The sequence below is a fragment of the Lichenostomus cassidix genome, chromosome 11, assembly GCF_008360975.1.
Source record: "Lichenostomus cassidix isolate B80296 chromosome 11, HeHo_3.0, whole genome shotgun sequence".
Taxonomy (NCBI): Eukaryota; Metazoa; Chordata; class Aves; order Passeriformes; family Meliphagidae; genus Lichenostomus; species Lichenostomus cassidix.
Window position 1 is genome coordinate 6,074,138 of NC_139492.1, and position 113,001 is coordinate 6,187,138.

General features: G+C 51.8%; 6 protein-coding genes across 9 annotated transcripts; 4 read left to right on the top strand and 2 right to left on the bottom strand.

Annotated features, from left to right (window-relative positions):
• The first annotated feature begins 14,803 nt into the window (after window positions 1-14,803).
• On the top strand, window positions 14,804-42,112 carry CSNK2A2 (casein kinase 2 alpha 2). Its single transcript, XM_085071496.1, has 12 exons — window positions 14,804-15,004; window positions 15,212-15,323; window positions 26,190-26,291; window positions 27,028-27,078; window positions 33,229-33,288; window positions 35,312-35,395; window positions 36,259-36,369; window positions 36,580-36,681; window positions 36,997-37,097; window positions 37,780-37,928; window positions 38,123-38,216; window positions 41,669-42,112. The coding sequence occupies exons 1-11, from the start codon at window positions 14,901-14,903 to the stop codon at window positions 38,197-38,199; spliced, it is 1,053 nt and encodes a 350-aa protein (XP_084927622.1). The 5' UTR covers window positions 14,804-14,900; the 3' UTR covers window positions 38,200-38,216; window positions 41,669-42,112.
• A 3,625-nt stretch (window positions 42,113-45,737) lies between these two features.
• On the top strand, window positions 45,738-52,406 carry CFAP20 (cilia and flagella associated protein 20). Of its 2 annotated transcripts, XM_085071499.1 has the most exons (6): window positions 45,744-45,945; window positions 48,195-48,274; window positions 49,349-49,460; window positions 49,797-49,985; window positions 51,097-51,207; window positions 52,104-52,406. In XM_085071499.1, the coding sequence occupies exons 1-6, from the start codon at window positions 45,862-45,864 to the stop codon at window positions 52,107-52,109; spliced, it is 582 nt and encodes a 193-aa protein (XP_084927625.1). In that variant the 5' UTR covers window positions 45,744-45,861; the 3' UTR covers window positions 52,110-52,406. The 2 variants fall into 2 exon arrangements, with proteins under 2 accessions (XP_084927624.1, XP_084927625.1); XM_085071498.1 differs by lacking the exon at window positions 52,104-52,406 and having other exon boundaries at window positions 45,738-45,945; window positions 51,097-51,216.
• Window positions 52,407-58,797: 6,391 nt separating this feature from the next.
• On the bottom strand, window positions 58,798-64,144 carry MMP15 (matrix metallopeptidase 15). Its single transcript, XM_085071500.1, has 10 exons — window positions 63,698-64,144; window positions 62,510-62,658; window positions 62,134-62,256; window positions 61,717-62,024; window positions 61,330-61,491; window positions 60,981-61,204; window positions 60,759-60,897; window positions 60,366-60,516; window positions 60,152-60,267; window positions 58,798-59,898 (listed from the first exon to the last, which is right to left on the bottom strand). The coding sequence occupies exons 1-10, from the start codon at window positions 63,803-63,805 to the stop codon at window positions 59,462-59,464; spliced, it is 1,917 nt and encodes a 638-aa protein (XP_084927626.1). The 5' UTR covers window positions 63,806-64,144; the 3' UTR covers window positions 58,798-59,461.
• A 778-nt stretch (window positions 64,145-64,922) lies between these two features.
• On the bottom strand, window positions 64,923-69,393 carry USB1 (U6 snRNA biogenesis phosphodiesterase 1). Its single transcript, XM_085071505.1, has 7 exons — window positions 69,211-69,393; window positions 68,940-69,091; window positions 68,598-68,781; window positions 68,061-68,114; window positions 66,934-67,039; window positions 66,258-66,341; window positions 64,923-65,964 (listed from the first exon to the last, which is right to left on the bottom strand). Exons 1-7 carry the CDS (start codon window positions 69,312-69,314, stop codon window positions 65,860-65,862), a joined length of 789 nt encoding a protein of 262 aa, XP_084927631.1. The 5' UTR covers window positions 69,315-69,393; the 3' UTR covers window positions 64,923-65,859.
• A 73-nt stretch (window positions 69,394-69,466) lies between these two features.
• Window positions 69,467-82,363, top strand: ZNF319 (zinc finger protein 319). 3 transcript variants are annotated; one of them, XM_085071504.1, is made up of 4 exons: window positions 69,467-70,068; window positions 71,515-71,556; window positions 71,887-73,528; window positions 82,307-82,363. In XM_085071504.1, exons 1-4 carry the CDS (start codon window positions 69,977-69,979, stop codon window positions 82,361-82,363), a joined length of 1,833 nt encoding a protein of 610 aa, XP_084927630.1. In that variant the 5' UTR covers window positions 69,467-69,976. The 3 variants fall into 3 exon arrangements, with proteins under 3 accessions (XP_084927630.1, XP_084927628.1, XP_084927629.1); XM_085071502.1 differs by lacking the exon at window positions 82,307-82,363 and having other exon boundaries at window positions 69,467-70,058; window positions 71,515-71,659; window positions 71,887-79,098; XM_085071503.1 differs by lacking the exon at window positions 82,307-82,363 and having other exon boundaries at window positions 71,515-79,098.
• Window positions 82,364-82,415: 52 nt separating this feature from the next.
• On the top strand, window positions 82,416-109,215 carry CNGB1 (cyclic nucleotide gated channel subunit beta 1). Its single transcript, XM_085071501.1, has 32 exons — window positions 82,416-82,543; window positions 82,804-82,861; window positions 82,991-83,048; window positions 83,164-83,290; window positions 83,531-83,573; window positions 83,740-83,806; window positions 83,889-83,970; window positions 84,345-84,384; window positions 84,723-84,858; window positions 84,964-85,039; window positions 85,591-85,627; window positions 89,017-89,191; window positions 90,286-91,152; window positions 92,581-92,710; window positions 93,051-93,093; window positions 95,665-95,797; window positions 98,349-98,444; window positions 98,832-98,989; window positions 99,147-99,326; window positions 100,003-100,211; window positions 101,028-101,078; window positions 101,191-101,277; window positions 101,632-101,696; window positions 102,020-102,142; window positions 102,540-102,681; window positions 102,909-103,068; window positions 103,615-103,712; window positions 103,801-103,884; window positions 104,182-104,300; window positions 104,900-105,046; window positions 105,508-105,703; window positions 106,970-109,215. The coding sequence occupies exons 1-32, from the start codon at window positions 82,460-82,462 to the stop codon at window positions 107,180-107,182; spliced, it is 4,284 nt and encodes a 1,427-aa protein (XP_084927627.1). The 5' UTR covers window positions 82,416-82,459; the 3' UTR covers window positions 107,183-109,215.
• Window positions 109,216-113,001: the final 3,786 nt, after the last annotated feature.

A 113,001-nucleotide genomic window follows, 5' to 3' on the forward strand; every position in this document is an offset into this window, starting at 1 on the left:
CTTGACCTATCAGCCTTACAATGAGGGTATGGTGGATATTTTCTATCTGTAATTTTTTTTCCTTAGCTGTAGCTAAGTGTCTTCCTTTACTCTGCAGGAGACATGCAGCAGAGGACCCTGCCCAGCCCCACAAAGGGCAACACCCTTCTAAGGGTTGCAGTCTGATTTCAGTGTCATTTTCCCCTTCTCTGAAAGTTTTCCTTTGCCCATGTTTCTGCTGGAAAAAGTAGCTGGTGTTTATCACTCTTCTAATCACGGCAAGTTTTCAGCATCTATCCTTGTTTGCTTCCTTGCAGTTCCTTGGTGTTCAACCTTTTAATTGCATCTTTTACTTTGTTAGTTTGTTCCAGGATCAATGGCTGCTAAAGTCATTTGCCACATTAGTAGTTTATCATGGCATTCATGGCATTAGACTCATGCACCTTAGAACAGGCACCTTGTATTAGAAGTGTTGTCTCCCAGAACTTTTTTTCGTGCCAAAGCCCAGATCTTTTCCTGTTTAGCCCGGGAGCAGAAAATTGCAAAACCTTTCAGTGAGAACCCGTAGGAGATAACAGGGATATAAACACAGTGAGGTGCAGACAATGCCACGCCTGCCCCAGCTGTGCCCGAGGCCTTCAGACACTCACCAGTTCTAGCTAATCCTGCATCACACAGAGCTGAGCTCAGGCTAAAGTCACCTCTTGGCTCATACTGGCACCACCTTCAAAGTTGGCCCTGCTTTGGGTAGGACACACAGCCCAGTGACCTCCAGATTATTCCATGATTCATTGCCACTCTCTCCTGGCTCCATGACTCCCAGGCAGAAGGTGGCCTGTGTACATGCTCAGGTCACTATCTGAGCATGGGCAGGCTCTCAGAAGAAGATTCCAAAAATCGCTCAGGCAATTCCTGTCCAATCCAGAATGTGTCAGGGGAACGACTGTGAATTCCTTGAAAGCCTGTGTTGAAAACCTAAAGGCCCAACATCTCCATTGACTGTTTTTGCGAAACCATTTATAAAATGGGGTTTGTACTATTTCTTGTATTCCCCTGCTTGTATCACAATCCTGAGCTAGAAGTAGTATCTTTAGTCTTGTGTAAGAGCCCTCACGCTTGGAGAGTAAGCTTGGTGTAGTTCATGCTAATTAACAGGTCACAGCTGCCATGTGCAGGCAAGGTTAAGGTTGGTAACACTCCTGGAAGGTAACACTGTGTTTAATACACTAGCATTTATGAGCTAAAGGTCTTGAGTAGATGGGTTTGCTCTAACCCTGGTCACTTACTGAAGGCTTCTTAAAATAACAAATTGCACACGTTTGCCATCACCACAGGGCATCCCTTTCATCCATGCCCAGAGAAAGGGGCTGAGGAACACGAGCAGACACCAAAGCTGTCTCAGCCTTGTTTCCTTAAGGGCTTTTTCTCATGCTCTCTATTCCAAAATTATCTCATTACACAGCATAGACCCAAATAGCTTTGCAATATACTCTTAGTACCTTGCCCTCTCGTGGTCTGTGAACTTATTTATATCTGAAACATTTTTATTTGTTTTCTTTTTGATGCCATATTTTAAAGCTTCTCATGGTGCTTGGCCTGCAAATGGATACTTGAAATCAAGATGAGGTAAATCTCTCTATAAGAACAAATGCTCTGGAAAGGGCACATTTATATTAGATTATATTCAAACTGTGCTGAAGGAATGGAATTGAACCAAGAGGGAAATATGATTTTTATTGCCTGCTTCTCCTGTAAACGACAGATCATTTCATCTGGCTCATTTTTTTATTGGCATTTTCCCTCCTGCCTCAATTTCAGAATTACTGTGATTTTGAGACTGGCAATTTTAGTGAGACCAGTGTCTTTCAAGTAAGGTGTCTTTCACCTCTCACAAAAAGTGTGTTGCTGCTTCCTTTCAAATCAGACTTTCAGACAACACAATTTGGGTTTGGTAAGAACTGTAAATCAGTTTTCAAACTAGAACACTGGCACAGGTCTAATTTGACAGATCTCTGTCATGACCGAATTTAACAGTTTGGGTTCAGTGCATAATACATGTTTGACAAAAGCAAGATAAGACTGACCAAAAAAAGAAGTCAAAGGCCTGGTGTATCTCACATTAAGGATTGTCATTGATGTTGTGGAGGACATCTTGATATCTGTAACAGATGAAAAGGAGTCCGCCTGAAAGGTATAAGGAAGTGTCTTAACAAAAAAATGGCTGGTAAGGTAAAGCCTGAATTTGCTGGTAAGATAAGGCCAATACGGGGAAATAGAAGAAACAATGGGAAGGGTTTCCATTAGAACTCAACTAATTGACTTAACCAAGGCTGTGTAAATAAACTACAAGAACAGAAACATATGAAAAAGGAGAAAAGGAGAATGTGTTTTAAGGGAGTCTGCACTAGGGGGGATGTATATACATGCAGTCTGAATTAGGTATTCTGGGAAGCCTGTACCTCTCGAGTACCTCAGCCACCGGGGAAAGAGAGAACCTGCAGCCAGGAAAGTCAGATAAAAGAGGCTGCGTCCTCTATCAATCTGAGAGATCCATGGGAAATACCCAAGACCTTTCACTTTATTCATGAATAAAGTGACAGGACCCCTCTGTCTCCTTTTAGGACAAAAACCGCCAGGGTTTATGCATTAATTTTCCTTTAAAAATGGGACTTCAGCCAGGAACAAACCACTGTCTTGGAATGGCAGCAAGCAGCAACCGGAGGTAAAGATATGCCTCACCAAGATTCGGTGATTGGCCAGTACCAGCACCACTGTGCCTGGAGCTCAAGGCCATTTAGATCTCCTAAGCCTACGCATAAGCCAAACCCTACCCCTAGTTATTACCTGAACAAAGTACCAGGGCTTTCCCCATCACAGGAGCAGCAATGTTAGAACCTCACTGCCATGGCCTCGGCAGGCTCTATCCAGCCCCACTGTGCCTGGAGCTTCAGGCTCTTTAGATCTCCTAACCCTAACCCTAGGCGTAACCCTAACCCTACCCCTAGTTAATTACCCAAACCATATACCTGGGTTTCCTCTATAACAAAGATGTAGAAAGAGCAATGTTAGGGCCTTGCTGCGATGGTCTTCGCAAGCTGTATCCAGCCCCACTGTGCTTGGAGCTTGAGGCCTTTTAGATCTCCTAACCCTAACCCTAGGTGTAACCCTAAGCCTAATTACCCAAACCATATACCTGGATTTTCACTATCATAAAAGTGTAGAAGCAGCAATGTTAGGGCCCTTCTGCAATGGCCTTGGTAGGCTCTGTTCAGCCCCACTGTGCCTGGAGCTTGAGGCTCTTTAGATCTCCTAACCCTCACCGTAACCGTAGGCGTAACCCTAACCCTACCCTTAGTTAATTACCCGAACAGATTACCTAGGTTTTCCATATCGAAAAGATGTAGGAGCAGCAAGGTTAGGGCCCTGCCGCAATGGCCTCGGCAGGCTCTATCCAGCCCCGCTGTGCCTTGGTGGTTGCTGGCACTTGGCGATTGACTGAATATATAAATGGTGGCTCTGCAGGAGCGGACCAGAGCAGTAGCCAGCATGTCGACATCGGGGGAAGCCCGTTGTGCCTTCCACAGATGGTCTGCTAAAATAGTCTGTGTGGGCATCCCTCGTTTCGGATCTCCAGTCACTCTGCTGGTGGTTAATACTTTCTGTCTTTGTTTTATGTTAAAGTAATTCTGTACCTTCTCTCGCCACGAGTGGGGCAGAAAATAATGTGAAGATTAGTTTAGGTGGCTAGGTTACTGTGTTAGAAAGTTTTTCCTAAAAATCTTACCTTTATATTGTCACTTAGGTTTGGGCCAGAAAAGTGGGAGAATAATTTTTTAACCCTAGGAGAAGGATCAGCATAAACTTTAACCTCAGTAATTGCTGGGTCTGCAGAGGGCCAGGAGGATCTGAAGACGAACCATGGGTGGCCAGCCCAGGTGAACCTAAGTGGTGGGTGAGTAACCTGAGTGAGGTACATAATGGAATGGAATTTTGGGACGAGGAAGAAAGTCCATGGTGACTTCATTGTTCTGAAAAAGGCATTTATTGTCTAAACAGAAGAGGGGGTGTATACACAGGAAAAAGTGTTTGTGATTGGACTTTATCTTTGGGTTTAGATTGTTGGGCCCTCAACTGCCCTTCTTACGATTGCTCCAAGTATCAAGGCAGATAGAACCAAAGCTCACTAATGGTAGCTGGGTAAGGTGATCCTACCATAATGACCAAAGAGATTTTGAAGACTGCAAAGCAGTGGGGAGGGACAGGTTTCTTGACCATTTATTTTAACCTGCCCCCGAGATAATTCTACAAGTAGGATGCATGTTGTCCGTGACTATCACTGGAAGTGGCAACACTGGAACGGAACCCTTTTTAGTAGGTTCTGGTCCAGATCTAACAAAACAGATCTGGGATGTGAGATAAAAGAGGCTGCGTCCTCTATCAGTTTGAGAGACCACATGGGAAATGCCCATGACCTCTCCATTTATTCATTAATAAAGTGACAGGACTCCTCTGTCTCCTTTTTGGACATAAATCTCTAGTGTTTGTGGATTAATTTTCCTTACAAGCAGCTAGACAAAAATGAGTGTATGTCCAACTACAGATTCCTTGGCTAGAGCTGAAGTCATTCAGAAGCTGCTGTATTTCCCACTGAGACAGAACACTTCTGATTGATAGAAAATTTTTTTAAAATGTGAGAAAACACTTTCTGAGAAATCAATTTTGCTTACCCTTTTTGTCTGATTGATTTTGAAATAGCTCATTTTCAAAGTAACAGTTTTTTTCTTCTTTAGGAGTAGATGAATTCATTATACTTATACACTTTAGCCAGTAAAACCCCCTTAATACATATATATGTGTAGACATGTATTATGTACTTATAGGTTCACTAAATTTCTATGTACCACATATATCACTAATTATTCTCTTGAAAAAAATTAAAAAGTTAAATGTTGAATGCATAGAAATTCTAATGTGAGTTTCCAAAGAGAACAGGGATTTGTATTGACTGAGAAGGGAAACAGGAAATGCAATTCCTTGAAGGCATGGTGTTTGATCTGAGACATATAGATATATATATATATGTGTATATATATATTTATAGATATATATCTACATATATCTATATGGAGAGAGAGAGAGAGATATTTATATAAGACCTGATGTTAATAAAGTTGATTTTGATCTTTCTAGTGTCATATTTGTCAAGAGTATAGCCCTTTGTTTTCAAACGGCATTAGACTTTTTTAAATTTGTAAAATTCATTCAAACTTGTTAATGCTTATTGTAGATGTTGTAGTATTTTTTATATGAAAAATAAAAATCATTTACACTTGCAGCAGGTGCTACATCAGGGCAGGTCAGACTTACCCTGCTGCCCAGTTATGGTGCCAGTGGGACAGGGGAAATCCTGTGCCAAGGCAGCCCTAATCAGTGGGATGCACAGCACGTTTTAGGCTGTGTCATTGCTGTTCTCTCATTTTCCAAGGTGCTGTGAGGAGCTTTGTGTCCTTGCCATATCCTCTAAGCCAAAAAGATATCAAGTGTCGTAGTGTCTGCTCTCAGGGGATGCTGGCTAATAAAGTGCTCTCCAGTTGGCTGCCAGTGCCTGCCTCTTAAAAATAACTGAAACACAGGTTACAGAATCCATTAACCTCAGGCTGTGTTATTATCCCTAAGCAACAAAGATTTTTATGAGCTAAATCATAGCTTTGACAACAATATATTTTAGGAAATAATGTCATGGTCTCTAAAAGTCATGAAACTGTCTTAGAAGTCATAGGTTTGGGGTTTTTTTCAGCAGGTCTGAGATTTATTTATTAACATTATCATTATTATTATGATTAATTCTTAACAATCTTTAAGTTTTCAAAAAGTATGAAATTTTTTTCCTCCTGATGAAAGGTGGCTCTGAGGAAATCAGTAAGTATTGCAATACGAAAACATTCCACTGTCTTTAAATCCTGACTGTTAATTTTTAAGACAGTATAAACTAATTGTAAGTTTCTGACACAGACACAGCATCTAAGAGAACTGCAAGGTTACAGTCCCCAGAATATAATCAGAAGATGCTTTCTTTGGATACTTCATCTTCTTTCACTGCTGAAAGCATTGTCAGGAAGGTGAAACTTAACTTTTCTGGCAGAGTCAGAGACAAGGCAGTGAGTGCTGGTATGTCTCCTCTAGCAGATGTTTGTCACACTGACCAACCATTCTGGTTCTCCCTGACTGCCACAGCTTTAAAAGGGAAGCTGGCACTGGTGCTGTTTGAATTACAGGCTCAGACACCTTCAGCTCCACGGCAGCAGCACTGGGTATGTGTCACAGCTCAGGTGTGCATCACCCACATGTGGAGCCTGCGGAGAGGTGTTTCCTTTTCTCCTCCTGGGAAATACCTACAGCTGACAGATAATTTCCAGAATATTTTCCAGCATCTGATTTTGCCAAAATTTAAAGCTGACGTTTTTAGAGGCTTTCTCTCGGTGCCCAGGACTTCAGACATGCTTTTGGAACTAAGTCTGATTCACCTTCTTGACTGTCAAGGGCCAAAAATGTGTTTATCATTCTTAAATTAGTTGACTTACCACACCAACTCTGCAGCTGTTACCTTGTGTTCAAGGTCATGGTCTCTAAACTCTAAATCTGGAAAATAAAATGGGATACTGCTGTAGAAACATAGCATGGCTCACAGCAAACAAATATTGCCTGCATTTCTGGATTCAAGGGTGGCCAGGAATCCAGCTGTTCACAGGAAGGTTTTAGCTGTGCTGTGATAACCAGCCCACATGCAATTTGTTTCTTAATGCACCTTTACCTCACCCATGGGGAAGGATGCCCATCCAGTAGGATAGTTGTATGTTTTCTCTTTAGCTGTGTAATGAAGCCTGGTTTAACCCTTCCTCTTGCAGGAATGCAAACTCACAGCTGTAGTCCACATGGAATGCCCCAGACCAGAGATTGTTAGACAGGAACTGAATGCTCCAGTTAACATGTTCTGTGTTTGAAAAAGGAAATACTGGTGCTGGGAAATCAGTAACATTAACCATGTTCATCTTTTTTGAAGGATGAATTTGCTGTGGGTATGTCTGTTTGTCTCCTGCATGGCTCTGAAAGTTTGGCTGGCTTGAAATTTAACTCAGAGGCATTGTAATTAAACCTTGGCATTTGAAGTAATTAACAAGCAGTCTACATCTTAGCATAATCTCAAAGGAACAGCAGGGTTCTGACAGAAATTAAATATGTTAATTCAAAAGTGTCAAAGTTCTTGTAAGCACGTGGTTCATACTGTTGGCAACAAGCTCTTCAGAAATAGCACTGAAGCCCCTGTAATCTAAAACACAGCTCTTCTCTAAGGAAGGATCAAAGGCGGCAATGCAACTGCTGGAAACTGAGGGCCAAAGTTAACACTGCCCATCAGGGAATACATCTTACATCACCGTTCTCTGCTCCTTCACCTCAAAATCTTGGGAAGGTCCAGGAAGCCCAGATTGTGAGCATCTCCAGAACTGTCTAGGAAGGAAGGAGATTCCAAACCACTGCTTAGTACTTCATCTGGAAACTGGATCTTTTTTACATCTACAAGTTGCCAGAATATGTTTCTTTTCATCAGTGCCTCCGGGAGGCTGCTCATTGCCGCATGCAGATTCAGAAAAGTAAAAAATGATGATGTGTTTTAGCCCAAAAGCCTTCAGGACTCTCAGTCACCTGTCACCCAGTGCCAGCCAGGGAGTGGGTACACAAGTCCGGATTGCTGCCGTGTCACTGCTTGAGGAGTGCTGAAAAGGCAGCCGTGTAAATACCGAGCATTTTCAGTGAAGAGTTCACGACTGGCAGCATCTGTGACGATGACTCACCCCCTAGAAAGTCACAAACCTTTTGTGGAGCACCCTTGTGTCAATCTCTTGGAGATAAGAGCTTTTGCCGAGTTTAAAAAAGTAGTTCATAAAGTCAAGCTCCTGAGACCAATAAATCAGAAGCCAAATTAAAGTCCTCAGATACGTTCATGGCATCCAATAAGTACCGAACACTCACAGAAAGCAGACGCAAATTGCGTGTTTTCAGTGCCCTCAGTGTCAAGGAAACTTCCCAGTCCGACCATTCACGAGACTCTGGAAGTCACGCTCCCAGCGGCAGACTTTCACTGCTGGGACAGGAGCCCCTTCACAGCCGGCGGTTCCAGTGAGCTGAAGGGTGCCCCGCTGGACTCCCTGCACACGCAGCCAGACTAGGTTCCTTCCCAGTTTAACCCTAGGTTTCCCATCGAAGAGCCTCATATGTCTAGTTCCATAAAGCCATTTATTCCTCCAAGGAGGACCGGCAACAAATGAACCCCTGAGCTTTTGTAACCTCCCGACACCCAAGTCTCACTCCTCCTCCTGAGTCCCCCTCTCTGAGTGCATCCACCTCTCTGGCGTCATCCCTTTTCATCTCCAAAAGCTTGGCAATTCCCGGGTCCTGCTGCGTCCCTCAAGGTCCATTTGCCTGGCTGGCGTCACCTGTCTTCACGCCCTTTGTTATCCGAAAGGATGGCAATTCACAGCCTCTCGTCTCGGCCTCCCACCCAGAGCTCAATCTGCATCTCAAGCTGCAGTTTGCATGCCGATCTACCTGGACCAGTTGTATTTCTCAGCTCTCAGTATGGGCAGAGATCCTAACTTGAGAAGTTAATTTTTTAAGCTCTCCAGCTCCTACATCACTAGATTTGTGATGTATGCACAGTAAAAGATGCAAAGGAGGGGTTAAAACAGATCCTGTTTCTGAGTGCAAAACCTGTGGCCACCTGTAATCCTTCCCATCTAGCCTCTTCCAGACTTTAAAAATAATTCCATATTCTTTCAATTCCCACAAAACCTGTAAGTCCGGCAGCTCTTTGCTCTGTGGGAAGGGAAAGACCCTTTCTGTGCTAGCCTGGTAAGATTTTAGCGTTAATGGGGTTTTTAATTGTTTTATTATGAAGTACACAGACACAGAGCCCTTTGGCAAGGGCACCCTGTAGAAATAAATTGAGTCATCGTCCTTATAATAGAAAAGCTAATTCAGTATGGATCTGTCCTCCCGTTAAGGGCATGCACATCCCTTAGAGAATGGTTTTACCAACTGACCAGACTTCTGCTGATAATTGCTGTTTGCTTTTCCTAACAGATCCTACTGTCCTGCCTATGGAAATGGCTTATTGATGGCAGATACAGTAATGTGTGGGATCAGCCTGGTCCTGGTCGCCTCTCTAACTGTGCTGCTCTACTTCCAGGACTACTGCATCATCCACTGCTAGAAGGACTCAGGTTGGAGACTGTTTGTCCTGCCCAGAACCTAACTGCCCTCTACTTTCTGCCTTCTTTTCTACACAAAATGTAGCAATACAACCCCAGGTTTGAAATACTCTTCTCCTTAATATGGGAGGGTCTACAGAGGCTGTAAAACTTCCATCTGGGTAAAGAGAGAAAAATTAAGAATTTCAGCTTGTCCATAGTGAAGATGTGTTTGTCCTGGATCAGCTCTTTGTACCATTGGTATGACACTGGACAAAGGCCTCCTCAGGCACTTCCTCTTCTGCCTTGGCTTTCTTAATACCTTCTCTCTTCTGATTTGATGTCCTCTTCTCATTTGGAAGGAGGGATTTCACGTGGGACTGGACTAAAAGGAATTTTAAGGGAGCACTGATTCCAGTATCCTGCCAAAGGTTTTGTGCCACTTCACAAAATGTCTCTTGGTGACCTGTCCATCACCAGGCTGCTCCATGCAAGCTCCAGGCAAATGACTGCACTGAGCTGCCACGGGCCATGCATGAGAGCACTATGGGTCACACATGGAACAGTGCTTTGCCATGGCTGCTCCAGGCAGCACCTTCGAGACCCTCCATATGTGCTTTGATAAAAAGCAAGGTTCCCATCCAGACGTGTATTCCAGGAGCTGGCGAAGTAAGCTGTACAGCAGATCGCCTGTGCAATAGCTCTGCCTGCCTGGAGTCATTCCCTGCTGGCCACACAGTCCCAGGCCACCTTCCCTGAGGAGGGCAAACACCAATGCCTCTGGGTGTTAGATGGGTTGGCCCGTGTGCTCAACATCTGCTGAAAGGAACTCAACCAAGACAAACACGCTGGTGGCTTCGTTCTGCTGGTATCTGACCCATGCAGGCCGTGCATGCCTTTGCCATGGGAGCCTCTGTTCCAGCTGCTGCCTCCAGCACAGAACCAACACCATCCATCACAGCACTGGAAGTCTTCCAGGATTACTCACAGGTGGTTCAAATTTTATCTTGGAGTCAAAACTTGCCTTGAGATTTGTCTCCAAGGCAATATTTGAACCATCTGTGAGTAATACTGTGAGACTTGAAGGCACCAGTGGCCAAAAGTTGTTTTCTTGCAGAGTTCCTCAGCAAATACAAGGTGCATCATGCCTGCCAGGCACCTGGCCAGGAGGGCTGTCACCAGGAGTCAGGACCTCAGTGCTAAGGCCAGCAGCAAGGGGAGCAGCGTGGTCCACTTCCCAAGAGGAGAAGCACAAAATGCCAGGGAAATGACATAAGAACTTATCTTTGCCCAACAGGGAACCAGGCTTGGGGAAGGAAGCAGCCCTCAAACATCTCCCTGCGCTTTGGTAACACAAGCTTTACTCAAAGCCTCCACACTAGTGACGTTGCAAGTACCACACAGCATTTGTTTTTCTCGGTGGTAAATTGAATGGATGTGTCCTGAAGGCTGTGAGGGTTGTGCTGTACAGACTGGTTTGGCTGGGTTGGTGCTTTACTGTGGTTGATAGATTTTTATCAGATGCTTTTACTTGTTAAATTTTCCTTGGTTGTGGGAACAATCCAGTAAATAGTAAAAATGATGGAGCACCAGGAGACATGCAGCCAAGGAGATCATTTGTTTGGCTAGATCCCTTCCTGCACAAGGGAGGCTTTGTGTGAGCTCACAGAAGCGCCGTGTTCATCTTGCTGTGGGCAGAGCTGGCAGCAGGCTTCAGGCTTTGTCTCCATGCAGAGTCAGGCCAGCTTCGTTCTCTACGGAGCTGAAAACTCATTATTTCCGAGGTTACGGCCAGGCTGCTGGGAGGCTACAGCTCCTTGTGAGGAGTGTCTGTCTCCCAGCAGCATTGGCAGGGAGGCAGCCAGGCCTTTGGATAAAGGAAGAGGTTTGTGCTGGTCTCAGAAAGGAATCCCATGCTGCCTGTGAGAGCTGCCATGGGTGTCATGCTTCTTTGGCAGTGCTGACCTCCTCTGAGACCTGCAAAGCTGAGAAGAACCCGTGGCCCATGGGTCAAGGACATGGGCTGGTCATGGTTCCACCAGCACCCGGTCTTCAGGGTAAACTGCTCTGGTAGAGGTATATCTGCAGAACTGGGAACTGATCAGACTGCAGTAACAATGCATCTGTGGCGGACTGGCTGCAGTGACAGGGGGCTGTGATGGTGAATGGCAGCCATCCCGGGGGTCTCCTGGGGTGCATGTCACTCCTGCCCCGTGGTGCCAGCTCCCAGAAGCTCCTGGTCAGGTGCTGCCTCTGGGCTCCTCCTTACCAGCTGTGTCAAGACAGGATCCAGTCCAACAGCTGGGTGGCAAAGCCTCCAGAGAGGTGCAGGCTAACACTGGCCCCCTGATCACATCTGCACCATGGCGGGACTTTCTCTGCCTGTGACACAGCAGAGCTGCTCTTACAGACTCTGCTTGGTCACAATCTGGCTGTAAAACTGGGGGAACAGAAGCACCCAGCTGTCCCCACAGGCATGCCTAGTTTTAGGAGCTTTGTGATGATGTGGAGAATTATTTGTAAGTATCCCTGTTGTTGGATCCAGACCATGGCACAGCGATGTGCTCTGACTTCTCCGTGCTGGATGCTTAGGATCAATGGCAGTGGGTGGCAGGTCTATTTAAATGTGCATGTCTCTCCCAAAGCTGATGATGTGACCACAGCTTTTTTGGGATGAGGGATACAAGTCAATCTAATTATATAAACAGGAGGAAAATCAATGCCCTGGCAAAGCTGGTCCTATTTCTGGCTAGAACATGTCAAAACTCATCTTCAAAATGCATCTTGAGTCATAAGCACATCTATTCCATGGGAGGAACCACCCTTCCTGGCCTTGTTGGGTGCAGGGATGAACATCCCTCATTGGGGGATCCTCATCATGTACAGAACCCGATACCACAAATTGAATATTTTGGGATAAAGAGGTGGGAAGAGCATGTATGTGGCATAGCCTGGAGATCCTCTTTGCATGCAAGGTGGGATGGGGTTCCCTTGAAAAAGCTCGACATGTGGACATGAACTACAAGCTATCTTCAAAGCAGTGCTTGTGTGTGTTGCCTGACTAAGATAATTACAACACCAGGTCTCTGCAGCAGCCCATGGCTGTGACGCTTCAAACTGAGACAAGCAGTGTTTCAGTAGGATGGGGAGAGGCAGCTGAGGGACTCAGTGGAGTCATAATGGGATGGTGAGCAAGGATGGCATCAATGGAGAACCAAGAGGTTTTGCAGATGCAGGAATGTGGAGCGCAGATTTTTAAAAGCTTCATAGCTCTGTCCAGCCACACAAAGCTTTTCAAAGGTCAGCAGGAGACCCAGCACTTCTGCCAGATTTGTCCCTTGCTAAACACCAGACTCCCAGAGATCTTGTCTTCAAACAAGGTGATGCTTTAATGGCTGAAAAAATATTTTCCCTGACTTTGCTCTGGGAAATAGCTGGGCTTTTATGGCCAGATTTGAAAATTGTAATAGTAGTAATAGCAATAGTAATAATAATAATTACAACAACAATAATAACAATAGTAAAAACAGCTCTCTAGCATTTCACTGAAAGTAGGTAAAGCTTGGCAAACTTCCCTGTAACTGCAAACAGGGCTTTTTGCTGTGGGAGGTGCTGGGCAGCACTAGAAGGCAGCAGGCAGCCGTGGTGCCCAGAGCCGGGCAGCCCAGGCGCCAGCTGGAGGAGCTGGCAGCACACCGGCCAGCTTTCCTGCCAGGAATCAGCCTGGCAAGCCAGTTCAATAGCCTGTGTCCCACTGGAAAGCATCAAGGAAGATGTCACCAGTGACGAAACTGACAACCCAATGTACTCCACCGGGAAAATTATCTATCAGAAAAAAAATTTGCCAACTCTATGCATGAGCATCTCTGCCCAAATAGTAGCACCATGTGGAAGGCAAATTCCCTTTTAACACAGAATTTTGCTGTGCTACCATGCAGAACTTACTGGGAGTGATGAACATCTCGGCTGTGTGGCAGGGCAGCTCCAGCTGTCTCACTCTGTGAAACAGCCACCTGCACATCCCGGCATCGCGGCGCCACTTTAACCAGTGACTCAGGCATCGACCTTTGCATATCTGCCATGAACTCCAGTTTATGCAGGGCCAGACTGTTTTGCTTATGCATTTCCACGTCTCCTCCGGGTCCTAGGAGATGATGTTCATCTTCACTCTGCAGTCCTGGTAGGAAGGGCAGTAAGTTGGACTCCAGACAGGGCAGCCTTCCTGAAGGAGAGCTGATTTTCCTCTTGCTTTGTTAAGACAGGTTTAGCAGGAGTGGGTGTCACATCTGCCTTTCCTCTCCAGGGCTGAGTGTCATGGAAGAGCAAACACCATGAACACATCCTCCTTGTTTTCCAAAGATCCTGTGGAAGACTTGCCAGGACTGCATTCAGTCAAGGTCTCAAAGTATGAAGTAATAGTCTTCTTGTCTTTTCTCATCATTCAGTCCCAGGCACATGGAAAGTTCACTGGGTTTTGCAGCATCTGGCTGAATCCACATGCTTATCTTTCCAGGGATACTTTGGAGTCAAGGCTGATTTCCACCTGAGCCTATGTTGATGTTTTGAGGCCAGCCATGAGCAGCCCCAGAGTACAACTAAGCAACCCACGTCCTGAGCAATGCTCTGTCACCGCATGGGCTGGTGCTGAGGTCTGGCTGCACCCAGCCCACAGAGGCTTGAAGAGGAGCTGGGGTTGGCAGCTCCCCTGGGACTCGGGAAGGTGCAAAGGAGGGCCCCTCTGAACTTGAGGAAATATTTTTCCACTGTGAGTATGACTGAGCACTGGCACAGCTGTCCAGGGAGGTTGTGGAGGCTCCATCCTCAGAGGTGTCCAGCACGCAGTCTGCCTGGGCGCAGTCCTGGACAGCTGGCCCTGGGCAATGCTGCTTGAGCAGGCCTTGGACCTCCGGAGGTGCCTCACCTCAGTCAGCCGTGATTCTGTGAGTCCCTGCAGACGAACATGGAGCCTTTTTTTTTGCGCCAGGTCCCTCCTTGGGGCTGGCAAGAGGTGATGGGGTGACAGGAATAACGAGGGAGTGTGACTGGAGGTGACAATGGGGTGCGAGTGTAACAGGGGCCTGACCAGGCTGAGGCGGGACCGTGAGGGCGGCAGAGGTGGCAACGTCTGCAGCGGCGTGAGATGTGGTGAGGGTGTCAGGGTGTGGCGGGAGTGTGACAGGCTGCCGGGGTGCGGGCAGGAGGAGGCTGGGAGCCTGACACGGCGGAGAAAGGGTGCCAGGGTGTGGCGGGGCGGTGACACGGGCCAGGTGACACGGGCCAGGTGACACGGGCCGGGGAGGTTGCCGCGGCGGGCCCCGGCGCCCGAGGGGAGGGCGCGACGGCGGGAGCAGGCGAGGGGCCGGACCTCCGCGCCGCCGGGGGGCGCTGCGCGGCGCTGGGCGGGCGCTGCGGCGGCGGCGCCGTTTCCGGGTTGGCTGCGCGGCGCTCGGGGCGGCCCCGCCTGCAGCCGCCGGCACCGGGCCCGGGCCTCGGCAGCTCCGCGGGCCCCGCGCCCGCCGCCCCCGGGCCGGCCCCGCCCCGCCCCGGCCCCGCTCCGGCCTGGCCCTGCCGCCCGCCGCCGCCGCCCTCCTGCGCGCCGCGCCCCGCCTCGCCGGCCTCCCGCGCCGGCCCCGCGCCCTCCTCCTCCTCCTCCTGCAGCCGCCGCCCGGCGCCGCCATGCCCGGCCCGGCCGCCGGCAGCCGGGCGCGGGTGTACGCGGAGGTGAACAGCCTGAGGAGCCGCGAGTACTGGGACTACGAGTCGCACGTCCCGAGCTGGGGGTAAAGCGCCGTGCGGGGACCCGCCCTCTCTCCCGCGGGAGGGCCTCAGCCCGTGGGGAGGGTTTCCTGGTCCCCGCTCCCGTGTGGGGTGTCCCCGGGGGCTGCGGAGGGGGAGAGGCTGGGAGAGGATCCCCCCTCCCCGGCCTGCTGCCCTGTTAGTTATCCACTCTTCCCCCACCACCGCCTCTCTCCTCTTGGTGCCCGCAGCAATCAGGACGACTACCAGCTGGTTCGAAAGCTCGGCCGAGGGAAGTACAGCGAGGTCTTTGAGGCCATCAACATCACCAACAACGAGAGGGTCGTCGTGAAGATCCTCAAGGTGAGTGTCCCGTTGATGATGTAGAGGCTTGTGGTGGCTGGGAGTGAGAGGGAGAGGAGCTCGGTTGGCGGGGCCAAAGAACTATTGGATCTCCTTTTTCACCCCAAAACTCCTGTTTTATCGTTAAGGACATTGGGATAGTGTATTTGGAAATTGATTTGGTATCTTGCGAGCTGTAGCGATGTTTTGATGTCTCCACCCCTCCTTGTCCAGCAGAGCTCAGGGCTGAGAGTTCCTCTGGAGGGGAAGATCTGTGAGTCCTGACATTTGAACAGCGTTGCGTGTGCTGCCTGCATTTGGCAAATTGTATCTGGCAATGCCTGTCTGAAACAGCCCAGGGACTTCCATGTCAACAGGAATGCAAAGCCTGGAGGGGGAAATCCTTCTGTTAACCTCTAGACAGCCGGCATGTGGCCTTTTCAGAGCCAGGCTGTGGGATGCTCAGCAGTCAAAAAAGCACATTTTATATTCAGTCCTTTAGAGGATGTGATGTAGAAAAGACCTTCATCACAGTCAGACTATAAACACTATGGAAACTTGAGGGGACTCAAGGAAGCCTTCTGGAGTTCAGCAGTGTTGGTGACCAGTATGCTGGGGTGTTTACCCTGGTGGGGTCGGGCTGTGGAGACCTTCATGCAGCAGTGGGAGGTTGTAGTTTGGGATGGCTGTGCCTGGGTCAGTCACTGCAGGGCATGTCTTACCATGTTTGACCGTGAAGCAACAGCTCACAGAGAGCTGTGGTAACTGTTCTAGCAGCATTCTGTGTTGTTGATCTGAGGGTAGGCAGGGGAGTTAAGACAGAAATGAAAGGTTAGATTTGCAGTATGTTTGGTTCTGGCTTGGCTGACACTTGTGGCTGTCACTTGTTGGACCAGCAACACTTGTCACTTGTTCTCCAAGAGCACGTGGGAGCCAGTGTCTGACCATGGGTGTCCTAAGAATTTGGGCACACATTCATCTGCAGTGTGCAGGGGGGTCTGAGCTTAACGTGCCCTTGCAGCCACTAAGAAGAGCAGCTTTCCAGGACAAGCATCTCTGCAGGGCTGTAGCCTTAAGGCATTCATTAGATCCACTCGGATAGTGTGTCTGGCTGTCTCTGCTGTCATCCCCACTCACTCACTGTGCCTGCTGCCTTGGGATCTGCCTTAGCTTCCCAGAGAACTTGTCATGGTTTGTCCAGCCAGCGCTCCTGGGAAAGGTATGATTTTCTATCTGCCTCTGGGAGGAGGCACACAAACCCCAGCTTTGGCTGTGGGCAAGGAGGTGGCCAGGTGAGCTGTTTGGGAGAGCCTCTGTGGCTGAGCCTGACATCAGAGCAGAGTGGTGAGGCTCACATGTCCTTGCCAAGCCAGGTTCCTCTGGCATGCTGTTTGGACCTCCCCCTCCTTTGGATGCTTTTTGTGGTTTAAGGTTTTGTCTTCTTTAAAGCAGAGGCAGGCAGAAGTTTTTGCTGTGTGACAGTAGTCACAAGCGGCTAGTGCAGAGCTGGATTTTACGGCAAGATGCCTTGTGGCTGGCCTGGGAAAACTGCACTTGTGCATGCTGCTTTGGAGCCCTTGATGATCTCTTTAGGAGTGCTGTGGTTTATTGAGATCCTAGGTCTTGTCCCACATAGAAAGGCACCACGAGGCTGAGAGGAGACTGCAGGGAAAATCATCAGAAATCTTGCTCCTTGCCTCTTCTCAGCCCAAAGAGCCTCCCCTGGAGCAATGCTCCTCTGCCTGTGGGAGATGAACTCTGTCATGTCTAGGGAGCCTGTCAGCAATGGACGGTGAGTCAGCTGGCAAGAGTCATCTGAGGGCAGCTGGGTGCTCCTTCTCCTTGGGGCCTGAATGTGTAGCCTTAATGCCCTGCAAGCAGGAGACTGGATTGTCCCAGATTTGAAGCGGATGGTGTTGCCACTGGTTCCCCTGGCTCTCCCCACTTGCATTAACATGCAGACAGCATTCCTGTGAGTGAGCAAGGAAAAGCAGAAGGTCCAGATAAATAAAGATGAACTTTCTCCTCAGTGGAAAGTGGGTCAGTGAAAAAGGAGTTTCAGAGCACCACGTTGTGTACATTATGAAAACCTGTGAAGTGTGGCAATAAGATCACTCTGATCTGTGGAAAGTGCCTCTGGTTTCCTGTAACTAGACTCAAAACTTAATTGCAAATGTAATTGGATGTATCTACAGTGGAGCCTTAGCAAAGGGGCTGGGTGTCTCTGTTCCCCCTAACTGGGGAGGAATTCGGATCCTGTGAGGTGGGAAATGGAACCAAAAGTCTTGAGGTTTTTGTGTGGTGCAGGGATGGGACAAAGGGAAATACTGGGTGATGGATGCAGCTGTTTAGCACAGTTGCTCCTTTCTCTTTAACGTTTTCTGAGAGTACAATTTATGTTAGGTGTTTGAATGAGTTTTAGCAAGTCACTGTTTTAATATCTTAGTTTCATGGGAAGTCACTGGTGCCTCTTCCTAGTCATTGCTCTTTGAAGCAGCTTGTCCTTACTGAGTTCAAGCTAGCATATAGCAAGTACTTCCCCTGCTTTGGTGTTGTGCTACCTGAACATCTTGTACCCTCCTCCACAGAGGTCAGGAAATTTTATCACCCTGTGTTTGATGCAGAACTGAGCCACAGAGATTTCCTGTGTGACTTTGGGCAAGTCCCTTAGCCTCAACAAAGCTGAGACTGGAGCACAGGTTCTGGTTTAGTGCTGCATGACAGTGATAACTGCTCTTCCTCTTTGGGCAGCCACTTGCCTGGTTTGTTTGTAAGTGTCCCATGAAGACTTTAGCACTGGACAAGACCAGGGAGCTGATGACTCTGGTTGGTACTGCAGTGCCCCAGGACTTTTGGGCTTGCATAAAGCAAGGTGTGCCATTTCCCTGGCCAGCACCCAGCATTTCCTCTCAGTTCTGCTACTCCAAGTGCAGAACCAAGCATAACACTTCAGGACAATTGGATGTTGCTAGTTGTGGTCATAACATTTGTCAGCAAAGGAAGAGAATTAAGATCATGCAAATGACTATGACATTACCATTTCCTAACTCAAGTGCCTTACTAGAATGATGCTCTTAATGTCACTTTTCCTGGGAAAATTCCGCAACTTTTTATAAAAAAGGCAAATGAAGCAAGCAGATTGCTTCTCACTCTACTGCAGCAGGACATCAGGATGCACTGTGTAGGATGGTGTGTGCAAAGCAGTGGGGTAGGAGCCTGGTTTGCCACACAGACACCCCCTGCCAAACATCCTCCAGAAGCTTTTATTGTTAGCAGCGAGGCAGAGGGTGACTTCTCACCTTTTCAATCTATTCGGGGAGCAGAGTGAGAAGGGTCTGAAGTGTGGGGACTCTGTGCTGTATTGGCCTTCCTACCCCTTAGGTTAGTAGGGCATAGAGTTAGCCAGCAGCTGTGCTCTTGCAGTCCCTCACTGGTGTTGGAGGTTCTTATGGGCTTTTTGATCTGGCTGGCCTGTGGACAGCTGTGGCCCTACTTCCTGCCTGCCTCTGGGCAGCCCATGCCAGGAAGGGAGAGTGTGAGAACACATTCTGTACATGCTTTTGTGTCTTGCTTATATTTGATGCTAAGCTTTGACTCCCAGGATGAGGTCTGACATTCCTCAGCATGTACAAAGGAAGCTTAAGACATCCTGTTCTCCAGTGAGTCGTGTGTTGTCTACATTCAATGCAGGTATCTAAAACACAGCTCTGCTCTTCCGTATCTTACCACAAAGAGGTTTTTGGTGGACCCGCTGAGGTCAGCCTGTGCTATGTCTTTGATGAGCTTCTCATTTTGTGTTTCTGCTAATGCAGCTCCAAAATGTCTCCCAGCATACCTTTAAAATTAATCCTCTGTTCTGGGTAACAGTGTTCCTGGAGGATGTGAACAGTGTTGCAAGTTGGCACTCTAAAAGCCCAAGGCTAACTTTCCACATTGCTTGTAACTGCTACAGGTGATACTTTTTAGTGAGAACAGTGCTGGTAGAGTTACCTGCAGTTAGTGCTGTTGCTGAGTGTTGGATTTACCACTGTGTCCTTCACTCCCAGTCTCCTGTACTGCCTCCATCCGAGTGTCCACTCAGGGTAGAGATTACAGCATCCATGTTGGCAGGTCTGTACAGGAATCAGGAGTCCTCCTGCTTTCCTGATGCACCTGTGTGTCCATGTATGCTCTCCTTGCCTGCAAAGCATTAAACCCATCAAAAGGAGGCTGTTTTGTCTCCTTGTGTGGTTACTCTGCCTAGGCACAATGTGAGTGGAGGTAGGGGATACAAGGAAAGGGACTAGTGAAATGGAGATCCTGCAGCAGTGATGAAATGGCCCTTTTCTCCTTTGGTGGCTTTTGTCCCTCTCTGCTGAGTCCATGCACTGGAAATTTCAACCATGTACATGGTTTCACAAGTGCATTCTTGTTTGTTTGGCTTTGTTTTTCCCCTGTTCCCCCATTTGGGCTGTGTGAACCCTCCAGAGCTGCTGCTCATACCAGGCACTGCTGGAAGGTCCTTCCAGTGTTGAACTCAAATTATCACTCTCGTAACTAGAGAACCAAGTTGGAGTGGTGGCTCTGGTAAGTTTTCTTCTGTCTCTAAAAGCTTAGAGCCCACATACATTATCAGGTTCTAGATGGGGGCTGAAATGACTCCCATGCTGGTGTGCAGAAGGGAAATAGGATTGGATGATGTTGGTCCCTCAGGCTGGAGCTTTTGACTGCATCAGTGACCTTCCACCAAAGCCGTTCAATGCCTGCTCCTGGTAGCTCTCTGTGTCTCTTGCTCCTCCTGCGTTTGCATGCAGTGAATCAGCTCCCCCTGGCCCACTTCCTCCTCTGGCAGTCTTGAAATGAGCCCTTTTGCAAGAGAGACGGGTACACAGCTCTTCTCTGTTAAACACCAGTTGCCCACAATAAGCTTGGCAGAGTTGGCTGCTGGAGTCCGGCCTTGTGTGAGCTGAGACCAGCTGGGACAGTGCTGGGTGTCTCACAGAGGCCTGGAGATGCAGCTGGTGACTCTCAAGGTGGTGGTGGTGTCACACCAAGGAACTGATGAGCTGCAAAGCTGCAGCTCCTTCTTGGGGAAGGGTGAGATACAGCATTGTCTGTTCACAGGGGCCTGAAGGAATAATTCCCATTCCATAGAATGGTGGTGGTGGGGACCAGGGCTTGATCCTCATGCATCTCCCTTTTAGTTGACTGCAGAATTCTTGATGTATCATGGGCAGTCCTGAAGCCACAGGAGGGCTTTTGGGGTGTGCCATGTTGGAAGGAAAAGGATTCTGAAGGAAAGAATGAAACTACCTTCAGAACACATGCTGGGATATTCTACTAAACTTAAGTATACCTTATTTAATTAAAAAAGCAATAGTACTTCAGTAGTTTCAAGGTATGTTTTTCCCCCCTCTTTTCTAAAATTCAAGAGCAGCTCACAAAAGTTTGAATTCCCACAATGGAAGTGGTAAAATGCAAACAACCAACAGAATGTTAACACAAGTGAGCTCCTTGATTTTGTAGCTCTTTGGAATACGATTATTTGGTTTCCCAGCTAATGTCTAGCAAAATAAGCAGAGCTGCTCTGAAGCCAATTTTCCTATTGAGCAATTGGCGTCGGGCTTTATAGGCCGATTATTGTGATCCTTTTGATAATACTTGCTAGAGACAAATGAGCTTCTAGTGCCAGCTTTTAAATGTTTAAAGCCTGTGATAGGGATGCTTCTCGAGCCTTTCGCTGGTCCTGGTTGTGTGTTCAGATCTCAGTGCTTGTTCAGTGGAAGCATCATGGTATTTCCAGGCTATTCAGGCTTGATGAGCAAAGAATTGATTTTTTTTTTTTTTTTTTTTTTTTAATGGGGTTGTGGAATACATTGCTTTAGTTTCTCATGGATTCGTATCTTTTGACTGCTAAACCTTCTTCCCTGCTGTGCTAACCCCAGTTTTGTTTCAGAGCACCTGCTGGGCAAACCCAGCACCTTCTGGGATTCCTTCAGAGCAGCACGTGTGCTCCTCAGCTGGCAGTGTGTGTGCACTGCCGGGCTGCCTGCTCTGGGCTAATGCAAAATGATTTTTATGCTTTGGACTTAACTCGTATTTCACATGCCTTCCTGGTCACTGCTTTTCTTTCTCAGTGTGAAAATGCACAGAGAACTTTGGATAACAAATCTAATTTCTCTCTTTGCTTGGATTCAAGCAATGGGCCCCCAGGTTGTTGGGGAAGGCTGGAACTGGAGCATCTGACAAAAGAGTGTACTTCCTTTGCTTTAGAAACCAAGCAAAAAAGATGCTTAACCAGGCAGCCATTTATTCGTTCTAGACAGGAAGTGATGGTTGCAGTCTTTTATTTAAAGGTTTATTTTAGCAAACAATGTTAATTCTCCCAGCTGGTGTTTGCTGCAGCTGGACTCCTTCCCTGCTTACAAGTTTACATGATCTTGTGGAAAATGACCCAGGATCTGTTCTCTTGGTCACCAAGAGGTGTTTTCTTCTGGATCTACCTGACTGCAAAGCTTATCCTGTGGCATTTTTCACCTCTGCAGAGGGATAGCATTGCACGATGCTCCCCAGTCTTCAGGAAAAGAGAGCTAGGATAGCTGTGGCCACTATCACTACCTCTTCTGACTGACTTTCAAGTGGATTGAAGCACCCTTATCCATTTGGCTGGTAGGGTGGGAAACCTGCAGCAAAGGGTAGGTGGCTGGGGACAGTCAAGCAAGAGCTGCTGGGTCCATCAGAGACCATCCTTCTGTGGCTGGAGGTCATCTTGTCCCTCTGCTCTGGGCACTCAGCATAGTGGACAGCTGTAAGATGCATGTTTTGTCTCCACAATCTACAGCCACCTCACTTCCAGTTTGCCTGAGGAAGGAAGCAATTTTCTGGGAAACTGGAAAACTGGCTTGTGCTATACAGTAATGTTGTTCTAAGGGTACTGCTGCAGTTGAAGTAATTAAACCCCTCCCAGTGTAGACACGGTTAAACTGAGACATGTCTTTTAGCCTGGTTTCCTATGGAAACGAGTCTTATGCAATCCTGCTGTCTGTCAGCCTTTCTCCCCCTCCTCCCCCCAGTAGTTTTTGCACTGGTTGGCCAATTTCAACCAAATGCGACAGAAGTCTCCAAGCTGTCAAGTTTGTACAGATTTCATGGAAGTAGGTGTTTGCACAGAGCAGAGGGACTGTGTTGGAGCCCGTGTCAGAGGGAAAGGCTTTGACCCATACTGGTCACTGAAGAACCCCAACATGGAGGAAAGCTTTGAAATGCCTCTAGTGTGGGAACAGATGGAGTTGGGGGCTGCACCTTTATAAAACATGGCCTTACAAACACAGGCAGAGCAAACTCAAGAGCAGTTAATTTTGTCGAGGTGCCTGCTCCTTTCCTCTGCTGGAAATCTCCCTCCCAGGGCAGGAGGACTGGCCTGTGTAAGAAGCACAACCTGAAAAGCTGCTGTTCATAGCCTGGTTTAATAAAATAGCCTAAAATGAGTATTGTTAAAAATACTCTGGCTGCAAGGGCTAGTGTTTTAGAAGCTATCCCTGCTGGGAGAGGCAGATGGTTGGAGGCCATAATAGCTTGGGTTCACATTTAATCCATGTGTGTTTGGAGTCAACATCCTTGGAGAGACAGATCGGGTGACTCTGAGAGACAGTTGTAGCAACCCAGACTTAATCCTGGTGTGTGGCTGATATGCTGCTGCTGGCCTGTGGTTTCAGCAGTACTGGGCTCTGGGACATGAGGTAAGTCAGCAGAGTTTCTCTGGTTTGAGTAGTTACCCCCAGTGCAGTGCTGGCCATGTGCTGGAGTGCTTTGCACCAAGGTGTTTGACTTGCCAGATGCAAGAGCTTGGGCTTGGATTCGGTTCCTGGGCAAAATCTGAGCCCCGGTGATGTGCTCTTGGCCAGCACACGGTGTTTGTGGCTGGAGCAGTGATGTGGGACCTGTGGGTAGGAGGTGGTATGAGACTGGGTAGGTGAAAGCTGTGCAGGATGGGGTGCAGACCAGCAGTCACCACTGTTTTCTCCTACCAGTCTGAAATGGGGAAACTGTTCCCCTGCATTGCTCTCTCTGAGGACACTCCTAGGCAATAGCTTTTCCTCTGAAATTACTTCGGCCTGTGGCATTTCTTCTTGCCTCATCCTTGTTTACCTAGTGGTGGAAAACCCCACTCCGAGTGCTGGCTGCATACCGGGAGAGCGGCTGAGGATGCGCTGCTTACAGCCCTGCACTGAGCAGGGTTTCCCATCCCCAGCCCTGCCTGGAGGCTTGTGGGGCCCACATCCCAGCTCACAGCTGATGTGAGATGGTGTGGACAGCCTGGCCAGAGCTCTGCAGTCCTGCAGCTTAGCAGGAAAAAGTGCAAACAGCAAGCGGCTTTTAAGTTTCCCTCTTGCTGAGACATCAGAGTGTCTTCCGTTGGGGATGTCAGAGATGCTGCTGGTGGTGACTATCTGCAGGCATTTCATTAAAAAAAAGACCAAGATTCTTCTCTCCTTTTTTCCAAAAGTCACTGATTTCGTCTGCTCTGTGTTTTAGAAAGTGTTTGGTGGGTTAGGATAGATTTCTATGGGGATGACATAGAGCATCATTTTCCCATCCTAAAAAATGTTAAAGAAACGTGTGGAAGTGACTGGAAGGCAACAACTTCTGTTCCAGTGGGAGCAGTGGTTGCTATGAAAGGAGAAAAGGAAATCTCAGAGGGATATCTTCCTCTACCCAGCTGATGCAAAAGGCCCTTGAAATAACTACAGTACAAAGGCAAAGGTGTTTCAAAGTGGGCTTTGGGTCCTCTTGGCTGTGTTCAGACACTGTTTCAGCTCCCAGTCAGGTGTAAGTGTTGCAGCAGAGAGGCTGTAATGCATGTCTGTCCTAGCCAGGCCATTCAGGGAGCACCTTCAGGATGTCAGTACCTCAATTCGTCTTTGAAGTTCCTTGGAAAACAGCTTGTGTGTGCATCTGCCTCACTGGACAAGCAGAGTAACCAAATTACATTCTCTAATTCCATCTTGGCCTTCTGGTAAGATCTGTGCATGTGGGTGACTCAAGGGCGGTGTCTGTCTCCATGCTGACATAAATTAAATTAGTCCATAATAAAGCATCCTCCTCTCAGGTTCAAAAACGTAGCCCTCACTTCTGCTGGTTTACATGCCCCTGCTCTGGCTGATTCTCCCTTTCTGTCCAAGCTTCCAGGAGCTCCAGCATTGTCTGGGTACTGCCCTGGGGCTGTTGGTCACCCACTCCCCAGCAAGCCCTACCCCACATCCCTCCAGCTCTGACAGCTGCCGTGGCCTTGCTGCCATTTTCCACAGTGGCTTTATGAGGTGCTGACGCTCCCTGTGCTGGCATTGGTGTTATTTTTGGCACTTTGCTTCAGGCTGAGATTCTCATCTTTTGGCTTTAAAGTCTAGCTCATGCCTTTTAACTTGCAAGAGGAGAAGAGCAGGATTCGAATCTGAAGGTTTCAGCCACCTGAAGAGCCCTGAAAGACAGCATATTTTATCACTTACATAAACACCATATTTTCCCACTATATAAAATCTTCTGTTCAGTCTCCTGTCTGCTCATACATTTCTGCCAGGGGTCTGAAAACAGGGATTGCCTCGGATTTGCCTGTAAGGGGAGTATGAGTTGTCCCATCGGCACTCTGTGGCCATCATAGAAGTGGGAGGCTGTGGCAGAGGGGAGGTGGTGAGCATGAGCTGTTGAGCTCCTGTGGCTCCTTGTCCTTCATGCAGACATCTGCTCATGTGTATTACTTTGGGAAGGTGCCTCATACCTTTGCCACTCCTCATCACACCCCTCCACACACACCAGACTCAGTGCCAGATGATGAATGTTTTAGAGAGCTAAAAGTCTAGAGAGGAGTGTTTTCATCAGCAGCCTCAGAGATGGGGCAAGAGCTTTACCAGTCCCTGCAAGATGTCTCTACATCTACAGCTCTTTTCAGTGGTACTGGTGGGGCAGGAGGGGATGTTCCAGCTATGAAAGGAAGGACTGCTACACTTGGTGACTTGCAGCTGGTGCTGTTCACACTGGTCACTAGCCAAGGCTCATTAAGAAAGTCTCACCTCTTATCTGGTCTAAACTGCCTTTCTTTTCCAGCAGGGACAGAGCTAGGGCTGTCCTGGGAGTCGATGAGTTACAGAAACGATCATTTGCATTGAAATGAACCACTGGATCAGCAGAGTGTAAAAGGCAACCCAAGCTCTGAGCCACTGCCTTGGGAGCAGCTGTTCTTTGTCACTCTCCGCAGGGTGATGTCCAGAGAAAAGCTTACTTTGCAAAGAGGGCTCCTGAGACTGAGCAGATCAGAGGAGGAGTCAGAACTGTTTAAATTGTCTGTAGGCTTTAAAAATAATCATGGTTATGGATGCAGTGACATGCAATGCAGTTGGCTCTGTGCACTTGGGGTGGTTGTGAACCAGGAACAGCAGTGTCTGAACTTAAAAGAAATCTTGGTGTTGGGGATTCTCAGGTTATCATTTCATGGGATTAAAGTATTTATTGGGAAACAGGTTGGGATTAAGGAGTGAAAAACTGGTTAGTGCTGGTAAACAAAAGCAGAGATAGTCCACCATGCTTGTCCTGTGGCTCTGACTGCACAACATGAATCAGTGTGCTGAGGTTACCACATAGCAGTCCAAGGCACTTTTAACCATAGTTACTGGAGTCACAGTTATGTTTGTCTATAGTGGTTTGATTTTTCCTCTGATGAATGGAAAGGTTTCATGGATGAGAGGGAAATCCTACGGAAAGATGTCTGTCTCCTCTTTGGTGCTGAAAATGTTCCCACGTGAGGGTGGGAGTGAGAGAGGAGGGGAGGTGATGTGTTCCAGTCAAAATCAGTGGCAGAAATCAGTGTTAATTCCTGAAAGGACTCTCACTTCTAATTTCTTTTGTCTATTTAAGCCAGTGAAGAAAAAGAAGATAAAACGCGAGGTTAAGATTCTGGAGAATCTACGTGGTGGCACCAACATCATTAATCTGATTGACACTGTCAAGGATCCAGTGGTAAGTTCCTGTGCTGGGGGTGTGTGCTGGGATTGCCTTCCTGCCAGCTGCAGGCACAGGCTGGTCGGTTTGGATGGGCTCCTCTTCCTTTCCATGTTCCCCAGACTCTTTAGCACCCCTTCTGTGTCTTCCATGAGTTGCCACAGCTGATGGGGAAAAAGCTTTGAAGTCCTACAAATTCTTTATGAGAAGGTACAGCCTGTAGCCTTCTAGTTTCTGTCTGGCATCTGGAATATAAGTACCAGCCAGGACAACTGGATATTAAGCACTTTAATCCTTCTGGTTGCTGTCCTACCCAGTGAGCAGCAGTCATGTTATTGGTCTGCATTGCCACGATTACCCCATTCCTGGGAAGTTTCTCTGACTAGCAGCTGGCTGAGGGCTGTGACTCCCAGCCTGCTGGCAGCCATGGAGAGGAAATGCTGCTGCAATGTTGGCAGTCCTGGCTGACCTTCCTCCTGTGAGGAAGGCTGGGAGGCCTTAGCTCCTGGTGACACTTTTTGCCTCGCCCAGTGCTCTCTCTGTTCAATGGCATTGGGGGGGGGAGCAATGCTGGCCCAAATGCTGAGTTGGTGCTGAGTGCATGGGGTATAAATAGGGCTGCACCTTCCATGTCCTGCTCCCACCTTGCTCTCCCTAGTGAGGGCTGGGCAGGAAACAAAGGTTTTCTTAGGTCTCTTGTAGCCAAAGAAAGGTCAAATGGGTGTTTTAAACCATGACTTTCTCTCTCTTGCAGTCAAAGACCCCTGCTCTGGTATTTGAGTACATCAATAACACAGATTTTAAGGTGAGTTTGCCTGAGTGTGAAAGAGGGAGGCTTCCCATTTCTGTAAAATGCTGTGATTGTCAGATAATCCTCAAGAGCTGTGGGGGGAGTTTAGAGTTTTCACGATTGTCAGCTTCATTTTTCTTTCTCCGTGTAAATCAGAAACCTGTTAATGGGCTCTAGATGAAAAGGAATAAAAGGTTTGTGTGCTGAATGTCCCAACTCTGAGGAGTAAGTTCAACAGGTTAGATATTGTTACTCCCCTCTCAATTTAGTAATCACTGCTGTGCTATATATTCAGCCCAAGTTAATCCCTGTGCTGTAGTGCTCTGTTTACAGCAGTGCAGTTGATGGATGTTGTGTCAACAGTTTGTTCTGGAATCCTTCAGACCTGGGGACTGAAGGGGTGGCTGAGGCTGGAGAGCTCATCTCCCCCTGCCAGTGGGCCTGGTAGTGGGGGATCAAACATTCTTTAGTACATCTTAAGAACTCTTTTTTTCTTGTCTGAGGCTGCAGCATATGCCCTGGTTCTGATTTCTGGGGAGCTCCAAGGGCTACTTCTGTCTGAGTGCAGCTACAACTGCCTTTGCTGCCAAAATGCTTCTAGACAAAAGGGATCTATAATCAGCAGCCACACCTATTTTAATGGTATCTTTGCTTCCCCATGTGAGTCTTTACCCTAAGTAGAGAATTAATTGAGCAGTTGGCATTGGAAAGCCAGTAGTCATCCCTCCTGCACTGCTCAGGGATCTCTTTCGTTCCCTGTTATGGGGTGGGTTTTTTTCTTCCTCTCTGTACTGGATCATTATGTAGATATAGGTTTTGTAGGAAGGAGATGCACCAAACATCCAGAGAAGAATCCTGGGGTGGTGCTGGTGGAAAAGAGGCAGCTGGCTCACAGACCAGTTCCAGCAGCCCTGCATGCTGAGGGGCAGCATACGAAGCTTCTGTCCCTCTGGGGTAGGCCTGCTGAGCTGGATGCTGCTGAATGGGATGTGTGGTTGTACCTAGAGCTACAGCCATGCTGCAGTGGAGCTCTGAATGCTGTTTAATCTCATGTAGAGTTACACTGCAGGAGCCACAATAACAGCAACTTGCAGCAGCGTCTGCCCTGACAGCTCGGGGCAGGGAGATGAGTGTTGCCTCCATCAAGTAAACAGCCATGAGAGGAGTGCTCTGTGGTGACCTTTCAGGGCTAATTAAAGCAGGTTTGGTTTGCCTGAGCTTTGTTGACATCAGCTGGACTGTTCCAGTGCCTCGTGTGTTGGGAATGTGCCCCTGTGCCTCTCCTGGTGACCCACAGCCTCCTTATAACTCCTTAAAAACTTCTGGTCCTAGAAGTTTTTAACTTTCTGTTTAGAGACATTTTAATTATTGAATTAATTTTTATTTTTAATACATGTCTTGAGATAAGCTACGTTGCTCAGGCGGTGGTGCACCTTGCTGAGGATTGCTTCGTGTGTCTCCAAGTCAAAAAGTGATTACACTGCTCTGTCATGTCCTTAGAGGAAAATATTATCATCAAGGATATCCCCCAGAAACTGAAATGTGTCCATGAAGTGGAGTCTTCAGCAGCACCTTGAGGCTGGTGGCCAGAAGGGACTCTTAACTGAAAAATGCTGGGCTTGGAGTCCATGGTCCATTGGCCATCCTGGTTACATGGAGAGCCAGGGCAGGCACTGCTGCAGCCAGTGAGGAGCCTTGGACTGGCCACTGCACAAGTGACAGTGCTCAGCTCTGGCTTTTGCATTTGAAACAACTACATGAGCTTGCAGCAGACTTTTCTAGGCTCCTGGGAGAGAGCCTGGCTCCTCGGGGAAGTCCAAATTCACAGCTGTACAAGTCCAAGACAGAAAGTATTGATGCTTTTGATGCTGATTGGTACAAGGCAGGAATAACTTGTCTTGGGAATGCAAGTGTGTCCCCAGGGCATGCAGTGTGGCTTCTTGTGTTCAGAGCTTATTTGTAACCTGAATTTCCCTAGCTGTGTATGGGGTGTGTGGGTTGTTTGATGCTCCACTCCCATGAGCTGTCTGCCTGTTTGAGTAGGTTCTTGGGGCTGCAACTAATTGCAGATTAGAGAGCTGCTTCTACTGAGGGTGCCTGTGGGTGTCTTCTTCTATACAGAAACTCCCAAGATGTCTCTTCCCTTGCTCTGAAGTGCCAAGCAAAGAGTACAGAGTATGTGAGACCACTTGTGTTGGAGACCTCAGCTTGCTCTGTACCTCTACACATGAAGCAGCTGGAGAGCACCCAGTCATTGTCCCCTCTGCTCCACAGTCCTGAGCTCCCTGGGCAGCCAGGTTCTACTGGAGTTAAGTGCCACATGAGCTACTCCAGGTGACAGGGACCTCTTCTCTTTGAATATGGCTGGTGCTGATCTGCCAGTGTCTGTGTTGATATCTGGATTCAGCAGTACTGATGAGAACCAGCATCTCTCTGGCAAATCACCTTCAGGGTGTGTGAGGGATTCCCAGGGCAGCTGGTGGGGCCGAGGGCTGTGACTCCCAGCCTGCTGGCAGCCATGGAGAAGAAATGCTGCTGCGGTGTTGGCAGTCCTGGCTGACCTTCCTCCTGTGAGGAAGGCTGGGAGGGCTTAGCTCTTGGTGACATGTTTTGCAGGCAGCAGGTGGTTGCTGACCACAGGATTTCATTTTTCTCTGTCCTGTTGGCAGTAGTTGCTCACAAGCTTGGATGTCTGCTCAGTTACCTCCTTTCTGGAAGTTCCTTTCCTTCAACATCATTACTTTTTGCTTGATGTTAATATTTTGACCATGCAAGTGGCACCCATGCAAGTGGCTGCTGGGTTTCCTCAGCTCTGTGTGTCTGGGCAGAAGCTTCAGTTCTGTGGGGGTCTAAGCCTTAGCTGTGAATGATCCCAGATCAGAAGCACAAGCTTTTATTTCACTATTTTTAAATGATGGTATAAACAGGAGACTTAGGTGATACCTCCCCACAGCTGATTACATTTTCTTAAATTACCTGTCTGGGTCCCTTCTGTAAGTGACAGCGCTGTACTTGCCGGGAGGATGAGCGGGAGCCATACTAGATGTGTATTCTGCTGTGTGAGGACAGCAGCTTGTGTACAGGGTTAGTGTTTCTCTTCAGACCTGCTGCATTACTTGTCATCTGAGAGCATTCAAGCTCCCCACAGTAATTTGCCTTAAATGAAAGCTGCACTGCAGAGCCACATGCAATTGAGGAACCATCAGCGAAATTAAATGTCTTTTGCTAATTGGTTTCAAACTAGCAATGAGACGCCTGTACTTCAGCCACTGTCAGCTGTCACGTATTTTGTAAGTGTACCTGCTACTGTGCCTTTCATTGCCCCAAAGAGACAAATCCCTTAGGAAAGAAAAGGGCAGAGACAGGTCTCGAGCAGTTCTGGGTTGGGTTTGCTATTTCATTCTTAAAACACATTAGCAGGTTTGGAACCGAAGATGAGATGGGCAAGAAAGGTGAGCAATGGAAGGTTGCTTCAGGATGTTCAGCCTGCTGGAGTTGTGGGCTTTTGAGTCAAGTCTTTCACTTCACCTGCACTTCAGTGCATTTTCAGGCCAAATTGCTGTGAGGGAAATGTGTGCATGGGTTTTATCCTTGTACATCCAAGGTTTGTTTAAAAAATGGTTGTTGCTCTGCATAAGCAATGCAGAGATATAAAAGACTCCCCTCCCTTGTGTGGCTGCCAAGGCTGGGATGCTTTGGGAACTGTTTTCCTTTTCTTCTGCTGCTGCTGCCCTGCACCCCAAAGCAGTATCTTCCTCGCAGCCACCCTGTTGCTCTGCAGATGCTGCTTCCTGCACGTAGCCAGCTGTGTTGCTCACTCAGGGGAGAGGAATAAGCATTTAACTCCTGTCAGCCTCGTGGTGAGGGCAGCATGTTTCTGCCTCCTCAGGCACTGACAGGATTCGTTTATGATTGGTTATATGATGTGTGCCAAATATCACCGAAAGCTGGAGAAGGGGTAGTGGCTGCCTGTGGGTGGGTTTGGCCTTTCCTAGTGCTCTGTATGGAGAAAGGAGACCAGCCCAGGTCTTTGAGGCCTCATGGGATCCTCAGTGCTGAGCAGATGTTTGAGCTGGGTCTGAGTGATCCCCACAGTGATGTTTCTGATAATCCTACTCCACAGAGACAGATGTAAGAGCAGAGCATGGGGCACGTCTGCAAAGGAGGTGTCTGCCCTGCCCTGCTAGGCTGGGCAAAGGGGATTTGGAGGCCACTGTCAAAGCCTGCTTGAGGCAGCTGCTGTGCAGGAGGACCCACTTGCAGTGGAAACCTCGGCTCTGTCCTTCAAAGCTGTCTGTGTTCACCAGCTACCTGCAGGGCTGAGCAGGCTCCTGCAGGGACTGTTCCCTGTGGTGAACAGAGCTGGGCACTGCTGGCCTTGGCACTGATAGAGGTCAGAGGGGCTGTGTTTCACAGGCAGCCCTTCTGGGGAAATGTGTTAAATGCTGTTTGCCCAACAGTGTTTGGGCATATCATGGCCCAGTGCTAAAGGCTGTGAGTCAGAGAAGCAGCAGCATTGCAGGTCTGAGAGAAAGATTGGTGACCTCTCTTCCATCCCCTTCCCACTTACAGGCAGCAAGAGGCAGAGAGCCAGGGAATAGGGAAAATGAGGTCTAGCCTTGTTCTGCCACTGTCTTTCCTGCTCTCCTCCTTCCCCAGGTGTATTGATGTTGCCAGGTGAAGTTGAACAGAGCAGTGAATGCCAGAAAGACATTTTACACATTTCATAGAGTGTTGGTTACCTAGCAAGCCATTTAAACACACTTCTGGAAGGACTCAGCTGTCCTCTGCTGGCCCTGCATCCTGCATCAGTTGTGCACAAGTCAGGAAATCCATCCCTGCTATGGCTCTGTAGCTTGTGGCTATGTCTTTTTTGCTCCCTGCTCACTTGTCTGCTTCAGTGGGTTGCTCCAAAGCGTTAGGATCATCCCAGCTCACGAGAATACAATGCAGTTGTGTCCTGGAGGCTATTAAAGCTCTGTGTATGTAAGTGACACTTGTATGTTGTCAAATGATTTCTGAGAGCAGTATTGGGGCTGGGGGGGCAGGCTGTTTGGAGATGGCCCTAAGTAAGGCAGGAACCTGAGGATCTCAGCAAGGGCCTGGAGGGGATCCAGGGCCAGAGCTGCTTTTTTGGAATGTGAATTTCAATCCCTTGCTCTGGGATTTTTCGTGAAGCTGCCAAGTGGTGCCTGTGATGGACAGCAGGCTCCAGTGCTGATGCAATTGGTGATTTGTCTGAGCTATGAGATGATCCATGTTTGTAAGAAAGGCCAGAAAGGTCTGGTCGCACTGCTGCCCTGGAAATGTCCTTCCTTGCACTGCCCTGGCATCTTGCCTTGCTTTCCCTGAAAGAGAGAGCTGCTCAACAAGGTTGGGCTGACACCACTGCTAGTGCCAGATACTGAGCAGAAGGCAAGTGCCCTGGTGTGGGAGTAGCAGGATGATGAGTTCTCCAGTGATGGTGCTGGTGGCACAGGGCAGGTTAAAGTACCCCCTGGAGCTCTGTCACTTCCACATGAGCAACTGCAGAAGGACACAGGAGAGGAGAGTGGTGAACATGTGCTGGCAATGAGCACTTACTTCTCCACAACTCTGAGCTTGGCCCCACAAGCATTTCTGTGCCCTTGAGTTGCATTAGCCTTTATCCTGGGATAGAGAGCAGCTTCTGTGGCTCTAAGGCTGGCTCTCCTCTTTGTGCTTCCCAACCCCATGCTCCTTTAGATTGATGTTTTCCTCTCCCTGTCACACTCTGAATACCCGGACACCTTTCCACATGTTCCCAGCCTGCCTACTCTGAATGCTGTTGTCAGTGCTGACATGCAAAGTCATCACAGTGGCTTGACAACATAAAGAAAGTCACAATTGTCTGTGCCTACTCCAGAGCTTTTGCTTTGTCCTCCTTGGACAGACAGCCTGCCCATCTCCTGCTGGAAAGTTGTGACAAGACTGAAGTAGCATTTCACAGGAGCTCTTGCATCCTTTCTAGATTTCCTGGCAGGTCTGAGACCAGGAGAGCCCTTGGGAATGGTAGGATTTGTAGGGAAACTGGAATGGGGTCAATGATTAGATGCAGGTGGGGTGCAGGAAATGAAACTAATCCAAATCTGGAGTATTTATTTTTTCTCTCCTTTTTTTTTTCCTCCCTTCCCAAATCTGTTTCAGCAACTGTACCAGATCCTGACAGACTTTGATATTCGGTTTTATATGTATGAGCTGCTTAAGGTGAGTGGCATTGCACATGATAGTCTGGATGGGGAGACCAGGAATGAGAGTGGCAGTGGGGCTCATGGGGCAGTGCTGCTAAGAGGTTACTTCTCTTGTGTTCAGTGCAAAATCCAAGTCGCATAACCTGGGAAGGTTTGGGAAGAGATCAGGTTACCTGGCTTGTTGCTGTGAGGTACTGCAACCAAACTGGAGGCCTTTGGTCACCTCCAAAGAGTCTGTGATTCTCTGGGGTCTGAAATATTGGTGATTCTTAGTCACCAGGTAGAGCTGTGCTTGCACCATTGGGCTGCTGTGAGGAAAATCAGAAAAACAGCCAGGACAAGTCCCTTGAGGCAGGGCTGGGGAGCTGTGATGCTAGGGAGAGTGGAAAAGAGGAATTGCCAGCTCCAGGCTTTCCTCTGCTGCAGTATTCAAATGCAGCCCCAGAAGGTGAATTCTGGCCACTAGTTATGCCAGCTGTTACATGTAACATTAGTATTTTCCTTTGACACATCCCAGTCAAAGCTTTCCTTGCCTCTCTGATGAAAGGTGAGGAGTGCCCTAAATACCTCATCTTAACTTGCCTAGCTTGCACTTCCCCATGGAAATTCCCTCAAGGAGCCATGGCAGGTCTCTGGGATGTGCTGCACTGGCTCCTGGGGGTCTCCAGCTGCAGGACACAGGAGGCAGCAGGGCACAAGGGAGAGCTGACAGGTTCAGTCAATCCGAGGGCTGTTCTATGCTAACCTGCTGGAGCAGCAGCTTGGCTGTGTCAGGTCCTAGCAGGGCCTTGGCACTTCTGGGCTGGCACTTGGCAGTTCCCATGCTTCTGGAAATGAGTGGGACAGGCTAGGAAAGCCCTTTGTGCTCCAGGACATGATGACTGCAGGAGACTTCCTGAAACAGATCTAGTGGGCTCAAGGGAAGCTATCTTCTCTGCACCCACAAGCTTGCCCACCTGTCTGCAAGGGAAGGACCATCCTACTGGATGTTGGAGTGAGCCTGGGGCAGCCTGGGATTAAGATGGGAGGGCTGATGAAGTTTAGATGATCCTTGAGCCTTGGCAACTCTAGACTCATGGCCTTCTAAGTCTTGGCAAGACACTAGAAGAGTTTCATCCCTGGAAGCAGTTTGTGTAACCTGTTACAGGTCTCCCATACTGGAGATCTAGGACCACCATTTGCTGCAAGTGCTGTGGGCTGTGAGGCCATGTGTCACTGCAGGGGTGTTCTCTGAGGCCTCACTGTGATGGAAGCTGTTGCCTCCTTGCTTCCCTGTGTGGCACAGGCCCAAGGACAACGTTGCTTCCCTGGCACTGGTGTCTTGGATATTGAATGACCGCAGGCTGTACCCTCTTTCCATGCTGCTGGAGATCTCATAGCATCTGATAGATGTTGATGGATGGATCTCCCTCCCCTTGGAGATGAGAAAACAACATTCTCACTCCCTTGCTTAAGGGAACAGCTGCACTGGGGGGGCAAGTGGTGCAAGGTCATGGAGCTGGGGAGCTTATGTTTGCTCCTGCCTACAAGCTTGAAGCAGCTTCGCTCTCCCTCGTGTGCTATCACTTGCCTTTTTAAAGTGCAATTTGGCTTAAATCAGCAGGGTAGAGGTGACTTTGTAGCCTGAGTGTGTTTTGGGACACAAGTAGAAAGCTGCACTGGAAGGCCATAAAACTGCATGCAGGGAGGAATCATTCCCTTTCTAGGGAAGAGAGCGTGACCTAGGAAGCACAGGGCTACCCAGGTTGGAGCACTGGGCTTGTCACCAGCTGGGACATCTCTCTGCATTATGTTCTTCAACAACTGTGCAGGGAACACAGTTCCAGGACCTGTGAGTGCAGTAGAGCACAAGGTCCATGCAGTCTTGTTGCCAGCTTGTCACTTCATCATGTGCAGCATAAGAGCTGAAACTGCCAGTTTCGTGTGCCAGGGTTATGGCACTTTTGTGAACTCTTGCTTCTGGCTGAGAACTGTCTGTTATATTGGTAATGCTGTGCCTGTGGTTACAGCCATGTCTAACATGTGTGTGTGTCTGCCAGGCCCTGGATTACTGTCACAGCATGGGAATCATGCACAGGGATGTCAAACCCCACAACGTCATGATAGACCACCAACAGAAAAAGGTACTGTGACACCAGGGCTTACAAGCAGGGTTTTTCCAGGGAAATTTGAAATTCTGCTGCCTCTATACCCGTAGCCTTGGCAGGTGTACATACCCCTCTAACCTTCCTTTACTGTCTCCCCATCACCTGTGCCAGCACCCAGAGATGGTCAAAGTCCCACAAGAGAGCACCACAGGGGGAGTTCATGGCTTCCTCACTGCTGGGGTGTGCTGATCAGACCATAGCAAATGGGCAGCACAGGGACCTTCTCCACCCCGCTGTGGTACTTGTGTCCCATCAGGTGCTGCGTGTACCTGCCCCAGGGACCTGGAATCCATATCAAGGAACTAGATGCTGGTCCACAGGTCCCTCTCTGTCAGTCAGCAGTGGCTGTACAGGCAAGGCTTTATAAGGAAGGGAATTTCTCACTGGACCCACTGTCCTTCAGTAAGCAGGTTGTCCATCCTTTCAGCTGTGGAGATGGTCTGCCTTGCAGGATGTGCTGAGCCTCTCCTACCCCATTTTCTGCTCCCAGTCCCCAGCCCTTCTGAACTGCCTTCAGCCCAGCCCTTCTGAACAGTGGGATAAGACTTTTGCCTGTTCCCTGGTACTCAAGGATCTGGTGGTGCTGGTAAGGAGCCAGCTGCCCAGCAGTAACTGTGCTTGGACTCAGAAGGCAGAGGAGCTCTCTAAGCTGGGCTTTGCCCCACCAGCTGGTGTTAGGGGAAAGGGAAGAACCTGATCAGAGAACTGCTGAGAGCATGTCCTGTCCACAGAGGGCCTCTCTCCACCCTGAACTCCACACTTATTTCAAGGGATTGAGGTTTGGCCAACATGGCTTCACCTACCTGGCTGATGACTCTGTGTCTCTATTGCTTGTTCAGCTGCGGCTCATAGACTGGGGTCTGGCCGAATTCTACCATCCAGCTCAGGAATACAATGTCCGTGTGGCCTCTAGGTACTTCAAAGGACCAGAGCTCCTTGTGGACTACCAAGTAAGAGTCTGTCTACTCCTTGCTTTCCAGTGATAACACTTGTGGCTGCACTTTAGCCACCTTTGGGTTGTCTGGTTTTGCCTGTCAGGGCATTGCCTGGGTTGGAGAGAGGCTGGCTGTGAAGTGCAAAGGCTGAGGCTGCCTGTGCTGGTGGGGAACCAGGCTGTGGTGAGTGTACCTTTTCTGACAGCTTCTCCTTTTCTCCCTCAGATGTATGACTACAGCTTAGACATGTGGAGTTTAGGCTGTATGCTGGCAAGCATGATCTTCCGAAAGGAGCCCTTCTTCCACGGCCAGGACAATTATGACCAAGTAAAGACATTGCTACCTGGCTTATTTTGTGAAAGTTTGTCCCCAGTTCATCTCTGTGTGTATAGTGGGGAAGCTCTGGGGATGGGACTGCCAGGCTGGGAGGATGCTGCTACATGCTTGGTTAAGCCATCTGTGATTTTGCTGCCTTGTGTAGGAAACTTGTTTTCTGCAGATGTTGCAAAAGCAAGTTTCAAGGGAGATACTCCTTCTGTCTGGGATGTTTCCAAAAGGAGGGCTTTTAGATTTGGGCAGCTCTGCCTCTGCAAAAGAGTGGTGGGCTGCCCTTCTGCTCTCTGAACATGCCTTTTGTTCCAGCTGGTTCGCATCGCAAAGGTCCTGGGCACAGATGAGCTGTATGGGTATCTCAAGAAGTACCACATAGAACTGGACCCACACTTCAACGACATCCTGGGCCAGTAAGTGGAGAAGTGAAATGCTGTCTTTTTTGCCTTGTAAGCACAGAAAGGGAGTTAAACTGATGTCTACACTCTTGAGGCACTCTCAGCAAAAGGCTGCTCGATGTTCTGGATAACAGTGCTGCTTGCAGGCCTCACATCTAGCTGCTCATGTTATCTCAGGAGGTCACTGAAATGTAGGCTCTTTCCTTTTGTCCCTCCCATGATCCATGAGCCATCCCGTTTCTTCTCTGTCCTGCTTGTTCACATCCTTAAAGTGGAGGTGTAGACACTGCAGTTAAATGTGGGCTGAGTGGCTCAGAGCCTTCCAGCTGAGATTCCTGAAAAGGACAAGAGGAATGGATGGAATAGTGAGGACAGCTTCTGTGAGGCTGGCTGGCAACCCAGAGCTGTTCTGGTCCCAGGGGTGTCACCCTGCCTGCTACATGCTGTTTTCTAGTCCCCGTAGACAGAAGGGAATGTGCAATATTGTGCCTTTCCTGGCACAGGAGATCCATACAATTGTGCACATAAAGAAGAGGATTTTCCACCTTTGGCAGGTGTTTGCTGGGCAGTAGCTTGTGCAAGGAAGAGCTGTGGGCAGTGTTCATCACAGCCACCTATGCTCAGAAGTGGCTGGTGGCAAGTGATTCCCATGGGACATCAGGGTACTGCTGTGCAGTGACAGCTGGTCCCTTTGCAGGCATTCCCGGAAGCGCTGGGAGAACTTCATCCACAGTGAGAACAGACACCTGGTCAGTCCTGAAGTCCTTGACCTCCTGGACAAGCTGCTGCGATATGACCATCAACAGAGGCTGACTGCCAAGGAGGCAATGGATCACCCCTATTTCTGTGAGTCAGTGGAGAAGCTGGGGCCAGCAGGGATGGAGTTGTGGGTTGTGGGGGCAAATTTTGGCTCCCCATTCAGCAAAAGCCTTAGCAGCTCTATGAATCTTGAGGGCAGTTTCTCTGGAAGGATTTGTCTGGGTGGAGCTTCCGCTTTATTAAATACTGTTTCCTCTTCCTGCCTGGTCTGTCTCCTGCAGATCCAGTGGTGAAGGAACAGTCCCAGCCCAGCTCAGAAAACGCTGTGCTCTCCAGTGGCATGACAACAGCACGATGAGGACTGGAAAACGACGGGTAATTCAAGATGTTTACAAATAAAAGCAAAACCTTCGGTCACACAGTGAAGGGAAAAGAACCAAGGACCCCCCCCTCCTTCCCCTCCCCTTTATACTCGGCAGAAATCTAACCTTGGGGGGGGTCTTAAACCTCAGTTCCTCTCTGGTGGTTGTGGTTAATGTAACTCTAACCCTGTGGTACCAAAGCCCTGGGCAAATGGTCTTGCAAGAGCTAAATATGTAGTGATATCCCCAGGGCTCCACACAACTGATTCTGGTTCACATCTCTATGGATCCTTCTCTTCCTTCTCAGTCCAGCCTTCCCCACCACGCTGGTGGGGACAAATTGGTCGTTCCACCATCAGCCCTTAGCATGCCTCTTTCTAAACTTGCCTTTCTGACTTGTAGACTCTGAATGAACCAAATTCAGGCTGGGGGTCAGCAGGTGCAACTCTGTTTTGAGGTTCAAGTCTTTACTGCTCACTCTGGGCTTGAATTTGGCCCTTGAATTCCAGTTTCAATTGTGAATGCCAGGGTGGTTGGGGGGGAGGGAGGGGGAGTTCGACAAAAAACAACCCACAAACCCAGCAGCATCTCGGGATTGGTTTGGAGCATTAAAACGAAGGCACTGATCCGAGTTGCTGGGGAGAGGAGATCCCCCCCTCCAGTGTGTTTGACAAAGGCTCGCTCTGAGAAGAAACTCAATAGACCTGCTTTGGAAACTTGTGAATGTGAGGGCTACTCTTGTGACAGGAGAGGGGAGGGACTATCCAGACTTTCCCACCGAGCTCAGGAAAGTCAGTGTTGCAAGATTTCTTGTGATAGGTGTGCAACCACGTACCTCATGACGTGGCTCCCATGAGAATTCGTGCCAGACGCAGACTTATGCCAGAGCACAGCTCTGGAGCGGTTCAATCCAGCACCGCAGGATGGAGGAGCAGAGAGGAGGCCAGGGAGGAGAGCACAGGGAGGGGGGAGGATCAACAAACAGCGGCCTCGGAGCAGGGGCTGTGCAGCTACTGATCCAGGCCTTGGGATCCCACGCAGTGTTTTAACAAAGTCAGCCATTTGTTGAATTCTGGGGTGCCGATCCTGTTGGGGGGTGGGGGGTTCGTCTTATGGGTTCTTTCATCAGATCCCTCGATGGCTTTATAGCCCCACAATTCACAGTTGCCTCCTCTACTTGTTCTGTGTGTAACTTCATCAAGTGGTTCTGGTGACACTCAAACCTAGACGCTGGAGATAGTGTTTTCCCACCAGCACCTAAACACAGAATTTCCTTCTGCGGCATTGTTGAAATAGTTAATTTTTTATAAGGTTGCAATGTTTCTATTTGAAACATCTGTTTACATTCCATATTCCAATAAAGTTCTATTGGCATCGACAGCAGGTCAATCCATTTGTATAATTCACTGAAACCAATAAATATCTATACGTCTGAATGTCTGCCGTCTCAAATCTATGGGATAGCCAGAAGGCCTGAGAACTGGAGGCCTTGTCTCCTCCAGGAGGGCAAGTTGGCTCTTCCAACCCCTCTTGTCTGTATTTTTTTGGGATCTCTCACTCAGGCTTTGGTTGCAGTTGTTCCTGCTGTCAGCCCCGAGAGTTTCACTGTGGCAGATCATCTCCACTGCCATGGGGCTGCAGAGGAGGTGTGAGGGTTTGGGCACAGTGTGGGAGTCATCTCTTGTGGTCCATTGGCCCCAAACAGGCGCTGCCTGAGGGACAGACCTCTCTCTGCTGTAACCTGGTGGGTCAGACCACGTCACCAATGCATGGCTGGAAATCAGGATTCTCCACATGTGTACCCCCATGCTCGTCTGCTCTCAGCCCTGGTGGATGGATTTGTCTAAAGATGTGCTGAGCAAGGTGTGGCTCTTTCCTCCCACACAGGGACATGGGGATAGTTCTGGGTGTCGGGGCTGAGGAGCAGCCTGTGATTGCTGCCATCCTGCAGGGTCTCACTAACTTTTGCTCCCCTGGAGAGGCTGCTGAAGGCATTGGCGAGTGTTCCCAGCCCTCTCTTCTCCCATCTGCCCACTCTCCTGGCTGCCTGGCCTGAGGGGCAGGGGAGTCTCTTGTGCTCTTATGCTGTGCCAATACCAGCAGGGTTGGTTTGGGGTTTTAGTATCGAGTTGTGAACTGATTTTGAGTATCTATTGAATTGCTTCATTGAGAAGTGGATGTTTATCAGGGCCTGTCCAAGTTGCTATGGGAGAAGCTTGTCTGTTTTCCAGCTCTTGTGTGTTGGTATTCCCAGCTTCTGGAGGGGCAGGGCAGAAGAGGTGGGGAGAAGAAAAATGGGTTGAATGGGGGAACTTTGATAGGTGAACACTGTTGATCACTGTACATGAGTGTGCTGCATATGAGTGTTTGGCAGTGTCCAAACCTGCTGGTGGAGTTTCAAGGTGGTGCTTAGGGAAGTATCAGTTCTGTAAACCTGAGTCAGGAATTCTTTCCTGGTACCCTCAAGCAGAGGAAGAGAGTTGCTCTTCCAGCGACTGAAATGGCTTTCCCTGGTTGCTGTAAGCAGAGAGGCTGGAACAACCTGCCCCTTATCTCTCCACATCCCTGTGCCAGCTCTAGGGTATGATGAGCAGTGGCAGATTCATCCTGGAGGGAAACAGCAACTGAGCAAGAGTAGTCTGGGAGCGAGGAGGGTGTGGAGTCTCCTGATCCCAGGGCAGTGGGGATGTTTGCAGCTTGTGCCAGTTTATCTCTGCAGTCAGTGGCTCTTCCACCACTCAGAGCAGGAAACCCTTCTCTCCTCTGGACCTTAGCAAAGTGTTCTCCTGCCTGTAGGGACAGCCAGGAGCTGGGGAAGAGTGTTTTGTCTCTCGGAAATTAAGAGGACTGGGGAACATGCATTACCATCTGCTTTTTCCTGAAGAAAGTTAGGAGAGTCCCAGTGCATGTTCCTGGCCTTTCAGCTGGCCTGGCTCCAGCTGTCTAGCAGAGGTAGAGCATGGGTTTGGCTGAATGCCTTGTAAGAGGAAAGGCTCAAAACTGAGCCCCAGCAGCCAGTGAGGGATGCAGTAGGAAATGGATGCAGTAAGCAGCTTTGCCAGCTTGTCCGTGCCTCTTGCAAATGTGCTGGGCATGATGGGAGCTTTCAGTGGAATTATGGGAGATGGTTTTGGTAGTGGAGGGAAATTCAAAACAGTAGGCCATGGGAAAAAAGTCCAAACTTGTGTCTGGCTGTCTGTGAAAGTTCCGCTTTGCTGGCCTGCGTCTCTCCCTTGCCTTGCTCAGCCCTGCCTTCCTTTCTTGTCCCTTCCAAAGCAGGCTGAGATTACCCTGCCATCTCCACATCCAGAGGACCATGGAGGGTGTGCCTGGGCCTGGCTGGGGGTGGGGTGGCAGATATGGGGCAGCATGCCCAGCCATCTCCTCATCACGGCGCTGGAGGAGCTCTATGTTGAGCTGGCAGTGCCCCGCGACGCTCACTTCCCTCCTCCCGTCTCTCCTCAGGTCCGATGCTGTTGCTCCCAATTTTCCATAAGCAGAATGAGAACCAAATCAAACGTCCTATCGGCGCGGTAGAGTGACGGCGGGCGGACTGCGCGGCGCGGGCAGGGCTCAGAGCGGGGCACACGCCTGGCTGGACAGCACTCGCCTCGCTATGATGACAGCCCTTCCCTCCGAGTGTTAAAGGTTCTTCTGCCTCTGTTTCTTTGTTGAGCTCTTCCTGACCCAGAAAGCGTGGAAATGTGAAGGGTGTGCAAAGCAGTTGTTGGTTAGTCGTTCCTCCCTCTGTTCTGGCTGTTCTCCCCCAACCTCTGATGGACCATGGTTAGTCGGCTTGTGCCTGTCTCTTCCAGGACATGGGGGTCACAGGGGATGTAGTATCATGATGGACAGTTCTATACTATAATTAAAAGAATTCTATATTGTTGAATAAAAGTTTTAAAAGAAGCGTTCAAGGAGGACTCTTCAGTGGGGAGGGAAGCTGAAGAGTGCTGGCAGAGTGAGCTGTTCCCTGTGCCCTGCTAGGACAGGCTGGGTGGGGAGAGCAGGAGGAAATTGTACAAAGTCACTGTGGGCAGAGGCAAAGGAGCCACTTGCCACCTTTGGGGGTGTTTCTCCTTTGGTGGTGTCCCTCCTTAGGCCCCCACACTCTTCTGAAAGTGCCTGCCTGGGTGGTGGCCTGAGTGCTAATGCTGGTACCTGTTTTTCCCAGCTGGGGGGGGCTTGGGCATGGCTCTGTCTCTGTACCACTGGAGCTCCCATCTCTTCCTCTTTCTCAGGTTCAGGCTCTCCTCCTCCTCCCCAGCACCATCACTGCAAAGCCCTGAGCTTGGAGCTGCTGCTTTGCAAGAGATCCTCAGACATGGTGCTTCACTGGCAGTGCTCAGGAGAGTCTGGCTGCAATGATGGTTGCTGGCTAAGCTGGGCTCTGGTCTTAGGTGTTAATGAACCACTTGAAATTCTGTCTAAAAGCCTCCACCTGGACTCTATATGACTGTACAGGGTCATTTCTCTTGTGTTGTCCCTTTCCTTCATTGCCCATTAAGTTTTCCCCTATACTGAAACTGCCCAGGGGAAAGAGTACCTCTGACACAAGGCTCTTGCCTGGAAAATAGAGACGTGTTGCTATTTCCCAGGGAGGGGAGCTCAGCCATGGGCTCCTGCAAGCACAGAACCACTCAGTGCTGCTCTCACCCAGCCCTGGGCACTGGCCAAAACAGAATTCCAGGACTGAGTCTTTGCACAAAGCCTGTAATGGGTACAGGTGGAAGCCAACATTGTCGTGGTTTGTCACACATGGAGATTTGCTGATGTGAGGCCAGATGTGTACGTGGGCATCAGGTAAGTTTAACCTACTGGTGCTGTAAAGCAGGGCTAGGTCCATTGCCAAGGAACAGTTTAATGACACTTTAGCTCTGTTGTATCCAGGACTGTGCTGATCTCTGGCATCTAAATTCATCAAGACTTTTTTTGGCGGGTGCAGCTCTGGCCAGCGGTGAGAGCAGGGAATAGCCCATGGCAGAGCCCACCTGAGGCCCACGCTGGGCAGAAGCAGCACTGTGAGCACATGCTGAGCTGAGGTTCCTGCAGCACAGTGGCATATCCGAGCACTGTTGCTGCCTGGATCTATCCATCTCCTGATGCTGTTGGATCGTATTCCCCATTGCCACCTGCTGCCTGCTGCAGCCCATGTCCTCCCCAAGTCAACAGCTTGTTTCCAGAGAATGCTCTCAGTGACTCTTTTAACTGTTGTTTGTCAGAAATAAACTCTTCTTTGCCTAGCCTTTTTTGTCTCCAGTCTGTCTGGAGTCAAAAAGGTTTTGCTCATCCTGGCCCCTTTCTCCATCGCATTGCACAGCTGTCCCACCAAGGCAGTGTGTCCTCCTTCCTTGATTTTCCCAGCCCACTTGCTCCAGTACATGCTGGCAATGCCTCCTTCTGCACCCACTGATGTTTACACCCTGTTCTCTTCTGATCTCTTGCTCAGCAGGAGCCCAGCTTCCTCCCTTCTGCACTGCTCGGAGTTCAGCCAGCATGCAGTCCAAAGCCTTTGGGCTGCTCCAGCACCCAAAGCCACTTTTGGGCCTTGCCTCTCCTTGCATGTGGTGGTTATGGATGTCCTGCCCAATTTTCTTTTTGGTTTTCCCATTACAGCTGCCCTTCATCCAGTGCTGCTCCTGGCAGGAAAATCCAGGCTGGAGTCATCTGGAAAAATCCCAGAATCTCACACTCCTTGCAGGAGTCATTACTTTGTTCTTGATTTTGCCATGTCGTGAAGGCTTTTGGCTCAAAAAGGAACTGACTGAAAGTAGTGCTGATTTTATTGGTCCAAGCGCTGTCCTTGGAGCTGGCCCAGCCCCAGGCATCTGCTCTCCAGCCTCAGCCAAGAGGGCAATGGCCTGGGTTAGGATTTCCCAGGCCATGAACCTGGACCATGTGCTCCAAGGCAAGCACAGACTTGGTGACACTGGAGAGACCTGCTACATTTTGGTCTCCTAACTGCACCCAGCAATGTGACACTTCAGAGGAGCAACATTTCAGAAGCTTCCTGAAAATCTCATTCCTCTGAAGGCATCGGATTGCTGAGAACTCTGAAGGAAGGAAATGCTTTAGTGGGCAGTTATTTCTGGAGCAGGCAACCTCTGCTCACTTCTTGGACCAGATTATTCTCTTAAGATAGGCCTTTTCCTCCACCTGCTCCCCCAAATCCAATTCCTGTACACCCTGGGAACTAGAAGCAGGGGTGAGGTAACATGCCAACATCTTCCTAGCAATCTTCAAGGTGGATAACATCAGGGTGTGAGTCTGGGAAATACATCTCTCAGAGCCCTCTTCCCAAATGCCAGCCTTGATTATTAATATGAGTTAATGATTTACAGGGTTCTCTGTCTCTGCCCTCTCCTCTAGCCCACATATGCCTGGGGAAGGAGGAGGGGCAACGGGTACTACATTTTGTTAAAATTAATTGAGAAATAGGGACAATTTGAAACCACAACCTATTTCTGTGTGCAGCAAAACATGACATTAAAGTGGTAAGTGGAGAGAGTGTGAATTAGCCGGCTGTTCAGGAATGGCAGCTGGATATTTGTCCCAGTTGTCTCCTACCATCTGATTAAGGGAACAAGTTATTTCATCGTGCCATATAAAGTGTACTCTAACCCTCTGACTAAATATAGCTGATAATTTCTAACTAATGCCTTGCTTTTTGTGTGCTCCACTTGGTTGTGCGACAAATTGTGAAGGAAGGAAAGAGAAAGTACTGCTAACCAGGTTGCTGCAAGTGACTGTGCGCTTGGGACAGTCAGAACATTTGTAGCCCATGGCACAACTAAAAGCCAAAGCACAACTAGCAGACAACATTGTTGGGATTTGGATGGGGCATGAGTGGGCAACAGAGGCCTGGAGTTAACATAAAGCTTGTGCAGAATGGTGATTTTTATGCTGTTTAGTGTCTGTACATTGAAAATCGATAATGTAAACAGGTGTTATTGCAGCCGGAAGAAATGTAATATATGTCAGTTTAGAAATGTAATTTCTGGCCCAAGCTGCTCCTGTTAAGCCCCTTCAGCTGTGCCAAGGCCTTGTCTGTACTAAAGCCATTTTCACACCCATAAAGCTGTACATCAACCCCCCCAAATTGCCAGGGCTCTGTTTCTTATCCCTGCCTGGCTTAGAGCAGCAAGAAGACACAGGAGGTTGCTAGGGCACCCAGGAGAGAGTGGGGCTAAAGGAAGCAACGAAGTAGAGCAAACACCATTGGAACGCTCCAGCCTTGTAAAACCAGCACAGGGAGCCCCTAGGAGGAAAAAAAAGGAGAGAAACACTCATGGGCAAAAAGAATCCTTGGGAAAAGCAAACGACCTTTTTGGACTGAGGTTCGTGAATTGCAGGGGGAGAACTGAGATGCTCCAGAGGCGTCCCTACCTAGAGCCCAGGCGTTCAGGGAATGTGATCCCAAGCGCAGCGGGCCGGGCACGGTTCGGGGCGGGCTCGGCTCCTGCCACTCCTCCGAGCAAGCGGGGCAGAGGCCGAGCGGGCGGCGCGGTTACCACGGCAGCGCTCCACACCGCCGTCACCCGGGAAGTGGATCCGGGGCCGCCCCAAGTAGTTCCTCGGTGACGGCGGCGGCGCGGCGCGGAGGGATCCGCCGCGTCCTGGCAGAGCGGCGGCCGCGGCCCGGCCCGCCCGGCCCCGGCATGTTCAAGAACACCTTCCAGAGCGGCTTCCTCTCCGTGCTCTACAGCATCGGCAGCAAACCGCTCCAGATCTGGGACAAGAAGGTGAGGCGGCCCGCCCGGGCAGCGGCGCGGCCCGGGGAGCGGCGCGGCCGCTCGGTTCAGCCTGCCGGGGCAGGCCCGGGGCGGCCGGGAGTCCCCCGAGCACAGCGGACACCTGTGGGGCTGCTCTCGGCCGGGAGCTGCAGCGGGCGGGTTACAGGGGCCCCGGGAGCCCCCCGAGCACCGCGGACACCTGTGGGGCTGCTCTCGGCCGGCATCCCTCGGGAACTGGTTACCGGGACCCCCCGCGGGGTGTTTCTGAGGGGAATGTGTTATTATAGGAGTCTTTTCTGCCTCTGATGGGCAGAAGCTGCAGCTTCTGTGGGAGTCTGATGTGGGAAGCTGCCCAATGTCCAGCACTGGCCGTAGGCAGCGGGATGCCCAAGGCCGGTGCCCGAGGCCCCTTGGCCGCTGGTGGGGCTGAGGTGAGGGTCTCCTCTGCTCCGTGAGCCACCTTTCCAACAGGTTTGCCAGAGGCACGCAGAGCTGGGCTCTGTGGCGGCTTGTAGGCTGTAGGAGAAGTCGTGAATGTCTCATGGCTTTGTTTCTCCCTCCTGTCAGTTTTTAGAGAGGTTCTGAAGGCCCCGTGCCTTCCGCCGGGTATTTTGCATCAAGGAGCCCTCCTCAGGATGTTCGGAGATGTTGAGCTGTGCTGCTTCCCCCTTTCGAGAGCCACCCGTGGTTTAGTGATTCTGCAAAATGCTTGTTACATCCTCTGAGACCAAGGCTACAACTTGTATTTGGTTATTTGTGCTTGAGCCGTAGGTTGAATTTCCTGTGGTTTCAGCAAGAACAAAAGTCTCCAAGGCAGTTCAGACAACAGTGGTGTTTGAGTGCACTCGTGTGAGCATTTACAAGTTGTGAGATGGGGGACAGGAGGCACGGACCCATCCTGTTTCCCATCGGTGGGGTACCCATGTAGTTTTTGAAGAACTGGGATGCCTCACACTGCCTGTGTGTGTGTGTCTGTGTTTTGCACAAATATTCGTGACTTTAAAAAGGGATCAACAGCTTACTTGGATGTTGCAAGGACGGGACACATTAAAGACTCTTAGACAAAGGGATGTAGTGTGCTGCCAGACTGGATAAGCCATGAGCAGGCTGGGCTGACCCTGCTTGGAGGTGGAGGTTGGACTGGAGACCTCTTGAGGCACCTTCCCACGTGAATTGTCCTGTGCAGGGTGATACTGTTATGATTGTGTGGCCTGTGAGTGGCGAGCAGGAGCTCTGCTTTCAGTGTGGATGTCAGCAGTGGTCCTTTCAGCTGCAATAGTCTCTCTTCCTGTCCTGGAGAAGCATGGCCAGCCTGGCTGTGCTTGTTGTGAGGATTGCCCTGCTCTCTTCAGCAGTGCATGAAATGCCTCTGTCGTTTTAGTGAGAACTAGAAACAGTATTTGACGTTCTCCTGGTATCCTAGGTGCTTGCCCTAGATTACTGGTTTCACAGCTGTCCTAATGTAGACTATCATATCTTTGCAAAAAAACCCAGCAGGCCATGATTTCTACTTTTTTTAGATCTTTAGGGAATCATTATTATTATTATTATTATTATTATTATTATTATTATTATTATTATTATTCTTTAGGGAATATCTCAAGCTTTTGTGATGTGGGGAAAACCATTTATTTTTCAGCCTTAGTAGGGTGTGCACTACTTGTGCTGTGTGTAAGAGTGTGTGTGAGTGAGCGTGTATCAGAGTGTGTGAGAGTGTGTGTGTTTGAGTGTGCCAGTGTGTGTGAGTGAGTGTGTGTGAGAGTGCAAGAGTGTGTATGATTGTGCAAGAGTGTGTGTGTGTGTGAGTTTCCAGCCCTTCCCTGGGGGCAGTCAGCTGTGCCCAGCAGTACAAACTTAGTCCCCTTGGTAACCAGTGGCTGGCTGGTGGCTCCCCTGTATTGCTTGTCCTTGTTTTTACCCCTTATTCCTCTCAAGTTTGATTCTTGCTCTTTTTTGTTTGTTTATTTGGGCCTCTAACATGAGGCTCGAGTCCCCTGTGTTCGCAGTAGCATATTTTGATAGATGGAAGTCTTGCACTCGGTGTATGTGCAGCATGCTGGGCCATAAACCATTGCTTAGAGTCCTGGCACTCTGGGGCAGTGATCAAAGCCTTGGAAACTGCGAGGTCCAGGAGAGTAGGAGCTAAGTGAATGTAGATGGGTCCTCCTGGGGTCTTTTTCCTTCTCTTAATGGAGCTGTGTTTGCCTCCTTTTTCCTTCTCAAGTAAAGTCTGTGCATCTGCCCTGCTTTTGTTCCAGGTGCGCAATGGCCACATCAAGCGAATCACGGACAATGACATTCAGTCACTGGTGCTGGAGATTGAAGGAACAAATGTCAGGTAGGAGAAGGCCTCTTCTGCTGTTCTGGGGGGACACACTCTGCCCTGGAGCAGAGTGAAAGATGTCAGTGCCCAGCAGACATCATCTTCAAACTCTACTGCAATGTGATAGTAATGTTTTTGTCAATAAATTGAAGAATCTGGGGTCAGATCACTGATACTCCTCTGTGGCACTGTACTGTGCCTTTCCCTGGACATACTTGTAGAGCTCTCTCTCTCATCCTCACTGGGGCTAAGGGATAAAAAATAAAATCCCATTATTTTTCCATCGCTTGAATAGAAAAAAACTACGATATTTAATACCCAGCCCCAGTTAGCGCCGCCAGTTACTGAAAAAGCAGCACTGTCGGCTGCATCTTCTATTGTCTTGGGCCTGTTCTCCTCACGTGATGGCTGCTCTCCCTACAGCAGGAAGATCAAAGGGATATTTATGAGGGGAGTTGCTTATGGAGCTTCTCTTAGCAACCTTGTCTCCATCGCCCCAGGAGACAGACGCCAGCTCTGTGAGCGGGCTCAGAGTCTCCAAGGCTTCTCCAGGGCTGATTCAGAGCAGGGCACTCCTTATAAGGGCAGTGGACTCCTCTCCTGCAGACGGACTGAGCCAACGCTTTTCTTCCTCCAAGAAGTGTTGATACAGAACTTGCCAGGCGTGACGTGTACTTCTAGGGCTCGTGACCTCTGTTTTCTCAGCCATGTAGAGCACACGGGGCCTCTGCTGTGCTCTGGAGGGCTCTGCCTGTTCATTCAAGGGTAGGAGGAGGTTGTGTTAAGAAACAGCACTGACATGGCCTTGAAACTGGGGAGGTGAAGCTGTCCAGGAAGGTGTTTCATGCCCTGGGTGAGAAAAGTGGCCTTTGAATGCATTCTTTGTGCCTTTTATCTTTTTTTGCCAACTCTGAAACTCTCCCTCCTGTTACAGGAAGCCCTGTTTTGTTGCTGAGATCTTACGATCACAGTTACCCATGTCTGCCTGTCCTCCAAGGCTTCATTGGGCCAAGGGAGAGACTTGGGCTGTCTCGAGCTGTGCACTTTGTGCCGTGTGAGATTCTGAAGTGTTTTTCTCTCACCTCCCAGTACCACGTACATCACGTGCCCTGCTGACCCAAAGAAGACCCTGGGCATCAAACTACCTTTCCTAGTGATGATCATCAAGAACCTGAAAAAATACTTCACTTTTGAAGTGCAGGTGAGGAGTGTGCAGTGGGGAGGCCCCTCCAGGGACCACTGACGAAGGCGCCAGAGAGCCTGCAGTCTTGTGTTGGAACTTGTCCCAGGCAGTGAGTGATCCCCAAAACAGTTTTGCTTTCTTGGCCATGTGGTGTGTCAGGTCTTCTGGTATGGGGGCATCAGTCAGCTCACAAATACATCATTGCTATTCCTGAAAATGGGTCTGTTTCCTGGGTTAAAATTACTTCTGCTGTGGAATGGAGGGGTGGGAGTAGAGAGCCCTCTTGGAGACGGGTAGTGCTGTCCTGGGGAGTCGGGGCCCTGGCCTGGGTGAGCAGCCTGCCTTCCTGCCCAGGTGCTGGACGATAAGAACGTCCGTCGGCGTTTCCGGGCGAGCAACTACCAGAGCACGACTCGGGTGAAGCCCTTCATCTGCACCATGCCCATGCGGCTGGACGACGGCTGGAACCAGATCCAGTTCAACCTGTCTGACTTCACGCGCCGCGCCTACGGCACCAACTACATCGAGACCCTGAGAGTGCAGGTGAGGAGCAGGCACCACCTGCCCTGGGAAACCAACGGCTGGTGATGTTCTGCTGCCTGGGACAGCAGGATGGGAATCCAGGCTTAGCCCTTCATGGTTCCTTTGCCAGCCCTGCTCTTTGTAGAGCACTGTGGAAGGGGAGCAAAGGCCCGACTGAGGCCTCACTTTACTTGACTAGACTAGACTGGGATGAAGGAGCCTGTTTCCGTCTTGTTTCTCTGTTTGGTTGTTAGGGTGAGAGTTGCAGTTCCCTTTGGCATGCCATGAAGGTGGAGGTCTGCTGGGAATTAGCTGTGTGCTGCCTTGCTGTCCAGCTAGGCCAGACAGTGACTGGCTGAACTGGAAAGACCCATGCTGTACAGACCATTCATATCCCTGGTGAAGCTGGTTTCCTAGTGGTAGTGGAGTGACCCTGCCTTCGCTGAGTCCCTTGTAACAGAGCTGATGCAGTGTTTGTTCCTGCTGAGGACATGGAACTTGTTCCATATGCTAGGGAGTCATGTTCACAGTGTCCAGTGGTGTGTGTTATTTTGAGGAATGTCTGTGTGTGGAGCGTGCCTGTTCCTTAGTATCAGGGGAGTGCTGCAGTTCCTTGCAGGGCTGCGCTGAGGTGCAGGCAGTCAGCTGGGAGTTGTCTGCCTTCTCACATACTCACAGCGGGGACCAGGGCAACTCCTTTGCTGTCAGCTGATAGTGGAGGCAGAACAGACTGGACAGGCTCATTCCTGACCTCAGGGAGGCCCTGAAGTGGGTGTGTTAAAAATGCAGCAGGCTGAGGCTGTGGGTGTTCTTGCAAATGCTGATACCAGCAAAGCAGAGGTGAGTTCACAACAGAGAATCCCCTTAGCAGCTAAGGCAGATCTCAGTTGGTAGAGATGCCAGAGCTTGGCCAAATCTTTTGATTGAGTGTTCATCACTGGAGAGAGAGAGCATCTAATGCAAAGCAGAGAGCACAGGCCAACTTTTCTCTGATGCCCTGTCAGATTCAAAGCAAGGCAGTGAGGTAGATCTCCAGCTGCTGAGCCAAAGAATCCGTGTTGCTGCACGACACCAAAGCTGGATGTGGAAAGAGCATATGGAAAGTGGGCTGACTCTTTGTTTTGACTCTCAGATCCACGCCAACTGTCGCATCCGCCGGGTGTATTTCTCTGACCGGCTGTACTCAGAGGATGAGCTCCCAGCTGAGTTCAAGCTGTATCTGCCTGTCCAGAGCAAGACCAAGGTGAGCTAGATGTGGGAAGGAGGGTGGGAGAACCGTGAGCCAGACTAGCATTCCTCTTCCTCCTGCTGCCTTCGCAACCCGGAGTTTCTTGTGGCAGCAGAGCTCTTGCCAGCTTTGGCCGCCAGCCAGGGAGCACTCTCTCTGTTGCCAGGGTGAGCAGTCTGTCTGGGGTGCCTTGCTTGGGTAGCTTTCCTTCCAAAACACATGGAAATTGTCATTCCCATCTAGGAGCAGGGTGAGCCGTTCAGCTGCTCCCCATGTCCCCCTGTTTGTGTTGAAGGACTCTGGGCAGTTGCAGCCTCCCGGCATCTCTCCAGAGCTTTCATCCATGACTCAGCTCAGCAACTTTGCTCTTCAGAGCAGCTGCAGCTCCGCATTTGTCTTCCAGGAGAGATGCTGTTTGTGTCCCTGTAGCCCAAAATGAGTTTCCTCTGATCTTTTCCCTGCCTAGTGCAGATGGTGGTGCCATGGTGGGGGGAGGAGATACCATGGCTGCCCCGCAGGAGGAGATGCCAAGCTCTGCTCCCACCGTGATGGTAGAGGAGTGAACATGCTGGCATATTGAGAAATCTTGAGCAACATGCAGCAGTTTTGAGGCTTGTGAGGAAGCACCTTCTTTGCCAGGGCCAGCCAGTCCCAATGCAGGCACTTCTTTTAGCAGAGAAGATTCCTGGGCAAAATTTCAAGCTGCTGAGGGAGGATGTTGGGGGGTGATTGTAGTGGGAGGTAGAAGGCAGTGTTAACTGTGGGTAATGCCTCTGGGGAATCTGTTACTGCCTTCTGGGCCATAGCAGCCTCACAGAGGTGTCTGGGGAGTGCTTGGAGTCCTCCCAGTACTGTTGTCTTGTGCTGCCAAGTCTTGTAAGTGTCTCCTTTCTTCTCCCTGCTCTGTCCAGCAATAACACCACATTGGGAAGAGATGTTGCTGGCGTGCGAATTGTACAGAGTCAGAGTTTTCCTGGCTATTCCTAAAGTGCTGAGCCTAAACACTGCAGGTGGCCTGGTACCCAGTCTTGTCTTGCTCAAAGTGGCCACTGTGCCTCCAAAGAAGGGATTCAGCAGGAGTTGTGGAGTTAAGTGTATCCTCTTGAAGCTAGCAATTTTATTTTTTATTTTCTTGTTTTCCATCTCTTATATATGCTCTAAATATGGATGTAATACTTGTTCTTGAAAAGTTATTAAACATTTGGCTCTGTAAATCTGCTTCTGTCTTCTTCCTCCTTTGGTGGATCCTTAACTTGCCCATTTTAGTGCTTCAGAAAGTGCAAAAGAATTCCTTTGAGAGCCCAGATGTTAGAATTTGCCTCTGAACTTGACTGATCGTCACCCTCACTGTTTAAGGGATAGCAGAGACATTAACAGCAGCAATCTGGTGAGAGGAAAATTAGTGAGATTTCCACAGAGAAGACAGAATCTGTCTCCAATCCATGAAGTTTGTGGTACTATGACAAAAACTCATGTTGTTCATGGAAATGGGTTTTTCATTCCCTTTTTCCTTGAAGCCATTTTCCCCAGCAGTGACAGATTAGGTTTACCTGCCTGTTAGGGCACAGTTTTGTTGGCTGTGTAGTTACCAACTCAGTCCAGCTCTCAGCCAAGCCTTTAGCAGCTGCTTACAGTATGAGGTACACAATAGTCTTCCAGCTGCCAAATTGTCCCTTTCCCCAGGGATCAAAGGGGAGGTTTAGCAAAGCAGCATAACAGGAGCGGAAGTCTTTTCCTGTGCTGAAGCTGCCCTTCCCTGCCTCAAACCAATCTGCCTTTGTTGTAGAAAGGTTTGTGAGGGGGAGGCCAGAGACTCCGTCAGTAATGGGGTGAGTTTGGGAGTAGCTGATGCCTTTCCTTCCTGCAGCCAAGCCCCCCACAGATACTCTGGAGGTCAGGTACCAAAGGCTGTGACTGATCCTTCCCTGTGCTGTGCAGTGAATGGGGAAGACTTCACTTACATTACTGCTCTCTAGAGCAAAGCCGGTCCCTGCCAGGAGGAGGAGAGCCTGCTGGGGGGCGTCTGCCTTATTCTGGGTTTAATCCTGACCACTGAGTCTCCACCACATTTAAAGGTTTGGCATGCCTGTGCATCCTCTTTCTGCACCTCTGTGGCAAAGCTCTCAGGACACCTGTAATGGAGCTGCCTCACCTGCACCTTTAGAGCTGCTGGGTTTTGAACTGGAGGTGCTGCCTCATGCTGCACCTGCAGAAAACTTTCTGGAGAAGACCTTTGCAGTTCTTGTAGCAGCTGAACAGCTTGGTAGCTCCAAGGAGCCCAGCCAAGGAAGCCCACATGAGAAAGCAGCATCCATTTTGCATTGAATGTCAAGGCTTGGCTGGACTTGATTTGTTAAGTGGAATCGCACTGGATCATGTGCCAAGGGTTGGCCTTAATGGAAGTCCACGGTGAGGCTTTCTCCACGTTTGCAAAGCTTACCAGAACTGCAGGAGCTGCTGAGTGGAACCATCAGACCCCAGCGGGGTAAAATGTGCATCCTTTCCCGCAAGCCCTTGCTCAATACCATGTGTTTTTAGCAGTCTTTGGCAGCTGAACAGTCAGCAGGAGCTGCTGCTGCCTTTCCCTGCCCTGCTGGAGCCTGTGCTGGAGTTGCCCCTTGTCGTTGAGGAGTTGAGCTCACCCTGAGTGACCAGCATTAATGCATTAGGATGGGCTGGGCTCCCCTGGGCCCCGAGCTGGCTGCCTCTGCAGAGATCAGATGGGCCCTGCTGCCAACTCCTGCATGACCTCTAGGAGCTGTGCCAGCGGATTTGCTGGAATAAACTCCCAGCCACAAACCCTTACATCCATATGGACCTTCTGTGTATTTTTAATACAAAACAAAATACTGAATCTTCCTGTTTACTTACTGCACAAAGTGGAGCATCATCGGATACCGGCTCTTTCCTTTAGGGCCAGATGCTTGGTGATTTACACAGTGTTCTTCCAAAATCTTCCTCTTCTAATCCCCCTCTCCCATCAAAACTAGCCATCTTGCTGAAGGTGGGTGAAGTTGGATGCTATCCCTGTGGGAGAAGAGGATGCTGCTAGCAGATAGGCCAGAATGTCAAAGGCATCCTGTCAGCAGACATTCTTAAATGAGCAAAACTCCTGTGGTGGAGCGCCCAGCTTCTTATTGCTTTGGTTATGGCTCGACCTGGCTGGGATGCAACATCCTCCTACATGGAAAGAGTGGAGGAATGCAGGATGGAGGTGGGTGCAGATACGGGATTCGTTGATGGCTACTGCCTGCCTACTTCCAGGGCAGCCCCAGCTGGGTATGAGGGGTGGGCAGAGGGGACTCCTGGTTCAGTGCAGGCAGCCTGTGGAGAAAAGGTCTTAAATATCTCCTCATTCACCTTTCTGTGGGTGGCCTGCTCCTTACTTCCTGCCTAAATCCTTGCTGCCATCCATGTCTAGTGGGAGAGAAAGGAATCTTTCTTTGCAGGGGGCCCTGGTGTCAACCTGGGGCAGAGCAGGGCCCACCCAAAGACGAGTTTTCCTTCCCTGCACCAGCTTTTTGCCTTTGTCTTCCATTGGCTGGGGCAAGGTCCTGCACTTGGGCACTTTGATCAGGACCTCAGTGCTGGGAGCTGCTTTCTACATCAAAGGCAAAGCTTCCCTTTGAAAGCTTGGGTGCTGAAATACGGTGAGTGCATAGGCTGCAGCTCCTGGGAGCCAGAGACCCTCCCTGGGCTGGGCCAGGCAGCAGCAGGCTCAGGCTGGAGCAGCTGGCAGTCGCTGTGTGGTGCAAGCCAAGGCTGGGCCAGGTGGCTCTGCCTGGGCAGGTGGCAGCCGCTGGCAGGGCAAGCAGGCAGTGGGGTTTTCCTGGAAGGTTTTCTCCATTTGCTCTGCTGCTGGGGCAGAAGAACCCTGGGTATCTGGCCCAGCAGAGTTGCAGGACATGGGTACAGGATTCTGTCTATGCCTGTGCTTGTTCCCATGCACTTTGTCACCTTCCTACTAAGTGAGTCCTGGCACAGAAGCACAGAGCTGTGATCAAGGAGGTGATAAGCAGGAATCAAAAAAATCTGGGACAAACTCTTTTCCTTGTCCATTCTGCATCTCCCTAGATGTCTTGGGCCAAATGTTGTCATCTTTATAGAGGGATTACACCTCCAGGGCGACGTTAATCCTCTGCAGCTGTTGTCTAATGTGGGGCAGGCAGTGCTGGAAGCAAGGGAAATATTTATTTTGAGTTTTACCACTGGCCACCGCCCAGGAAAACTGAGTGACGGTACTGGGGACTTTGGCCACTTTGCATGCAGAGAGAGCTGATCTGCCCTGCTGGCGCCTGCAGGAGAGGGGTGAGAACTTCCCCTGGCAGGCTGCAAAAATGGGACCACCCAAGCATGATTTTATTTGGATGAGGGAGCAGTTGTGCACCGTGAGAGCTACCCTGGGATGCACAGGGGAAAGCTTCAGAGCCGCTAGAGGTGAGAAGATGATGGATGCCAAGTTGTGCTGAAGCAGACCTGCAGCCCATCTGCTTCACCATCATTTCATGTGTCGCAGCTGCAGAAATGACTTTCTGTGAGATGAGGGGTCTCAACACCCGAGGAGCAGGCTGGGGGCTGCTCAGTGGATTAGAGGGAAGGAGAGGGGCATGAGCCCCACATGCACGTGCCGAGTTCAGTGTGGCTGCATCCCACCCGCAGCAGGGCCGTTCTGGCTCTGACCCCTCCCCGAGAGAACCCGGAGCCTCCTCCCTGCCTGCAGCGTGCACAGCCAGCAGGTTCAACCCCTCCCAGGGCCCCGTGGCCCTTCCCTCCATCCCCAGCATTGTTTCCTCCGACCTTGAGCTGGCCGGTCCCTGCTTGCTGTATCCCAGCCCCAGCTCTTCCTCTGCACAGAGCTTGGCTTCCTCTGTGTTTTCCGGGTCCTTTCCTCAGCGCTGCACAGGGGATCGTGCCCTGGCTTGCAGAGGAAGAGGAGGATTCTCCTGAGATAGTGCCAATCAGGCAGACAGAGCCCCTGCCAGCCCTGGTCACCCCCTCACCCACACTCCAGCGGCCACCCCAGCACAGCAGGGCCTGGAGGACACTGAGCTCCCAGTGTCTTTTCCAGGTCAGCCTTCTCCAACCTATTTTTGGGAAGCAGGGAGCTGCCTGGTGGGAGTGGATCCTGGCAGGGCAGTCCAGTGCCTGCCAGGGCCAGGCTCAGCCAGACTCACACTCCCCCTTGCTTCCCACAGCCCTGTCCCTTATAACAGGTGCCTGCCTCCCCTCCTGAGGTCTCACACCTGTGAGTGTCCAGAGGTGAGCTGACCCCACTGTGGGCGTATAGGGCAGCGCAGGATCCTCCAGCAGAGCCTGAGCGCTGCTGAAATGCTGGGCTTTGTCTCCAGCAGGGTCCCTTTCTGCTGTCCATGAGCGTTTCCAGATGGCCCTGGACTCCTGGCACCGGCCCTGCTGCAGCATCCGGGGAAAAGCGGGAGGGGGGTGGGAAGTGATGTCCCAGCTCACCAAGTGTGGAAGCCTGGGCCTCTGCTCCCAGCATCCCTAATTCCCCCTGGGGAATTGCTCCCAGCCCCTGTTCCATCCTGAATCAGCAAGGATGGCCCTCCCCTGCCATGGTGGGGATACCATGAGCATCTGGCCCTGGAAATCCTTCTCCAGCCCTGGCTTTCCCTGCGAGCCAGGCGTCTCTCCAGGTAGCAGGCTTTGGGGTCTCAGCCCTGCACCCCATCGAGCCTTCTGTATCCCCAGGAGAGAAGGGAAACACTACTGCCGTGGGAAATACATCTGTTGTCGGAAATGCATCTGCCCCGGGAAGTGCATCCAGTGTGGGAAATGCATCTGCCGTGGGAAATGCATCTGCGCTGGCCTCTGGAGCAGGCTCTGTGGGGGTGGGGAGAGTTAATCCCGGCCATGCTTTCCTCCTGCCTCGCCTTTTGGCCAGGTTCATGGCTTTTGGCAGCTCCTGGTGCCAGTCTGGCCCCGATTCAGGGCAGGCTGGAGTGTTGGGCTGCCCCGTGGCAGGGCTCCCAACCCAGCAGAGCCATGGGTCCTCCCTCACCTCTGGGGAAGACCCACACAAGCACAAATCGGGGCAAAATGGTCAAAAGCAAGCTAAGAAAAGTTAAAAGCCAAGGAATGTGACCCAGTACAGCCTGGCTGATGGAATACAACAGCCCTGAGCCATTTGGAGACCTTTTTCCACCCACCCCCCCAATTCCTCAGGGTTTTTCTGTTCCTGATTTTGACTTCTCGCTTGGCTGCAGCGATGTGCTGAGTCTGAGCCAAGCATGTTTTCCAGGGAATCGGCGCATGGCTGGAAATCACTGCCCAGTGTAGGCAGGGATGGAAGCTGGGGCAGGGGACGGGTGACTCAGGCCACAGGGTTCCCCCCCAGCACCAGGAAAGCAGGGCGAGAGCCAGCATCAGTCCTTCCCTTTTACAGTAATTAGTGGCTGACGAGTGGCTGGGCAGCTCGGGGTAATTCAGTGCTGGGAAGTGGTTGTAGCAGTCGGGAATTGAGCCAACAGCTCTGGGCCCTGGGGAGGGGGAAGGATGGGGGAAGCACAAAGGCTTCATATCCTCATCCATTAAATGGGGGAACCCTTCCACCAGGGCTGGTGGGAGGGGATGAGAGCAGAGGGGGCAGCTGGAGCACCAGGGCAAGGGGAGCAGGTCAGGGGTGTATCAAGACAGAGGTGCCCAGGAGGAAGAGGCAGGGTACAGGTGTTGGCACAGTGCTGGCCCTGGTCCTGCTGCAGGGGAGGCTGGAGTCAATTCCCATCAACTCCCACATGGGGGATGCTCCGCAGTTCCACAGGGTCATCCCCACAGGGATGGGTCAGGCTCACACAACCCCCTCACTCAGCACAGCACAACCAGCCTCCCCACCAGTGCAGCAACTGTGCCAGGCCTCTGCTGCCCACCCCAGGGCTGCACCTGCAGCTCCAGAGCAGACCTGGCTCTGGCTACCACCGTGATCATCACATCACCAGCAGAGGCAGGGACACTGCTACCTCCATCACCGCCTCTGTGGTTTGGTTTTTCTTCCCATTAATGGCTGAGCAACATTTTTCCCCAGAAAAAGCCAGTTTCCTACCCCTGACGCCTAATCTTTCCCACTCCCATGATAATTTCCCTGATCTCTGCAGCAGTCGTGACTCCTCTTGCCTTCCTCTGCCGCGACAGCAGTGGTGAGACAGGATATGGCCACCCCTTCCCCCCAGGCAACTCGCCAGGGCCGCGTGGGGACAGGGAGCTGAAGCACCCTGTGCAGTGACTCCAGGAGGGTCCCCCAGCTGCTGCCAGCCCCTGCCCAGGGAAGGGAGGCGGCTGCCCGGGGCTGAAGTGCAGTGCTGGCTGTGGGAGAACAAGGCACCCTGTGTTCCCAGCAAGGCCCTTGTCACTGCCATGGGAGCTGCTGAAAGGCCGCTCTGTCCACTGGTGGGGGTGGTGGGGGCTGCTTTAGCTGGCCCCCCCAAATTGGCAGCTCCAGGGCAGGGACATCACTGACCATGCTGGCCCCTTCCCTACATCCCCCAGCATGGCACCCTGTGGGGGTAGCCCCCAGACAAGCCCCATTATCACAAAATCTGCCCCAAACTCTCCCAGGATACCCCCGCAGCAGGAAGGACGACGGCACCACAGTTCTCCACACACCCGACCCGTTTAATGGACATACAAGGTGGCTGTGCCCACTGCCCTGCCCACAGGGCCATGTGCCCCAGGGCTTTGTCCCACGGTGGCAGCAGCAGGGCCCAGGCCGAGCTGAGCCCCAGCAGGGTTGTGAAGGTGGCATCTCTCAACTCACACTGTATTTAGGCACCACATCCCTGTATCCCCGTGGCTCAACAGGAAACACAGCCATGAGCTCAGCTCACTCCTCCCCACCACTGCAGGTGCCAGAGGCTGAGACCTGCCAGCCCGCAGCACTTGTGAGCAGCCCCCAGCCCGCTCACCACTCCAGCTGCAGCAGGCTCACACAGGAGGAAGGGACTCTGCAGGGACCCCATGGCAGAGGCAGGCACATGATGGGTGGCAGCCTGAGGGTCACGGCTGGGGGGATGCACAGGCACTGGGGAGCAGGTAGGGCCTGGATGCCCTCCAGCCCCCCCATGATCATCCCCGGTCCCAGCCCGGCTGCTCTGGGGGGGCTGGGGGGGTTGGGCATCCCCCCTTTTCTGAGGCTGGATGGAGCCATCAAGCAACAATGGGGTAGAGGGGCCGAGGCCGTGGTGAGGGACAAGGGGAGGGAGATGTCAGGTCCATCTTAGCACCATGGTGGTGGGGCAGTTGGGGGAGGGAGCCAGGGTCAGACCCACTCCTGCAAGGAGCGCTTGCAGTACAAGAGCATTCGAGGTGTGCCCTTCCTCTGCATCTGGACGATGACATAGATGAGGCCCAGGATGCAGAGCAGCAGCACCAGCAGCACCAGCACCATGACCACGCTCATGGTGCGCGTGTACTCGTCGATCTGCACCACCACGTCCACATCCCTGCCCGGCTGGCCATCTCCATCATTGTAATCCTCATCTTCCTCTTCCTCCTCCTCGCCTTCAGTCCCCCCATCCCCATCAGGGTTGAAGGGTGGTCGGTCCACATCGGGCCAGCGGGGGTTGGGGTCTGGGACCAGCTCCGTGTGACAGCCCATGAAGTCCCGTAGGATGGATTTGGGATAACCTGGCTCTGTCTTGAGACGCTCATTGTCGAATTTCCAGTACTTTGTGCCTCTGTAGAAGTAGGTGGAGGCTGGTGGAGAGAAGATGGAGACACAGAGTAATTAATTAGGTGGGCACAGGACACTGCAGAACCTGGGCACCCCTGCAAATGCCCAAGACAACAGGTTTTGCTCCAGGACTAGTGAAACCGTTCAGAAAGGGATTCACTGCTGACTCCTAGACACTCCCCAAGTCCATCCCATGTGGATAGGCCAGCAGAGGGGTAATGCCATCCCTGAGACCCAACCCCTCACCACCACCCACCCCTCTCCTCCTCTACTTACAAGCATCTGGGCTGAGGAAGGCTCCCTTGGGTGAGGGAGGGATGCCCACCCAGACAGAGATGGGCTTCGGGTACCCGGGGTCCACCGAGCGTGTGTCCTCGTTAAAGCGCCAGTATCTGGGGAGGGAGGTGAGAAGTAGGTGAGGAGCACAGGGGTCCCCACTGCCCAACATTCTCCCCCTGACAGGGGCCAGGAGGCACCCACAGACACTCACCTGTCCCCACGGAAGAAGAAGGTGTGTCCCGTGGGTTCCCACCAGACAGCCGTGTCAATGCTGTCATAGGGGATGCCCTGCCCATAAGTGACCAGGGGCTGTGGGTACCCAGGCTCCAGGTTGGCTTCTCGGAAGACCCAGTACCTGTCACCTAGAGGGGAAAGAGGTAGAGAAGGGGGATGAGAAGGTACTGCTCAGCTGCTGTGGCAGGTGCACACATGGATAGGGATGGTGGTAGATGCCTGTGGCCACCCTGACCCCTTGGGATCAGGCAGCAGCTCTGGCTGGGGAGGTGGATCAGGATGGGATGAAGCCAGTCAGCTCTCAGCAGCTTTGTGGGGGCACTGGCGTCTCGCTTCCACCTCAGCCCTCCCATCCAGCTTCCCTGCTCACCTTTAAAGAAGACAAACTTCCCATCATGCCTCTCGTAGGCAGCATCGATGTCCCCAGGGAGGCCCCGCCAGAAGTGTCCAATGGGCATGGGGTAGTTGTCCAGCACCCGGTTGTGCCGGACCCTCCAGAACCACCGGCCCTGGGGAGAAACGGGGTGTGGGCAGAGGATGGGGAGGACACAAGGACCTCGCAGAAGGGGCAGGATGGGGTCCTGGCAGGTACCTTGAACACAAACATCTCCCCACGCAGCACTGCCACCGTGTCGAAGTCCCCATCACAGATGTCAGGGCCATACTGGTCAGGTCGGTCTGGGCTGCCAGGTTTGGGTGGTCGCTCTGGTTTTCCCGGAGAGGGAGGCTTAGGGGGTCTCTGGTCTGGCCTGCCAGGTCTCCGGGGTGTCACGGTGGGCAAAGGCCTGGTGGGCTGAGGGTGCCCATCTGGGGTACCTGGATCAAGCAGGTGAGAGAAGAGATGTGGTGATGCAGACCAGCAGCACCTGCACCTCAGTTTCTCCACACACACACAGGCACAGAATCCCACCTCTGGCCTGATCCCCCAACCACCTCCTCACCGTAGAGCTGCTGGATGCCCTTGAGGTCATCCTCGGGTAGCTGGAAGTTCTCTGTGTCCATCCACTGGTAGAAGGGGGCCATGATAGCGCTGGGGTTGCTGGAGTGCTCCAAGCCCAGCGAGTGCCCCAGCTCATGCACAGCCACCAGGAAAAGGTTGTTCCCTGCATGGAGAGGCTCCATCAGCAAGAGAGGGTGGAGGACACAACACGTAAGGTAGATCCAGCACCTTGCAACAGGGGTGCTCCAGTGGGATCTGCCTGTACCACCCAAGGTGGACCTGCTTCTCCCTGCCACTCCTGCCCACACCAGCACAGCCTCCCCCTTCAGCCCAGATAGCCACCAGATTGCTCTGGTCACCTTTACCACCTCCCTGGCCCTCAACTCACCAGACACATCTGCATTCTCCAGCGTCCAGGGCTCATCCAAGTCAAAATGAGTGTCCCCCCCCATGCCAGGGCCAGGAAAGTAGGCATGAGCCAAAAATCCCCCGAGCCCATCGAAAGGAGAGCTGTCTCCATGGAATCCAGAGGCAAAGAGCACCATGATGTCAGCCTCCTTCTTCCGCTTCTGCTGGATGTCCTCGTAGGCCACCTCCCGGAAAGCCAGCGGCGTGGCTTGCTCCCACACCCGGAACGCTCGTCGGACAGCCTCGTACGAGTGGTACCGACCCAGCTTCTCCGTGTAGTTTTGGATGCTGGGGAGACAGAACTCACTAGGGAAGGCCTGGAGCAGCACTCACTCCTTGAGGAGATCAATGGCTCTCCAAGGGCTGGGGGCAGGGAATCCCTGGCAGTGCTGGGTACCTGAAGGTGAGGTGGCTCTGGCTCCAGCGCCGCCCTGTCAGCGCGTACCGCTTCCGACGCATGTTGGACTTCATCCGTGCCCCAAACTGGTCTGGCACCCCACAGCGGGGACGTTTCATCCACCTGCCAGGAGGACACCGAGCCAGGGCTCAGCCCACCACAGCCAAGGTCCCTGAGGGGTTACAGCTCCCACAGGCAGCAGGGATGGTGTCCTGGCTACAGGGGTGCAAGCCCCAAAAGGGGAGATGGAGCTCCCAAGGGGGACAGCACCCACTTTTCCAGGTGCCAGCAGAGCCCTGGGGCTGTCAGAGAAAACCACAGAGCCCAGGAGTGGAGCTGCGACCTGCTCGAGCAAGGGGACAATGGAGAAACTCACGCCTTGGTCTCCTCGTCCAGGACGCCGGTGACGGTGATGCCATAAAACTTCTGCATCTCGGCAAGCGCCGCGGAGAAGGTCTGAGCCGAGCGCATGGTGGACATCCGGCGGCTGGGCTGCGGCAGGTACCCATAGAGCCGCAGCCATGCCTGCGCCGGGAGAGCCCAGCGTCAGCCCCGGCAGGGAACAGCTCCCCAGCCTGGAGCTCCTTCCCCCTGCCTGGCTGTACCCCAGCCCGGTGTCCCTTCGCAGGGGTCAGTGCCAGCTGCCAGCGGCAAACGCAATCCCCGGGCAGGAGCGGTGCGGCAGCAGGGCACAGAGTCCCTGCCCTGCCCTGAAAGCTGGGGAATCCGGTGATCTCGGGGTCTGCTGCCGGATGCCCTGACTCCAGGGACAAGGCAGCTGGCAGGGGGCCAGGCTGCCTGCAGGCTGCCCATCCCCGTCCTCCTCTCCGGAGGCGTCCCGTGGGAGCTGCAGACGGATGTGAGGCCCGGGACCCCCACCCCGGCCCGCACCCACAAAGGGGCTTCTGTCCTGCGGGGCTGCAGCCCCCGGGCGGGGGGCAGGAGCACGCTGGGGCTCTTCCTTCCTGCCCCAGCCTCCGCCTCCTCTTGTCTGCTGTAATTGCATTTTATTTTTATCTTTATTATTATTCTTTTGTAACTTTCTTTTTTCCTTTTATTCTTTATTTTCGTATTCTAAATTAGGGGGGTTTTCCTTTTAATCTTCACAACTTTTTTCTAAATGCCTTCCAATTCTTTTTCCAAGTCTTACTCCTCTTCCAAGTCTTTTTCCTTTTCCAAATCTCATTCCTCTTCCAAGTCTTGTTCTCCAGGTTCTCCAGTCCTTTTCCTATCCCAATTATTTTCCTATCCTTTTTTTTTTTCCTCAAAAACGGTTTAACATTTTAATTTCTAAAAACATTAAATCTGTTAATTTCTTTTACCCCCTTCCCCCGGCAGGGTGGTGGAGCAGAGTCTTTATCAAAAAGCCCTTTCACCCCCTACTCCGCCGGGCACAAAGCGCTTCCTCCCCCCGCCCCGCGACCGCTGCCCGCCGTCCCCGGCGGCGACACGGTCCCCCCCCGTTCCCCGCCCCGCCTGCACCTGCGACGGCCGGCGGCGCGCCGTGCCCGCAGGTGCGGGCGGTGCGCTCGGGGTGTCCGAGCCCCCCGGGCCCCTCGCTCACCTCGGCGTTGATCTCCTCGCCCGCCGCCCCCGCCAGCAGCACCAGCAGCACCACGAGCGGCGGGAGGCGCCCGCCCGCCCGCCAGGGGGCGCCGCCCCCTCCTGCCATTCCGCCGCCGGGTCGCGGCTGCCCCCGGCCGCGCCGGGCCGGGCCGGGCCGAGCGCGGCGGTGGCGGAGCTACGCCGCCCTCATGGCCCGGGGCCGAGCCGCCGCGGGGGGCTGCGCACGGTGCATGGGCGGCGCTGCCAGGCGCGGCCCGTCGCGTCCCGGCCCGCCTTTTGTGCGTGAGGTCAGGACGGCGGCGCGCGGCACATGGGCGGCCGGCGCGGCGCGGCGGGGCCCGGCTCCGCTCGGCTGCCCTACCGCGCTCTGCCCGCCGCCGGGAGCACCGGAGCGGGTGGCGGAACGCGGGCGCGGCGGTGGCTGCGGGCGGCGGGGAGCGGTGGGAGCGGGCAGGGCGGGGACGCGCCAGGGGCGGGGCCGCGGTGGGGGCGGGGCGAGGCAGAGGGGCGGGGCTGCCCCCCCGCACGTGTGTGCGCGGTGGAGCCGCGGGCAGGGCAGAGCGGAGCGGAGCGGAGCAGGGCAGGGCAGAGCGGAGCGGGGCAGGGGCAGAGCGGACAGAACCCCCCGGCCCCACCGCCGCTCCCAGCGTGTGCGCCACCCCCGCGGGCACCCGCACCCGGCCCTGCCGCCATCCCCGCCCTGTCGGGCCTCGCCAGCAGCCGCCACATTTCCCAACTTTGCCCCCACAGCCCCTGTCCCGAGGGTCTCTGACACCCGATGTTACACAACTGGGTGCTGTGCCAGGCCCGGCTGGGGCTGGTGGTTGAGCACTAACCCGGGAGAAACCGGTTTCGCTGAAGTCCCCGGGGGCTAAATATATCTCTACCTTTGTTTGTTTTTCCTTCCCCTGAGAGAAACTTATTTTGCAGATCCCCATCCCGGAAACTAACTGGCTACAAACTTAACAGTCTTTTGTCGAGGACTTTGAAAGGCTGCTGGCAGCAACAACTGGCTGTGATGCTCCCACGGACACAGATCCCTGCTGTGGGGAGATGTTCCCACAGACAAAAACTGTGACGGTGAGGAGATGCTCCCACTGACAAAGCCACTCTCGTGTGCTAGGACAGGCAGCACAGAGCTCCCAGGAACACTTGCAGACGTGGCCTCATGTGAAGCTTGTGCATGTCTGAAAGGAAGCGGCTGAAGTACACCACGGACACAATTTTATGACACAAGGAGACAGATTTTTACTGTTCAGAAGTCCCATACAGATATGGAATAAAAGATTCAGGGCACCACATCAGCATTCTGCTCCAAATACCTGAGAGGCTGCAGCTGACCAACGCGCAGGAACAAAAGGATTAAAAAGGAGCTTCTCCCAAGGGACAACGTCCAGCCTGCAATTCCCTGGGTCATCATGGCATTTGGGGTGCTGATCACACAGGGAAAAAGTATGGAGCCTAGGCAAGAGCCCCCATCCCTTGACTCACCTGTGAGCACTGCCCTACCAGCTCAGGCAAACACTGACACTGTCCATTCCAGGCCTCACCCACACCTGGAAGCAAGCTCTTGTTTGGCAAAAGGATCAGACACTGAAATGTTTCTGCAGAGGCGGCAGCAGCGTGAGAGGGACACAACATGACTCAGGAGCTTGTCCGAGCTGGCTGACAGTAGGAAAACACTCTGGCAAGACGATCCAGCTCCACATCCTTGCCTCTTGTTACTCAAAACATGCCCAGAGCCTCCTGATGATCTGGCAGTGCTACTTCCCACTGCGTGAGACACTCACCCTTTAGTAGCAGCTTCCCACGCTACCTTCTTCCTCCTTCCCATAAGGCATCTATGGCTTTTGTAGATTTTTTTTCTTTTTTTAAAAAAAGCAGCAGAATTAGTGACCGTGGGATGTCTGGAACCACCAGTGCTGACTGCAGCACATCCAGCAGCGAGGATGAAATTTGCTACAAACACGCTTTTCTTCAGCCAGCAGCTCAAACTGGAAGTGGCCTGACTTGAGACCACAAACACCACCGAGACGCTGAGCAGGCAAGAAGAGTGTGGAGGTGCATGACAGCCCACGGCACCCAGAGCTGCGCTGGACAACAGTCCTTGGTCCAGCATCAGGCTCTTTGAGGCTCCAAAATGCACAGCTCCACCAGCCCCTACCTCAAGGGGAAGGAGAAGTACTTGTTCCCTGATTTGCAGCGGATTTGCTCCCATTGGATACGCAGCAAGAACACTGAATCCTCAAAGCCATCCACAATGTCCTGGAAAACAGAGGCAGGAGTCAGTACCAGGAGGGTGGATCTGGCAGAGGATGGAGTCAGTAGCTCCCTCTCTGAAGCATGTCACAGATGAGGCCATTTGCAGCTGGAAGCCTCTGACTTTCCTCAGGAGGGTGATTTAACCCACACTCCCCCCAAAAGCTTCTCATCTTTCAACCCAGTGAAGTTTGTCCTGCTCGGTGAATAGAGTTTTGCACTCTCCACCCTTGGCTGGGAGATGTGGTTGGACTCCAGCTCTGCCCTCCCTGTGCTCTCCACACCACGTAGGGACACACCTGGAGCTCCCGCAGACACTGCCCTTCCAGCCTGCCAGACAGGTCCCCAACGCACCAGGCCAAGCTGATGTGGAACGATGGGTTCTGAACACAAAACAGGGATCAGAATGTAAGGGTTAAAAGAGGCTTTGCTCGATGCACAGAGCCACAGTGGGAGATCTGGTATGATCCTGCCCTGTCTGGGATCACAAAGGCTGGAGGATCCTGAAGCTGGGAGTCACCTCTGCCAACTCAACAGTGCTGGAGGCAGGAGGAGTCCTGGGCTCCCCACCCCACAGCCTTTCTGGACACCAGAGGGCAAGGCTGCCTGGTTCCCAGCCTCCCTGTGCTCAACTCTGCAGCTGTGGGAGAACCTCTCAGAGCTGGTCCTGAAGCAGGTACATGGGTCACTCCTGAATAACCCACATGAGCTCCCTGCTCTAGAGACAGACAAATTGGGATCTGGCCCTTCAAATTCCCAAACCTGTTCCCAAAGCTAGTACTAAGCAAGAAGGCTGGACTAATGCCCAAGGCAAATACAAGGATTTTACAGTGCCCACTCCATTCTAGGACAACCCTGCTTCCATGCACAGTGGGGCAGTGACTGCAACTGGCTCCTGTTTATCTGAGTGAACATCTCACAGGGAACCAGCCAGCATGTCCAGACTGGCAGGGGAGTAAGCAGGAAACGCCTCACCTTGTAGAATGTGGGAAGGTCAAATTCCTCTAGAACTCCATCCACCTCCGAGACCAGCTCCAGCAGCTGGAAATGCCCAGCAGAGACCTCCAAGCCAATAAATGTCCTAAAGAAAGACAAGGAGAGACAGCAACCACCCTTTCATGCTGCAGAAAGCACAGCCGTAAGAATACTTAGCCCTGCATTCCGACTGGGCAAGCTCCCTACTCTCTAACAAAAGAAAATCTGAGGAATGTCAGGTTTAAGAATCCAGGGATGCTGATTGTATTCTGAAGAAAAACAGAAGTAAAAATGTGGTAGCAGGGAGAAGCAGGACTGGATGATAAACCATGCAGATTTACTAGGTTAACCCAGTACCTTCTGAGACATGAAAATTAATTTTCCAGGCAAAGGATGCGCTGAATGGGAATTTCAGCAGAGTGCCGTGCAGGAGCTGCATTAAAAAAGTGGAAGTTGCTGGAGTGGTTTTACAGTGGGAGGGGAAGCAGGGAATGGGAAGTACCAAGCTGGAGAGATGTGACAAAGCGGTCAGCACCTCCTCAAGAACTGTCTGGATGACACTTTCTAGAGTCCTTTAGAGTCATCATTTCCTCCCCTTCAGGAGGGAAGTGGAAGATTCAAGTGTCACCCAGGTTCCATATCCACTTTTTCCTACCCATGACTATCTTAGGCTGCCTTTCCCGCCAGATTCAGCGACATTTTGCAATTTTAATCACCTTTACTTTGACATTCAAAAAACTTAATTGCATTCCGTTGGAATCAGGCTTCTGAGCTGACGCCCAGGAGAATTAGCACCATCTCAGCTATTTCTCTGCAGCTCTTGGAAGACCTGCACTACAATTTCACGACTGGCACTGCTGCCAAAAGAGGTGGTCCCACTCTGCTCGCCCCAGGCTGTGCACGCCGGCTAATGAGACCAAAGGCTTGCAGAGGATCAGCGCCAAAGCTAAAAATTTGTACAGATGGCTGGGGAAAGGTGTGAAATGCCTGGAGATGATACGGAAGTGATCACATACTGTGCTGTCACACGGCCCAACCGTGGGACAGGCAGGGTGACACCGCCCATCAACCCAGCACGTTGTTCAGTGCTCTCCTGGGGCAGGCAGGCTGCTCCACTGTGCACTCACCTAGTTTTGTTCTGGTTGGTGTAAACCTTCACTTGGTCAGCCACACAGAAGAACCTGAAATAAGAAAGATCCTATTTCAGCTGCAGGCGGGGGGGAGGGGTAAAAGAAAAAGAAGAAAAGGAGAGGATGAGGAGGTGCCAGGATTGCTACCAAGCCATGGAAAGATACAGGCAAATGCATGCTGCAATTGGACCAAACTGGTGCAACCAGAACGTTTCTGGGTTCAAATTAATTAATTCCCCTCCCAGTTCCAGCCCTCTGAAGCCTGGACAGTGACAGAAGCCCTGAAGCAGGTGATGCTCAGCAGGTGCCTGAGCCATCCATGGTTTAGGGGATGGCACAGCTCTAGCCTGATCCTGGAAAGCCAAAACCTGACGTGCCAGATCCTGAGGCAGTGAGGAAAAATCCCCAGGGCTTTAATGCTCTGCCAGCACCAGCTGCCAGGAACACCTTAGGGCGTGGATGCTGGCAAACCACGGATGCCGAGGGCAGAGGAGGGGCGTGAGGAGCGCTCCCCCGGGGCTCTGCCAAACCCACCTGTGGAAGGCGGCCAGGCGCTCCCGGAGGCAGCGGACGAAGGGCTCTATCCAGTGGTAGCGCAGCACCACGCACTGCGAGAGGCTCAGGTGGAACTCCTCCATGGCAGCCAACGACGGGACGTAGGTGCGAGCGCGGGACACCATCAGCTCCAGCAGCTCCAGGAACTCCTCCTGGGCAATGTCTGCGGAGCGGCGCCGTCAGGGCCTCCAGAGGAGCGCTGGCCGCGGATCCCCGCCGGGACCGGGCGAGGCTCCGGGGCGCAGCGGCTGAGCCCCGTCCCGTTATCCCCCCGGTCCCGTCCCGGTCCCGATAGCATCCCGTCCCGGTCCCGGTACCTACAGGGCAGGTAGACGTGCGTGGCCCAGTTGCCCCGCTCGTGGGGGAAGCCGCGCACGCGGCCGCCGTGCCGGGAGCTGTCATCGCTCACGGCCTCCTCCGGGTCCGGGTCTCCCGGCAGGCCCGCGGGGGCAGGCAGGCGGGGGCGGCCGGCGCTGGGGGAGCGGAGCGGGGTGAGAACGAGGAAGCGGAGGAGGAGGAGGAGGAGGAAGGCCGCGCGCTCCCTCCGCCTCCCGCGCGCTCCTGCCACCACCACCCCCCCCACCGCACCCACCTGGCCCCGGGGGGCCCCTGCGCGCCGCCGCCCCGGCTCCCCCCTTCCTCGTCCTCCTCCTGCTCCTCCTCGGAGCTGCTGTACCCCACCAGCGCGGCGCTCATGGCCGCGGCACCCGCCGGGACCCCCCGCTCCCCGGTGGCGGCGCAGTTGCCGGCGCGGCCCGGCAGGGGGCAGCACCCGCCGCGCCCGCCCCGCCTCCTCCGCCGCCGCCGCGGCCGCCCCGGCCCGGCCCGCTCCGCTCCCTCCGCTCCGCTCCCGCCCGCCGCTCCCTTCCCTCCCGCCCTTCCTCCCTCCCGGCTCCCGCCTCCACGCCAGCGCGGGGCTCGGGCGCAGCGCGCAGGCCGCGGCCCTGCCGCCGGCGAGGCCTCCTCCCGCCGCAGGTGAGCGGCCGGCTCGGCCGCCGCCGCCGCCGCCGCCCTTTGTGTGCGCCTCGCCTCGCCGGGGCGGGGGCGGCCCCGGGCGGGCAGCGACCCCCCTTCAGCCGACCCCACCGCGGGGCCTCCCGGCGCGGCGGCGGCGAAGGCCTCGGGGCGCCGTCCCCGCGCTGCCAGCGGGGCCGCCCGATGGGGAGCGGCGAGCGGCGGGCCGGGCCTGGCCGCGGGCTGCGGCGGCGGCGGCTGCTGGTGGCCTGCGAGCTCCCCGGCCGCCCCCGCGCCCCGCGGCCCTGAGGCGGCCCGGGCCCGGCGGGAGCGGGCTGGGCCATGCCGAGCAGGCCGCCTCGCCAGTTTGAAAGTACCTCTGCGCTCCCGACCGCGCTCCCTAAATGGTTGTCGCTTCCCACCTCCCACGGAGGGATGAGTTAGGCTGGAGCTGGCGCCGACGTGGGTCCCCGCGCAGAGCCCTCGGTAAGCCAAGGTTGGTATCGCTCTTCCCTGCGGGGGCACAATCTTCCCTCCCCGTTAGGCCGGGATGCGTCGCCGGTGGGTTCATCCTGCCGCGGTTCGCGGTGTGCGCAGGGGAAGGTAGCTCCTGGGCTGGGCTGAAGTTTGGTGTCCCGCCGAGCTCGGGCGCAGGTACCGTCACTGTGAGCCCTCGCTTCGTCAAGGTGAGCTCTGTAGAAGGAGGGCATCCTGCGGACTGGCAGGGCTGCAGTGGCGTCTTTGGGGCTTTACTGCCCGAAACTGTGCTGGAGCACAAAATAATACACGTAGGCAGAGGTGGGTCCAGCACTGCCTGAGCTGTGGAGCACAATCCAGTCTCAGCTGAGTGCCCGCGGAGGTGGGGATGCTGGGAAGTGGGATTCCCTGGTGCTCTTTATTGCCTAGTTTTAGACTTAACAAACATTTTCCTGGAAGAACAAGGATTTCCTTACCCTGAGGGCAGGTGGTTTGACACAGACACGGGAGTGCTTTTGTGGGGCTGGGGACTCAAGGCCCAGGAGTGTTGGTGGCTGCTGCTCACCACAGCTTGCACCTTTCTTTTGAGGTGCTGCTGTGTGCTGCTTACTGGTGGGTTTTATTCTTCTCTAAGTTGATGCCAGGTTTTACTGGACCTCTCTAGAAAGGCTGGAACTTTTCAATGAGCATGGTCCTTGTGATGCTTTGTAGAAAGGCCAGGCAGCAGCTCTGGCATAGGTTGTTTGGCTTCGGTGTACTTTTATTCCATGGTTTGGTAGGAGGTACAGCTGAGCCACTGCTTTAATGCTTATCTTCACAGAGTGATCTCTGTGGGTTCTGTGTTCTGTTTGAGGATAGGATAACATTGAGGGCAAATATTCTGAGTCCTCTGGCTCTTCCAGTGTACAAGCGTTGCCCAGAACGGGGAAATGTTTTGCATATCCATATCCATGGATAATGGACTTGATATCCAGGCTGCAGAAGGAGCAGAACTGCTTCACAGAGCTGTTTCAGCTGGGGTGGGATCATGTTAGGATCTGCATTGACATCTGTAAAATCTAACCCAGTAGCTTCTTGATTGCACAGTGTTTGGTGCATAGCCTGTGCAGAGAGACTGATGTTCTCAGACAGTGCCCCAGCAGTGCTGGAGATCCAGTGACCTGCTCAAGGCTGAGCTGAGCGGGCCCTGGGAAGTTGTTCTGCCTCTTGTGAGAGCACAGCTCCCAAGTATGTGCCTGGCTGTGTCTGGTCAAAGCCCAGCCCTTTCCACGCTGAGAACTCCTTGTCCCAGGCCATTTGCACAGCAGCAGGTGGGGCTCCTGTTCTGGTTAGCTCCCCCACACTGGCTTCCTGGTAGATTTGCAGGGATGCAGGAGAGTTTTCAAAGAGAGCAGTGGGAGGAGGTTGATAGAGAATTGCCCATGTTTCTTCTAATACCTCACATGAGCTGTTTTCTTTCTTGCAGAGAGAACTGCTCCCTGGGCTGCTTCCTGTGCCCTTCCCAAGAGTGAGCACATAGCAGCCAGCAAGGAGAAGGACCTCCTCTTGTCTTCAAGGCACTTGCCTCTGCCTCCTGTTCTTTTGTCCAAAGGAAGGAAAAGCCAGACCAAGTCAGTCCATAAAGAACTTGTGCTGATCTAAGGAGGAGACTCTGGAGTCTCGATCACCTCTTTACTTCCCAAGATCCTGGCTGTGGGCTGGATTTTCTGTCCTTAACTTCAGGGGATCAGTTTCGGTGAATCAGGATTTCAGAATCTTTTGGTTTTGCTTTTACTTGAACCCTTTCAACTGGGAAGCTGAAGCTATCACTGCTAAAATCCCATTTTTTTTTCCCAAGCATGTCAGAAAGCTGGCAGCAGCAACAGCAGCAACCACAGCAGCCGCCGCCACCGCAGCAGCACCACGCTGGGGCAGCCGCCCTCCCAGAGCACTCCATCCCTCCCAGCACTGCTGACAACCCCTTGGGCTGTGCTGTCTACGGCATCCTGCTCCAGCCAGACCCTGGACTGCAGCACCACCAGCACGCCCCCATCCAGGCTGGAGAGCCATCCCACAAATGCGGTGTGTGTGGCCATGACCTTACTCACCTCTCCAATCCCCACGAGCACCAGTGCTTGCCAGGCCATGACCGCTCTTTCCAGTGTACCCAGTGCCTGAAGATCTTCCACCAGGCCACCGACCTCCTCGAACATCAGTGTATCCAGGTGGAGCAGAAGCCCTTTGTGTGCGGGGTTTGCAAGATGGGTTTCTCCCTTCTGACCTCGCTGGCACAGCACCACAATGTCCACAACGGCAACGCCATGAAGTGCTCTATCTGTGAGAAGACCTACAAGCCTCCCGAGGTAGAGCATTCACAGCCTCTCGACCCCTCGGAGAAGCCCTACAGCTGCTCCATCTGTCAGAAAACCTTCAAGCACCTCTCGGAGCTGTCTCGGCACGAGCGCATCCACACGGGCGAGAAGCCGTACAAGTGCACACTGTGCGACAAGAGCTTCAGCCAGTCCTCCCACCTGGTGCACCACAAACGGACGCACAGCTCGGAGCGGCCCTACAAATGCACGGTGTGCGAGAAGACCTTCAAGCACCGCTCACACCTAGTGCGCCACATGTACGCGCACTCGGGGGAGCACCTCTTCAAGTGCAACGTCTGCGAGCTGCACTTCAAGGAGTCCTCGGAGCTGCTGCAGCATCCCTGCACGCCCAGCGGGGAGCGGCCCTTCCGCTGCGGGGAGTGCCAGAAGGCCTTCAAGCGCCCCTCAGACCTGCGGCAGCACGAGCGCACGCACAGCGAAGAGCGGCCCTTCAAGTGCGACCTCTGCCAGATGAGCTTCAAGCAGCAGTACGCGCTCATGCGCCACCGCCGCACGCACAAGGCCGAGGAGCGCTTCAAGTGCAACCTGTGCGAGAAGGGCTTCGTGCAGCCCTCCCATTTGGTGTACCACCAGCACGTGCATGGCATAGAGAACCTCTTCAAGTGCAACGTGTGCCAGAAAGGCTTCAACCAGTCCTCAGAACTGCTGCGGCACAAGTGCGTGCAGAACGCGGAGCGGCCCTTCAAGTGCACGGTGTGCAACAAGTCCTACAAGCGGGCCTCGGCTCTGCAGAAGCACCAGCTGGCCCACTGCGCCGAGAAGCCGCTCAAGTGCACGCTCTGCGAGAGACGTTTCTTCTCCTCCTCGGAGTTCGTGCAGCACCGCTGTGACCCAGCCCGCGAGAAGCCCCTCAAGTGCCCCGACTGTGAGAAGCGGTTCAAGTACGCCTCGGACCTGCAGCGCCACCGGCGCGTTCACACGGGTGAGAAGCCCTACAAGTGCTCCTCCTGCGAGAAGGCCTTCAAGCAGCGCGAGCACCTCAACAAGCACCACAGCGTGCATGCCCGGGAGCAGCAGTATAAGTGCATGTGGTGTGGGGAGCGGTTCCTGGACTTGGGCCTGCTGCAGGAGCACAGCGTCCAGCACACGGCCGAGGGTGCCTACCAGGTGGCTGCCTGCTTGCCATGAGCCTCCCGCCCCGTGGTGGCTTTCAGCTTGCATGGGACACTCCCAAGCCTCAGCCTCCCCTTCCCTCTCCTCGGTTGTTGGCAACCTCCAGGGAGTGTGGGGGAAAGGGGAGGTACGGTGTGTGGGCAGGTAAACTTTCCTCTGGCCTCAGTGGTTGATATGCCACCTGTATCGAAATAGCAACAGACAACATCTCAAAGGGGTGGAAAGGAAGGAGGTGGAGAGAGGAAGCTATACCTGTAGGTGCCTGGTGTTCGTGCTGTACCTGGACTGTAGTTCATGCTGTACCTGCAGTTCCAGTCCTGGGAGCTCAGCTGCCAGTTGCAGGCACCAGCTCTTTGCTTGCAGCCTTTTTCTCCTGCCCTGCCTGGCAGGGTTGGTGGGGAGGTTTGGGTGACACTCATCCTGGAGAGAGCTTAGCAGCAAGGCAGAGCCAGACCTCCCTTCTCCCAGGGTGTGCTGCTCGGCATGGACGTAGCAGGTTTCTGCTGCTGGGGTCTCCCATCTTGGTCCAAGCTCAGTTGAGGGCATCATTTCTGATCGTTAGTGTTGATGGACTGCCCCAGCCTCCCCTGCTCTCCCTCCTTCTAGAGTGTTGAAAGGGAAAAGCCATGGGGCTGCACAGCTCCAAAAAGCACTTTGGCATTGCTGCTTTTGCAGTTGCTGGCTGTCACACTCTGCAAGGGTTCTCAGCCTGCCTGCCCCCTGTCTCTGCCAGCTGCACAGGGAACTGTAGGAAGCACAGTGCTGCAACCAGAAAGCATGGCAAGGAGCACTGGGACAGTGCCCAGGAGGGGGTCATGGATTCTCCTCTCTGCAGACATTCAAAACCCACCTGGACCTGTTTCTGTGTAACCTGCTTTAGGTGCCCCTAACTTAGCAGGGGGGTTGGACTAGATGATCTCCAAAGGTCCTTCCAACCCCAACAATTCCATAATTCTGTGACAGCATTCATACCCTGCTCCCAGCCAAGAGCCTGGCATTTAAGAGCTGCTTTCCAAGGGACCCAGCCCTCTGGTCCCAGCCCCTTGAGCATCCCTTGGGCTGTTAGTGGTACCTTCAGCAGGGTCAGGCAAACGGCTGTCAGCTCCAACACTAATGGGTGAGATGAACACTACAGTATCCTATAATTACAGAGGTGTTGCCATGGCCAGCAGTAACCCACAGCATGTTCCAGGGGCTTGGTGTCTCATTTGCTGGAGGAACCAGAGCAAGCCAGGAGAATCCTTTCTGGACTGCAGGCTCAGCTCCATGGGGAGGGCAAGGTTAGCAGTGGGTAAGGGCGAAGTCTATTCTTCCCCTCTTGTGGGAGTCCTGTTTTACCCCTTTGCCCTTTCTTTACCTCGTCTGTATTTTTCAGGTTTTGCACACTTCTTGTAAACATCACTTAAAAATAAATCTCCCCTAGCAAGGTTGATGTAGCCTCAGGTGTTTTCCTCTGCAGGAATTTGCTGGCTTCTCATGTCCAAGAGATCCTTTACATGTCAGTTAGATGCCTTGAAGGTTGAAGATGTGCTTACTAGGTTGCCCCCCAGCCTTCCCCTCTTCCATCTTTGGAGATACTAAATATTCATCTGTGGACATGTTCAGTCCCTGACTGGATGTGGTCCTGGACAACCTGCTGTAGCTGACCCTGTGCAAGCAAGGAGTTGGACCTGATAATCTTCAGAGGTCCCTTCAGAGGTCTCAGCTCTTCTGTGGTGTTGGCTGATGCTCTTGTGAAGTTGTAGTGGACAGCAGCCAGTTAGTTGACCATGTGCTGCACAAATGATTAGGACAAGGTTATCAACTCTTGTCCATGGCAAGTGTTGACAGATTAACCTTGCAGAGGGTTAGACTGGGCCTGCATTTCTGGTGGGAGACACTTGTCTGAAAGGTGGAGAAAGGCTTTAGTTTTCCATTTCCAGTACAGTGAGGGGAAACTGCATTTTCTGGGGCTGGGACAGTGCAGTGAGAGGTTAGACCCTGGGGCTGAATCTTCTTCATGTGCAACTTTAAGGAGATGAAAACAGACTGTGCTTTCTGCTGCCCAAGAAAGAGGGACCCATGATGGTTATCTTACTTTGTGCTGCCTCAAAGATGTAGAACTTCCTACCAAGTTTTCCATCTGTGTTTCTTTTTCCTCTTTTTTGTTTTACTTTTTTTTAAAGCAGTTTGTTAAAATTCATTAAAAATACTGTATAGTTTAACTTGATGTCATACTGGATCTTAAAAAAAAAAAAAAAAGAGATGTGGTAACTTGGATTTTTAAAGAGCTCTTTAGTTCTAGGTAGCTGGTTATTTGCTGTTTAATATGTAGTAAGTTCAGTGTATGCTTTGCTGTAGGAGTAAAAGAGAGTCCAAACCAAGGAAGGCTAATCCGGTCTTCACAGAAGGGCTTGGTGGTGATGGAGGCTGTGAGTGTGGGACCAGATGAGGACTGTGGCACCCACCTGAACCTTCACTCTGTTCCTGCCTTGGACCATGGTTCACCCTGCTCTTGCCCAGCACAGCTGCCAGGGGTTCAGTGGTCACCTTGAGCACCTGAGCACAGCACTGGCAGCCAGGATCAGTGCCCAGGGCTTGGAGCTTGCAGAGAGGCTCATCTTTGGTAGGAGGAGGGTGTGACATGGAACGGTTTGTGGCTCTGCTCTTTCTTTCTGGGGCAGCTGCTGGCTAGAGGAGGTTTGGAGAAATCATTAACTGTCTGCCCTGCTCTCTTCCCTCCCCAGGAGCCCTGCAGGGCTGACTGGCTGGCACTTGGGGCAGAAGGGGATGGTGGTGAGTCCCAGACACAGCTCCACAGTATGCAGGGGCCATGGAGCTGCCCTGTTCTGTCCCCTTGCTATAGCTGGACATAGGGGACTGTTAGGGGGTGTTTCTCTTGTGCTGAGCAGCTGGGAAAGCCCTGGATGTCCCAATGAGGAGCTGTGGCCCTGCTTAGGATGTGGCAAAACCAACCAGTGCCCTGGGCAGAGAGACTCCTCAGGGCTGTGTGCATGGGACCCCATGCCAGGGAGACAGGGGATGCTGTGGGGAGCTTGGCACAGATGAGCCCAGGTCCAGATCATCAGCTGGTGCCTGTGAATGGGTGCCTCCAGGTTCAAAAACATCTTGGTGCAGGATTAGAACATCATCATTAGGAGTGGCCATGAGTCCATGGTGACTCAGTCTCTTGTTTTGTTTGCTGCCCTGCAACAGCCCAAATCCAGTAGAAGCCCATGGAGAACATGCAGCTTGAGCTTGCAGGTGGAGGACTTGTGCGGGGTGGGCAGCTGAGTGGCCACTGAGAGCTTTCTATAGGAGCATTTTCTAGTTGGAAGCAGCAGTGTTGCTGCTTCCAGCAACACTCCAGTGGGAGAGTAGGGGAAGCTGGTCCATCTCCTTTGCTGTGCCTTTAGGTCATGTTTTGTCCAGTGAGATGGTGGAAGTAGGAGGAGGCACAGGAGTGTCAGGAGCACGGTGCTGCATGGGGAGGCAGGGGCTGGTCTGGGAGCTGATGTCCCTGGGGCATCACACTGCAGGGCTCTCTGCTGACTGCTGGTGTTTCCTTTTCAAGCCAAAGAGCAGTTGGGGCCAAAGCCCTTTGGGGAGTAAACCATGTTTCTACTCTGTACCTGTTGCACTTCACTTCTGGTGTTTATTTCAAGCGACTTTCAGGCTCCTGCATCTGCTTGGCCTCTCGCATCCCTCACTGCCCTGCAGCACCAAAGAGAGTTGCTGTGCTGGAGCTAGTGTTCCATCAGTCCCATGGCAAGTGCTCGTGCCAGTTCAAGACCTGGTTGCCAGACCACCTGAGGATGCTGTGTAGGGCTGGGTAGCTGGTGGTCCCTCCCTCCCAAAGGGTGGTTCTCTTTGGCTAGCAGTCTGAGCACAGGGTGCTGCTGGGGAGGCAGCAGGGACGGTTAGGTTGGGCAGTGGTTGTGTGGATGTTGTCCAGGACAGAAGTCCTGCTCTCTAGGGCTGCTGTTCCTCTGGCTTCCTGGGTCTAGCAAAAGGTAGTCTGTGACCTGGCATTTTTACTGATCTTCACTTCCCTTACCCTACGTACAGGATGCCTTTAGCTTTCTCAGCCCCTTCCCTTCCACAGCCTATACTTTTAAAAGATGTTCTCAGCTTCTTTTCTCTCTGTTCAGTTTATTTGTAAGCAATGGTTTGTTTTTCATCCCTTTTTCCATACTGTTTGTGAAGTCTCTTCCTTCGTTCCTACCCCCTCCAGCCCTCTCCCAGCCCCAAATGCCTTTCCCAGAATAAGGCTGGATCCAGGTGATACCAAACCATTGATGGTGAGATCAGGAATTTAGGATCTGAATCTTGCTGGAATCCAGTGGGTGCTTCTGGTCCTTCCCCATGAGGCCATCCCACCTTTCTGGGCGTGGGCAATGCCTGTGACGTGGCAGCTTGGCTTGGCTGGATGCTGCCCATGCTCTGGTAAGGAAGTCCAAGCCAGGACCAAGAGCCAGAACAGAGCTGTAGGTTATGGGGACTGGGGTGGGAACAGCCATTTCTATGGTGGATTCCTTTGTCACCTCTCCAAGGCTGGGGATTAAGTCAATGAAGGACTGTCAGACATTCCTGGGGCGATGTCATGGCACTGAGGTAGGCTTGGACTGCACAGTTAGTTCCCCTGGGAGTGCCTGTGGAGCAGCTGTGTGCACCAGCAGGCAGCTGAGCTGAGTTAGCTGTGGCATGGACACCCCTGGGACCATGGGTATGCCCAGGTGGCCCTGCCAGCTCTCCAGTGAGCAGATGCCATCCCTGCTTTCTGGGTGAGAAGATGTGCATACTGTGGTCTTTTGGGGCCCATGTGCTGGAGTGGGGCACAAGGGGTAAAGCATCTTTATGACAGTTTTGGGACCAGCTCTGGGCACTCAAGCCTGGCCTTGCAGGGAGGAGAAGAGAGAGAACATCTGTACTTCCCTTGAGTATTTGCCATCAAGTCCAGGCTGCAGCTGAAGTCTGGCCATTAAAAATAAACAAAACCCTCTTGTTATACTTCAGAGTTTGACTCTTTCTCCATTGGGTGGTGAATTCACCTGTGGGAAGGTTCCTGTGCATGCAGGTGAAATGCTGAGATTCAATAAGGGCAGGCCAGTGAGGTTTGGGGCTGGCAGCTCCACCCAGGCTCGGTGAGCACCTGGTTTCTCCCCAGCTTCTTCTGCAGCATCTCCTGGCAGCTGCCTCTGACACTTTCTGGATGTGAAGATGCTGTTCTCACAGCATGCCTGGGATGCTCAGTGGGGTGAGCAGGACCACAGGTGGGAGCTGGACTGTGGGCTTGTCTCTGAGTGCCTCCAAGCCGTGGATCTGAGGGACTTCATGGCCAGTGAGGTTCTTGGGCTCCTCCCAACCTGTGGTCATGACTGTTAGAGTTCCCAGGGCTGTCAGAAGTTGCAGCCAAGGGAAGTTGCTGAGGTTTGTGTGGCTTGCAGTGCCTTTAACACTGCTCTCCGTGTGTTTCTAAGATGATACTCCATGTATGTGTGTATATATATTGTAATAACACATCCCGCTCTTCTGTGTGAGTGTCAAATGGTTTTGCTTTACTAATAAATTTATAGTTATTTATACCTTCTTGTGGGTGTGTCAGATTTCTGGAGTGGAGGCCATGGGCCAGGCATTGCTTCCTCATCTGTCTTTGTGCTCTGTCTGGCTCTGCTTGGGTTTTTTTCATGTTTTCTTTCTTTCCCCCTGAACTTTTCTGAAGTAGAAATGATGGTTCATCTTCCTGGTAACTAGAAGATGCATGGTTTGAGCAGGCTCCCAGGGGCTGGAAGCAAACACAAGCAGAGTCTGCAGAGTGGTTTTGCCCCTTGCTAAAGTCAGAATGATCCCTCCCCAGGGCAAAACTCCTTCCCAAGAGCTTCGGGGCAGGAGCAGGCAGGAGTCTCTTCCTGCCAGAAAGGAGCAGTGGTTTAGGGGGCAGAAGCTGATGCATGTTGTGCTCTGAGGATGCCAGCCCCACATTTAACTCTTCAAGCTTTTCCTGAGGGTTTGTTTTGTGTCACCCCATCCTGTGATGGCAAGAGAGGAGCCTGCTACAGAGGTGCTGGGGCCGAGCAGGATGGATACTTGTTGCCCACCAGGATGGAGACCCTCATGGAGCCAGGGAGGGAAGATCTGGGTTAGGAAGCTCCAGCGCTGCTCCAGGGAGCTCTGGACATGCAGAAACAGGCTAGACATGAAGCAGAGAAGCCATGCTGGTACCTGGACTCCAGGGTGTCACTGCAGCCAAGATTAGGGGCAGTGGGAAAGGCTGGCAGTCGTGCAGGGCTGGAGGTAAACGGATCAAGCAGCAATTGGCAGGCTCAGCAAGGGGAGGCTTAGCTCAACCCAGCACAGATTTGCTCTCGGTCGTCCGGAGCTGGGGCAGAGCTGTGGGTGGAGCACCCTTGGCACACCACCGTTGACACATCACCTTGCCTCACCCCACGGGGTTTCAGCAGCTCTCCTGCTGCTCTTCTGCACATCCCTGCACTCACCTGCAGATGGCTGAGACGGCTGCCTTCCCCACAGCGCTGCTGGTGAGTGCCTGGGGTAGCTTTAGTGGCTCCAGGGATTTTGAGGGTGCTCAAACCTGCTTGATTTTGGGGTTTACTTTGCAGCACCCTGCACCGAAACCAGGCTGGCTGCCGGGAGCCCGGGCACTCAGGACAGCTGGGTGCCAGTAATCCCATTAGCAGGCAGCACAGGGCTAATCCTCGCAGAGCCCTGAGCGGATTGAGGTGGGTTTGGGGGGGTCAGTGGCGAGCTGCAGTGGCCAAGGGAGCCCACGCATGCCGGGGTGGCTTCCCAGGGAGGCAGTGGCGAGCCTACGGGGGTAAGTGACAGCGATGGAGGCGAGGGACGGGGCTGGGATCTTTGCAGGGTCACCTCTGCACATCACAGTGGGGTTTGGTGCTCTGCTGTGCCAGGGAGTGAGCAAGTCCATGGGGAGTGATGCTGCAGGGGCTGGGCAATGTGGAGGGTTTGATCAGCTGCTGGGGGAAGGGAAAGGCCACAGTGCACCCTGCTCCAAATGGGGCCATAGGTCTGTGCCCGTTTTGCTCTTTGAGACCTTGCTGGCTGGCAAAAGGAAGTGCCACAACAGGTGGTGGCACCGCTGGGTGCCTGCAATGCAGCACAATGCATGAGACTGCCAACTTTCATGCCATTGCAGGCAAATCCTGGCTACTTATTATTATTTCTTCCTGCGTCTAGTTTTGTGGGGACCCACAAATGTTTCTGCACGTTTCTTGTTCAGATTTGACAGAGGAATGGCCTCTGCCCTCCACTTTCCTTCCCAGACCAAGGACAGGCATATGCTCCAGGCTTTTACAGCTGCACAAGCTCATGTGGAGGGAGGAGGAGCCCTTGACTGGCAAGGGGGGCTTGCTGCAGCCTCAGGGGGCTTTCACTGGGATTGTTTGAGCTTGGTTGTGTACGTGGACCCTGGGCTTCTTTGGGACCTGTGAAAGTGCCAAAGCATGGGTGGAAATGCCTCTGCCAGCTTTTCCTTGCTGTTCCCAGGGCATTCGCAGATCCCTTATACCCAGTGAGAGGTGAAAAGTAATTTAATTGGTTTCTGGTTGTCAGGCCTCTCGGGAGGTGTTTAACAGCCACACTGTCCTGCTGTGGGTTGGGGGGGTCTCCAGGAGAGCTGACCCTGCCTGTGGTGTGCTGGGTCCTGGAAGTGCAGCATGGAGAGATGCTTCAGCTGCATCCAAACCTGCCTCCTGGGCTTGCCAAGGTGCAGGCAAGCAAAGGGCTGAGGACACACATCACCCTTCCTGGGAACCCTAGTCTGTTTAGATTGAAAGAGTCAGGCTTTGGAGAGCCCCCAGTGAGCCATCTCAAGGGAGCTGAAGATGTCCTGCGTGCCTGAAAGCTGCATGAGGGGTTAATGCAAAGAACCCAGTGCTGAGCAGCTTCCTGCTGCGTGTGGGACTCAGATCATGTGTGTAACTGGGATTGAAACTCCTGTGCAATCTGCTGGCCGGGTTGGAAGGAGCTCAGGGATCTGCTTACTTTTGCCCTTTGCAGGTATCACCTGGGGGCTGTCTGAGGTGCTCCTAAGCCCCTCATTGAGCAGAGTGGGGTACCTTTAGAGGGGCATTTGGGCAGAGCGCAGCTCTTTGGAGGGGCAGCAGCAGGAGACACCCCCAGCTCTTGTCCAGTACCTAAGCACGTGAATGTGCAGCATCACTTGGCCTGCTGGTGCTGTATCCCAGCCTGGAGTTGCTTCAAGAAGGGAAGAAGGAAAACCAAAAAGACTGAGCAACTAGAGCTTGGACAGCTGAATACCTGCTCTGTAACATCTTACTTTCACCTACTCCATCAACATCACAGCAGCCAGTGCTGGTTGCCTTTGCTGCCCTTGCCAGAGTCCCCAGCAGGTATCTGTCCCAGCAGCCATCATGTCCCTGGGGTGTGGCTGAAAGGTGATGGAGCCAGAATGGTTCTGTAGGGGTAGAAAGAGGGGATATGTATGTTGGGACAAGAGCTTCCTCATAAAAATATTCTGTTCAAATTACAGTTCAATTTCCTCTCAAATGAAAAATGATGGGGAGAGTAGAGGACCCAGAGCAGAGCTTCAGCTTCTGTGATCTATCTGCAATGGCTTCCTAGTCAGGACAGGTTGTGAAAATAAAGCATTTAAACGAGGAGCTTACCTTTAGAAAAAGCAAGTTTTACTGTGAGCTTCAAATAGAGAGTGTAGTTTGCTCACAATAGCATGAGGGATGAGGAGCTGGGCCGGGTTTGGTCCGGCTATGCTGCAGTGCCATATTTCCCAAGCAGGACGTGGAAACAGAAGGACACCAAGGACGTTTTCGGGCTGCTCTGGAGACGGCGTGAGCAGCTGGTACAGCCGGTATTCCCTGGGGAGTGTGCACCCCTGCTGCTGGCCTCCTGCCGGCTGGAGACCCTTCGGCACTGCCCGCAGCCAGCGGGATGATGGGCTGGATCGACCGCGTGGTTCCCCAGCCCCCGGTGCCCCATGTGACAGGGGACACCCCTGTGCAGGAGCCAGTTAAGGTGAGCAGGGAGACATTTTGGGGGGTAAAGGGGACACCATGAGAGATGCCTGGTGCCTATGCACCCGTGCCCAGCACCGCAGCACCCAGGAATGCTCCACAGCATCCCCAGGAGGGATGGGGGCCAGGATGCATCCCCACTCTGAGCTGCTGGGAAGCAGCAGGAAGGGTGGGGAATCCCTGGGGTTTGCAGCCACCTTTGAACAGGGACAGTGCCCCCTGTGCCTTGCTCTCTGACACGTTCTGCCTTTTGCCCTGAAGGCACCAACAGGAAAGGCTGGTGGCCCCACGGATGCTGCTGACAGGGCATGCACTGAGGGTAAGCTCCGTGCTGGCTCAGGCTGCACACCAGTGTTCCTCTACCTGCCTGTCCCACTCCTGCTTGGCATCCGGGGGACTGCCAGAGTGGTGATTGGAGCTTGCTTTTTTCCCTCTGCTGCCATTGAAGAAACGGAAAAGAAAGTAGCCTTTGCAGTCTCTGAGGACACAAGTTCTGTGTTTGAGAGGTACGGCTCATGCAGCCTTCAGTGTGCAACATGATTTGCTTGGGATTTTGCTTTTTCTTGGGGGCTGGATGCCTTGGATGGCGTTCACAGCTTGACTCACACCCTTCCCTGGCAGTGTGGGGAGCAGTGTGCTCTCCTGGCTCTCCTATGGGCTGGAGAAGATGATTCCCCAGCCAGCCCCAGCCCCAGGGCTGCAGGCGCTTGGGAAGAGCTTCGAGACGAGCATCGACATTGCTGATCAGGTAGGAGACAGATCTGGGCAATGGTTTGGTGTATTTGAGCTTCTACCTCTTTTTACCTTTTCTTTTTTTTTTTTTTTCCTTCTTATCGCTCTCCCAGTGCAAACTGGGAGCACTAAACCTGCCCTGTGTGGGTTTCTGCCTTCATCCATCCCTGGGGAAAGGGCAGGTTCCCCTCCCCACTCAGCAGGATGATCCCCCTCCTGACTGTCAGTTTTTCAGACAGTCTGTTTGGCTTTTCAGACAGAGGTCCAGATCATTGGAGATGAGGAAGAAGATGGTCTGGGTAAGGAGCGCTGGCAGTTTGTAGTTTGCAGCACCCTGGGACTCTCACATCCTACCTCCCTGCCTGGTGATGCCGGCACTCTTGTCCCCTTGCGCTGGCTGCCGGGGGGACCCGAAGCTCCCCGCAGTGCAGATTGCCCATGCCCACAGCAGCGCTCTCCTTGCAGAGATAACCCCCTTCGATGCCGAGGAGGATGTCTCCGAGGCCGAGCCGGAGGCTGGCGTGGAGCAGTGGTGGGTGCCCGGCGAGGCTGGGGGATGCGGGAGGGCAGGAGGGCGCAGGATGAGCTCCCCGAGCGCGGTGCTCTTCCCGCAGGGCAGGAAAGCGGGTGCTCAGCTGGCTGTCACAGGGCTTCGAGAAGATTGTGCCGCAGCCAGAGGGGATGAAAAAAACGGAGGTGAGCACTGCCCAGCTCGGGAAGACGGGAGGGCTACCAGGTAGAGATGAGAGTGGGGCGAGCTTCATCTTCCTGCACACCCCAGGTGGGACCTTGGGGAGGAAAGCCCCACGGGAATTCAGCAGGGCTAAAATAGACCTGTGGGTGCTGTCCCAGTGTTCCTCAACCTGGCTGCATGCAGGAAGGACCCTTCATTTGGGACTGACCCGCTGGGGTCTGGGTTTGATGGTTGTTGTCAGGGAAATGGCGCTGAAAGCACACCGGGGGGTGTGTGCAGCTGAGCATGTGGGTCCCCTCGCGGCGGGGGACGTGTCCACCTGGGGTGGCCTGAGGCCGCAGTTAGTGCTTTGCCACGTCCTTCTATCCCTCTGCAGCCAGAGCCGAAGGAGCAGAAGAGCGAAGGCGCGGTGGAAGGTGAGCAATCTGATCCCTCTCCCCTGGGCGCCCCGCAGAGCCTGGCTGTGGGCAGCCACCGCTGCTGGCACTGCCCCTCGTCTCCATGCCCAGGATTCCCACTGTGCCGGGAGGCTGGGGACACAGGACCCCCATCACGGCACCGCCCCTGCACCACTTCCGTCCCCAAATTGCCCATGACCTCATCCCGGGTTGGGTCCCCGGGGCGAAGCTGCCAGGGAAGCCCCCGAGCCCTGTCCCTCTGCGGGAGGTGACCCTTCCAGGCTTGCTCCGCTTCCCAACCATTTTTGACTGCTGCATTGCCTATCCTTCTCCTTCTTTCGAATAAACCTGAGCAGGCACAAAAGGTACTAAAACCCAGACACAGCCAAAATCCAGCACTTCAGCCACAAAGAGCACCCCAGCAGCAGCCAAGGGGCAGCCAGAGACGGGGACCGCCGTCACCCCTCAGTCCGTGGCTGTGGATGGCAGCAGGTAACCACAGTGACACTTTCTGCCCGGCTCTGGTGGCCAGAGGGATGGCTGATGTGGGAGCAAAGGCTCTGGCTGACAGTTCTAACAGTGGCTTCTTGTTGCCAGGATGTTCACCTGGTTTGTCCAGGGGCTGGAGAAGGTGATGCCGCAGCCAGTGATGAGGGAGAAGCAGGACACACAGGTATGCTGTCTGATGGACAGGGAAAGAGCATGGGAACACCATGTCACTGGGAAGCAGGGCATCCCCTGCTGTGCAGATGCCACTAGATCAGTTCTGGGATCTGCTGTGGTTTGGGCTGTGACCAAGTTCCTTCAAGAGAACAAGACCCCATGACCTGCTTAGCTTATGAAACCAGGATTTGCTTCCAAGCAGCATGAGATCCCATAGCATGTGCTTTCTTTACTGTTTCCTTGCCCTTCTGCACAGCACTGGGTGATGTCCAGGCTCTGGCCTCTCACCCAAGTGCGGGCTCATCTCTAAGGAGAAGCAGCAGCATCTTTTCAAAGCTCTCCTTTCCTTCCCTGGCCCCCAGGCAAACTCACTGATGTACCCCTGCCTTGTACCACTGAGTGTGGGGATGCCAGTGCTCATGGCCAAGCCATCCAACTTGCTACAAGAGTGGGGGATTTAGGGTAAAAGGGCCATCTTTACTGAAAATGGGGCACTGAGGGTAAAAATTTAGGGTTGCTGAAAATGCACAATGTCTCATAGTTCCCTTTTCTTCTTCACAGGGAGTGGCCACAGCAACCTCAAGTCCTGTGGAACAAAGTAAGTGATGGCTCCATCTCGTCATGACGGTTTGATTGCGAAGCTTGTCAGAAAGGTTATTGGGAAGAAGGGTCACTGGCATTTTTTATCCCCTGGTCTGCCCTGGGTGCCAGCTGGGGAGCCCCTGGAATCCCCCAGGGAAACAGTGGGAGGTTGTTGATGCTTGAAAAGAGGGAGCTGTTGTGGCATGGGCTTGGTAAATCTCAGGCTGAGGGAGTGTCAGCATCCCACATCCTCAGGTCCCAGGTTTTGAGGTTAGTGCTGATATTGAGGTCTGTCCTGATCTGTGCTGGAGGGATTTGATCAAAGAATTGCAAGAGAATTCAAATCTGCTGCTTTCTTGCCCTCATTCGGTGTTTGCCAAGCCTGGTGTGAGATGTCTAGGAAGGTACCCCAGGAAAACAAAATGCTGGGATTAAATGTCTTACATATGAGTCTGCATGGTTGTGGGAAAACTTGCAGAGATCACACTGCTGCTTGCCTGTGCAGGGGATCAAGCGCCCAGCTCTGCAGGCAGATGGGCTTGGCTCCCCACACCAGCCAAATGCAGAGCCACAGCTGCCTCTGTGGATGGTCTGGGCAGGCTTACACACACCCCTGTGCAAGTGCTGTCCCTTGAAAGGAGGGGCTGGTTGGGCTGTGGGAGCTACTGATGGCAGCAGCAACCTGCTGAGGCACACGGAAGCTGCACACCCTCGGGGATATGCTGGGAAGTTGTTCCCACCAGGCCAACAGCCCCTTGGCAGAACCTCAGAGAGGAAAACCCCGGGGGAAGGCATTTCCTCGTGTGTTTGTACAAACTGGAGATGTGTGTACTGCTGTGGACCTCGGAAAGAGGCAAAGCCAGGGGTGCTGCTGCATGAGCTGGGTGGGCACAGCCTTGGTGCCCAGCTGGCTTTGGTGCCTTGAGGCATCTCCAGGTCACTTAAGCTGCCCAAGGAAAGGAGTGATTGGGTCAAGCAAGAGATCTGCCCTGGCACCAAACAGCCAGCACGCTCATTAATGTTTTCCTTCTCCTTTTGTTTCAGGGGGCAAAGGGGCTTAGCGCCTCTGAAACAAACGGAAAACGAAGACCGTGGCAAACCAGCCCTTCCCACACCCAAATGAGACCAGCCTGAGGAGAAAGCACAGCTGGGGAGAAAAAGCAAAGGGGAATCTGCAAATGGTCTCTAGCTCCTTCCCTGCTGGGCCAGTGGGGACCCAAGGCTGTCACAGGGATGCTGGCCTGTCCCCAGTCCCAGGGCTGTCCCACTTGGCTCCCTCTTTGCTCTGGGAATTGGAGCTATTGGTTTTGCAGGATGATGTCTATGAGATGGGAGATATAATTTATAGGATGGTAGAAAAGCATCACACAGGACACGTTGGTGGCAGAAAGTAGCAGAAAGCCTCTTGCTGCAGTCTCCCAGCACTCCAGCCCTCTCAATGCCCCCACAACATCTAAGTATTCACCCCAAGACTTCCAGCTGAAATCTCCAGGCTGCTTTGAGTCAGCTTCTGCCTCCGAGGTGTAATGTTATAAACCTCTTGAAGCTCTTGTCAGCTCCTTATTGCTTTTCTTCCATAACTGAGTGTTTTCTCCCAACAAGTGGAAAGGGCTCTGATTTGCAGCAGCAAATCAGGTGGGTGAGATTAAAGTCTAGGTGAATAAGTAGGAGTTAATGGTTAAAAATCTTTGCCCGGGCTCTTCTTCTAAGGGAACTTACCCCAAACTCTCCTTACCCCCAATTACTGCTGCTCCCTCCCAAGGTCACAGCTCCATGGATGCAGCACTAACAGCAGCAGCAGGAATGTCTGGCAGGGAATGGATTCCAAGGCTGTGTCCAGCCCAGAGGTGTGAGGGCAGCCATGGCCAGTGCAGGCACACTGGGCTCAGTGGGGTGAGAGCCCCTACAGCCCAGGTTTTGGTACAGAGCTTGGAATCACAGGCTGGTTTGGGTTGTCAGGGACCTTTGAAGATGATCTGGTCCAACTCCCCTGTCATGGGCAAGGACACATTTCATTAGATGAGGTTGTTCCAAGCCCCATCCAACCTGGCCTTGAACACTTCCAGGGATGAGGCAGCCACAGTGCACTATTTCTTCCTTATGTCCAGTATGAATGTCCCCTCTTTCAGTCTAAAACCTTGTCCTGTCACTGCAGACCTTGGTAAAAAGTAATTTTCCATATTTTGCATAAGCCCCCTGATGTATTGACAGGCCAGGTTAGGATCTCCCACTGTTCCATCTCTTTAGGACCATCTAGGCAACTGTAACAATGAGTTGTGAGCCAAGAGACCACCCTGAGATCCATCTCCTGTGTTTATAATGAATCCTCCTTCTGCCAGGACACAGTTTTAGTATTTACCTTATTTTCATATAATGTATCCAAAAGTCATGGTGTGTTTTAAAAGGCATCTCCCTATTGCTGTCCCATGTTTTAGTTAACAGACATCCAGAAAGAACAGGCTTAAAGGCATTGTGTACATCATGGGGTGGGTAAATACAGCACAGATCTGATTGTGTGGAGGTTTCCTGCCTTTCTGTAGTTCAATTTGCACATTTCCTATTAGCTTTGCTGTGGCCATGTAAGTTTTGCTGTCAGGCAGACCTCAAAATAAACTGGTTTTACAGTAAGCGGATGTGCTTCCTCCTCCTGTTTCTCTGGATGGGCACCCCTGGGATATGGAGAGGGCTCATCATGGGTCAGACTCCTCACTCTGTAGCTGATTTACAGCTCCCCAGTAACCTGCTATGGTTTTTGCCCCAGTGGTGCTGCGAAGTGACAAGGGGTGTGGGAACTTTCCTATACTGTGCCTGGGGGAGCATTTGGAGAGGACAGGACATGGTGTTCAAGTGCTGTGAGAGAGAGTGTGGGCTCTGAGTTGGGTCTTGCAGACCCAGGGCCCTTGGGATGTGCTAGGACAGCACTTCACTGGGGATTCACAAGGGGAAAGGCTTTGGGCTCTTCCAGGTTGCAAGGAGAGACAAAATGTGGCCTGGAGATGGGTCAGGTCACTGCTGGTAGGGGTGGCTACATGTGCAGAGAAACCAGCAGTCTGTGTGCAGAGGGTTATGGCTTCCATAGAATCCCAGGATGGTTGGGGTTGGAAGGGACCTTAGAGCTTAGCCAGTTCCAACTCCCTGCTATGGGCAGGGACATTTTCCACTAGACCAGGCTGCTCAAGGGCTTCACAGTGTGGCTGTGCTTGGCACAAAATGGTGAATTTTCTTCCTCCTTCTAGCAAAGGGGCCCAATGCAGCTGTGAAGCAGCAGTGGGGTTGCCCAGCTCTGTGCAGACTGAGAGCTCCTCCAGCACTGCCCCATCGAGCAGAGGAAACCTGGGATCTGCCCTGGCCTCTCGAGAATGTGCTAGTCACTTGATCACCTCCCTTTCCCCATTCCTGTTTCAGTTCATATAGCCCCTGGGGAGCAGGAGGAGACCCATCCCATCCTGCAGGAGATGGATGAAGACCAGATTAACGAAGCCACATGTGAGATGACAGCCTGGGGTCACCAGGCCGAGCTGGAGGCAGATGCTTGCTCTCTTCCCACCATACAGGAGGAACCTCAGGAAGAAGAAAACAGGTAGGGGAAGGGAGATGCTATTGATGGGCAGGTCTGTGTGCTCTCCAGTCACTAGGGTGGTGGCCATGGGAGGGGATGAACCAGTCCCTGGGCAGCTGTCCTTGCAAGTGCTGGCAGTGGAGCTGGTGGCTGAATTGCCTGTTTCCAAAAAGGGGGCATCCCTCAGTAGGATCCAAAAGGTGTTTGAGCAAAAGCCTCCTGGTGTCTCGGTTTTGGTTAGGGCAGGCTGTGGCAGAGCTCTCAGAGCAATGCTCACAGTGCCCTGCAAAGAACAGGGGAGGGAAGCTCTGCTTAGGCTCCTCTAAGTAGATTTTGGCCCCCAGGCAAGAGGGCTTGGACCTCATTCCCAGCAGTTGTGGTGTAATGACACTCAGAAATGGTTGTTGTCTCTGTATAATTCTCCATTCCTTCTCCCAAAAGAAACCCCTGCTGATGAGGGCTGGGCAGTGTGTTCAGAGCCAGGAGTGAGCTGTGTTGCAGCAGGGGTTGAGAGGTGTCCATGCACACTCACAAAGGGTTGCTGAGCACCCCAAAAAGCTCCCCAAGCCCAGCACACCTGGATGAGCAGAGCGGTTCCTGCCTCCCACATGGGTGATGCACAACTTCACTAAGCACAAACCATGCCCTGAGCCACGCTGGCTCAGCAGAGCTCTTTTGTGCTCAGCCAGAAAACACTGCTATAAAAGTATTTTTCAGATATTTTTTCCCTTAGTACACAAACCTGAGAAGCTGTGGGCTGCAAGCATGGCCTGTCCTGGGGGTTGGATTTCATCAACAGGGAGGTTTTGGTCAAATCAGCAACTAACGACCCCAAAGCACATCCTCTTCCCATGCAGCAAGGAGGATCTGAAGGCTCAAGTACTTTGGTTTTGCATTCCCAAACTTTCTCCCATTCTTCCTGGTTGGAGTTTAGACACTAAAAGGCAGTGAAACAGCATATGCCTGATTTGGCCGAGTGTTCATCCTGCCAGGAGGTTGGCTGGGAGATGGAAGGAGACATTTTGGCCAAAAGGTTTTGGGGAGACTGGCAGGGCTGCTCGTGTGAGGCTCAGATATACTTGGTAGATTTTACCTAATGAGTTTCTCCTTTCCAGGCTAGGGCTGGGCTCCCCAAACACTACCAAGGAGAAGGAGGAAGAGGAAAAGAAAGAGGAGGAGGAGGAGAAGGAAGAGGAGAGGAAGAAAGAGGAGGAGGAGGAGGACAGGGAAAAAGAGGAAGAGGAGAGCAAGAAAGAGGAGGAGGAGGAGAGGAAAAAACAGGAGGAAGAGAGGAAGAAGGAGGAGGAGAGGAAGAAACAGGAGGAGGAGGAGAGGAAAAAAGAGGAAGAGGAGAGGAAGAAGGAGGAGGAGAGGGAAAAACAGGAGGAGGAGGAGAGGGAAAAACAGGAGGAGGAGGAGAGGAAAAAACAGGAGGAGGAGGAGAGGAAAAAACAGGAGGAGGAGGAGAGGGAAAAAGAGGAGAAGGAGGAGGAGAGGAAAAAACAGGAGGAGGAGGAGGAGAGGAAAAAAGAGGAGGAGGAGAGGAAAAAACAGGAGGAGGAGGAGAGGGAAAAACAGGAGGAGGAGGAGAGGGAAAAAGAGGAGGAGGAGGAGAGGAAAAAACACGAGGAGGAGGAGGAGGAGGAGAGGAAAAAACAGGAGGAGGAGAGGAAAAAAGAGGAGGAGGAGGAGGAGAAAGAGGAGGAGGAGAAGAAGAAAGAGGAGGAGGAGAGGAAAAAAGAGGAAGAGGAGAGGAAGAAGGAGGAGGAGGAGAGGGAAAAACAGGAGGAGGAGGAGAGGAAGAAAGAGGAGAAGAGGAAGAAAGAGGAGGAGCGGAAGAAAGAGGAGAAGAGGAAAAAAGAGGAGGAGAGGAAGAAAGAGGAGAAGAAGAAGAAAGAGAAAGAGAGGAAAAAAGAGAAGAAGAAGAAAGAGGAAAAGAGGAAAGAGGAAGATAAGAAAGAGGAGAAGGAGGAGAGTGCAGAGTGAGTGGCTCCCGATGCCTTTATGGCTTTGTTGGAAATGAGCGTGATTGCAGCTTTTGTTTAAAAAAAAAAAAAGGTCTCCTGCGTTCACAAGCTGAAGAGGCTGAAACACCCACGGCAGAGCAGAGCTCCCAGCCTGGCAGGCGCCTCGGTGTGCTGGGGAGAGATGGGCGAGCGGGAGGGATGCTTTGGCAACCCGGCTCACCCCAGGGCTCGCTGCTGACGCGGCACCTGGTGACAGGCGAGTGTCTCCTGGTGACACAAGCTTCGTCTCCATCGCTGCCGCCCGTAGCAACCGCAGCCTCTTGTGCCTTCTTGGGAGGGGAGAGCACGGGAGATGCTCCATGCTATTTAAACCATTTCCATTAATTCTGGGCACTTGGGATTATTTTGAGTGTCGCAGAGCTGACTGTAGAGACAGGATTATGTGTTGTGTCTGCAAATGCTGCTTCGGACAAGTAGGTACAATTTTATGGTTTTTTGCTGTTGTAGAAAATAGCTGAGTTCCTGTCAGCTGTGGCAGGTTATGACTTTGGTCTGGATAGTACTGAGAGATATCTTTCTGCTTAGTTTCATAGTTTGCTCTGATTTTGCAAGAGATAAACATTTAAGGATTTATTACCTCGCACTACAATATTATTCTCTGCTAATTCCTCTAAAGTAGCTAGATTTTCAGGAAGAAGCTGAAAACACATGATTACTCAGTGTCAAACCCATATGTTTGTGTTTCATCAAAATCTGTTCCTGGAGCTTCATTATAGAAACTTGAGCTTCAGTTGTGGGGTGAATGAGATGCTACTCCATCTTTCAATGTGTTCGTTTATTGGAAAAAAGAGAGAGAGACCAACAGGTTTTGTAGTTTAGGATGAGAAGATTTGTAATTGCATTTGGAGGGAGCATAATTAAAAAAAAAATTAAGGGTAGAAATTATTAAAAATAACAAAACAAAGATTTTCATGCATTTAGCTGTCTTAAAATTCTTCTCATTATCCCAAATCCCTGCTTTGCATTTCTTGGCAGGAAAGAGAAAATCAAAAGATAAATGCACAGAGCAACATGTGAGGTGCTTTTTTTTTTCAGTTATGAAGTTATATTAAAACAATAAAATCAATCTGGAGAGCCCCTTTGTCAGAATGGTGGAGCTGAGATCTGTACTTGCTGCTGAAGCAATTATGGGTCCTGCTGGTGTCGTGCACAGGCAAACGTGGGATTTGAATAGAGCTTGTGGGAAAGCCTTGCCTGGAAATTAGGCTTCAGCTTTTCATTTGTCCAATTTTAATTATATGAGAAATGATTACGCACAGGAGGAGAAACATTCTGCCTGGATCTTTCTCCTTCTGCAATTTTTGCTTTTGCACATGCAATGTTCTGCTTTGTTATGCATCTCTCACCAGGTCTCCCAGTCAGTATTTCTTCTCTCCCCTCCAGACCCCTGCTGCAGCCACCTTGTCTCCCTGCTGATAAGGGTGTGGATGAAGCCTGCCTTGCCGAGGAGAACCTCAGGGCTGAGCAGCTGGAAGAAGCTGAGATAAGTAAACTTGAAGGTGCTCCTGTCCAGGTACAGCATCGCTCCCTGCTTGGGTTTGGGTCTGCAATGAGCTTTTGCTGCCCAGCGAGTGTTGGGGGCTCAGAGCTTCTCTGAAGGGATGCAGTGCCCTGGAAGGAGCAGACTGGGCTGGGCACTGGCCATGTTTGCCACCAAGATGTGCCCATCCCTGAAGCTGAGCCAGCAGCAGTAGCTGTGGATGGAGGGAGGGCTCCTTTCACCCTACAAAGTGGGCACTGAATGAGTCTGGCAAGTAGGAGGGATATAAGGCATCCAGTCAAGCTGCAAAATCTGCTGTTTTACTGACAGGGCAAGGCTTTTTCTCCTTAAAATGGCTCTTTTCATTTTGAAGGTGGAAGAGGAGACAGCTGAAGCTGCTGAAACCAATGCTGAAGGTATAACCTGTAGCATTATGGTGCCAAACTGGGATGCAGTGAAGCAGGGGATGCAGCACCTGGTGGGGGGAGAATCCAGCTTCTCCTCTCCTGCTGTCAGGGTGCAGGCAGCTGAGTTTTCTGCAGTGTGGGCCTGCATGGGCAGTCAGGGCTTTCCACTGGGGTAAAGCATCCTGTGGGCACAGCACGATGGCAATGCTGGCATTGTCTGGAGGTACAGTGCTGAGTCCTGTTGATTAAGCAATTAAGCAATCCCTGGTGTGAAATAAGAGTTGCTCCTTCAGCTGGAGAATGTACAGGGATAAAAAGTACTTTCTCTACCACTTTTCTCCATTTGGGAAATAACTAGTGGCAAAAAGCACATTTTAATACAACTTTTTAAGCAATGGGTTGGTAAGGAAAATTAGGTGCTGAGCTCCCATTGCAGTGAGCAAAGGTAGATCCTGGCATAACTCCACTGATATTGGGAAGTTGCACAGGGAATGGCTTGCCCTGATCCCTGAGATTCTCTGACTTGCAGCCCTTGCAGAGGGGCAGTGATGCTAGAAAATGCTCATTTGTCAGGAACTGTAGTGGTAGGACAAGGAGTAACAAGTACAAATTGAAAGAGGGGAGATGTAGGTTACACTTTTAGGAAGAAATTCTTCACTGTGAGGGTGGTGAGATACTGGAACAAGTTGCCCAGGGAGGCTGTGGATACCCCAACCCTGGCAGTGCTCAAAGCCAGGCTGGATAAGGCCTTGAGCCACCTGGTCTAGTGGGAGATGTCCCTGCCCATGGGACATGACCTTTAAGGTCCCTTCCAACCCTTAACACCCCCCAGCTCCATGACAAACATGTGGCAGGATGCCCACCACAGCAGCCTGTGCCACCAGCCCCAGCGAGCAGCGGGCAGCCCCAAACCCCGCCAGCCCCAAACCCTGCCAGCCCCGCGTTTCTGCCAGACACAACCTGCTGTCTCACACCCCTCTGTGTTCTATTGCAGCTTCAGATGCCTTGTCCTTTGCTTGAAGCACCTAGCAGGCTGCTAGCAGCATGGCCAGGCGGGCCCAGGACGTCGAGCTAGACCGGCTGGTGCATGACAAGCCGCTGGCTGGCAGGGATTCCTCCCCTCCTGGCCGCGGGGCTCTAGAGCAGCTCCCCAATGTCCCCAGCTACCGAGCCACCGCTGCCACCTGCACCCCTGTCCTTGTCGCCAGCAAGCCAAAGGCTGGAGTTGTCAACCCCAATTTTTGCACTGAGGAGCAATCCCCATTAGGTATTAGAAGTGTTGGCTTTGACAATGGCCTTGCGTAGTTAGAGGGGCGCGGGGGGATTCCTGGAGTAGTTGCTTTTTTGTTGCTTTTTGGGGGTGGGAAAGAATTAAAAAAAATAAAAGCACGCTTCATGTTGCAGCACAGAGGCTGGGGAAAAAAAAAATCCATGTGTTTTTCTGCTTCTGCCTCATCACTATGTGCCTTTTTAGCTAAGCCTAAAGTGCGTTTGCAAATGCTGTGTGTTTAGAGCTGCTCAGAAAAGCTCTGCTGAAGGACCTGCAGGCAGAGGGTGCAATATCACTGCACACACACTTTTCTCTCCAGCATTTGTGAAACCTGCTCATTCCGAGAGGAGAGGAAGGTGGAGGTTTGCTGTTCATGGCTTTCTGCCTTTTCTGCAGCTTCGCTTTGCTTTGTTTTTAACCAACAAGCCAAATTCTGCTGCTTTTCCTTATGTGCAACAGGATTTTAACTCTACAACCCAAACAGGCCTTTTCTCAGGGATTTAATCAAGCCATATTCTGGTCCACTAGTTCCACATCAGCGTGAAGCAGGAGGGGGTGCATGGGGTCCTTCAGGTGTGTGAAAACCTCCCACAGAAGAAATCCTGCAGGAATTCATTGTATTTTGTAAAACAGCTAAGCAAAGAGACCACACTTCGCAGCCAAGCGACTGTGGGGTCCAGCCAAGGTAACCTCCAGTGCCATTTCTCCTTTGGACAACTGGTATCTTTCTTTGCCCACTATAAACATCCAACCTTCCTGCTTCCAACCTTGCCTGTGGCAGGAAGCAGCTATTACCTCTGCAAAAGAAAGAAGCCATAAATCCCTATTTCAATAGTGCCTTACTCCACATGAAAAGCAAACACTATGTGATTCAAAGCTGTCATGGTCCATAGGCTTACATTCAGAAGAACCAGGAGAATTTCTACACCCTGGGAGGCAGGTTTGCTCCTGGAAATCCTGGGTTCCTGCATAGTACCTGCAGCTGGGAATCCTAATCTCCATTGTTTTCCAAACCACGGGAACCCAACACTCACATGGAGTAGCTGCAATCACTGCAAGCTGGGCAAGCAGAAGGGAAGCAGATGGCAGTTCTTAAAGTATTAAAAATTGGGCAAAAAAAAAGATTAAGAAGTGCTCCAAATGCTTTAGGAGAAAGCAGTGCCAGGCAAGAAGGGAACAGAAGGAAAAGGAGAGTCCTTCCAACATGATGCATGACCTGGGGACAGCGACGGGGTCTGGGGAGCCACCCCAGCTGCAGGTGGGGCCCTGCACCCCCTCACCTGCCATTATTGTCCTTCCCCGAGGAGCAGGTAATTACCCCACGGTGGAGATCAAGGATGTGGACAGCGCAGGCGATGCTGTGGAGAACCAGGGTACCCAAGTACCTCTGCCCGCTGCCGGCGCTCCCAACCTGCTGGCAGTGCCCTGCACAGCATCCCCCAGGTATGGCTCTGCAGTCCCTGGCTCCCCCTGAGGCTGCCAGGACAGGAAAACTTTTGCAACCATGTGGAGCTGCCCATTTCCAGCAGATTTGGACAGTGATGTGTGTGCAGCGGGTGTCACCCCAGTGCACAGCAGAGGAGATGGTGAAAGCCTTGCCTCGTTTGCATTTTTAAATTAAATGGTTACATTTTGTTTGAAGCTTTTTGGGTTCAGGGACAGCCCTGTCTGTGTGTCCTGGAGATGGGTTGATCCCCAGGCCACAGTCAGATCCCATTTGTCTATTGTCCACATGTCTGTTCCCAAATTCAGAGCACAGAGGGTCTATGTGCTGGATATGGGCCTTCATCATAATAAACAATTTTCTTCTTGTATTTTTGCTGCAAGGCTTTGCAGCATCTTTCCCCTGGGTTTGTGCTTGCAGAGGAGTGTTGGAAACCCTACCCCTCAAAGTGCTCCAGAACAGGTTGGATGGGGCTTTGGGCAACCTGCTCTGGTTGGAAGGTATCCTTGCCCATGGCAGGGAGCTGGACTTAATGGTCTTTTAAGGTCCCTTCCAACCCAGATCATTCAGTGATTCTATGTTTAGAGAGAATGAGGATTAAAACTGAGCTTTAAAATTTAGGCTGGAGGAAGCTGATGGATTTTTTTCTGTTGTAGCATTAGGTTTTCTTGAGAGTCACTCTTGCAGAAGATTAAAATGACAACTAAAGTGTTTTTTTTTCTCTGTGCTGAAAACTAGGTCCTGTAGTCATTTTCACCTAATAGTTTGGATCTTTTAGTAAACAAGCTCCTGGAGGAGCAAAAAAAATAGTAAAAATGTCCACAATCCAGTCTGTTGAACAGCTGTTTAAACTGGGAGAGTAGAGCCCAAGGCTCCATGTGAAATACCTGCAGTGAAAATACTGACAGCATTAAACATATTTGCAGTTACACATGTGAGCATATAAACCTTTCTGCTGGGTCTCCAGGGAGTGTCTCAAAACAATGCTGGAGGTCCTTTGGTAGAGCTGGGTATTTTTAAAAGCAAGGAACTCCTGTTCTCCTACATAAAGAAATAAAATTTAATTATTGTGAACCAGAAGGGAAATGCTCATCTCCTGCTGGTGTTTCCAGAGGAAGAGGACAAAACTCTGCATTGAGCAATCACCCAGTTATCCTTAAGTCCCTTCTACTGGCCACAGTCTTGAGTTATTTCCTGCAGGGGTCTGTGAAGGATTAGAGTTGACATGGTCTAGACAGTCATAAAAGACTCATTGCAAATGAGTGACACATCTAATTGGAGCCTGGAAACAAACTCCTGCAGATAAATACCAGGACACTCTGGCTGATGCCATATGGGCAGGGACCCTATGCATCCCACATGTTCTAGTGCCTGTGGCCTCTGCCTGCACCATTGCAAGGGTGACAAACCAGAGCAATGTTCAGGCTGTGCCAGATCCTTCCATCCCAGCTGGCTGCTCAGGGGAAGGTGAGGGTGGGTGGTGCTGCAGGGTCCCCTTACAGAGCAAGGGGCTGCCAGTGCAGGCATCTGGGCTTGCTCAGGGATGAGGACAGGCCAGTGGGGCAATGTGGGACCCTGAGGGGACCCTGAGGGGACAGAGGCAGGGGAAGGGCAGCTGGAGACTGGTGAGAGGCAATGGATGTTGTCCTAACAACAATATGGACCTTGGCACAACTATTTTTCCAAATGTGGTTTTGGGAACACCTCCATCCACATCTGAGAGCACTTTAAGAGCAGGGTTGGTGGTTTCCCTCCACCCCTGTGCCGTGCACTTGGGAAATGAAGGTTCATCAGTCTTGTTCACCTGCTCTGCCTCCCAGCAGGACACACCTGAGAGCCAGCAAGGCTGAAGGTGGTGGGTTCACAACATCTGGCTTTCCCTGGGAGATTTGTGATGGTAGGATGACCTCCCTCAGCATCCTGCTTGCTCCTGCTCCTCACACAGCACCAAGACATTTTGTGCCATGGCCAGTGGGATCAGCAGTTGTGGTGGCAGAAGACCATTTCTCCATCACAGTTACAGTTCTGGACTTGGCTGCAGGTTTGCAAACCAGTCCAGATTTTTGCTGGGACTGCTATCTTCATATCCACCTTCCCTTCTGACACCTTGTTTGCCCACATGTAAGGAAGCCATCTGAGAAACCCATCTGTGCCAAAGGGAGCCACCAGCTGGTTAGGACACAACTTTAGGTATTGCTGGCATTGACTTTCCTTGCCTGCCTCTTGAAGTGCAGTGATGTGAAGCTGTGGCACTGGGGACAAGCACAGGGTGATCCTGCCCTCTGTGCATCTTGCCAGGTACCCAAATTGGGTTGCAAAATGGGCCAGGGGGCTGTGTGTCTGCGGAGCTCGGCAGTGCCCAGGGAGAAACAGAGCTTTGCAGCAAAGGAGCAGGAGGGTTTACTCCCATTTACTCCAGGCAATATCAAAAATTAGGGGAAACTGACCCTAGTAGGAGAAGAAGGAACAAAAAGCAGGTCACACGTGGGGGAAGGAAGGGGAGGAGGAGGGAGAAGAGCCAATCCTCAGTCTCTGTGTTTGTGTCTGCAGGAGGAAGCGACTGCTCTCACAGGATGCTCTGGACAAGGGGCTGGAGAGCCAGAGCCCCACCCGAGTATGGGGCTGGGATGAAGAGCAGAGGGAAAGGTATGTAATGGGACCAGGAACTCTGCATCAGCTGAGTTCTGCATCATCTCCCCTGGGTTCACATCCTGGGGCTCAGGTGGGAATAGCAAAGATCCTAGAAGTGCTGCGATACCAAAGGAGAGGGAGTCATGCCACTTTGTGTTCTTTCCATTACACAGTGCCCAAATAAATACAGGTAAATCCTAATTCAGGTGCTGTAGGTTAAAGAAGGGGTCATGGTTGGGTCATGGTTCAGGGCCAGGTTGGACATGGCTTGGAGCAATCTCATCTACTGGAAGGTGTCCCTCCCATGGCAGGGAGGTTGGAATGAGATGAGCTTCAAGGTCCCTTCTAAACCTGCCCTGGGGCTTTCCTACCTGCATGAAATGCCTGCTGGTCTCCCCACAGCCTGCCTGAGCGCATCGGCTCAGCCACGAGCCTGAGCAGTGCCATCGTCAGCAGCCGGCTCCAGGAGCTGGTGAGGCTCTTCAAGGAGAGGACCGAGAAGGCGAAGGAGAAGCTGATTGACCCTGATGTCACCTCAGATGAGGAGAGCCCTGTGGCATGTGAGTTCAGGTGGGGCTGGGAGTGTTTCCCCAGTGGGTCCCCACGCATGCTGTGTTTTCTAGGAGACAGCTGCTTTATTAACAATTTAAAGACATTAAACCAAATTGCTGTAAGATTTTTTTCTACCCTTTAAAATAACTGTGTGGCCTCTCCCAGCTCCCACCAAGCCAGCAGCTGTGGCAGCACCAGTGTCTGCCCCAGGAGGGGACCTGGAGGGGGACAAGCCTTCGGGGGATGACCACTACTGTGAGATGCTGTGCTGCACGTTCAAACGCCGGCCCTGGCTGGACCGCCTGAAAAGCTACCAGTTCCCCAGCAGCATCGACCCCCTCACCAGTGAGTGATGGAGCACTGCCTGGGCTGGAGACAAGCTGGTGGGACTGGGGGAGAGAGGGTGAGGAGGGGAGGAGGTGTAAAGAGGAGAGGAGAATTAAGCAAGAATCAACTTAGTTTTCACCAAAGCCCAGAATTTTACATTCCCCTACAAGGCCCAAGCTTTCCTAAATGCTTGCAGCTGTGGCTGTCAGGAACATGACTTGGCATTCTGCTTTCCCTGTGGTGTGGCTACCCCAAAAAAAAAAAATCACAAAAGAAAAATCCACTGCTTTGTGGCCACCCCACATGAGCCCAGCTCTTTCCTTAGTCTTCCATATTCCCCAGTCCTTTGGAAGCCCCTGGGCTCAGGCAGCCAGCCACCAGTTCAGCATGGCTGCAGGAGAAAAAGCAAAACTGAGAAGTTGGTGTTGTGGGAGCAAAGCAAAAGCAAATATAGCTGAATGAGCAAAGTTAGAAGACGCTTTCTGATAAAGCACAGTGTGCTCTGTGACCAGGAGTGTTCACTCTGTGCTAGAGCTTGGCTCATCTGCAATTAATCACCATCACCAAGAGACTTCCTGCAGGTTTTCCTGCTGTGCCCAGGGCAGGTAAGGGGATGAAAACCCCTTTGTGTAGTGGATTCTCAGAGAGGAGGGACATCTGCCTGTCTGATCATGGTGCTGTTCCCTCTGTGCAGATCTGATGTACGTGCTGTGGCTCTTCTTTGTTGTCATGGCCTGGAACTGGAACTGCTGGTTGATCCCTGTCCGCTGGGCTTTCCCCTACCAGACTCCAGCAAACATCCACTACTGGCTGCTGGTGGATTATCTCTGTGACCTCATTTATCTGCTGGACATCGTCGTCTTTCAGACCCGGCTGCAGTTTGTGCAGGGGGGAGACATCATAGTGAGTGGCAGGGCACTGCATCCCACCTGGGGGACCAGCTGAGGGGACCTCCCATCCCCATCACCCCGAGAGCTCTCCAAGCTCTCCCAGCACAGCCCTGGCCATCAGGGTTCTGTTCACTCTCAGAAACCACAAGTGTCTCTCCTGACACAGAGTGGATAAACCAGCAGCCTCTTTGTCTGCCAAACACACCATTCTTTTCTATAAAATCAGTACCATCCCATCTAGAAACTGTGTGATCTGTGCTAGCCCTGCTCCTGGGTAGGGATGCCCATGGGGTGGCTCTGCCTGTGGTGAGGTGCTCATTGACTGGCCCTGGCACAGCCTGGCTGCCAACCTTGGGCATGGGTGTAACAAACTCTGGGGTTAATTTTCAGGAGCATGCCAGGCAGGATGCACTAGCAATTGCAACCTAAGCACACAGATCACATGCCTGAGATAAGGGAAAGCCTTGATTTCATTTCCATATCCAATTAAATAAGCTGTGAAAAACCACACCTTGAGGATACAGCCTTCCTGTGGCCATGCAGATGCTCAGACAGGCAGGTTTCTCCTGCAGATCCTGAGTTTTGTGGTGCTGGCACTGTGCTGTGTTTTTCTGGGATGCAAAATCAACACAGGATGTCCCAAGGTAGGATGGCAAGATGGCACACAGGCTGGCCTTCTCCTCTAGCTCTACTCCCCTTTCCAGGCACAAAGGGAGCATCTTCCCTGTTGTGGTGAAGAGCAGGAAAGCCAGGCTTGCCCATGTTGGCCCTGAATTTCCTTTTCCTAAGCAATAACCAATATTTCTCTTTCTCTTCTTCCTGTTGCCAGACTGATAAAAAGGCCATGAAAGAGAACTACCTGCGATCACAGCGCTTTAAGGTTTGTCATAATTTTCTTTATTCATCTGGATCTTTATTTTGCCTCATGGCTGCAGCCCCACCCCAGTGCTCCTGCAAATCCCCACAGAGGTTCCTCCCTGTGTGGGTTTCAGATGGATGTGCTGTGCCTCCTGCCCCTGGATTTCTTCTACTTCAAAGTTGGTGTGAACCCCCTGCTGCGCTTCCCTCGCTGTCTGAAGGTGAGTCAGAGCTTACAGAATCAGACACAACAGCAGCTGCCATGGACGTGGAGGAGTCCTGTGCTGGCTGGGGTGAGCTATGGCTGGTTGGGCTCGCTGATGATGACAAGAGGTTTATAAAATGGAGGGAAGTTTTGTCCCAAAGGCTTTGCAGGGCTCTTGGTCAAAAAGTTAATTTCAATCCTAAACCACACTCACGTTTGACTAGAAAGGCATTTATAGATGGAGACAATCTGTCTGTAGCAGTCCATGCTGCAGAGGGGCTGCAGGAGGGAAACGGAGGGGCATAGGGGTTTTATGAGGTGACTCTCCCAATGGGGAACCTGGAACATGCAGCTCTCCTTCTTCGCCTAGTACATGGCCTTCTTCGAGTTCAACAACCGCCTGGAGGCTATCCTGACCAAGGCATACATCTACAGGTGAGGGGGATGAGGGAAGGAGGGAGCATGGAATTGCTGTTTGCCACTGGGGAGGAAGGTTCCCTTCAGTGTGCACCTGTTGTGGGTCCCTGACAAGGGTGCAGGCAGTGAAGAGGAGCCATCAGCAGATAAACTGCTTTTTCTGGCAGTTCTGGAGCTGCAGGGCTGAGGGAAGCTGCAGCAGGGTTGGGGTGCTCTGTGATTCCTGCATTGCCAGGACCTGCATGGCCATCACTTCAAGGCTCCTACTGACACAGGGGGGACCTGACATCTTTCTCCAGATCGATCATCTCCCTTCCTGCTCTCTCCTGGGTTTTTTGCAGAGTGATTCGCACCACTGCCTACTTACTGTACAGTCTGCATGTGAACTCCTGCCTCTACTACTGGGCCTCGGCCTATGAAGGACTGGGCTCCACCACCTGGGTCTATGATGGGGAAGGAAACAGGTACAAGCCAGGGCTGGGGGATCTCACACAGCACAGCCTGCTGTGATGATGTGTTAAATGTCCACTGTGTTGTAATGATGGATGCCACAGGCAGAGTCCTTGGCTCACAAGCTGAATGCCCACACCTGTGTTAATGCTGCTGCTATAGAATTATTCTGTATGATATATGTACCTGTATCTATCTCCAGGGGTAAATATAACACCGAAGGGAATGCCCAAGACCTGGGAATCAGGAATTCACTTGGCATCTCCTAAGTCCCATGCCAACAATTTGCTCACAAACCCATTTTTTCCCCGGATGATTTCTAAAATTCTAAATGCTGCTGAAAATGTGTTGCTGGTTTACGGCACTTCACACCAGAAATGCCTTCAGAGCTGCCTCCTCTTCTCCTCCCAGCTACATCCGCTGCTACTACTGGGCAGTGAAAACCCTCATCACCATCGGGGGGCTGCCAGACCCCAAGACACTGTTTGAGATTGTCTTCCAGCTGCTGAACTACTTCACAGGAGTCTTTGCTTTCTCTGTCATGATTGGGCAGGTGAGTGAGGGCTGTGAGGAGTTCCCAGCCTCAAGTGGGGATGGTTTTTGGTGGGGTTGATCCACAGGTTTGCATCTCCAGGTTTGTTTTCCTCATGGGGGGACCTGCTGAGCATTGGTGCAAGACAAAAGGATTTGGCAGATGCTGTTAGGGCTTGGCTTACACACTTAAGCTGCTGATGGACAAGTGACAGCAACTAAAACTTCTCTTTCACCTCTTCCTTTCAGATGAGAGATGTAGTCGGAGCTGCTACTGCAGGGCAAACTTACTATCGGAGCTGCATGGACAGCACCATTAAATACATGAACTTCTACAAGATCCCCAAAGCTGTTCAGAACAGGGTGAAGACGTGGTATGAGTACACATGGCACTCTCAAGGCATGCTAGGTGAGATCCAGGGTATCTCTTGTATCTCATGTTTTACTGTGGTTGCTTTGCAGAGCTGAAACATCACTGTCAAATAGCACTATGGTTTGGGGGTGGAGGGGGACTTATTTTGCTCTTCAGTGCAGGGGTTTGTTTGCCCACCTATAGGGTTTACAGGCTGCCACTGGGTCACAGCACTTTGGTGACCCAGCATCACTCACAGCACACTGACTCCAGTGTCCCACATGCCACATGTCCAGCAGCAAAGCCACCAGCTCACCCAACCAGAAAGTCATCAGGCAGGACCAGGAGCTCTGTGCCCACCCTCCTGACCAAGAAAAATGCTGACTTAGTCTCAGTTTCTGAGAGCCATCAGGGCAGGGCTAATGCAAAGGGTGGTTTTCCATCACACTTCAATTTAGACCCACAGAGGCTGGAGGAGACCTTGTGTGTGAGCTGGCTCCTGCTCTCTGCCACCAGAACGTGGCCTGCTTTCCCACTGCCACATGAAGGACACACTCTAGGATCAAGTGTTGGAAGCAGCCAGGTTTCTGCTTTGTCTCACAGATGAGTCAGAGCTGCTGGTGCAGCTGCCGGACAAGATGCGGCTGGACATCGCCATCGACGTGAACTACAACATCGTGAGCAAAGTGGCTCTTTTCCAGGTACCCTCTGCAGCACAGGCCCTGGCTGACAGAGCCTGCCAGCCAGCACAGACTAATGCTGCCATGTTTTGGCTCTGTTTGGGCTCAGGGCTGTGACAGACAGATGATCTTCGACATGCTGAAGAGGCTCAGATCGGTGGTCTACCTGCCCAATGACTACGTGTGCAAGAAGGTAATGAGATGTTTGGGAGTCATGGCACAGGGAAAGCCAGGTCTGGCCATCACCCTGGTGAACCCCTTCACAGGGACGGAATTTGGGGCAAAAATACCCTCAGTTGCAGCTGGTCTTGTACAAAGACTGACCTCTTCTGCTGCAGCCCTGAAAAGCAGAACAGGGAACAGACTGTCAGAGTCTTTGGGATGCTTAGATAAGAATGCTCAGGAGTGAGCACCATCAAGACATTTTGGGAGCTTGGAGAGGGCAGTGTGGTCATGGGGGCATCCCACCCAGCTCCCCTCTTCACTGCAGGGAGAAATAGGCCGTGAGATGTACATTATCCAGGCGGGACAAGTGCAGGTGCTGGGGGGACCCGATGGCAAATCCGTGCTGGTGACTCTCAAAGCTGGATCTGTCTTTGGAGAAATCAGGTGAGTGAAGCATTTTCAGGGAGCCAGGGAAATACAGCTCATGGCTCTGGGTGATAAGGGTGGGAAGTGGAAGGATCAGCAGCACCCCAAATAATATTTGTGATTGAGAGCCACGAACACTGGGCAGCAGCTGATACACAAATTACAGCTTTCCTGCTGTTTTTGTCATCATGTTGTCTTCTGCCTGGGGAGCTGGTGATGGTAAACAGCAGTGTATGGATGGAGGAATGGGAAAATTAATAAGAAAAGGTGTTTCACAAATATAGTCTCCCAGTCATTAACCCACCCATTTCATGGGCATGGAAAGCCCTGTACCAGTTGGTAACACAGCAGTACTGCTGCCTCCCCACAGCCTAGCAGACACTGGACTGGTGTAAAATGCAATATTTAACCCTTCAAACCTCCAAATAATTTTTAATGTAGTGCTCCATGCAAGGTTTCCCTTTATCCCTCTTTAAAAACTGTGCAGGATAAATTCCATCAGGAGTGAAAATTAAACTCTGAGTGCCATGAAAGAGAGAGGTGGAGACATATAAAAGGAGATTTGAAGTTCTGAGCCTGTGAACAGAGGTGTTGATGTCCTGCATTGTCTCTCCCAGCTTGCTGGCAGCTGGAGGGGGAAATCGCCGGACAGCAAACGTCGTCGCCCATGGCTTCGCCAACCTTTTCATTTTGGAGAAGAAGGACTTGAACGAGATTCTGGTGCATTACCCAGAGTCTCAGAAGCTGCTGCGTAAGAAGGCCAAGTGCGTGTCGGGCTGCTGCTTTCTAACCTGTGGTGCTCTAAAACCAGCAGAGCCTGGGTTTCAGAATCCCAGGGGAGTTCTCCCTGCGTGAAGCCCTGGGAAAGCTCCTGCTGCAGGCGCTGTGTTCCCACTGCTGCTGGTGGCTCCTGCTCCGGGCTGGAGCTGCTGTCCCTCGGCAGAGGGCACCCGGACCTCGTCGCTGGGCTGGGGAGGCTCCGGAGGCGATCCTTCGCCTCTACAAGCAGGTGGAGCTGGGCAGCGAGCCTGGCCAAAGTGCCTCCGCTAAAAAAATCTATTGAGAGATTCCTTTTAGTTGTCGGCATTACTTGATTTGTTATTCCGTCCTCCCTAAGACATAAAAAAATCCTTGTCCTTTTAACGCTTGGTTTCTCTGCATTATAAAATCCAGCTAATAGAACACGTTCTCCGATTGACATCATCTCTCCCTTTCTGCGCTGCAGGAAAATGCTGAAAAGCAACGACAAACCCAAAGATGAGAAAGGAGGCCCTGGAGATCCTGTGATCATCCCCCCAAAAGCTGACACCCCGAAGCTCTTCAAGGCTGCCCTGGCTGCCACAGGGAGGATGGGGGGCAAAGGGCCACTGGAGAGGCTGCGCTGGAGGCTGAGGGAGCTGAAGGCAATGCAGGAGGCACAGGTCAGCATGGGGAGAGTGGCAATTTGGCTTTGCTTCCTTGGATGCCAAGTCTGCTCTCCCCCACCAGCTCTGGAGTGGTTAAGGTGCCTTAAAGCAGTGAGCTCAGGACACTGGGGTCTGTCAAGGCATGGGCAGGCAGGAAGGGGTGATCCCATATCTTGCACAGGCCCTTGGAGAGCCCACAGGGGTTTGGTTTGCAACACAAAAGGGAAGTACACTGACATTTTGCCTACCTGTGCTAAGCCTGAGTCTAATTTCTAGCTGGGCTGTAGCCACAGATGAATGAAGGTCTCTTCCATCCTGCAGAGATAATCAATTGATGTGCTGGCAGGATAAGGGTGATGCTGGCATGCAGCACTCACAGCCCAGTCAACATTTCAAAGCTTTCCCAGTGCAGCTGGAGCAGAGGGCCTCAGAGCAGGCAATGCCACCCTGCCACCTCTGCACCCCTTGCCTTTTGTCATGACCATCTGAAAAGGAAAATGGCCCTGTCCTTTTCCCCCCACGTTTTTTCTTCCCATTGTCTCAACTAAACTTGTAAGGAAAATTTTGTCTCCATGCAGAACTTGTTGTTTCTATTCTCACATGGAACCATGCACACTTATCACATCTGGATGTGTAGAGGGAGGGGAAAGAGGAGCTGATAGGGAGTGCAGTGGCCTTGGGGCTGGGTAAACACCAGGCTGATGCCAAGCATAGCTGAATTTCTGCAGTCCTTCAGAGGCACAAGAGGCTTCAAACAATGTGTTGTTTTACATTAATTCATAACCAGTTAACTGCAGCAGTGAACAGGGGCAGCAAGGGCCATGGCAGTGGCAACAAGCCCACTTGCTGAAGAGTGCATGTGTTGGGAACTGACCCCACTAATGGATCCTGCTAACATCCCTCTCCAAGGCAAATCCACAGGGCTGGCTTCTAAGGCTCCTCTCTAAAGGAGGACAGGGCAGTCTGGGAGTGCTCCCACACAGCAGCACTTCTGCCATGCTTGGCCAAGATCAGCCCCTCCAGATTCTTCAGGAGCAAAATGAGAGTTAGTGCAGGAGGTGTGAGAAAGCTCTGCTGTGCTCCTCTCTGTGTTTCTCAAGACATTCAGGGTATAATCCAGCTGCCCCTCTTGCAGGGAGCATCTCTGGCAGCAAGCTGACATCCCAAAGCAGAGATCTTGTGGTGAAACCACAGAAGCCTTGCCTGGCTTTGCTATGTTGGGGATAGTGGGCAAGGATCTGCAAAGGCTGATTTTGGCTACTTTTTTTTTTTTTATTGCAGGGTTCCAGTGTCAGTCCGACCCCACCAAAATCACCAGTGCACCAGAGGTCACCTGTCACCTCCCACAAAGCCCAGAGGTCCTTGGGAGACGAAATATCCTCAGAATCTTCTGATCATTCAGTCACCATTCGTGTGATTTCCACAGCAAAAGAAGATGAGGAAATCCTTGCTGCTGAGATTTCAAAGAAAGAGAAAGAAAAAGAAGAGAAATGAAACAGCAGCAGGTCTCAGGGCAGGCATAGGAGTCAGGCAAATGCCTGGGGTAGCAGATTTTTGTTGTTAATGATTTCCATGCAGTGGCTGTAAGCTTTGCTATGTGCTGCAGGTAGGATCTGCTTCTCTTTTCTGCCCAGACCCTCAATCCCTGCTGATAAAACCCTCTGCCATTTGACCCAGAACCATACAAAGTTTCTATGCTCTGCAGATCTATTGAGCACCTTTATGAATTCCCCACTAAATCTCAGACCAGCCCTCTTGCTTTGAAATCCAGCCTTGTGGAGAGAGAGCTATGGAAAAATAGCTTTTTATGGCTCTGGATGGCTAATGAGTGTTCAGACAAAGCATGAAGAGTTATTCACCTCTGACAGCTGAGTCACCGCTTGGCTAGAAACTACCAAGGGGAAAAAAAACAAGGTTTCTCTGTTAGGCTCAAGGTTGACAGCAGCAGTGGGGAGTGATTCATCTGAAAAGGATGTGGACTATGCTCACAGGCCAAGTAAGGAGCAAATCAAGCTGTCATGAGAATGCCAAGCTCTGTCCCTGAGTATACAGACTGCAAGATGCTTGAGGGTCCCTGTGTGGTGCCAAGACCACCTTGGCTTTGCCACTGGGAAGAATTCTTGCCAGCTGTCCACCCTGGGAAGGTGGTGGACTCTCCACTACTGGGGGCTGTTATGGGGACATTTGATGAGCATCTTTCAAGGATAGAGAAGCACAATCATGGAAAAGATAGTCCTGGAGTTCCTTTCCAGCCTTGGGATCTTTTGGTGCTGCCAGTGCTGGGAGGGATAAACAGAGAGCAGGAAGGGAGAAGCTGAGATGGTTCCCAGCTGGAAGGGGAAAGAGAAGTGCAGTAAGAGCTCTCCTCTCCCAGACAGTGTTTCAGAGTCAGCTCAGGGCCTGTAATGTGCCAACAAGTGAGCACAAGCCTGTGGGTTCTCCCCTTCACTCATCGCTGGACCTCAGTGACATCCAGATTTCCAGCAGGCAATTTCCAGCCCTTCAGTCACTTGACTTGCTCTTGGCAACATTTCCCATGGAGAGAGAAGCCACTCTGCTATTGCTCATCCCTGCAACAGGGCACTTGTGAAGTCACTCTCCTGACTGTGCTGGGACCAGGCGCTGGAGGGGAAGAAGGTGAACATCTGATGGCTCAAGGTGTCCCATCTTCGGCCAGCACCACCAGGCCCTTCCTCATCTTCCTCAAACCCAGCACCAAGCAGAGACAGCTGCTGGTGAGCTGAGAGGTGGTGAGAAGCAGAGGTGAGGTGGTGCTGGATGAGGTTTTGCAGAACCTCCTCAAGTTTTTGGCTGGCCATGTCCCAATGGCTCCATCGACAGGAGTCACTTCCCATCCTCTGCAGGAAAAGTTGGGGCAGGTTTTGCTTGCAGGTAGCAACCCCATCACCATGGCCAAGGCATTTCTCAGGTGTTCAGCAAACGCTGTGAGCAGTGCTGCAGGTTCCACAGGTCTGGCTGTGACACAGGTGGTGGCAGAGGTGGCGTCACCCCCTGGGTGATCCCTCTTCCCATCAGCAGCCCGGGGCTGGACCTTCACCTCCTTTGGGATCTTCTTTTATTGCTTTTTCCTCCCCCTCTCTTGAAACGCAGATGGGTTTCTGTGGCAGTAAAAGCCAGAATAAATGCTAGCATTAATTAACAGTGGCTTGCTTTCTTTTAAACAAATTTAATGAGCTCCACTATATTGCAGGAGGGTCTGAAGACATTGGATTGCAGGGGAGAGCCTGTGCTCACCCAGACCTCCCTGAATATTTCTTGACCTCAGTCATTTGCAAGTGGTTTCCTGCTGAGTAGAAGATTTTGGTGTGGAGTGCAAAGTTGGGGTTTTTTTTCACTCTTTAAATATTTATATACTCAAACCAGGAAACGTGCAAAAATCAAACTGGGGCTCTGATTTGCTGCTATGATTTAATATTGTTTAGAAAAAGCATTTAAATAAATAGCAGGCTGTAATTGCTTTCATAATTCACTGTATCTACAATAAACACCATGTAGATTACCATTCATTTGCTATGGATTTATTTCAACATTCCAGCTGTTTTCCAACCTTTACCCCACTCATGCACTGACAGAGCCAGAAAATCCTCACATGGAGTTCACAGATTTCCCCATAAATAATTGAGAGGCTCAGAGGTCACATAATACAGGGAGTAGAATTGCAATTTGTTTTTAATAACCAGTAGGAGAGAAAAAGCTTTCTTAAATAGCAACTATTGCTTGAAGATCTTAGTTTTCAAAATGCAGCATGAGATGGTGATGGATGCACAACTGGTAATTCTGGAACCATGGGGAGATCTGAAATTATCCTTCCCTGTGATCTGTTTATGGCTTTAGTTCTTTGGAGAGATTATTCTCCAGGTAATAATTAAGGTCAAGGTAGGGCTAGGCTTACAGGCTGGGCTGGGGAGTTGAGCTCAGCTCTATTTGCTCTGCAGGACTATTTAGAGATGACAGAGGAGAGAGACTTTAGTACCTCTTGTTTTGGGGGTTGCCATGGATTGGCTTTCTTCTGCTGAACATTTAAATTCCATTCATTTACCAGTTTTGCTGCATTTGCAATGGGCTTCCTTTGCAGTGGTTCCCATAAATATCTTGCAGAGGGCACTTATCACTTGGTGTTCCTTCCACTGCCCTTGGAACATTCCTGATGGATTTGGTAACACTCCATGTACCTTTACTGCATTTCTTATTAACTTTTGCTCATTCCACTTGATGTCCTTAAGTCTTGGGTCGATCTGATATGAGATCCTCTAACAATATTAATGCAGTACTTGGAGGATCTTGATGGGCAGCTGCTCATTGCCATAGAAACCAGGTCTTCTTGCAGAGATATTTTAGCTGTTGCTGCTTTTTTGTGAAATAAGTGGAATAGAGAACTCTTGGAGGGAGAAACAGAGCTGCCTGTTGGAGCTGTGGGAATGTGGTAGGTTTTGTCTCACTGTCACAAGTAGCATCCTTACTGGAGGCTTTATATATACTGTTTATATATATGTTTATAAATATATATGTGTATGTATATATATATATAGCGTCAAGTAAAGATACTACACCCCCAGTGTAAAAATATATGAATATGAATAAAAATATATCAATAAAAATTAATATACCCCCAGTATAAAATTATATATATATATTTTAGATATATATATATGTACCTATAATTTTTTAAATCCTGGGGGAGTATTCATATTCCTTGTGGCCTGTGACTTTCAGAGAACTGATATTGAGTCAATGCTCTGTATGAAGTTAGAGAAGACAGATGTCTCCCATTAGAAAAATCAGCTGACAGAAGGAATACTATATCCCACCACAGACACCTGACAGTGGAGGAAGTTGTTTTCCTCTGGACATAAACAGGGCAGGTAGCTTCTCTGTATTTATAGCCAGAGAAATCTTTTAAAAAGATTAAGTGCAATTGCAGGTTAATCACTGATAAGGTTGTAACGAAAGTAAAAGCAAATAAGCAGGTTTGAGGATTAGACTCAGGTTCAGAAAGAAATTGAAGGATAAATGGAAAGCCCAGTTAAATGGTGTTTAATTGGAAAGCTTGAAATAAAATTAAGCACTTTAACCTTGAAACCTGCAGACTGTAACCAGCAGGACACACTCCAAGTTCTGGGAACAGTCTGTAACCCACTTTTTCTGCTAATATATATATTTTCCTTTGTGTAGCTCTGCTTTGAGTGACGCTTGCATATAAATCTCTCTGAATCCCTCTTACCTTCCTGTAAAATGGAGCTAATACAAGTCTGGTTTTCTCTGCTCTGGGCACACAGCTCCTTTTAAGTACAGTAATGGTCCCACTGGAGTTAACACCCTGAAAAAAAAAGCCAGACCACCTTTTGGAAAGGGGCCACACAGAGGTTCACAAACTTATGGATGCCTATGACAGCATTTATTAACAGCAGCTTATGCTGAGCTCAGGCTTGATGACCTTTTCCTTTCTCATTCTTTCCTCATCTACTCATTCTTATTTTGGGATGAAACTTTCCCACTTTAGTCCATGTCCTGAGATGAATGTTCAAGGGAGATCTGTGCAGTATCAGTGAGCTGGGTTTGAGTCATCTGAAGAAGTGAAGCCTAGAAACCTACATTCTTTATGCAGTTTTCCCTGCTTTTCGAAGTCACTTGACACATGAGAAGAGCTGGAAGCCAAACAGTTAAAGTCTCAAAAGTGTTTTCTTGGATAAATTGGAAGGAATTTGAGAAGAAATGTAAACAACTGGAGAAGTGAGATAAATCAGGTTGTGGGGATGCCAGAGAACATCCCTGCCAGCTCTGGGCTGTGACATCCTGTGGAGAGCCAGCATGGCCCAAATTGCTTCACACGGTTTGCAGGTGCTAATTCTGCAAACCTGAGCTCACTGGGACAGCCTCTGCTCCCCTCCCAGCTTTATCTGCCAGAAGTGGTGGGGAGGGCTGGCTCTGCCTCTGCTCAGTGGGACTGCTGCTGTGGGAGCATCCAGAGCATCCTGGATGGTCCGGATGTGTCCCAGGGTGAGCATCACACGGATGGTCCGAATTTGCCCCATGGTGAGCATCACATGAGCTGCCCCAGGATGCTCTGCCTCAGCCATAACCAGAGGAATGAAGACCAGCCAGACCAGTTACTCATTCTAGATAAGAGGCTCTTTTGTGCTGCAGAAATACCAATATCACGTGCAAATCCCTCTGCTGCCATGGTTACTGGCCGCCGTCAGAGCCGCTGGTGAGAGGGGCTGTGGCACTGACAGGGCTTCTGGTCTTCCCTTCGCAGGGGGAAACTCCATAAAATCTGCACTGTGCCCCAAAAAAGGAGGGGAGATGGCATCAAGGAGCTCTATCCACACCTGGCACTGCAATAATCAGAACTTGTTGCCAACAGGGGCTCTGCTCTGCCACTGGGCATTACGCTCTGGGTTTTATGAATTCTTCACTAATAGCCTGAGATATTACTAAAAAAGTGAGAAAATGGTGCTGCGGCCTGGGTGGGCAGAGATCAGCTATGCCCTATTTCCTGTTTTTCTGGCATTAGGAACAGCTTGACCTCTTGGCACTCTTGCTTTTTGCACTAATGCTCTTCTCATTAACGTGCTTTCCTGAACACTAATTAGGGCGGTTTTCCTTTTGTAAATTAGCCTGATAGGATCTGTGTGTCTTGGCAGACACCCTCGGAGCAGGAACCCAGGGCTTTGCGTTTGATCACTGTTTATTTTGCAAATCTCCCCAGTTTCAATGTTCTTAACTGCCTTCTAGAAAGGGCTGGCAGGTGGAGATTAATGGGAGGGAAATGGGGCTTTCCAGCTGGCCTGCCTTGAGAAACAGCAGAGTTTTTGGTGCTACAGGGGCCTTCCAGTTGCTGTGGGTTAATGGGGTGCTGTGGGCACACAGAAGCTCCTTCCCATCCCATCTCAGCATCCTTGAGTGGTGAGCAATGGAGGAGCAGAGCTGCAAGGAGAGGCACTGCCTGAACCAACCCTTTAACAGGCCATAGAAAAAAAGAATCAAAATAACACATTCATTTTCTGCAATTAAAGCACTTCTTGTGACCACAGGAAATGCTCAGACTCAAGCAACCCCAGACCCATCTAAAACTGGGTGTCTGCAGGCAGAGGGAAGTCCACCTGTCCACCACTGCCCCTAAATCAGTGGTGTCAGCAATTTGCTGGGGACCAATGGTGTTCAGGGGGGACGGACTTTAATCAGCTCTCATTTTCTTAATGCCCTGGCAGATGGGAGTGGAGGGGACAGTGCTATCTCTGTCTCTGGTCACGGGTGGGACAGAGCCACAAGAGGTTGGCATGGGCTGAGAA

Coding starts and splice junctions, on each gene's coding strand:
- CSNK2A2 (XM_085071496.1), top strand. CDS start 14,901: ATGCCCGGCCCGGCCGCCGGCAGCCGGGCGCGGGTGTACGCGGAGGTG. Junction 15,005..15,211: donor TCGCACGTCCCGAGCTGGGG/GTAAAGCGCCGT, acceptor TGGTGCCCGCAG/CAATCAGGACGACTACCAGC. Junction 36,682..36,996: donor GCCAGGACAATTATGACCAA/GTAAAGACATTG, acceptor CTTTTGTTCCAG/CTGGTTCGCATCGCAAAGGT.
- CFAP20 (XM_085071498.1), top strand. CDS start 45,862: ATGTTCAAGAACACCTTCCAGAGCGGCTTCCTCTCCGTGCTCTACAGC. Junction 48,275..49,348: donor ATTGAAGGAACAAATGTCAG/GTAGGAGAAGGC, acceptor CTCACCTCCCAG/TACCACGTACATCACGTGCC. Junction 49,986..51,096: donor TCGAGACCCTGAGAGTGCAG/GTGAGGAGCAGG, acceptor TTTGACTCTCAG/ATCCACGCCAACTGTCGCAT.
- MMP15 (XM_085071500.1), bottom strand. CDS start 63,805: ATGGCAGGAGGGGGCGGCGCCCCCTGGCGGGCGGGCGGGCGCCTCCCG. Junction 62,025..62,133: donor CAGAGCCACCTCACCTTCAG/GTACCCAGCACT, acceptor CTGTCTCCCCAG/CATCCAAAACTACACGGAGA. Junction 61,492..61,716: donor GGAGAATGCAGATGTGTCTG/GTGAGTTGAGGG, acceptor CTCTCCATGCAG/GGAACAACCTTTTCCTGGTG.
- USB1 (XM_085071505.1), bottom strand. CDS start 69,314: ATGAGCGCCGCGCTGGTGGGGTACAGCAGCTCCGAGGAGGAGCAGGAG. Junction 67,040..68,060: donor ACCAACCAGAACAAAACTAG/GTGAGTGCACAG, acceptor GTCTTTCTTTAG/GACATTTATTGGCTTGGAGG. Junction 66,342..66,933: donor ACCTTCCCACATTCTACAAG/GTGAGGCGTTTC, acceptor TTTTGTGTTCAG/AACCCATCGTTCCACATCAG.
- ZNF319 (XM_085071502.1), top strand. CDS start 69,977: ATGGTTGTCGCTTCCCACCTCCCACGGAGGGATGAGTTAGGCTGGAGC. Junction 70,059..71,514: donor GTCCCCGCGCAGAGCCCTCG/GTAAGCCAAGGT, acceptor TCTTTCTTGCAG/AGAGAACTGCTCCCTGGGCT. Junction 71,660..71,886: donor GGAAGGAAAAGCCAGACCAA/GTCAGTCCATAA, acceptor TTTTTTCCCAAG/CATGTCAGAAAGCTGGCAGC.
- CNGB1 (XM_085071501.1), top strand. CDS start 82,460: ATGATGGGCTGGATCGACCGCGTGGTTCCCCAGCCCCCGGTGCCCCAT. Junction 83,049..83,163: donor ACAAGTTCTGTGTTTGAGAG/GTACGGCTCATG, acceptor CTTCCCTGGCAG/TGTGGGGAGCAGTGTGCTCT. Junction 98,445..98,831: donor GATGAAGAGCAGAGGGAAAG/GTATGTAATGGG, acceptor GTCTCCCCACAG/CCTGCCTGAGCGCATCGGCT.